The following is a 144,179-nucleotide window of genomic DNA, read 5'->3' as shown; positions in this document are numbered from 1 at the left end:
TTAGACCCCAAAGATATCCACAAACAGGACTTCCAACAACACCAGCTTCCAGAGACCAATGGAATTTGGGAAGTGGGTGGTCCTTCAGAATCCAGCGCAACTTTTGCCACCAAGTTACCCTGGTGGGTAGTTCATCTCATCAGCAGCTATGTGGCGTGCTGGTTCCAGAGTCCTAATGTTACCATGACTGTCATTCTTCCTCTATGTCTCACTTCACTTCTCTTTCCACTGCCAAATGGACATAACTGTCTTCTGCAGCTTTTGCATTTCTGTGTAATATATTCATTGTGTACCTCCCAGCTTTTGCCACCATTTCCTCTTGCCATTTCTGTAAGTGTTGCCTTCAAAGTCTAATAAAGAATGAATTTACATATACCTTGTTCATTTTGAGTTATGCCCGAAATGCCTAGCATAGCAGTTGGCACATTGCAGATTCTCAGCAAGTATTTTTTTGAATGAATGAACACCTCATTTAGGCCAACTCAAAGAGTGGCCCACCCCAGATATATCCATATTTATAAGCAAGAAGGCAAGGCTTCATGGCATAAAACTTGATCAATTATGCATAAAAAATTTGAAGATCTTTGCTCAGCAAGAGTTTTCAGACCATGAATATTCATCTCTGGATATTCACCTGTGGAACTCCCTTATCCTGTTTGGGTCCAGCAGCAGGGGAAAGAAAAATTGGATTGGTTAAGTAATGTTGGGGAATGCAGAAGCATTAATACAGAACTGGATGGCTCAGTCTGTTGAGCGTCTGCCTTTGGCTCAGGTCATGATCCCAGGATCCTAGGATCAAGCCCCATATGGGCTCCCTGCTCGGTGAAGAGTCTGCTTCTCCCTACCCTCTGCCACTCCCCAACTCATGCTCGCTCACTCTCTCTCTCTCTCTCTCAAATAAAATCTTTAAAAAAAAAAAAAAGGAAGTGTTAATACAATTACTCTTACCAACTGTCTAGGATCACCTAAAAGCTTCCATCAATTAGTCACTGTGTAGAACTCTGTGAATCAAGCCAGAAGGCTATCCCACTGGAGGAATAAAGGACCGGGGGTATTTTTGCACCTACTCCCACTAGTTACTGATGGAACAAGGGGGTACAGAAGGGAGCATTAATTCTCTTGTATATTCTGCCTGCCCACACTGCCACAGAAAATTTTCAGGCTGTTAGAATTCAGGCATAGTGGTTACTACAATAGTAAGGTGGAAAGGTAACACACTAGGCACAGACAGTGGCTGTTACAGACTCTCTTCCACCTTATGGTCATGCTGAGAATCTCACTGCCCTAAGAATATCAGAATTCCATCAGTAAGCATAACTCTATTTTGTTCCTTAATTTTCTGACCCTCAATACCTGAACCCAGCAACAGGTCTAGCACTTACAATCCGCCTCCTCCAGAAATTTTAGTAACAGTAAGGCTACCAACCAACTGTACCCCACTACAAAATCCACAAATAGAAAATAAAAATCATTACAGCAATTGCCATCCACTAGTGCAACTTCCTACTTATTTGCTCTCCATCCAGACCTCCCCACCCCCTCTACATACACCCCCACTGTGAGGTCATTGAGAGAAAGGCCTCTTTGTTACTCATTCTTAAATCCCCAACATCTATATTAGCATTGAGTGGTAGTTGGACCCAAATATTTCTTGAATGAGTTAACTAAATTAACAAGCCTAGCTTGGATCCATGGAATCACAAAGTTTAGCCTCAGAATCCCACACATGCTGTTCTAGCCATTTAGTTCCTAAGCAGAATATGTTCACTGCTTTGCCAAATTCAAGCAACAATTCTGATACTTAAGAACATTGCTACTTCTCAGACAACAGTACTTAAGAACATTGCTACTTCTCAGACAACGTCCTCATGTTGCATATTTTATTAGGGACTATGGAACTATGATTTACCACTCTTAGGATAAAAGAGAAAATGTACAAAGTAAATACTAATACTTTTATTTCCTGAACACCCAATGGTATGTGTTACTAGTGACCTTGACAGAGGAGTAACACATCTATTACTAAGGTACTCTGTAGGGAATAGAGCTGGGTTTTATCTCATCTGTTATATTTACAGGCATCTGCTTGTGTTTTCTCTGATTCTCTCATCAAATTGTATAACTCTTCCCCAAAAGCTTACTATTTATTTATTTATTTATTTATTTATTTATTTATTTATTTATTTGAGAGAGCGCATGAGTGGGGGGATGAGAGGGAGAAGCTGAGCAGGGAGTCCGATGTGGGGCTCCATCCCATCCTTGAATCATGACCTGAGCTGAAGGCAGATGCTTAACTGACTGAGCCACCCAGGTGCCCCCAAAAGCTTACAGTTTAATGTGTATCTTCTACTTTCATAATCCTCCAAAGTACCTGACAGAGTGCTTGGCATATGAAGGATTGTCAATAAACTGTGGCTGATGGATAAAATCTCCCTGTAAATAGGTGGAACGACCCTAAGCGAGCATTAGTAGCTAGAATTTCTTCAGTCTTGAAAGTAGTCACTGTCTAAAACCTGGAACACAGGCCACTCTGGCCACATCAGTACTTAGGAATGACTAAACGTTTCATTTCTGCAACCAGTGTGTTTGTGTTTTTTAAAGTCATCTCCAAAAGTAAGTAAGCATATGGTGACCTAAATCTTTCATTTTTATTACCCACTGGTATATAATAAACAGTAATCATAAGGTAGACTCAGTGTTTAGGAGTAGATGGCATAAGAGCATTCATTCTGAAGGAGGGCACTAGAAGACTCAAGCTGAGGAAAACATAGCCAAATTCTGTGAATGCCTATTAGTTAGCATAAATGAGGTTTTAGTGGAGACTTTTCCACTCAAACTCCTGAAATATTCACCTTTGCTTTTTAGGCCTTCCATGAGCAAAATCAAAAGCAAATGTATTAAGTAAAATAAAAATTAGGAACTCTAATTGTATAAGGCTAACTCCTGTGCTGTGATTTGACAGGGTCAGGAGCTAGGAGGAAGGATTCAATTTTCAGCAGCTCTGCTCTGTCCGCAAAGCCTGCCATGTGTTGCAGCTCGACCTTGATCTGTAGCCGTCCCTGTTTACTATGTGACAGACAGCTGTTCCCTGCCAGCTCTCTGCCATCGTTCCTCCACCTCGCACGCCATCCCTGTGTAAATAAGGCACTTGGAGAAACTGCAGCCCAGTGCAAGCAGTAATCTTTGGCTGGAAGGCTCAATATCAGATGAGGACTGATTAATCAAAGGGATGGATTTTAAAAAAAAAAAAAAGCAGATAAAAGAAAATCCTCTGATACACAAGACTACCAAGACACAAAGCTTACAATATGCCACCAAAAATCTTCTTGTAGTTTTTATCATATTCGGTTCTATTCTCAGCTGTGAAAGCTTTCCCTTCACCTGCTGGTCTCTTTTTGAAATAGAGACACCAGGAGAGGGAAGCTCAGTGCAGATCACGATTGAAAGCTCCCTGCGTGAGCTCTCAAGTCACACCTGGAGACTGAGACACTATTGTGTCTAGCAGAAACCGCCATTTGTAAATGTCTCGTCCTCATTTTCAGGCTCAGGAGTCTCACCACCACATTTTTATTTAATGTTTTAAAAACTCTTTACCAAAATAATTTGAGGTGGCCAGGAATAAGATATTTAAATGCATGAGTTGTGCGTGTGTATATTTCTTATTGGCATATGTGTGCATATATATTTACACAAATGTATACCATCAGAATTAAGAAAAAAATTAATGCAATAAAAAAGAAAAGGTAGCACAGTGTCAGTTCATAGGTATAGATACTTTTTAATACGGTTTACTTTCATTTTCTTTTAGATTTTCTGCTTCTGGAAGACAATGATTAAAATGAAGTAGAGGGGATCCCTGGGTGGCGCAGCGGTTTAGCGCCTGCCTTTGGCCCAGGGCGTGATCCTGGAGACCCGGGATCGAATCCCACGTCGGGCTCCCGGCGCATGGAGCCTGCTTCTCCCTCTGCCTATGTCTCTGCCTCTCTCTCTCTCTGTGTGACTATCATAAATAAATAAAAATTTAAAAAAAAAAAAAGAAAATGAAGTAGAGGATTATGGAGCCCAAAATACAGAAATTCACCATTTTCCTCAAAATGGTTCATTTTATCATCCTGAATGATGAAGAGCATGGTTGACCATCTGTTAGAAAGACTATAGAGGGTATGCCTGCTGCAGCTGGGAGATTAGATCCATGATCTCTCCCGTTCTTCCCAAATTAGCAATTCTGTGATCTTCGCATGCTGGGCAAATTGCTTTTAAAACATTTTCCCAAGAAAATTGTCAAACTCAAAAGTAACTGATGCATACAGATAATAGCCAATACTTTAGGCATCCTTTCTGTTCAAGCAGGAAGAGGAGAATAGGGAGGAACAATTTCATGGGATTCTATTCCACTGAAAGTAGAGAAATCCAAATCAGGCATTGACTGAGTCTGCATCAGTTTCACATTTGCAATACTGCCATAACATGGTTGTGTTGCAGTTTCCGTTATGCATTTTCAGATTTTGTAATTCACAATTCACACCTAACTTGACATTATTGATTTTAGCCAGGGAAGAAATATTCTTATGAAAGACTCTGAAATTTATTTTATCAATTTGCCTTTAGAGATAAGAAAAACAAAAAGCAAGAGATTATTTAAATTTCAAAAAAGTCTCTTTACCATGTCTAGTTGCATTAACATGCTATGGACATGGGTCATATTTTCTTTTTTTTTTTTAAGATTTTATTTATTTATTCATGAGAGACACAGAGAGAGGCAGAGACATAAGCAGAGGGAGAAGCAGGCTTCTCTCAGGGAACCTGATGCAGGACTCAATCCCAGGACCCCAGGATCACGACCTGAGCCAATGGCAGATGCTCAACCACAAAGTCACCCAGGTGCCCCCATATTTTCAATTAAGAAAGGAATATATAAATACAGCAACAGCCTCCCAAGGGAAGCGTAGAATAAGTCCTACAACACTGACTCCCATCTCAAAACATTTTTATGCCAGTGAATCCTGATGAAAATTAAAATCTGGGGCAACTTTGAAGAGTGAAAGGAGTTGTTTGTTTCTTTGTTTGCTTGTTTAATGAAACAGCCTCTAGAAAAGCAAAATAGAAGAGAGTAAAACTGTTGCCAACTGCTAGCCCCAAACGTAGGCAAGCAAGTTTAAAGAATAATTGAATGGACTGTTTATGACCGCCTTGAATTACTTTTAGCACCAAATGGTAGAATCAGCTACCTCTCCTTATCGTGATACCCCTTAGTACCTACTAACAGCACAGGACTTGGGCAATTACCGCATTGAAAATAATCACAACTGAGTATTTCTACATCAGACACTTTAAAACATTTTCTGTCATCCTGAAGAGTAAGTACTTACAGTACAGAAGAGTTAAATAATTGATTATCATTTCTAGCATTACAGAAATGAGGAATCTGAAGCTCAGAAAGATTATTTACCTCACCCAAGCCACACTGCCAATATTGACACTACAGAATTAGACTGATTAAAGCCTATGCTCTTCCCACTATATCAGACTGCTTTCCAATCATTTCTCCCCTAAAGGGAGAACTCCAAAAAAAAGTTGTTACTGAGAGGAGTGAGTTTCTATTCCACTGGAGTGCATTGTTCTTAAATTAAAACCAGTAGAGGAGACTCCATTTTCTACTTAATAACTGAAACATTTTTAAAAATCTAAACATCAGAAATTAATGTATTAAACAGTTGTTCATTTGGCTATGGAGTAATTTCTATTGGCAGAATGAGTGTTTTGAGGTACAAATTAGTGCTAAATTTTAGTAAAATTTTAGATAGTAGTCCTTAAAGTGAGAATTTTCTTGGTAAATCTTCATTTGTTTTTGTTTAGTAATGAGATGACTCAAATACATTAAAAATTGGATGATCACCAAATCACAGATGGTATTCTAGATGATAACTACAGTGAGTAGCTTCCTTTTGATCACTAAAGCAGAATAGAAAAGAGCTCTCAGGCAAAGAATCAGGATTTTATAAGGTCTAATCTTGGCTTTCCACTGACTACCATAGTCAAATGTCTTAAGCTCAGTAAATGCAAAGTTCTTGTTCTATTACATTCACTAAGTAACACCTAGCTCCACTAAGCTATACATTTCTATGATATATTCAACAAACCCTCTCACTGTATGAAAGTTTTGATTAGAGACCACCTTTGAACAGTATTTTTAAAGAAAAGAGGAGGAAGAAAGAAGAATGATTTGAAGAATTCATCACTGAAACTTTGATTGCATCCACATATTCAAATAAATTCCAATAATACTGCATTGTCTGACTTACATCAAATGAATATTTTATCCCATGTTTTAGTCTATCAAGACCAGGTATACTATGAAGTAGAATGAAACCCCTTCAAAGTTAATGAGCTGACTGTGAAGGCTGTATTTGGAGCCCCTGCTCACTGCTGCCTCTCTTTAATTTTCCACTAGTTAGAGTATATTGGTCATATTGGTTACCAATACACATAAAATATATTGGTTTCATAATTGAAAGCTATTCTGGGATCCCTGGGTGGCGCAGCGGTTTAGCGCCTGCCTTTGGCCCAGGGCGCGATCCTGGAGACCCGGGATCGAATCCCACGTCGGGCTCCCGGTGCATGGAGCCTGCTTCTCCCTCTGCCTGTGTCTCTGCCTCTCTCTCTCTCTCTCTCTGTGACTATCATAAATAAATAAAAATTTAAAAAAATAATAATTGAAAGCTATTCTATAATACTTGGCTTGTACTCTTCAAAAATACCTAGGCCACAAAAAGGCTAAAGAAACTATTGCACATTAAAGGAGAATAAAGAACTGAGTGGGAAAAATTAAACAGGGAGACAAACCATGAAAGACTCCTAACTCTGGGAAACGAACAAAGGGTTGTGGAAGGGGAGGTGGGCAGGAGGTTGGGGTAACTGGGTGACGGGCACTGAGGAGGGTACTTGATGAGATGAGCACTGAGTGTTATACTATATGTTGGCAAATCGAACTTCAATAAAAACAAATGAAAAACGTAAAGGAGAATAAAGGAACTTGACAATTAAATGCAATATATGCTCTCAGATTGAATTCTAGATTGGGGAGAAACTAGCTAAAGGATAATATTGAAATAATTGATAAAATTTGAGCATGGACTATAGATTGGATAATAAAATCAATAATATATCTACTCAGGTCATGACTACCCTTAAGTTATGTAAGAGAACTCCTTGTGCTTGAGGTATTTAAGGGCAAAGGGGTATGATACCTCTAAAACACTTTCAAATGGTTCAGAGAAAAGATATCTGAATATATATATGTATCTATACATATACAAATAAACATACATATCTGTGTATATATATCAAGACATATATATAAGCATGGACTTATTCTTGCATATATATATGAGAGAGATTTTATATATATAAAGAGATATTTTATATATATAAAGAGAGATTTTTTATATATACATCAAGACATATATATAAGTATGGACTTATTCATATGTGAGAAGAGAGATATTTTATAAAAACAAATAAGACCAAAGGGGTTCCTGGGAGGCTCAGTCGGTTAAGCATCCAACTCTTGATTTCGGTTCAGTCATGATCTCAGGGTCCTGGGATTGAGCCTTGTGTAGTGATCCCCACTCAGCAGGGAGTCTGCTTGACTCTCTCTCTTTCCCTTTCTCCCTCCCCTGACAGTCCTCCCCTTGCTCCCCTCTTTCCTTCTAAAATAAATAAATATTTTTAAATAGGGCCAAATCCAAACCATTGTTAAATCTGAGCAGTAGGCATAGGAGAGTTCCTTGAATGCTTCCTGCAGCTTTTTTGTAAGTTTAAAATTATTTTATTTTTTTAAAATATTTTATTTATTCATAGAGATGCAGAGAGAGGGAGAAGTAGCAGAGACACAGGCAGAGGGAGAAGCAGGCTCCATGCAGAGAGCCCGACGTGGGACTCGATCCAGTGTGTCCAGGATCGCGCCCCTGGCTGCAGGCGGCGCCAAACCGCTGCGCCACCGGGGCTGCCCTAAAATTATTTTAAAACAAAGCTACAAAAAAATGGCTCAGAACATTTTACAAAATATGTTATTAATAACTACCATATGGATAAAGACCTATTGTTTTATATACTCAACAAATTCATCATCCAACACATATCCTATCTTTTGTGAATAATATCCTTCTGTGTCTTGAACCTGCTTCTCTTATTCATTCCCTTCAGCCTTAACTCTCAGGACTTTATCTACCTCAGGACTTTTATTCTACCCATATGATAGCTACCATGTCTCTGGCCCAATGGCTACAACTAATTGGACCATGGGTAGGCATTTGACTCAAGATTGGTCAAGATGGACCAATCTAAGAATTTGTCCATGAGTTTTGCACTGGTTGTAAAGGACTAAATAAGTTACTCTCTGATGGTTGTCTCAGTTTTGATTCTCCCAAAAAAAGATTCTGAAAGTGGGATTTTGGTACAAATACTTTGTTTGGGAGATGATAAGTATAGTAAGATTATGTAGAAGTGAGATGAGGAAGAGAAGAAAGCAATAACAAAAGATGTTGAGTCCTGCTGGGGACCTTCTCAGAGGCCCATAATAGAATTATCTTCCTGCAGAATAAGGAGAGTGGGGTATTTATGCACCAACGCCCCATCCCTCTCTGGCTGAAGCTAACTCCTGAGCATACTAACCACCTAGCACTTCTGGTGGTTATCTCTAACCACTTCAAATGGTTCAGAGCCCATGGGCATAAATGGGTCATCCCAGCCCATTCCTCCAGCCAATGTTCTCAGACAGAAAAAGGCAGGTGTTTGAGATAGGAAGCTTGGGACAGATAGGGGAGAAATTCTTTAGCCATAAGTGATCTCACAGATGAGCCAGGGGCACAGCCAGAGCAGCAACACTGTTGTCTAGTTGAGTGGTTATTGGTGAAAATTTAAAAAGTTGTCAGTGAGCTGTGCTTCCTGCCATGTGGAAGAGTCTAGTCTAGAGTGAAAGAACAGGAAACAGACTTGCAGAGAAAGAGGGGAGAGAGTTGAAGCAATGGAAGTAGGAGCTCCAGCCACTCTTGAGAGCCAGGCCCTGGCTTTGTCCGTTCAACCTTTTCTAGGATTCAGTGAGCAATTAAAATCACCTTTATAGCTCAACAAATTTGAATTGAACATGAGCTATGTCATGTTGTTCTTTGAATATGGTGAATAATAAAAATTAATGCTTGCCTCTTATTTTATAGACAGCCAATGCAAATATGATTTTCCTTTCTGTTCTTTATTTGGTGCAAAACATTTAGATGTCTCTTTTGAAAAGCAAAAGAAATCTGAGTTTTAAACTTACTAAGATATTATCATCTACATCCCTGTGATGAGAGCAATACTTTCCCCCTAAAACCCTACCATATAAATGTGACCAAGGTAGAATAACAACCGTGAAAACTTCAGCTGGGACCTCTGTACTTCATCTTTGCTTTACTTTCTTTTAATTTGAGGCCATTCTTAAATTTCCTCAAATATTTTCTTTCTTGATCCACTGCTGCATATATCTTTGCACAACCAAAACTCTTAAGTCTTCATAAAACATTCTCCATCTATCTTAAGGATAATCTTGTGAAAAAATATCCAATGATTTCTATTTCTAGAATGGACTATACATTTTTTGGAAAAAAAATCTGTTTCCTAGGTATAAATTTTACATTAACTGAAAAAATATTTGGTGGTAAAAAAAAATCTCAAAGGAAGTGAAACAATTTAGCTTAGAAAAACAACTCAAATAATTTATTTTGTGAGGCAGGAAACAAAAACATATTTATTTCCTGATCCTGAGAACACAGCGGTATTTTGAGACCTAAGAAAGATGGATGATTTTAATGTGCAGCTAAGTTGAAAAAAAATGAGAAAGAAAAAAATATCAAGATATATGCAATACACACACACACACACACACTGTAAAGACAACTCATTAAAAAACATTCCTCATAACATATCTCTTAGGAGATTCTGGAATTCATATTACAAAAGCATGTATGGAGTATGTGCGAGTTTAGACACAGTCAATGGCACAGGAATGCAGATCATGGGATAACCACCATCACCCGTTTTTCCATACGCACCATGGATGCTTAACTATGAAGAGTCTATTGTTTAGGCTGTTTTCAGCCCTTCTAGAGTAATATTTCAAATCATTATGTGGATATATAAGCAACATACCCTAAAAGTAATACTTACAGATATTAACAGCTCAAACAAGAAGCTCTTTTTCATGAGATGTTCGTAAATCAGTCATCATCTTTCTTTTTAAAAAAATATTTTATTTATTTATTCATGAGAGACACACAGAGAGAGAGAGAGACAGAGACATAGGCAGAGGGAGAAGCAGGCTCCTCACAGGGAGCCTGATATGGGACTTGATCCAAGAACTTGGGATCATGCCCTGAGCCGAAGGCAGATGCTCAACTGCTGAGCCATCCAGGTGTCACAATCTTCTTTCTTTCTTAATTTTTATCTTATCTTATTATGGCTGTGTTTATACAAAGAAATCAAAAGTTTGTTTAATCTCGAAAATATGAAATTTTCTCTCTAGATCGCCCATAATCAAGCAAATTATCTGATTAATTGTAATTTTCTTAAAAGGCAACTCAAAAGCAGGACATTTTCCTGAATTATCTGGAAAGCTCTCAACTTTATAATTCATTTTTTCAGCATGATTTTTATTTCTCTTTTTTATTTTCCATCCCCTGGTGTAGGACACCAAGATGTCTCTTTTGGAAAATAAAATAGTACAGGGTTAAACATGGGAGTTCTGGAATCACAATTAGTTACTTAGCCTTTAATATGCCGCAGTTTCCACACCTGTAAAATAGGGGCATTAATAGTATCTGACTCATAAAGCCATGTTAAGAATCAAGTGAGGTAAATCCAGTAAAGCACTTAGAAAGTAACTGAAAGCAGAATCTCAAAGTGGTATTTATACCCATTGCCATAGTAGCATTATTCACAACAGTCAAAAGGTAGAATTAACTGTCCATCAATGGAGGAATGGATAACAAAGTGTATATACATACTGTGAAATATCAGTCAGGCTTAAAAGGAAGAAAAACTTTTTCTTTTTTATTTTTTTAGATAAGAGAGAGCAAGAGAGCACTTGTATGCATGGGAGGAGGGAGAGAGAGGAGGGGGCAGAAGGACAGGGAAATAGAGAATCTTAAGCAGGTTCCCTACCCAGTACAGAGCCCTATGAGGGGATTGGTCTCACAACCCTGAGATCATGACCGGAGCTGAAATCAAGAGTTGGACACTTAACCAACTGAACCACCCAGGAACCCAAAAAAGGAAAGAAATTCTGGCACATCCTAAAACATGAATGAACCTTGAGGACATTCTGCTAAGTGAAGTAAACCAGTCACTTTCACTTACACGAGGTATCAGGAATAGTCAAAGAGTAGTCAAACTTGTAGAAACAAAGTAAAATGGTGGCTGCCAAGGAGGGTTTTTGTTTAATACGTATAGTTGTAGTTTTACAAGATGAAAAATTCTGGAGATCGATTGCACAACAATGAGCATATACTAAACACTGTGGAACTGTACACTTAAAAATGTCTAAGATGGTATATTTTGTTATGTGTATTTTACCACAATGAAAAAAATGGAAAAGAAATTTTTCTAAATAGATTTTATTTTACCTTAAAAAAAAAAAAAAAAGAACACTTAGAAAATGCATGGCATGGAGAGCTTCAATTAAAAAGGGCTATTATGGGATCCCTGGGTGGCGCAGCGGTTTAGCGGCTGCCTTTGGCCCAGGGTGCGATCCTGGAGACCTGGGATCGAATCCCATGTTGGGCTCCCGGTGCATGGAGCCTGCTTCTCCCTCTCCTATGTCTCTGCCTCTCTCTCTCTCTCTGTGTGACTATCATACATAAGAAAAAACATTTTTTTAAAAGGGCTATTATTTTTGTTTTCTCTCTTCCTTTCTAAAATTTTCTGATTCAGGACTAGGCTCTTTTACATATTCCATAATCCTACATAGATATTTAATAAATGCTGGAGCAATTCTCTGGGTTCAAATGGAACAAGCAATTGACATTTTGTAGGGTTGTTCAGGGGGCCCGGGATGGGGATAAGCCCTGTGAGGAAGGAAGTGCCTGGAATCAGATATCCAAGCAGGGATCAGAAGCACAAGTGGTGCACTCTCTGTGGGGTAGCACTAAAAAAGCTGGCAGCCAACCAGTTAGCTATTTATGTAAATGAAGGAGCACTACTACAGATCTGTTTCTTGATCCAGCAGTGGGTCACTATAAACTCTCTACAGGCCATAAGAGAAGACTAAGGGGTGGGCAATTCAAGTATAAGAGGAATAAATAATATCCATCAGACCCCTAGCATTCAAAGCTCCTATCAACTGCCCTGACAGCAGGGGTACTACCGGGAGCTGCAGAGATGCTGAGTGATAGAATATGAGACAAAGTCGAAAGGACACAATAAAGTAACCCAATCATTGGAGAAGGGGTTATAAATTCCAATACCTTGGAGCAAACAACAAGAAATATGCAGTGCCAACATAAAAAGAAAAAGTACAAAATTGTATTGGGAAATATAAAAGTGGCCTTAAATAAATGGAGTAAAATACCTTGATAAGAACTAATGTCGTAAAATTTCAAATTTAAATATCATGTATAAATTTAGTGTCATTCCATTTAAAATTCCAATTCTAAAATTATATAACAAAAGAATAAAGAATAGAATTAATTATTTTAAGCAAAATAACTAGATAGTGTAGTTCTGGCATGATACTAGACACATAGATCAATGAAACAGATACTAAATTCTGTGATACATTCAAGAATACATAAGGATTTAGAATCAGTGAAGGGATTGTGCAATCAATAGAGAAAGTCAATTTTTAATAAATGCTTGCTTTAAAAATCTTAGGAAAAATACAGTTAGATTTCTAATGTAATGCCAAATATCATCATAGTTGCATATTTCAATATAGTTTGTATAATATATCAGGGAAGGGAAATCAATGTATTGCTCATGGAATTTTTTTAACAGATAAAAAAGAACTCCAATGACCAATATAACTTTGAAAATATGTTTAAACTCATTACAATTTAGAACATGCAAGTTAAAATAATGAGATAAAAGTTTGTCCATCAAACTGGAATTTTTAAAAATGATAGCACAAGTATCAATGAAAGTTCAAGAAAACGAGCACTTCAGGGACACCTGGGTGGCTCAGTGGTAAAGCATCTGCCTTTGGCTCAGGTTGTGATCCCGGAGTCCTGGGATTAAGTCCTGCATCAGGTTCCCTGCAGGGAGCCCGATTCTCCCTCTGCCTATGTCTCTGCCTCTCTGTGTGTCTTTCATGAATAAATAAATAGGACCTTTAAAAAAAGAAAAGAAAAGGGGCACTTCCATTAACTGCAAGTGATAATTTAAATTAGTATCATCTTTCAGGGAGCAATTTGGCAATATGCTTCCAAAGTGTTTAAAAATGTTTAGACTTGGCTCCTTTTCTCTGCCATGGTGATCTCTGCAGTTGACAGTTCCTTGCCATGTCTTCCTACAGGACTTTCAGAATCAAGCGATTCCTGGCCAAGAAAAAAAAGCAGAATTGTCCCATTTCCCAGTGGGACTCGGATGAAAACAGGTAATAAAATCAGGTACAACTCCAAAAGGAAGCATTGGAGAAGAGCCAAAGCGAATCTAGATGTCACACAAGGTCGTGTGTTTATATCCTATCACTCTGTAGGCATCACTACCACTTGAAAGATAGACACGTTTTATCACAGAAATGATTTTTCTTTGTTACTTTGCTTCTGCACCAGTAGGTTGGTTCAGTAATAAATATGAGACCTTTTGTTTAAAAAAAAAAGTTTAGATTTTTTCACCCAGCTTCCACCTCCAAAAATATGTTAAGATATAATGAGGACTTCAATCTAGAAATATTATGAACTCCATAACCTGAAAATACAAAATATCTTTTTTGCTGCAAAACATCCTGGAATGTTGGATTAAAAATGAACTTATTTTTTAAATGCTGGTGGAAAGAATGAGGGTTGGGAGAGGAAAAGATGAGGGAGAACTATAAAACAAAACACATTCATTTATGAGCTAAGCCTTCCAACAGCCCCAAGGGGTTCGTTAGTATCAGTAACCAAGGGTTTTTTTTTTAAAAAACATAGCAAATATATTCAAATGATTCAAGATTTGAGTCTTGTTTTTAAAAATAATAAAAAGGTAAGAAAAACACTTACTCAAAACCTTTCCTCAAACCACTCCCCAGAGGCAACTATTATTAACCAGTTGCTTGTGTGCCCTTCCACACAGTCTTATGTTTATTATAGTACATATGCGTTTGTAGACTTATTTATTTTATTTTATTTATTTGAGAGAGAGAGTGCATGATGGGGGGAGAAGCAGAAGCAGACTCCCCACTGAGCAGGGAGCCCAACCCAGGGCCAGATCCCAGGACCCCTAGATTATGACCTGAGCTGAAGACAAACCCTTAAGTGACTGAGCCACCCAGGTGTCCCTGCAGATTTATTTTTAATCTATATGGTGGCATGCTATACACACTATTCTATAACTTACTTTTTTCACTTTAGTTGAGATTATTTCATTCCTACTTATAAAGAGCATTCTCTCTCTTTTTTTTTTTTTTTTTTTTTTTTTTTTTTTTACCAATGCACAATACTCCATTTAATGGCTAAACAATAGGGATCCCTGGGTGGCGCTAGTGGTTTAGCGCCTGCCTTTTGGCCCAGGGCGCGATCCTGGAGACCCAGGATCGAATCCCACGTTGGGCTCCCGGTGCATGGAGCCTGCTTCTCCCTATGTCTCTGCCTCTCTCTCTCTCTCTCTCTCTCTCTCTGACTATCATAAATAATAAAATAAAAAAATAAAAAATAAAAAATAAATAAAAAAAATAATGGCTAAACGATAATTATTTAACCTGTCTGCTATGGACAGGCATTTAGATTGTAGCCAATCTTTAACTATCACAATAAAGCTTCAATGAGTAACATTGAAAAAAGATCACTTATGCAAGTATGTCTGTAGAACAAAATTCCAAGAAGTAGAAGGATATAGGACACAGCCATTAGATAAATAGATACAGGGATGCCTGGGTGGCTCAGCAGTTGAGCGTCTGCCTTCAGCTCAAGGTGTGATCCTGGAGTCCCGGGATCGAGTTCCACATTGGACTCCCTGTGAGGAGTCTGCTTCTCCCTCTGCCTGTGTCTCTGCCTCTCTCTCTATCTCTCTCTCTCTCTCTTTCTGTGTCTCTCATGAATAAATAAATAAAATCTTTTAAAAAATAAAATAAAAAAGTACTTTTTCAGTTTTCATTTGTCTTCTGACTCTTTTAACAGCTTTACTGATGTACAATTGACATACAATATACTGCTTATAGTCAAAGTGTGCAACTTGAAAAGCTTTAATACCTTTAATTGAAGAACAATTGATTTGCAATAAACAGTATATATTTAAAGTATACAGTATGATAAATTTTTTACCTATGTATACATTAATGAAATTGTCACCACAATCAAGATAAAGAACATATTCCTGGGATACCTGGGTGGTTCAGTCAGTTGAGCATCCAACACTTGATCTCAGCTCAGGTCTTGATACCAGGTTTTGAGTTCAAGCCCTTCATTGGGCTCCATGCTGGGTGTGAAGCCTACTAAAAAAAGAAGAAGGAGGAGAAGGAGAAGGAGAAGAAGGAGAAGGAGAAGGAGAAGGAGAAGAAGAAGAAGAAGAAGAAGAAGAAGAAGAAGAAGAAGAAGAAAAGAAGAAGAAGAAGAAGAAGAAGAAGAAGAAGAAGAAGAAGACGAAGAAGAAGACGAAGAAGAAGAAAAAGAAAAGGAGGAGGAGGAAGAGGAAGAGGAAGAGGAAGAAGAAGGGCATATTCCTCACCCTAAAAAAGCTTTCTTGTGCCCCATTGCAACACTTTTCTCTTGCTCCTCCTAGCCTTCTACCTCATCTCCTGAACAACAGTAGTTCTGTGTTGTGTCACTATTGATTGGTTTGCATTTTCCCTCATTTTACATAAACAGAAACATACAGTATATACTCACAGTATATATTCTTATATTTTGGTCTGGTTTCTTCAGCTCTGTGTAATTATTGTGAGATTCATTCATGTTGTGTATACCAATAGTTTATTCTTTCATTGCTGAGTAGTATTCCACAATCCCCCTTATCTAGTATGACCTGACATCCTTATCTAGTTTGACCAGACCTTACAGGTAGCTGAGCCCAGTCACTGCAAATCCAAGAAGCTCAGAGCCTCTGGTGCACACTCTGGCTGCCAGAAATCCTACTGACAAGCCCACCACAGGAACAGTGGTTCACTTTTACACAAAACAGTGGTTGTAGGCTTTTAAGGTTAAAAAAAAAAAAAGACGTGGGGGACTCTTGCGGGTTAAGATGATGTGAATACATACATCTACTTTTTTCCCTCCCAAACTCCACAAAATTATAGTAAATCAGTTTTGTTTAATAGCTAAACCTACAAGTGTGGGGAAAATAGTAGAGGAAACAGCAACAAAATTTTAGAAGTTGGAAAATAGGTGATGTGTGAAAACTGCGTTAGCATCCCCAAGGAACCCAAATCCCAAGCTGGCAGGAAAAAAGGTTCAAAATCAATAGAATTTGCACCACAGTCTCAGGAGGATGAGAAATTGGCAACATCAGAAAAATCTGAAACAGAGTATGAGAGTTCCTATGCTCACTTTGGCAGCACATTTACTAAAATTGGAACGATACAGGAGGTGTGAGTAAAAGCTGTTTGAGAAACGGTAAGATCCCAGGTCTCTTACTCCAACCTAGAAAACAGAGAAGGGATGCCATGAGACTGTATGTCTAGTGAATTGCGGAATGCAGACACTCCTCGCCTTCTTCCCCGACACGACTCCCAACATGCTGACAGCCAGAACAGAAAAACTCTTTCTACAGCATCTGACCTTCTAAGAGCAAGACCTTAAGACACTGACCCGAAAGATCCCCCCCGTAAATGGCCCACCCAATTTCTGAGTCAATGAAATTCAAAGTTGAAAAGTTCTTTCCACTGGCTTAGTGTGTGAATCAGTCTTTTAGGTTCATGCTTTCCTGATCATGAGCAGAGAGCCAAGGGATTAGAAACCTAATGAAGAGGGATCCCTGGGTGGCGCAGCGGTTTGGCGCCTGCCTTTGGGCCAGGTCGCGATCCTGGAGACCCATGATCGAATCCCATGTCGGGCTCCCGGTGCATGGAGCCTGCTTCTCCCTCTGCCTGTGTCTCTGCCTCTCTCTCTCTCTCTCTCTCTCTCTCTCTGTGACTATCATAAATAAAATAAAAAAATAAAATAAAAAAAAAGAAACCTAATGAAGAAAGTCTTTATCACAGAAAATAAAAATCAAAATAGGCAAACAGTGGAGGGCGGGGGGTTGAGAAGAAGGCAAACATAGAGAAAAGAAAAACTTAGAAAAACACAATATTAACTTACTTAAGAGAAAAAGGGGAGAGAATATATTGTATCCATGAAACAAAAATAAGATGCAAAAAAAAAAATGGAAACACAGAGAACACAGAAGAGAGAGCACAAATGAAAATGTTGATAGATGGGTAGAAAGCAAATCTCTCAGAAAGTATAACAAAAAGTCAAAGAAATATAAAACAGAAATAAAAAAGAAAGTTATAGCACCATTCCAGGGGGGCTAGCATCTGAGTTATGAGGGAGAGAAATCATCAATGAACCAACCTAAGAACATTTCTTTGATCTGAAGAACATGAAATTACTGATAAAAATGGCCCACAGAGATGCCTGGGTGGCTCAGAGGTTGAGCGTCTGCCTTCAGCTCAGGACATGGTCCTGGTCCAGGGATAGAGTCCTATGTCAGGCTCCCCGCAAGGAGCCTGCTTCTTCCTCTCCTGTGTCTCTGCCTCTCTCTCTCTCTGTTTAATGAATAAATAAGTAAAATCTTTAACAGAAAGAAAGAAGCCACAGAAACAGGCACACAATTGTAAAATTTCAGAACTCTGGGAAGAAAAGCAATTTCCTAAAAACTTTCAGTGAGAATAAAACAAATTACATATCAAGGATCAGAAATATGATCCTTTACCTCTTTTAGAGATAATTACTGGATACTCACAAGTGAAACAGTACAATGTCTGGATTTTGATTTAAAATAATTGAAAGTTGGGATGCCTTGGTGGCTCAGCAGTTGAGCATTTGCCTTTGGCTCAGGGCATGATCCTGGGGTCAGGGATTGAGTCCCACATTGGGTACTTTGCAGGGAGCCTGCTTCTCCCCCTGCCTATGTCTCTGCCTCTCTCTCTCTCTCTTTCTGTGTGTGTGTGTGTTTCATGAATAAATAAATGAAATCTTTTTAAAAAATAAATAAAATAAAATAAAATAAAATAAAATAAAATAAAATAAAATAAAATAAAATAAAATAATTGAAAGTTGAGTAGAATGTGGGGAGTGAGCTATAGATGCAACATTATTGGCTAGGAATTGATCATTGTGAGAGCTGTGTGATAGGTATGGGGGGAATTATTATAGGTAGTATTTGTAGGTATTGTAGGTATTTAATACCTACCTCTTTGTAGGTATTTAAAGGAATTGTAGAAATTGTTTGGATTTCTTAGCAACACTGGAAACAAAAAAGACAATGAAGCAATGCTTTCAAAATTCTAAAAGAAATTTATTTCCAAACTAGAATTCTCTACCTAGATAAACTATAAATCAAGTGCAATGGAAATGCCCAAGTAGATCATGGCCTTAGATGCATCAGTGGCAACCCATTCATTGTATCGGCAAGTAGGACAGAGTGTTTGGATGCAGATATAGGTAAGTTTACAAATCTGATAATACAAGTAGGTGCTAGTTCTCTTCAGATTGCTTCTGATTACTGTACTCTGAGGAGCTCCATAGTCTAGAGGGGGGGATGTGGATATACAGATAATATTTAATGTACTAAAATAAAATATACTAAGTCCTACAATAGAGCTATATATAGGATCTTCTTGGACCTCAGCTACATTATAGCTCAAAAAAGGCTTTATGGGGTCAGGGATGCCTGAGATAAGTCTTAAGGAATAAGTAGTGGTTACACAAATGAAGAAGGAAGGGAGAACCATTCAAGGTAGAAAAATCACCATTAACAAAGGTACATACCAATAAACATGGTGTGAATACAATATAGCGCAGAACCAAGCACAAGAAAGTGTGCAATAAACACTGGTATTAGTTAAATCACTTGGTGTTTTCATGGATTTGGCATATCTGGCACTACTGGAGGCCAGGGATGAAACAAGAAAGTATTACGCAGCTATTACCCAAGTGTCAGGCTAATCATTATGAAAGAGCAGAGTCAAGAAACAAGGTGCCAAAAACTGTATAGGCATGCCTCATTTTATTGTGCTCTACTTTACTGCACTTAGCAAATAATTGAATCTTTTACAAAATGAAGGTTTGTGACAACCTTACATCAAGCAAATCTATTCGTGCCATTTTTCCAATAATATTCGCTCACTTGGGGCTCTGTGTCACACTTTGCTGATTCTCAAAATAGTTCAAACTTTTTCAGTATTATTACATTTGTTATGATGATTTATGATCAGTGATCTTTGATTTTACTATTGTAATTATTTGGGGGCATCACAAATCACACCCATATAAGACAGCGAACTTGGTAAATGTTGTATTTGTTCCAACTACTCCACAGAGCTGCATTCCCTGTCAATCTCCCTCTCCCCAGGTTTCCTTATTCTCAGAGAACAACAATCTTGAAATCAGGCCAAGTAATAACCCTACAATGCCTCAATGCCTATAACTGTTCAAATGAAAGGAAGAGTCACATGTTTCTCACTTTTTTTATTATTTTAAAGATTTTATTTATTTGAGAGAGAGAGAGTGCACGTGACCAGGGGGAGGGACAGGGGCAGAGGGAGAGAGAATCTTAAGCAGACTCCACGCTGAGCACAAATCCCAACATGGGGCTTGATCCCACAACCATGAGATCATGACACATCTCTCACGTTAATTCAAAAACTAGAAACAATTAAGCTTAGTGAGGAAGACATGTTTGAAAGCTGAAAGAGCCTAAAAGCCTCTTATGCCAAACAGCTAGCCAACTTGTGAATGCAAAGGAGAAGTTCTTGAAGAAAATTAAAAGTGTTATTCCAGCGAACACTGAATGATAAGAAAATGAAAATTGCTGTGGTCTAAATAGAAAATCAAACCAGCTACAACATTTTCTTAAGCCAAAGCCTGATCCAGAGCAAGGCCCTAACTCTCTTCAATTCTATGAATGCTGAAAGTAGTGAGGAAGCTGCAGAAGAGAAGTTGGAAGCTAGCAAGGGTTGGCTCATGAGTTTGGATAAAATAAGCCATCTTCATAACATACAAGTGCAAGGTGAAGCAACAAGTGCTGATGTAGAAGTGGCAGCAAATTATCCAGAAGATCAACCTAAGGTAGTTAATGAGGGTGGCTACACTAAACAACAGATTTTCAATGTAGATGAAATTCCTTTACATTGGAAAAAAATGCAATCTTGAATTTTCAGAGCCAGAGAGGAGAAGTCAATGGCTAGCTTTAAAGCTTCAAAGGACAGGTTGACTTTCTTATTAGGGGCTAATGCAGCTGGTGACTTTAAGTTGAAGCCAATACTCATCTACCATCCTGATAATCCTAGGGCCCTTAAGAACTATACTGAATCTACTCTGCCTGTGCTCTGTAAATGGAACAACAAAGCCTGGAAGACAGCACATCTGTTTACAACATGGTTCACTAAATATTTTAAGTCCACTTTTGAGGCCTACCATCCAGACAAAAAAAAAATACCTTTCAAAATATGACTGCTCATCGATGATGCACCTGGTCACTCAAGATCTCTGATGTATATGGACAATGAGGTTAATGTTGTTTTCATGACTGCTAGCACAACATCCATTCTTCAAGGAGTAATTTTGACTCTTAAGTTTAAGAAATACATCTCATAAAGCTATAGCTGCCATAGATAAGTGATTCCTCTGATGGATCTAGACAAAGTAAATTGAAAACTTTCTGGAAAGGATTCACCATTCTAGATGCCATTAAGGGGGTACCTGACTGGGTCAGTCAGTAGAACATGTGATTCTCAATCTCCGAGTTGTGAATTTAAGTCCCACATTGGGCATGGAGCCAATTTAAAAAATTTTTTTTAATTTAAAATCTAAATGCCATTAAGAACATCTGTGATTCATGGGAAGAGGTAAAAAAAAATCAGCACTTACAGGACTTTGGAAGAAGTTGACAAGCCCTCATGGATGTCTTTGAGGGGTTCAGGACCTCAGTGGAGAAAGTCACTGCAGATGTGGTGGAAACAGCAAGAGAACTAGAATTAGAGGTAGAGCCTGAATTGGGGACTGAATTACTACAAGCCCAGCATGAAACTTGAACAGAATAGGAGCTGCTTCTTATGCATGAACAAAGCAAGTGGTTCCTTGAGATGGAATCTATTCTTGGTAAAGATGCTGTGAAGATTGTTGAAATCACAACAAAGGATTTAGAATATTCTATAAACTTAGTTGATAAAACAGCAGCAGAATTGAGAAGATTGAGTCCAATTTTGAAAGAAGTTCTACTGTGTGCACAATGCTGTTAAATAGCATTGCATGGACAGAGAAATAATCTGTGAAAGAAGTCCATCAAGGTGGCAAACTTCACCATTGTCTTACAAGAAACTGCCACAGCCACTCCAATCCTTAGCAGCCACCTGCTCAGCCAGCATCCATCAACATCAAGGCAAGACCCTCCACCAGCAAAAAGATTACGACTTGCTGAAAGCTAAGGTGATGGTTACCATTTTTTTGGAAGGAAAATATTTTTAAATTAAGGTATGTACATTGGTTTTTTAAACATAAAGCTATTGCACACTTAATAGGCTATAGTGTAGTATAAAAATAACTTTTTAATACACCGGGGAAACCAAAAAAGTCATTTGACTTGCTTTATTGAGATATTTGCTTTATTGCAGGGGTCTGGAACTGAGCCCTCCTTAGCTAATATTTCATTTGTTTAATGCAGTAGTGTTTATCTTTGTTTATTCATTTGTAAGTTCATGCTACAAAAAAATATTTTTTTCATCCTACAAAATTTTAAGCACCTATTTATATAGACACTGTTTAAACAAAATACTTCTAGAGGTTCTTAGAGTCCAATGGAAGAGACAGATGTTAAAGAAATAAGGAATTATGTATGATTAAATATAAAATGATATTTTTATAAGACACAACAAGGTCCTTGCCTTATGGGTCCTTACCATAAGGAAGAATTACAGTACCGATAAGGTCAGCTTCAGTCTTAAAAATACTTCCTGAGTACAACAGTAATTTTTAGTGCATGTTATAAACGAAGACCAGGACAGAAACTAATTTGGTCTTTATGTTTGTTTATTTTTAGTGAAAGCACTAACCACTATTTATCTATTCATGTGAAACTCTGAATTTTTGTTCAAGATTAGTCTAGGCCGACTGGATAGACTTTGAGTTAGTAAAATTATAGACCATGCTACAGGGAAAACATCAGAACATATAGATTCACTTTCTTTTAAGTCTGAAAAAAGAAGTCATTGACTGAAGTGGAACTTCTGTGTGGCGAATTAATGGGTCACTATAACCAAACGATTATAAGTCACAATTTAACTGAAACCAAGAAGGGTAAAAATAGCAAAGACTAAATATATAATATCCTTCTTTCTTCATCTTTGCTTCTAGAAGGTGTGTCTTTCTTTAACGATGAATCACTGCCACAGACTTTGCAAATTTGTTCCATAAGAGAGGAGTATCAGAGCAGCAGGAATACTCTCTCTGCGGCCTGGCTGCTCAGGAAGGAAGAGGCACACACCCTGCAGGTTGGGTAATTCTCTTTCCCCAGAGCTGGCATAAAATGGAAACTAATGTTAAAAGAGAGCTATTCCGGCAGCCCGGGTGGCTCAGTGGTTTAGTGCTGTCTTCAGCCCAGGGCCTGATCCCAGAGACCAGGGATCGAGTCCCATGTCAGTCAGGCTCCCTGCATGGAGCCTGCTTCTCTCTCTGCCTGTGTCTCTGCCTCTCTCTGTCTCTGTGTCTCTCATGAAAAAATAAATAAAATTCTTTTTTTTTAAAAAAAAGGGAAATATTCCATGTTGTTTCAACTTTACCTCTTCGAAACAACTGCAGTGATTATAATAGAAGACAAGCTCTGATTGCCTCCTAGCCTTCTTGAACTAGTCTTCAGTCTTCCCATAAACATCATAACCATAGAACTTTCAGCATCTTAATCCTAAAAGGGAAATGAAAGCATGGTTCATAAAATTTACAGCATATGCTTGATATTTTGGCAACTATCATTTGTCGATAAGCCTGGAAGTAAATGAAAAAGTATTGAATTTGAACCAGAATCAAAGTTAAGGTTTTCTCTTTCAAGATTCAGCTTGATTGCTTCAGAATTTTATTAAATTTCTAGGTTAATAATTGTTATAGTAACCAAGTGTTTCAATATTATTAAAAGCATAGCACTGTCTAAAGTCTATGTATATACTTTATCTCTGATTTTTGGGTGTTCTCTAAAATTTTTATTTTTATATATTTCTTTTGTTGTTTTACTAAAAAATGAAAATCAGTATTGACCTTTTTTTTAGCTTTTCTCCTAAGACATTTTTCTTTCCATATATGAAATACAAGTTGCAAATAACAGTGTCTTCAAAGTTATACTGAAATAAGTTATGTCCTACTTATTTTCTTATTTGCCTTTCGTGATTGCATCAACAATTACCGTAAGGATTTCGTGGGTAGAATTATTTGATATTTTGTATTTCTTTAGGCTCTTTTAGCTAATTCAGTGTACAGCAGCAGCCCCTAGTGGACATTTTTGTACTCAGAGAATATTTCATTACCTTTTAACGTATGAAATTGGCTAAGGAATGCAACCTGTATGGATATTACTGATGGTTATATTTCCTAATATTGCTCTAGTGAGCAAATATGTAAATTTATAGAGTTCACCTAATACAAAGAGTGATAACTAGCCTCACAACTATTGAGTATTGGGATCCCTGAGTGGCGCAGCGGTTTAGCGCCTGCCTTTGGCCCAGGGCGCGATCCTGGAGACCCGGGATCGAATCCCACGTCGGGCTCCCGGTGCATGGAGCCTGCTTCTCCCTCTGCCTGTGTCTCTGCCTCTCTCTCTCTGTGTGACTATCATAAGTAAATACAAAAAAAAATTAAAAACAAAAAACAACTATTGAGTATTTTAAGAGAGAAGTAGTTCAAATGTGTAAAGATATACAGTCTGTGCTTCAAATTTAGTATTATATTAATTATTTTCTAAAATAGACTTTATAAGGAAAACAGCAAATGCCCAAATTGCCAGTTAATTCTCAGTTAAGCCACTCATTCTCACTTGCATTCCTGGATATCTATGGAAAGAATGCTGTTGTGATTAAACCAAGGCCCAGAAAATAATGTATGTTATCCCAGGTGTTGATATGTAAATGCAGTTAACAAGGGGGGAAAAAAAACTATGCTAATACCAACATTCTCATTTTCTTTTGTCACAGTAAGGTTGGATTTGTCAGACATTCAATTAAAACCAGCATGTGAGAGAGGATTTTACACATTCCTGGAGAAACATAAATAGCTGCCATTAAAAAAAATAAAAATAAAATAAAATAGCTGCCATTTTGATGTAATAATACAGTCTTTAACATTGTTCTAATACTCTTACCACTTTTCTCTCCAGAATAATTTAACTTCATGTGTACAGCTCCCCTGCTGGATTGGAGACCCAGAGAGGCACAGAGGTCTAGAAGGACACTCACTCACCCCTGCCTCCACACTTTGGTGGCTTCATCTAACTTGTTCCTAGGATCCAACACATGAAAACAGTCAGGATTTCAAATGGTGCAGAGTAGAAGGAGCAAAATGGAGTCATGTGCAAGAGATAAAAAAGAACAGAGGCACTCCTATGGAGCTCAATCATGTCATTGCTCAGTCAATGAAACAACGTTCTTCAGTTAACTTTTATATGTACAAACCACTGACATGGGTGCTGTGGACTCTTTAGCGGGGCTTAGCAAATTATGTTTTTGTATGGCCTGTGAGCAAGGGATGAATTTTGCATTTTCAAAGGTATTTTTTAAGATTTATTTATTTATTTTAGTGAGAAAGAGAGAGAGAGCTCAAATGGGGGCGGGGGCGGAGCAGAGGGAAAGGGAAAGCGAGAAGCAGATGACCCACTGAGTGTGGAGCCTGAAATGGGGTGGGGGGGCTCAATCCCACTGCCCTGAGATCATGACCTAAGCTAAAACCAAGAGAAGGAGGCTTAACTGACTGAGCCACCCAGATGCCCCTCAAAGATTTTTTAAAAAGTAAAAAGAGGGGCGTCTGGATGACTCAGTGGGTTAAGCATGTAACTCCTGTTCTTTGCTCAGGTCTTGATCCTAGGGTTGTGAGTTCAAGCCACATGTTGGACGCCATGCTGGGCGTGTACCCTACTTGGAAAAAAAAATATATGTGTAATGGGAAAAAGTCATTTTCTTCCTCCAGTAAGTCTCCTTTAGTCTTACACCACAACTACATTCACAACAGATACACAGGTAGGGAGAGTTCCCCACCAATTAAGCCTCTGGCACCAGCTGGGTGTCCTATGATGTCATTCAAGTCTGACACCGTTTACTTGGAGATAGCCTCATATCCCACAGGTTAACAGCCCATGAGACTGCCCACCACTTGAGATGTCAATTGCAAGTAATAGGTCTTCGGGTTACCCACAACCTGTGTCCAACTTGACTACAAATTGGAGCCAAACCACAAACCCCTCCCTGGGTTCAATTATTTTGTTAGAGCAGTTCACAGGACTCAGGGAAATACATTTATCAGATTATTAAAGGATATGATAAAAGGATACAGATGAATAGCCAGATGAAGAGATACATAGGGCAAGGTCTGGGAGGATCCCCAGCATACGAGTTTCTGTTTCTGTGTGGTTGAGGTATGTGGATATGTTCACCAATCTGAAAGCAATCCAAACCCCATGCTATTAGGATTTTATGGAGGTTTCCTGGCATAGGCACGATCAAGTACTGATTTCATTTTCAGCTCCTCTCCCCTCTCTGGAGAAAAGGGGATTGAGTTGAAAACTCCAAGCTTCTAATCATAGCTTGGTCCTTTTTGGTGACCAGTCCGTATCCAGGAGACCACCCTGAGTCACTTCATTAAAACAAAAGATAAGTCACACAGAAAATTACAAGAGTTTCAGGAGCCCTGTGTCAGAGACTGATATCAAAGACCAAATATTAGAACAAAAGATGTTCCTAGTGCTCTTATCACTTAGGAAACTACAAGGGTTTCAGTTGTTCTGTGCCAGGAATCAGGAGCAGAGACCAATATATGCTTTTTCTACTATTTCACAAAATGCGATGGGGATATATGTTGCCTGCAAAGCCTAAAATATTGACTGGCCTTTTACAGGAAAAGTTTGCTGGTCTCTGCTATACAGACAGATTTCACCTTCAATGAACTTAGAGTCTAGAAAAGAAATTAAAACAACAATAATAAATAAAATAACATAATTTTGACATTTACTATGCATCAAGCACTAAGTGTATTACTACATAGTTATAATCATTACCTCATTTAATTAATCCTCATCAAAAAACCTATGAAATAATTATGATTATCAATTTCCCAATGAAGAACACAAGACTTAAAAAGGTTAATAACCAAGATTACATAAGTGACCAGACCTGGAATTAAAATCTAGGTTGTCTGACTCAGAGCACTTAACCACCCAGTTTAGGCACACAAATAAGAATGACAAAAGGTAAAACGTGGTAGGTATCTCAAGAAACATAAAAACACAATATGCAGTGGAAAAAACAAAGGTGGCAGATACCACTTCTTCAGGGATGTTCATGGAACATTTCATGGACAAGGCAGCTTTTATTTTTTTTTTTAATTTTTTTTTTATTTTATTTATTTATGATAGTCATACAGAGAGAAAGAGAGAGAGGCAGAGACACAGGCAGAGGGAGAAGCAGGCTCCATGCGCCGGGAGCCTGATGTGGGATTCGATCCCGGATCTCCAGGATCGCGCCCTGGGCCAAAGGCAGGCGCCGAACCGCTGCGCCACCCAGGGATCCCGACAAGGCAGTTTTTATAAACTAGGTCATGAAATACGGTAAAGATCTAGATACAGGTCGTGGCAGTAAAGGATTACCAGCTATGAAACAGTTTAGAGGCAGAAGTCTTGGAGGTGACGGGGAACTATGAGTCTCATTTCATAGAAAGAACATCCAGGAAGAGTCTGGGAGATCAGAAGGACACCTCGGTTAGAGGGGGATTGTGGATGTCATGGAATGGTGAGCCAAGGAGAAAAGGGTAATTGAAATCAATGTGCCTGAACATTTACGACTAGACAAGGCACAATCAGCCCAATGCTCTGGAGACTTTAATCTGATCAGGCTACACTGAATGGATTAGAAGGAGAATTAGAAGCAGAATAATAAATTAGGAGACTATTAACAATAATCCAGATCTAAGATGGTAACAGTATGATCCAGAGGGGAGACAGTGAGAACAGAGTGGTACAGAGAGAGATGTAAAGAGTACTGGTAAGGTCTCTACCTGCATTCCTTCAAAAGTCACAAAGCAAGAGGAAAGGGGTAAGTAGTCTGGCAATGACAACCCCCTCCTGCTCCCACTGGCCCTTCAGGCTAAATATTGTCCCTTTCATGACACTGCCACTCCAATTTTTTCCCAGCTTTGTGCCCCTGCCACAAATACACACACACCACCAGTTTTATTGCCTAATGGTCCCCATTTTTGTTCTCTTGATAAAGTCATTCCTTGATATTTATTTTAATGGAATTTCATCTGAATAAAAATGTCAACATTTGGGGGCTGAGTGGGGAGACAGAAGGAATAATGCTTACATGGTGTGATTTATCAGGTCTATAATCCCCAGGAATTGTCTCCTAAAAGAGTGGTGACATCTGTACACAGATCAACGGCTCATACTTCCTGACATACAGGCCTTGGTTTAATGAATCTGTCAGTTTGTCACTTAAAAAATTGAGTGTCTATTCAGCAAGGGAAATAAGAGAAATGAAAATTCAGTCTCTGCCCTTAAGAAGCTGAGAGTTTAATATACATACCAAATGAATCAAATAAATCAAATATATATCAAATAAATCAAATATACATACCAAATCAAATATACATATCAAATGAATACAGAACAGTTAAATATAACTACATGTTAGTACCACCAAATCATATTCCTTTGGAATACTTGAGGAATGAATTTTTTTAATAGCTAAAAATATGAACAGGTACGTTTACTTACCCTCTCATTCTCCTTTTACATATTTTTGGCATGTCTACTTTTATATATTTCTTTATTTCAACCACCTTGAATAGAAAAGTTCTTTTAAAATATACTATCATTTTAAAAATATACCACCACTTCTTTAACATACCTGGATCTCACTGGAATGAGAATGCCCCAAAGGGCAGGGTATGGTTTATCAAATCTTGAGAGTGAAGCCAAGCATGGAAGGGCATTGTTACCTGACACTGTCCGTGAATGCTTCAAGACAGAGAAGAGAGATGAAAATGCAGCCGAGGGGAAAAACAAACTCAAAAGCCAAAAGAGGCTATTTAAGCATTGATCTGAAAGAGTAGAGTGAGGACCCAAACCCCAGAGATGCATCAATGTTGAAAGCCAAGAGGGTGAAAGAATGTGGAGGGGCTAGGGCTGGTGGGTCAGGCATTTGGGACAGAATGTCCTTGTACAGAGATGTTGGGTGGCTCAGTGGTTGAGCATCTGCCTTTGGCTCTGGTCATGATCCCGGAGTCTTGGGATCAAGTCCCACTTCAGGTGCCCCAGAGGGAGCCTGCTTCTCTCTCTGCCTATGTCTCTGCCTCTCTCTTTGTGTCTCTCATGAATAAATAAATAAAATATTTTTTTTTAAAAAAGGAAGTCCTTGTACAGTAGTACAGTGAAGTCCAGCCTCCTGGCGGTGGGGGGATCCCTTTCAGGGAATGCCAGACTGGACTGGAAGTCTACTGACTACATATGTGTTCTGGACTGGTCGGAGTCACAAGACAATAGTACTAACAAATCAATACATACATGCTGAAAGAATAACCAATAGTAAAAGCTGACATAATCAGATAAGAGTAATCAGGTATATTCTCACAGGGGTAATGTTTTGTTTTGTTTTGTTTTGTTTTTCAAATATTATTTATTTGAGAGAGAGAGTGCATGAGCAAGCATGAGTGGGGTGCAAGGCGGGGGCAGAGGGAGAAGGAGAAGCAGATTCCCTGCTGAGCCAGGAGCCCAACTGGATCCCAGGTCCCCAGGGATCATGACCTGAGCCAAAGACAGACACTTAAGTGACTGAGCCACCCAAATGCCCTTCATAGCGGTAAATTTTGACTCAGATTTTGAGGCTGGTATTCCAGGACTTTTTTGTCCCTGTTGATCCATCTGGTCCAATATCCAATAGCAAGTTATGGCTTCCTTTCTGCCCTGTTGTGCCTTTGAATCATGTCCCACTGCCCTCCGTGCATGAATCATCATTGAGCCTGCAAGGAAGGATTCCAGTTAAGGAAGCAACCAGGATTGTTAGAGGAGCTATTCTGGGAGCCTCATTCTTCACTGGACGCTGCTTATTTCACTTTGTGGATTTACAGCACAGCAGCTGCGTTTCAATTTCTCTTGTAAAGCTAGCTGCAGAGAAATATCACGAATTAAAACAGACAAAAAGAGACCAAAAATGACTTTACCAGTTACCCCCAAGTTGACAGTCTATAGATTACAACCAAATCTGAAAGCGGTTTGCTGGTCAATTGTATTATTCTGTAGCTCAAGTGTCTATTTGAAGACCTAAAGCAGGTGATGTTTTCGGCCCAGATCCAGAGTTTAAAACTCATGTAATATAATGTAAGCCTACCTACAGTTTTATGAGAGTTTCTGTTAAGCTTTTGGGGGTTTGGACTGTATGCTGTCATCCTTCATTTTCAACAAATACATTTTTTTATTATGGCGTTTCCCATATATACTTCCCATTGTCTGCAACAACTACCCTGAGTTATTTATAAACTGCTGTCAAAGTCTCAAAACTTTCTGCCTCACAGCATACTGAGCTGATTCTTTTCCCTCCCTCTCTCACTATGGATGAAGAAACAGATGATCACGAAGCTTTAAGAGGCCCTCAGTGGGTTTGTGTGGTAGGAGAGAGCTTGTGGAGAGAAAGGAGGGGTTGGAGTAGAGGCAAAGAAACAGTTGCATGGGAGTAATTCCACCTGAATGATGCCTCGATGCAGGCCTATAAAAAGAGAGCCCCTGTGTGTCAATGCGGAAGAAGGATGGTTCCCACGGACCGACAACAGGAGTTCGTCCTGCCCCTTCAAAAAGCAGCCTGCCAGTGAATGCATCCTTGAGCTGCTGAACAGGGCAAACAAATCCACATGTATATCATGTATCTCATATCCGCATGTATCTCACCTCCAGGTGAGAAGCATAAGAAAAAGGTTCCCTCTCCCCTGTATTTAGGAAACCTGGGTTCTGATTCTGATTTTACTACTAGCTGTGTGGCCCAGGCTAAAATCACGTAGCATCTATAAGTTCCAGTTACATTTTGTGAATAAAGAGGGGATCTGAATAAATAATCCCCTGGCCCTAAAATCCCCTAGGCCTATAATCTATCAGTGTATCTGGTAGCCTGGACAGAAGGAAAAATCTGGTACAGCAGTTCTTCTAAAGCTTCTATTGTCTGGTCATGCCTATATTCACGCCAAGTCCTCTAGTTTGTGGGATTAACAGGAGGCACAAAATAACTGTGTGTCATCAAAAACAAAGAGTTTGGAAAAGACATTTCCCCTAACTAAATTAAATATCACTGCTCGAAAATAATAAAACGCTATAGAAAGAAAATATCAACGCCACCACAAATCAACATCTGAAGAACAGCTCTAGAAAACATCTGGAAAATAGCATTAACAAACCGCTAGATAAAATGTTTGATTTCCCAGTCACTGATGTTACTAACTGCAAAAGCAGTTAAAAGGTCTTATGAGGAATCATATCTTGGCGATGGATGAACAGCAAGAAACCCAGCTGTTTGCACTTGCTGTATAACAAGTGCCAGTGTACATACTGTAATCCACACAGTTTGCTGAGGATGGAGCTGCTGCAAACTGCATGATGTGATGCAAAATCCTGATCGGGTAGGAGTGATCAGGCTACTGGGACCAAGTAACAGGCAAATGGCTCTTCTTACTCCAGCAGCCCACTTCCAGGGCAACTTCCTTGTGAAATGGTGTTTCTTGCTATATATTCATTCATTTGCTTTTACTAGAAATTTATATCAGGGCCTGGAAAGAACTTCTATTTCCAGGCAAGAGTCCCTCTAAACCATAACAGATGTTGGGAATGCTCTGAGACGGGCCAAAAAAGAAAAAAAAGGAGGAGATTTCACTAGGGACCATAACAGCGACAGACACAAAAGGCCCACAGGTGAGTGGATAAGCAGACAGAGAAGCCAATGAACACAACAAAACAAGATACATTGAATCCTTCAAACTCCTCACCTCAAAGGACAAGAGGATTATACTCATTCTGCAACTGAGATTTTGACAGAGACTAAAGTAAAATTTCAAGCAAAGGAAAAAGGCGAGAGTGTTCAGACATTCAGATGTCAGAACAGTACGATTATTTGCAATCCTATTTAAGTGCTCACTGAAATCTGCAATTCTCTGGAATTTCAAAAGAAAGGTCTGCGCTATTCTGCTATTGTTCATTCAATGATTAATTGTTACACCCCTTACTATGTATTAGGAAACCTTCCAGGTACAGGTTGAGTGAGCAGAATAATAGTAAACAACCCATAAGATCAGTGTGGAAGACACATTAATTCTGGTAATCCTATGAGTAAATAATCACCACCTGCAATCAATTATGAAAATAAGCCAAAAAAGAGATGCATAAAGGTGTTGATATTTTTTTCTTTAGCACAACCCTGACCAGCCCAATCATAGACACAACATGTTTACCTTCTCCTGGCCCTGAGTCTCGGTGAAATTCTATCTCCTCCACCATCACCACCAACCCAATGCAACCTATGGTCTTCTATCACTTGGACTGAAATAATACATAGACAAATTAGCCACAAAAATAAATATAAAATTAACACTGTAGGAGTGCTGCAAAGGAAAGGCAGGCAGTTCTGAGAAAGAACAATTACAAGATTAGAATTTGTCAGAGGTTAAGAGGTGGCTTCCTTGAAGGAGGGACATTTGAACTTTAATGTGAAGGATGAATGGAGTTGAATTAGGTGAAGGAAGGCCTGGGATGCAGGTGGGGAAGAGTCCTCTAGGAAAAGATCAAAAGAAATGGTCTGATCAAAGAGCTTTAAGGCCAGTGGTCAGGAATGGAGCATTCATATGGAGCATGCTGCTGATGTAGGAACAAAATTTGCCGTAGAATTTGCCGTAGTCTACAGGTCATATTTGTCTTTATTCTCTAGGCATTAAAAGATTCTTTATGGCGGGGACACCTGGGTGGTTCAGCAGTTAAGCGTCTGCCTTTGGCTCAGGGTGTAATCCTGGAGCCCCGGGATTGAGTCCCATGCCGGGCTCCCTGCATGGAGCCTGCTTCTCCCTCTGCCTATGTCTCTGCCTCTGTGTGTGTGTGTGTGTGTGTGTGTGTGTGTGTGTGTGTCTCATGAATAAAAAAAAGATTCTTTATGGGGTATACATGATCAGATTTGGTATTGAGAAGATCCCTTTGGCTGCAGGGTGTTAATGGATTACAGGAGCAGGAACGGAAACAGATAGACTAGTCAGTAGATTATTTCAGTCCAAGTGATAGAAGACCATAGTTTGCACTGGGCTGGTGCAATTTTTTAAAAAAAGTAATAAAATCACAAGGCACAGGAGGGAAATGCTATTGATAAGCATACCCTATGGCTGAAAATGGCCTCCTACAGCTCCAGAATCTACAGCTCCTCCATTGAGACAGATTCCAAACTGAGATAACTGAGAGTGGATTATTTTTGTAAGACTCTGACTTACCCAGTTTGTGCCCAGTTCAGTCAACTATAGAGTCATGTGGTGAAAGCTTGAGTAGGAGTTACCCCTGCAACTATAGGGCAGTTAGAGAGGTTAGGAAGGAAAGGAAACCAAATGGAACCAGACAGAAGGAAACTATGACATTATTCACACCCCAAGCCACCCAGGTCAGAGTTTAAAAGGGGGAAACCATGTCTGGGTGGGAGGAGCGATTCTACATGACCCACCATACGGTGGGCCCTAAATTGAATAGTCAGCAATATAATGTAGGGAGGGTAGGGTCGGCTTTGATGTGACCTGCGAGTCAAGAATGCCCCTAGTCACATGAGACATGAGCACTTATGGGCTGTGGTTTTTTAGAAGTTCCCATCTTGCTCTGTAGTGGCTTGCCAGTGGGTGAAGGCCTTGGGCTGGAGACAAATGGAGGTTACAATTTCTACTGTATTTGTGTGCTAGCAGCATATCATCACCTAACTTGACTGTTTTTGAAAGGCAGTATTTATTTATATAGCTAAATGTTTTCGTGAGTATGAAAAAAATAATTCTATTATATTTTATTATATCTCATACCATTTGTCCTATATTTATTATGGGAGAAGATAATATTGAACCAGCTACAGATTTGTCTCATTTATTGATGGAAAAATAAAAAGGAAATTAACTTAAAAAAAAAAAAAAACCCGAGTTTTCTGATCTACTCTGCTATTGCGCACTGTTAACTACTTTTCTAGAATCATCGGGACTTATTTACCAGAAAGTGTTCCACAGCCAATATAACCAGCAAGACCATTGTGCTGAAAGGCAGGGTTTTGGAACAACTCAGTAACCATCGCGTCACACTGCTTTCACCCTGTCCCCCACATCTCCACCCTAATTTAAGGCTTATCTGTATTTTAACATTAAAGGAAATAGTACAATCTTATAAAAAAGAGTAGGTCCTTAATGTTGAGATTTTTAGGTGTAAGAGAAGTGGGATTATAGAAATAAAAATGGATGTAGAAACAGAACTTGCTGTCCTCTCTAATGAGACCACTGGATAAACATCTTTAAGTCGGTCCATGGTGTCCTGGTCTTAAGTCAGAGCGCATCTGTACATTGTCCACCAGATGGCGATGGAAGACCGCTGACGCGTTATTCCACAAAGCAGAAGAAAAATTGGGTAAGCCCAAAAGGAGAGATAGAACTTTCTAATTTGTTTTCAAACTTAACTGTTAAATGGAAGAGAGTTATTGCATTTTAGAGCCTCATATTTGAGGCTTTTAAGAAAGCCCAATTAAAAATATCTTTAAAAAGATATGCTAACAACAGAATTTTTTAGTGAGCTAACTAGACTGCATTTTCCGGGATTTTTAAAGAAACAAAATGGTACCCATTACTTGGGTAAAGTTTGTTAACATATTTTTTTAAGTTCTCAATAATCTGCTTGTTGAAACTTCTTGGCGGGGACGCCTGGGTGGCTCAGCGGTTGAGCGTCTGCCTTTGGTCCAGGGTGTGATCCCAGGGTCCGGAACCAAGTCCTGCATCGGGTTCCTTGCAGGGAGCCTGCTTCTCCCTCTGCCTATGACTCTGCCTCTCAATGTGTGTCTCTCATGAATGAATAAATAAATGTTTTTTAAAAAGAAACTTCTTGACTGAGGAGGAGTCAAACGTGGCATTCTTCATACTGTTTCATACTTAATATAGCGTACAAGAGAAAATCTTCATAATGGATGTCATTAGCTACTAGATACTGGATCAACTACCTTTCTACTTGGATTCTGGAGTCTTTCCGGCAACCCTCCTCCATTCTTTCTCTGTGACTTCCTGCATTTCTTATCCTGCTCTCTGAATTATTAAAATAATTGTGATCTTGGTCTTAATCTCTTTGATTTTCAGATTTCTTGCTTATAGAATTCTTTTTTAAATGTCAACTATCAAAAAAAAAAAATAAATGTCAACTATCTTGTGGAGCTAATATACTAGCATACCTAAAGCAATGCTCAGCACATAGTAGGTGCCCCAAAATGGCAACAATTATTTTTATCTCCAACTTTTCCTTTATTTTGAAAGTAAACATGTGGCTTACTTACCACAGTGATTTGTGTACAATTCTAATCATTTATGCCTAATGATCATGGGACAGAATTATGACTATGCCTTTTGTTTACATACATGCAGATTAACTATCAAAATGACTAAATTTTTTATCTATGAAGAACTCATATATTTGCAGCCATTACAATTTTTAGTTACTTTATCCCGGTTGGCTGATAACAACAAAACATAACAACATAACTGTAACAACATAATACAGACACACACATACACAGAGAAGAAATGTTACCTAAGCCCAGTGTGTGTCTCAAAGCACATATTTTTCAAACTTCAGCTAGGGGGAAAACTAATAGATACCAGACCTGCTGACTTTCTCTGCCTTAGCTATAGACAAAGTATATGGATTATATGACTTGGTTTCAGCTCTACTGGAGTTCCATGGAGAACAAAGTAAGAACTCTTTGTCTTAGAAAGTACACAGGAAATCCCCACTATATCAGAAATCTCCTAGATCCAGGAAATAAGAACAGCTAGGCCTAGAGATGCCTTTTGGATGACGTTTGTGCAATCCATAACTGGGCACCATCCATCCAGTTTCTGTGGGGATAATAAGACTAATTTTGATAAATAATAAAGACCTATAGATTTCCTTAAAGATGTAATACAGAAATCTTTCACAGAAAAAAATAGAAAGTAAAGCTTCCTATAACATCTCTGTGTACGTTTCCTCACTACTCATGATAGTGAAAATTCTCCTCTTTCAATCCCTCAATCCCTCCATGTTGTTGTCTCAGTTTTGCTTCTACTTTGCTCACTACCTTCTTCCCAATGGTATAAAAGTGAGAAGGCATCAATTCTTGTGTAGCCATGTACCAACCACACAGAACACAGTTCAAGGCCTCTCAGTTCTCTTGGTGAGAAGCATGCAGCATCCCTTAGAATGTATATTTCTCTCTTCCTGAATGTTTTTCTCAAAAGAAATGTTCTCAGAGAATTTCTGGGAAATAACATTACCCACTTTGTTATACTTAAAAGGAGAATTTCTCATGGGAGAAATTCCTCTTTAAAATAACCCTCTCCCATACCAACTTTCCTGTAGCTCAACCTCAGACTATCATTTAACTATGTTAGAATGTGATAAGGACTTGTTGTAGTCTATTATTACACAGCAATAGGAATGTGTATAGGAATCTACTTGATCTCTACTCTTCATTAGTGAAGAAGAAACTTCTTACAAGAAAAAAACCTTTTTGAAAAAAATTATGAGCTAAGTAAATCTACTTTAATCCTTGAACAAAATATAGAGGAAATAAAGACCTCACAAGAAGAACATTATATTAGCTTGCTAGGGACACCATAACAAAATACCGCAGACTGGGTGGCTTAAACAATAGATAATTTTGGGGGCACCTGGGTGTCTAATTCTTGGTTTTGGCTCAGCTCATGATCTCAGGGTGGTGATTTTGGGGTGGTGAGACCGACCCCTATGTCGGGCTCCACACTCAATGCAGAGTCTGCTTGAGACCTCTCTCTCTCTCTCCCTCGGTCCCTCCTATTTGTTCTCTCTCTCTCTCTCTCTCTCAAATAAATAAATAAATAAATCTTTTTAAAAAAATAGAAATTCTTTTTCTCATACTTCTGAAGTCTTGAAGTCCAAGATCAAGGACTCATCAGGTTTGGTTTCTACTGAGGACTCTCTTTGACTTGCAGATGGTTGCCTTCTTCTTTGTTCTCATGTGGTCTTTCCTCTGAACAAACAAATGTGTCCTAATCTCTTCTTATAAAGACACCAGTCAAATTGATTAGGGCCAATCCATATGACCGCATTTTACCTCAATTAAAAGGTTCTATCTTCAAATACAATCACATTCTGAGTTATTAGTGGTTAGGACTTGGAGGGGTTCCAAAGGCCCCTTGAGAATGTGCCTCTTTGGCATGCAGATTATTTTGAGCTGGAGAGTCTGTGAGCCCAGGACAAACTTTTGCCCCTCCTTTAACTACGTAGAAGAATCTAAACTGGAGAGTCTTTCTGGAATAAGAGTATTAGCAAAGATAAATTTCATCTGAGTGACCTATCTATGTGGCAGAGCAAACATCTAATTACCAAACATCTGCTCTTCTTATCTTCCTGTGAATTACATTCCTTTCCTCTTAAGTCCCAGACCCCTATCCCCTTCTTAGTTTACAAGGACAAATTGACCTCATTTTGCTGGTCTTTGGAATTTCCATGTCTGGGTGAATTCCTTGTAAATATGCTATTAAATTTTATTTTCTCTTGTTAATTTGCTTCATGTCAATCTAATTTTTAGTTCAGCAAGACCCTTGAAGAGGACAGGAATTCTTGTTATCTGACATAAGAATTATGAGGGGACACAATTCAGCCCACAACAGAAATTTAAATTTTGTTGGAATTTTAGTTGGATATGCTTTTAAAGACTTTAAGGATATTAATAAACTTTTTTTTAATTATTGAAAACATCTAGCTAAATGAAATCGAAGTGGCAAATAGAATGACGGGTTATGAAAGCCAGTATTGGGAGCAAGTGTGGGGCACATGTAGTTGAACATTGTAGGGATACCTTTTCCAGAATTCTCAGAATCCTGACTGAACATAGCTTATGTATCAAAACTCAACTCATTTGTCCCTGTTCTGACATCTGAAGCAAGACTTCCTACTGTTCTGAAGAAAGTTTTCTAATATTTTAAGAAGTTTAGCATTTTCCCATGGACTCACCTCTCTAGTTCACTCCCACCCACAAATTCTTGCACATTTTTTATGTGTCAAGCTTATTTTAAAAAAGAGAGATTTATTTATTTGAGAGAGAACGTCTGAGTAGGGGGAGGGCAAAGAGAGAGGGAGAGAGAGAGAACCTCAAGCTGACTTCCCTCCCTCAAGTGTAGAATCCAATGCAGGCCTGATCCCTTGACCCATGAGCTCATGACCTGAGTTAGAAGTTGAACACTTAACTGACTAAGCTACCCAGGCACCCTTATATGTCAAGCTTCTTAGAAACCTTGCCATCATAGTGATTTTTTAAAACTGTCCTCACTGAAGTAGCCTGTTTGATATTTTTAATCTGGCACTTTTTAAGAGAATTACAATTGGCTTTTTCATGTAATTTAAGTTTATCCTTCCAACTAGTAAAAAAAAAAAATTAAATCTGTAATATAGAAACACCCCTTCTCATGATGTTTTAGCTTCCATAACTTCATAAGTAAAAATCTACCTTCTGGAGGAACAGTGTGTCAATTGTGCCCACTTCCAGCAGATGGCACTAAAGATTGTGCACAGTAATTTCAGTGTTGGAAGCCCTTCCCAGCTCCCTCCTGGCCTACCCCAGCTAGAAAATAAAGAGTATTTCTGTGGGGTAAACACAATGTTGTTGCAGCCAAAGGAGACTAGGCTGGGGATTACCCACAGGCCTCCTCAGTTGTCCTACTGTCTGAGGAGGATTGATATTTGCCACATCTTTCAATGCACTGTGGACCACAAAGTACCACCAGTGTCCTGGTCCTTTGGTTGGGAAGCTCTGATCTAGGTCATCTTCTTATCAGTTTGAAACCTATAATGAGTTTACATTTTTAAAGTGTATTTTATAAATATTAATCCCTACATTGATGTCAGTGAGAGAGCAGTGAGCATATTGAAGGTATTTTGAGTAAGGATTTGAAGATAAAGTGATTTAGGAATGGAAACTCATAATAATTAAATATACAGTGAATTGGGACAAATCACTTGAAAGTTGGGACAATTCTGAAGGGCAAACAGTGAATCATGCCATTGTGAAAATGCCATTTGTTATGGACTGAATTGTGCCCCCACTCCCAATTTTTATGTTGAAGCATTAGCCGCCACGTGACTATACTAGAGACAGATCTTTAAGGAGGTGATTAAGGCTAAATGAGATCATAAGGGGGGTGCCTGGGTGGCTCAGGCGGTTAAGCATCTGCCTTCAGCTCAGGTCATGATCCCAGGGTCCTTTGAGCCCCACAATGGGCTCCCTGCTCTGCAGGGAGCCTGCTTCTCCCTCTCCCCTCTCCCGGTGCTTGTTCTCTCTCTCCCTCTCTGTCATATAAATAAATAAAAATGTTTAAAAAGAATGAGATCGTAAGCATGGAGATCTGACCTGATAGAATTGATACCCTTACGCAAAAGAGACACCAGAGAGATATCTCTCCCTGTTATGTGAGGACATAATGAGAAGGTGGGGTTCTACAAGCCAGGAAGAGAGCTCTCACCTGAGCCTCCTGGTGCTGGCACCATGAGTTTGGATTTCCAGCCTCCAGAACTGTGAGAAAATAAATTTCTGTTATTTAAGTCACCTAGTCTATGGTATTTTGTCAGGGCAGCTACAGCTAATACACCATTTTTCCTACAACAAACAATAATCAGCAAGAAGAAAGATAACTGCCAAAACGGGAACACTGCTGAATGTGTGGCAAGATGATCAGTGTCAACACTGGGTGCCCACTAAGCCATTAGGAACTGGTTCAGTATCTTAAAGGCCTAAGAAAGTACTGCTGCTGTAGAAGGCCAGGAACATACCAGGACCAGCAGCAGCAGCAGCATCACCTAGGAGGTAATTAGAAATGCAGAATCTCAGGACATCCCCAAACCCACCAAATCAGAAACTGCATTTTTTAACAAGATCCTCAAATCATTCGTATACCCATTAAAGTTTGAGAGGCACCATTTTACAATTTGGTATCAGCAAAAAAGAGAAGAGTAAGCTTGGTTCTAAAGCTTCAAAGAGTTGGCTCACCTTTCTGTTTGGTGGACATGCTTATGTGGCCTAGGAGGGTAAACTCTTCTGCTTACTCTGGACTTGTGAATATTGGAACTTAGAGACAATGGGGCTTTAGGAACCTACCCTGATCCTGTGTAAAAGAGTTTCTAAGGTTTAACATAGGTTGTATATCGCTGCTGTCTCCTGAACATGTCTGTGTGTGTCTATCTGTGGAGAGAGAGATGTCCTCCAGAGATTTCGGGTTATATTGTAGGTGGTCAGTGAATGAGAATTCCATTCATTCAATTCCCTTCAGAATACCAGGTTAGGAATTCTCAGATGGCAGGCTTGTGGGCTGTGTTTATTACCTTCCCAGAGGGATATAAAAGATTGTTCAATTTAACTAATTGCTTCAGACTACTGTACATTTTCAGTCCTTCTGTTTTACCCATTTTCTTGTCTTTCCTGTATTTATTCTGCCAATTGTGATTGCTGCTCTCAAAGCGCCTATATGAATAGCACCTCCTCCCCCTGCCTTGTGATTCATTGTTTCTAACTTGTAATGAGCTGGATAAGTACAGAAATTACAGTACTGTATATCTAAAATAAAGCCAAATATTCCAAGTAAGAACTTGAGAGAATTTCCTGCATGCACTTTTGTGCACAGGTTAACTATATGGTAATTATTTGCCTAATGATCCCATTTTCTTTTCTTTTAGGATCTTAGCTGTGTCTTAGATGTTCAAGAATTAAGCGATAGTTAAATGACATAAACATAAGCAATCATATAACACAAACATATAGCAATACTATAACCTTGCTACTCAAAGTGTGGGCCTACTAAAAATGCAATAAATGTATATATAAAGGAGGAGAAAGAAGGAGAAGGAGAAAGAAGAAAATTGTTTTTCATATTGGGAGAGGGACACCCAATAGGGAATGCTTCCAAAAGAGAAAAGGAGTTCCACAAGGGCCAAACATGATTTAAAAACTAGAGATAAAAAAGCTGTCTGAGGAAAATGGGAAGCCAGCCTTTGATACAGAAAGAACTGGACTATCGTTTTCTGAGATACACACAGGTGTTTAGTTCGAAATCTACAACTTCTGTTACAGAGAATATGAGTCTGAAGTTAGAGGTGGCAAAAAAAATTGAAAAGATGTCCTGAAGAAAAGGAGCATCACCTCCTAACTTTAAAAAAACAAACTCAGCTTAGCTTTGCTATTGTAAAGCAGTGTTTCTCATATTTTCCATGTGTCAGAATGACCAGGAGAAAGTGGCTATTGGGTGCAAGGTCCAGAGTTCAGTAGGTCCTGGCTGGGACCTAACAATTTGCATTTCAAACATTTTGAGATCCACCATTCTAAAGAATACTGGAACAAATTTTAAATATGTAAAACTCAAAATCCTTTGACATGCAAAACAGTACATAATAATTAGCATAGCTTTATAAAGAAAAATGTAAAGGAACCCCGCCTAGTTTGTAGTGAATAGAGCAAAGATTTTAGAGCTAAATAGACCTTGGTTTGATCTCTGGTTCTGTTATTTACAGGTTCATTTTTTTTTTTACTAAGATTACATAGACTGTCTCAGTTTCCTCTGGTAAAATGGGGATAAGAAAAATATCCCATAGGGGCGCCTGGGTGGCTCAGCGGTTGGGCATCTGCCTTTGACTCAGGGCATGATCCTGGGATCTGTGATCAAGCCCCGCATTAGGCTCCCTGGGGAGGACCTGCTTCTCCCTCTGACTGTGTGTGTCTCATGAATAGATAGATATTTAAAAAGAAAAGAAAAATACCCCATAGAGTTATTGTGAGGACTAAATGTATCAAGTGACTAGTACAGTGCCTGGTATATGATAAGTATTCATTCAATCCTTCATCCTTTCCCTCTTTTTTTTTCTTCATTGATAGCAGTCATGGAACTTAAAGAAATGGAGCAGGGACGCCTGGGTGGCTCAGCTATTGAGCACCTGCCTTCAGCTCAGGGCATGATCCTGGAGTCCTGGGATTGAATCCCACATGGGGCTCCCTGCATGGAGCCTGCTTCTCCCTCTGCCTGTGTCTCTGCCTCTCTCTCTCTCTCTCTCTCTGTATCTCTATCTCTCATGAATAAATAAATAAAATCTTTTTTAAAAAAAGTAATGGAGCAAAATAACATATTTTCATAGAGGTTCTAGGATCTGACATGCAAAAGATTCTCATAACCATGCTAGAAAATACAACGGTCAATTAGTGGACAAGTGGAAGCCGTTTAGGTCATAAAGATTGTAGGGAAGATTTGCTGAAACATATGGTCCCAGCCCACCCCTTTCGGAGTCTCTCCCAAAGAGATAGGGCTCACCTTCATTCCATATACCTCTGATTAAAATGGGCTTCTTACACTCAGGAAGATACATTTAGGGACTGAATGCCAATTGCCTAGTTATTCCCTGACCGTCATAATGGTAACCTTAAGCCAGGGCTTTTTCTTACTGAGGCTTTTTTCAAAGAACTCCTGGCAAGTGCTGGAATCTGTAACCATGAAATCTCCTTGATAAAGCAGAGTGTGATCTTTTGCTCATGCATGGCTTAGGTTTCTGTGGAAAAGGTGGAAATGCTGTGGAAAAGAGCTTGCCCCTTTTGTCTATGTGGAGCATGATGTATCCCAGAAAATCCTAAAACTCAAAAATACAAATCCAACCACTGAAATCCTATATGTAGTCCATTCGGTGCATTAAAGCACCAAGTATCATTAATTCATGTGAACAACGAAAGACAAGCTTTGCATTATTCTAGAACAGACTACATGATTTCCATAATTATTCTGTACATTAGACTGATCACTCCAGAAATACCTTGTTGCTAGATCCCATTTTGAGTTCAATGATGTTTCTGAGCAATTTCATTTCTAATACAGAATGATGGTGCCGTACTCAGGATTCCAAGATGGCAAAACGACTTCGCTAATGCAGCCTAAGACTTGCTTGTCAATTACCACGCTGGGACAGGTCAGGGCATCAAAGATGTCAATGTAGAAAAAGCAAACTGAGTTTTTGCTTTGGTTGCTATGGCTTTTTTTTTTTTTTTTTTTTTTGAGAGAGATAGCAAGAGAGAGCTCGAGTAGAGGGGAGAGGGAGAAGCAAGGAGCGGGGCTCCGTCCCAGGACCTAGGGATCAGGACCCCAGCCACGGGCAGAAGCTTAACTCCCTGGGCCACCCAGACGCCCCTATACAAGCTTCTTTCCTAAACACCAACAGAATGAAGCAACCCTTGGTAAAAATCATAAAGAAGTTAAAGTCTGTCTTCCAGTTTCTTACTCTTTTTTTTTTTTTTTTTTTCCTTTTTCTTCCCTAGATCGCAGTCAGTGGGAAAAGTTTAGAATGGTGCAACTCCTACTTCGATTCCGGTGTTTATCAACGCGGAATGTTTCCCCTTTTGCAGGGGATTTAGAATCCCCTACAGAAAGGGATCTTGGATGCCGTATTTCCTTTAGAATTAACATTGAGGGGAGAAAAATAATTCGACGTTAAAACCCAACACGGGGGCCGCCCGGGTGGCTCAGCGGTTTGGCGCCACCTTCAGGCCAGGGCCGGATCCTGGAGACTCCGGATCGAGTCCCACGTCGGGCTCCCTGCATGGAGCCTGCTTCTCCCTCTGCCTGTGTCTCTGCCTCTCTCTCTCTCTCTGGGTCTCTCATGAATAAATAAATAAATAAAATCTTAAAACAAACCAACCAACCAACCCAAACTGGAACGCAGGGCTCCCCTTCGGAGGGAGGCGGGTGGGTGGGGTCAGCCCGGGGCGGCGTGGCCCTGGGCTCCGGATGTCACCCCGCGGCTGTCGGGTCCCCTCCCCGCACCGCCGACCGGCGTCCCTTCTCCTCCCGGGCTGCACCCCCTCCCCCCCCCCCCCCCGCCTCAGGGCGACCCCGGCTGCGGCGCCGGGCCTGAGCCGCCGCCGCCCCGGCCCCGCCTCGGGCCTGAAGTCGCCGGGCGCCGCGGCGGCCTGCAGGGGGCGTGGCGGCGACGGCCCCAGGCCCGCGGCGCGAGGACCGACCCCAGGCCGGAGGCGCGCGCTCGGGGCTCGGGGCTCGGGGCTCGGGGCGCGCAGCAGGGCAGGGCCGGGCCGGGCCGGGCGCGGTGGGCCGGGGGCCGGGGGCCGGGGGCCTGGCGGCCGAGCGAGGCTCCGCGGGGCAGCGCCGGCAGCCCGACCGCAGTCCCGGGCGACTCCCTCGGTGACGCCGGGCGCGTTCCTTCCTCTTCCTTTCGCCTCTCGGGCCCCGCCTTCCCTTCCCTCCGCCCACCTCCCCGGAGCGGAGCCGCCGCCGCCGCCGCCGCCGCCGCCGCCGCCGCCGCCGCCGCCGCCGCCAGCAGCGCCGTCATGTCGGCCCCCGCCGAGTCCCCTCATCCGGCCGCCAGCGCCCGGATCCCGCCCAAGCTCGGCGGAGCCAGCGCCTCAGGAGCCGCGGCGCCCGCAGGCCCGGGCCCGGCGCCGCACCAGCAGAACGGTGAGGCGGGCGGCCCCGGCACAGCGCGGCGCGGGGCCTAGCGCGGCGGGCAGCCTGGCGCTGGCGCTCAGGACCCGCCGGGCCGGGCCGGGCCGGGCCGGGGGGTGGGGCGTTGGGGCGGGGGCTGCCGGGTTGGGGGCGCCGGGCGGAGGCCGCGGGCGGAGGCCGCGCCGAGGGGGGCCGGGCTGAGAGGGGGGCCGCGGGCCGCGGGGGAGGGGAAGGGGAGGGGGAGGGGCGCCCTGGCGCGGAGGCGGGGGCCGACCCGGGGAAGCCGGGGCCGGGGCTGCTTACGTAACGTGACCCTGGGCCCGAAAGCGCCCGGGGTTAGTAGGCGAGGCAGCAAAGGCGGGGCCCGGCCTCGGTGGAGAGGTCCTCAAGCCGGGCCCGGGCGCCGGCGAGTTGCCCCGGGCGACCCTGTCGCCGGCGAAAAGCCGAGGCGGCGCGGAGTGCGCGGTGTGGGGAAGGCTGCTGTGGCCCTCGGGCTGCGGGGCTGCCGCCCTTCCCGGTCGCAGCAGAATTGCTTTGATTTCTGCGGCCCTGCGAGCACGTGGCCTTGAAGGGAACTTAAGTTAGCGCTCAAGTTTGTAGACAAAAGGGTGTAAATATGCAACATAAAGTGTGGCCGTAACCCTGACCCAGTTCGGCCTGCGAGACCTGTCATTGCAGCTGCGGCGGCTGCTCTAGCGTTTGGAAGTTTGCTTGGTCGCGTTGCAAAGGGAGCAGGTGTCAAACGGCTTTATTTAAACGAATACCTTTAGATCTGGGTGTCTTTCCCCACCCCCACCCCCCACCCCCCTCAGCTTCACTTCTGAAACACAAAAGCCTGCCGGAGTTGGCCCCGCGTCGAGGGGAGAAAAGGCCTTCATGCCGGCCGCAGCCTGTCAACTTGAAAGCCGCTTTCATGCTACGGTCGTAGGCTTTCAGAATGCAGGAGGTTCAAGTGAAAAATGATCATTTCTAGGCCGTTTATGACCTCATCTTGGGATCTGAGTGTTTACGGATGGGGCCTGGGAAGGGGGAACTCACGTTACAGACTTAACAGTATCTTGGATGAGAACCCTCGCCAGTGATTGAATGCTTAAGAAAAATGCCCTGTGTGAGACAGCAGGGCTACACTAGTACTTTCAAACAATTGTTGAACTGACCTCTTTTATCCAGTTAATGAAAATTCACTGGGCTATATAAATCAGTTCAGCCAGTATGTGGTTTTTACAGCTGATGCTTTTCAAACATGAAGTTTATCATAAGTTTATGCTGAGAATCAGAGGTTGAGTTTTTTGGTTTTTTGGTTTTTTTTTTTTTCCACAAAAGTGATGTCTTAGGCACAATATACTTTGAATCAACCATAATGCTTTATTTCCAGGAGTCGTCGTTTCCTCTAATGGGTGTGAATGTGAACAGTGTTGTAGGCTTTGTGTTCCTGTCCCGAGCACACATTAAGATACTTTCTGAGCAGCTTTTGTCCTTGTAAACTTAATACAGATTGTCGTTTTCGTTTTGTTTTTAAACAGTTTCGTGAGTGAAGGAACTAGCACGTGACAATTTAAGAAGAGATTTCAAGCCTTTTGGAATATTGTAAACCCATGTTTAATAGTGTTCCAAGAAGTGTCTTTTCTTGATTTTCTGGGTATGCATTATTGTGTTAGTGAATGATTTTTAAAGTGGCAAATACTGGGCAGCCCTGGTGGCTTAGCGGTTTGGCGCCGGCCTCAGCCCAGGGTATGATCCTGGAGACCCAGGATCGAGTCCCACATCGGGCTCCCTGTGTGGAGCCTGCTTCTCCCTCTGCCTGTGTCTCTGCCTCTCTCTCTCTCTCTCTCTCTCTCTGTGTGTGTGTGTGTCTCTCATGAATAAATAAATAAAATCTTAAAACAAAAAACTATGCCCTTCTTTATAAATTAAAAAAAAAAAAGTGGCAAATACTGATCTTAGCCTTACAAATTTTGTGAAGGCTCAAGAAATGCCAGGATATCAGTTGTAATGAGGATATTAGATCTGTAAGAACATTAGAAGCCAAATATAGGTGATGTTTGTTTCTACCGTTTATAAACATTAACATAATTCATTTCAGCATTTGTTGCATGTTTGCCATTCAGGTAATTAAGATTCGCCTAGTAGAAAGATAGAATTCCTGCCTTTCTCCTAAATTCACCTTTATTTTATTGACATTCCAGTTGCTTCTGACCTTGAGGGATTTGATGGGTAACAGTAAGAGGACAAGAATATCTTGAGACAGGTTTATAGCATGAACAAAAGTCTCAGAATTGTGAAAGTGCAGGCATGTTTAGAAACTAAGCTGTCAAGAGGCAAGAAGTGTGCTGGGTAATAGGGAGAACCCAAGGCACAGAAGCTGTAAGGAATACTACTTAAAAAGGAGTCAGGTTGCAGAAAGGCCTTAAATGTCATTGTTAAGGAATTTGGAAATTAAGATAAAGAAATAGGCTAAGAGTAAATTTTACCAGTTCTCATCACAAGGAAAAAAAAATCTGTAACTATGTATGGTGACAGATGTTACCTAGACTTATTATAGTGATCATTTTTGTAATTTATACAAATATTGAGTCATTATGTTGTATACTGGAAACTAATAGAGCATATGTCAATTATACCTCAATTAAACAAAAAGGATAAAGAACTAGGGTCAAATTTTTTATTGTTTTTGTGGAAGGAAGTAGCTTAAGTAGAGAAGATCAATCTATTTTTTTTTTTTTAAGATTTTATTTATTTATTAGAGAGAGAGAGAGAGAGGCAGAGACACAGGCAGAGAGAGAAGCAGGCTCCATGCAGGGAGCCCGACATGGGACTCGATCCTGGGACTCCAGGATCATGCCCTGGGCTGGAGACGGCTCTAAACCGCTCAGCGACTGGGGCTGCCCCCCCCCCCTTTTTTTTTGCTAATCTTAGAAAAAATTATGTTTTCTACATTGTATTGGCATTTATAATAAATATTAAGCAGTCCTTGGGTATTGGTTTATTCTTTAGCCCTACATGAAATAGTTTGCCTTTTCATGTGTCTCAGTGGAATTCCAGACATGGCAGAAAGAAACAGGTCAGAAGTGTGCATATGTAACATTACAGGAGACAGAATTGTTAAACTGAAATGGTATCTAGAGATCACTTATTTTAGTGGTTATCCAACATTTTAAAAAACATTTATTTTTTTCCAAAGGAAATAGTGGATAGAGCACTGATGGAGAAATCAGAAAAAAAGCAGAGCTGTTATGGTTTAAATAGAGGTTCAGGGCAGCCCCAGTGGCGCAGCGGTTTAGCGCCGCCTGCAGCCCAGGGCGTGATCCTGGAGACCCTGGATCGAGTCCCACGTCAGGCTCTCTGTATGATGCCTGCTTCTCCCTCTGCCTGTGTCTCTGCCTCTCTGTCTCTGTCTCTATGAATAAATAAATAAAATATTTAAAAACAAATAGAGGTTCAGGTGCTTTTGGAGTGCAGTCTGAAAAACAGTTCACTTCTCAAATTTTATAGATCAAATCAAGATCCGGAAAGGTTAAGTGTGTTTTTCACCAATTGCTGTGTAAACTTTGTTGAGGATGGCAGTTTTGTCTCTCTTGTCACTGATGTACATTCAAGTATTCATTAAACATTTGTTAATCAAGGCCAATTCAGTGTTCCTAATTCCAAGTCCAGTCTTCTATTAAGAGACTGTATGTAGAAAGTCTTTAGAGTCTTTTTTTTTTTTTTTTGGAAAGGGTAGGGAATAGGCATAGGCTGAAAACTGAGACTTCATTATCACTTTTGGTTTTTGGGTTTAACTGCTCATATGCTTTTCCCCACTCATTTGAAGATACAGTTTGACTTCTTTGAGTCTATTACATAGTTCCCTTAAACTTCCTTTTGTGTACTTGTATTTCTCTATTTCAGTTTTTCACGAGCAGCATATGAGCTTTTAGAATTATTTTTATTTCCATATGAAATGTTAGTTGAATATTTTTAAACTTTTACTCTGCCTTTTGAGAGTCTTTCCAAAGCCCAGTCCTCAAAAAAGGGAAGATTGGATGAAATAATATCCTGGCAATATGATAATATATTTCCAAAATTTCTCCCAATTGAAAGGGATTAATTTTAAAAGGTTTTTTTTTGGGGGGGGGGGCACTCTGATTTAACAGTAAACCACTGCTGCTTAATTCTACTTTTAGGAAGCTAATGGTACTCATTTTCAAATGAAAATGTATTTTTCTTCCTTCCATATGCCTTTTCCAGGAATGATACTACTGACAGTTTTATCATTTTAGTTGCCAATAATGAGAGAAAGATGAGTTAGTAATAGGAATTATTGGGATCCATTATGGAGGATAGAAACATACCATCCACTCAGCAGTACTGTCTGGTCAGTTAAAGGAAACCCTTCAACTTTGAGAGCACATGCAAAATTTAAAAGGATAAAAATCTCCCCAGTGTGTCTGAATTAAGTTCCTTTTGATCAGAGCAGCATCTGTGTCTTAGGTTTCTGGTCTTCCTTTATAGCTGAGCAGAAGCATCAGGTCCTCTGGTGAAGATATTGCCATGGTATAATGTAACCATTTAGATGCATCATTTCCTTCTAAGCAGATTAATATCTTGAGAATCTTAAAAATCATTCCATATATAAACAAGTGTCTTTTATCAGGGCTTAAATTTTATTTTTCATTGCTGTATGTATTGTATTAGTTATTTGCAGTATCTTTTCATTCCCACTCCACCCTCCCCTCAGGTTTCTGAAATTATATGTGTAATAATTTTTGTAAACCCCATTCATTGCCACAGATTATAGTATTTCAACTAACTTCATCTTTCTAATTATCTGTAAATCCTGAAGTATTAGAATCTTAAAGACATTGAAAGAGAACAGATTTTTGAGCCGGTCTTCAATGGACTTTCCTAGAAATGAGAGCATCTTCATAGTCAGCCCTGCATGTTAGAGCAAATCATGTTATATTCAGCCTTAGGGAAGCCACTATTTCCAATAGGCTGAGCATACCCAGAACTGTCAGAAGGTGTGGGCTAGTGAAAAGGTTGTCGGCTTTGATACAGTTCTGGGTTTTGTAGAGGTAATTACTTAACATCTCTGAGCTTCAGGGAATAACAATACCTTCCTTCTAGAATTGTTGAGAGAATTATACTAAATGAGTTACTATTTTTAAAGTACCTGGTGCTTAGCAAAATGAGATATTTAACAAAGGAGAGTCCCCTTCATTCCATCTCCTTCAGAACACCAACATCTAAATTCTTCAGTTGACAGAGACTATGTGAGTTTTGTTCCTTATATTCCCAGTGGTAGCAGGCAGGAGGCACTCAACTGAGTAAGTGACCTTGGCTTCATATTATTATTTTTGAAGACTGAACGGATCTATGTATGGCTAGTTCTCCCGGTCCTTTCCTGTATTTAAGGCTCAATCACTGTTTCCGTCTTTTTATTATTTTCTTACACTGCCCAGCCCTTCCTCTCTCCAACAGATAGATCTACTCTTGGAAGGTTCCCTCAAATAGCTCACCTACCTCATCTAGCCAGCTTGTGGAAAGGTGGATTTAATTAGTTTTAGGTTTTCTAAAATTGTATGGTGAAAGCTGCTTGTAATAGGAACCAAGGAAAAGCAGGATAAAGTAGGGAGGTGAGAGGGAGTAGTAAAATGCCTCGCCTAGCCGGTGGCCAAGTCCTAACTTGCTTGTTTTTCCTAGTATTTCTGAGAAACAGGTATTGTGAAATGAGCTTTGGAACCTGCGATGCCTGGCTTCACTATTTACCAACTATTTGAATTTGTCTGTAAAATGAGGATAGTGATACTTCACAGGATTGTTGTGAGAATCATATTAGATTATGTAGAGAAAAGCCAAGTACCTGACTCATAGGTTAAGTGGGATCGGTTTTCTTTTGGTCCCTCTACTCGTAACACTCATTACCATGGCAGCCAGAGAGGAGAACTAATGGACTAATGCAGTGAGGTTTCATCCAAATGGCTGCACAGTCTGAATCTGTTGGCTGTAGGCTCTGTCTGACTGGGACAGTTACTTTTATAGTTATTAGCCTTTCATTACAAAATAATAATCCAGGGTATCCAGATGTGATTGGAAATCCTCTTTCTTTCTTTCTTTCTTTCTTTTTTCTTTTTTTTTTTTTAGGATTTTTGTATTTGAGAGAGAGAATGTGTGTGATTGGGGGTGGGCAGAGGGAGGGGGAGAGAGAGAGAGAATCCTCAAGCAGACTCCCCACTGAGCAGGGAGTCTGATATAGGGCTCAATCCCAGGACCCTGAGATCATGACCTGAGTGGAAATCAAGAGTCAAGACACTCAACCAACTGAGCCGCCCAGGTGCTCTAGAAATTCCTCATTTTTAAAAACACCAGGGTTTCCAGTTGTAGATTTCTTAAGGGGTGTGGTGGTCATATACTTTTTATGCTTGTAAAAAATTTCTGTTTTAGTGACATTATTGATACTTTATTATCAGGGGTCCTATATCTAAAATAGTAATCTGTACTTTGCATACTAGTGACTGAATGGATACCAGCCTTGACATTAGAGCAGGGTTCTGTAAGCCTGTAACTGCCAGGCATTAGTCTTTTAGTTGCTGGATCGTGAGGAGGTCTTAGAGGTCTGGGGCAAGGGAATAGCATTGTGCAGTATACCAGGGAAGCAGGGTCAGGGCTGTGTGACTATTTACCAACTGGTTCAGAAATATTTTAAAACTTTAACAAGAGTGATTGTTAAAATGCATATTGCCCTATTTCTTGGTAGTTCAGTTATGAATAAATTACATTCTTATATCTGATTCTGCCTCTCCAAGTTAGTTTGTGTCTCTGTAGAGGAGCTTGTACTTTGCTGACCTTGATGTTCTTCTTAAGATAATAATAATAAAAAAAAAAACCTTTAATCTGACTTTTAAAAAAATATTGATATTTGATTCAGGAAAAGACTAATGAAGCAAGTATTTTTGATATTAAAAATTTTAGTTCTCTGTCAAGGGAAAGAATGAGGAAATTCATTTATTTTAAAGAGAGCTTATGATTAATTTGGTTGTAAATGTATAGTGACTAAACATTCCATAAAATATTTACCTTGTAATTTGGATTTTCATGTCTGGTTTGCATACAGCAAGAATAGAATCAATTTTCCTTTGTTGGTAATTTAGTTTCTGGAAGGAGATTTATGACCCTGAGGCAGATACAGCCTTTGGGTAGACCTTGTGATAATTTAGTCATGTCAGGAAGGGCATAGATGTTTATAGAAAACCAGAAGTGCGGCACCCTGGGTTGCTTGGCAGTTTAGCACCGCTTTCATCCTGGGGCATGATCCTGGAGACCCGGGATTGAGTCCCACGTCAGGCTCCCTGTGAGGAGCCTGCTTTTCCTTCTGCCTGTATCTCTGCCTCTCTCTCTCTGTCTCTCATGAACAAATAAGTAAAATCTTTACAAAAAAAAAGAAAGAAAGAAAAGAAAAGAAAACCAGAGGTGTATCTAGCTGATATGACATGAGTCAGGCTGACCAGCTAAGCACCTCCATTGAAAGGTATATAGCCTATTTATTAAAAATCTTTTGTTTACTTCTCAAGTCAGACTGGTACCAGTGAGTAGATAATGTGTTAGAATAATCTGTTTCCTATTTCTTACAGACATACCTCACTTGAAGCTAAGAATTTCGAAATGTTTCAGAGCTTGTATGTATATAGCCTGAATTTTTCTGTATTTCAGTGATTTGTTGATGCTCTTTTTATGAGTCACTACATTAAGCCACTTGGTGGATGCAGTAATCATATTACTTCATTGATTCTAAGACATTCTGTTTCTGTTTTTCACATTTTAATCTCTGAATTTGGTGAGATTTTGAAATTGGTTTTGCTGAAGTGGTAGAAGTTATGGTATAGTTGTATGAAAACCTGCCATTGGTGGCTGATGTGGTGAGCTGAATAATGGCCCCCTATTGTGTGTCCATCCTAATCTTTGAAACCTTTGCAGCTTCGACTGACTGTTGGGGATATTATCCTCAATCTAGGTGGGCCTAATATAATCACAACAGACCTGGTTGGAGAGAGTCAGGAGGAGTCAGCCAACAGACAAAGTAATGTGACCACAGAAGCAGAGGTGGGACTAATGTGCTCTGAAGATGGAGAAAAGGGCTGGCCACTAGAAGCTGAAAAAAACAAGGAAGTGGATTCTCTTCTTGGAGCCTCAGAAGGAACCATCCCTGCCCATGACACTTTGACCTTAGCCCGGTGAACTGATTTTGGGCTTCTGACCTACAGAACTAGAAAATAGTAAATTTGTGTTGTTTTAGGCCACTATGCTTGTGGTAATTTATTACAGTAGTAGGAGCTAATATGCCTGGTAAATTTAAAAAGCAGCAGCATTAAAACACCTTAGATGTAATGAAATACAGTATATTATTACTTTCTTTTGTTTCAGATGATAGAGTAAAATGTGTAAAATGCCACAAAAAGTTCAGATCTCTATATTTGTTCTTACACTAGGGTATAAATTGCTTTCAGTAGTGGAAGCTCTTAAAGTGTTGTTTAAGAGCTTCTTTTTACTTATCCTGTAGTCCGTATTGATACATCGTGACAAGGGAAATGCCTGATGCAGAAATATTTGATGATTATTTACTAGGCTCCTTTTTTCCCCCAAAAAACTGTGGGAATGGTTTCTATAACCCAGGCACTATGCTAAGCTTTAGGAATATATTAAAGCTGAGATCAAACTAGACTCGTTTTTCACTTAGAGAATTTGCAATCAGACGATTACAATACCATGTGAAAAGTGCTATCATTGTGGTCCAAGATATTGTAGATGCAACATTAAGTAGGCATTCACTTATAGGGTTAGCAGATGTTTTCTAGAAGAGCTAAACTGAGATCTGAAGAATGAGTAAGAATTGATCAGATAAAGGGAAAAGAGGGAATTTTTGAAGGTTCCAGGTAGAGAAGAAGAGCTTAGCTTGTGTGAAGGGTCAGAGGTGAACAAACATGGCTTGAGAAAAATTTGGCATGGCCCAACTGTTTGTGGAATAGTGATTCTCAGCCTTTTCATACTCATGGCTACCTTTGGGCTAAAATTTTAGTTGGTGGCAGTTTTGAAGGAATTAAACTTTAGACTTTAGAATTTAATTTTTTTTTTAATTTAAAAAGCGGATTTCAGAAAAGTAGCATATTTATTTGATCCCCTTCAGAAGCCTTTACAAGGCAACTTAACTGCTCTCACTAACCCCTTTGATGGCCTTTTGAGATAAAGCTCTAGCATATAGTCTTTCCTGATGTCCTGCTGTGGTTTCTTTGCTCTCTCCTACAAGGTCATCATTCTGTGTCACTTTGACCTAACGATAGGCACCATTAGTTTAGCAAAATTACATTTTATTTACTGATCAAACTTAGGTAGACTCATGTGAATGGCTTGTAGTATAGCAGTATATTAAGGCACACCTGTTGAATATCGTTGTGAGGAGCGGTGAGCAATGAAGTAAGAGGGCCATCATGAAGGGCCTTTGTGTTCATTTTTTTCTTTGCTGCTGTAACAAATTTACCAGAGATTGGTGGCTTAAAATAACATGAATTCATCATCCATAGGTTAGAAGTCTAACAGGGCTGAAATCAAGGTGTCAGTAGGGCTGAATTCCCTCCTAGAGATTGTGGGAGAGTATCCATTTCTTTGCCTTTTCCTGCTTCCAGAGGCTGCCCACATTCCTTGAGTCATGGTCCCCTCTTTATCTTCAAAGCCAGCAACCTCATCTCTGAGGATCTTGTGTAGTCACATCTCCCTGACTCTCTGCTGCCTCCCTCTTCTACTTTTAAGGACTCTTGTGATTACATTGAGCTCACTTGGATAATCAAGGCTTTTCTCCCGATTTTAGGGTCACAGATTAACAATCCTAACACAATCTGCAACCTCAACTCCCTTTGCCATGTCACATATTATATTCATATGTTCTGGTGATTAGGACATGGACATTTGGGATGGGGGAGGGATTATTGTGCCTTCCATTGTTTTATAAACTATGTTAAAGCGTTTGAATTTTTTGTTGTTGGCAAGAAAAACTGTTAGAAAGCTTTAAATGAAGAAATAATCGGATTTGCTTTTTAGGAAAATCACTCTGGTTATGTGTGGTTCGGTCAGTTGTCTAAAAAAATAGTGTCATACAAGGGGCACCTGGGTGGCTCAGTTGGTTAAGTGTCTACCTTCAGCTCAGGTCATGATCTCAGGGTCCTGGGATCGAGTCTCTAGTCGATGAGTTTCCCACTCAGGGGGAAGGAGTCTGCTTCCCTCATTGCCCTCTGCCCCAGCTTGTGTGTGCACGCATTCTCTCTGTCTCTCTCTCTCCCTCCCTCCCTCAAATGAATAAATAAAATCTTTTAAAAATTGTGTCATACAATTTAATAAGTCATTGCCAGCACTTTTTTCCATTGATGTTTTAAAAACTTATTTTGCAATAATTTTAGATTTGCAGAAGTGATATAGTACAGAAAATTCATTGTTCTTCACTCAGCTTCCTCTAAAGTCTTATATCTTCTTATGTCTTAACATCTTACAAAACCATGGTATGTTTATCAGAGCTAAGAAATTAACATTACTGAAATGCCATTAGCTAAACTATACGATTTCCACCATTTTTTTTTTTCTGTTCCTGGATGTAGTCCAGGATATCATGTTGTATTTAGTTGTCATGTCTCCTCTGATCTGTGACAGTTTCTTAGTCTTTCTGTTGGCTTTTTAGGACTTTGACAGGACCAGTTAGTTGTTTTGTAGACAGTTCCTCACTCTACTGATGCTTTCTCATGATTAGCGTGGGGTGGAGTCTCAATAATTTATTAATTTTTAGGAAGAATACCACAGAAATGAAGTGCCCTTCTTATCACATCATATCAGGGATTATATGTATCACCTTGTTTATTCCTGGTCATGTTAACCTTGGGCATTTGATTTAAGGAATGTCTTAGCTCAGGCCTCTATGACAAAATACCATAGACTGGGTGGCTTAAACCATAGCCATTTATTTTCTCACAGTTTTAGGGTCCAGAAATCTTTGATCAGAGTGACAGCATGGTTGGTTCTGATGAGGACCCTGTTCCTGACTTGCAGATGACCATCTTCCTGCTATGTGCTTACATGGCTTTTTACATGCATGAGGAGAAAGGATACTAAATTCCATCATGAGGATTTTTTGCTTGTGATCTAAACTAAGCCTAATTACTTCCCAAAGGCCCCACTTTAAACCATCAAATTAAGGGATAGAGCATCAACATGAATTTGGAGGGAGATATTCAGTCTATAACGGGCTGCCAAGTTCCTCCACTGCAAAATTAATATTCTTTTTCTACTCTATGTTAGGAGTAACTTCAGCCTGCATTTAACAGATAGGGAATTAAGAATTAAATTCCACCTTCTACAGTGAGATGGATAAAGTTATTTGTAGGCATATGCTAAAATCATCACAGTAATTCATAAATATTCTTGGGAAGATAATTTAATATCCTATTGCTTCTTAAAATTTCTTCCACTACTGGTAGCATTCCTCAGCGGCTCATACCTGCAGTCTTCTGCTGTGGAATTCTAATGGTAATTTTCTCTTTCCCTCAGTTACTCTACATTTCTTATTATTTGGAATTTTTCTGAAAGGAAGACTTGCCCCTATTTTCCCATTTTAAAATGTTTTCAGTTATTTTTATTATTGTGGACCCATGAATATTGACTTTTTTCTTTGGATTATAATCGAGTACTATCATGATTTATATTTGTTACCCAAATTGTTACAGCTTCGGCCATTGGCTGTTCTTTCAGGTTGCCTCCTGTGTCTCTTTGCCACCACCCTTTTGTCTTTTGACTGCTTCCTTACTTTCTGACACTACAGTATTTTGTCCTCCCCCTACCCCAGCACTAGAATCAATCCTTTGTCTGAGAAGCCCTGGTTCCTTTTGTTGGGGCATGGTATTTGGAAACTGAGACCTGGGCCCTGGATGTGGTTATAGCTACTGGAGTATCATTGCTTTTAGGCTTTCTCAGTAGACAGAAGTTAGGAGATATGTATGTATGTACTAAATTATGTATGTGAACATCTTTGTAATTTTATCTACGTCTCTCCATCTGTGTATATGTATCACCTAAACATCCTTCAGTTAGGTTATCATGTATGTAATGCAGTTAGACTGATTTGTCAGTCTTCATTCTATTCTGGATTATCTTGACATCCTAGTTAATTTTTTCACAAAAATATAACTTGCTTTCATTCTTTGTAGTGTACAGCTCTATGGGTTTTGACAAATGGCATACAGTCAAGGATCTACCACCACAGTATCATATAGAACAGTTTTGTTACTACAAAAAGTGTCCTTAAGTAGTCCCCTTGTAACATCATCTCGTCCTCCACCACCCCTGACAACTGTTTTGCTCTGCTTTCCATTTCTGTCAGTCTGCTTTACCAGAATGTCATATAAACGGAACTATAAAATATGTAGTCTTTTGGATCTGGTTTCTCTCACTGAATTACATTCATCTATGCTGTTGCATGAATCAGTTTGTTCCCTCTTATTGCTCTGTACTATTCTATTGTGTGTGTGTACCAGGATTGTTTATCCTCTGTTGTTGAATATCTTGACTGTTTATTCTAGTTTTGGGTGATTGTGAATAAAGCTGCTGTAAACATTCATGTACTGGTTTTTGTGTGAACACGTTTTTTGGCTCACTTAGTTAAACGTGGGAGTAACACTGCTGGGTCAAATGGTAAATACAGTTGACTCTAAACAACACAGGTTGGATCCACTTATATGCAGATTTTTTTTTCGATAAATACAGTACATTACCATAAGTGTGTTCTCTTATGATTTTCTTAGTAACATTTTCTTTTTTTATAGCTTACTTTATTGTAGGAATAAAGTGTATATACACAGAATACAGTATGTATAGTAACATAAAAAATACGTGTTTGAGTTTATGTTATTGGTAAGCCTTCCGGTCAACAGTAGACTATAGTAGTTAAGTTTTGGGGGGGAGTCAACTTATACTCAGATTTTCAACTATGCAGAAGGTTTGTGCCCTTAACCTCTGCATTGTTCAAGGGTCAACTGTATATATTTAACTTTACTAGAGCTTTCCAAACTTTTCCAAGGTGGCAAAATAGTACTATTTTGCATTCCCTCCAGTAATGAATGAGAGTTCCTGTTGCGCCACCTCTTTGCCAGCATTTGATATTTTGAGATTTTTTTGTTATTTTAATCATTCTAATGAATGGTAGCAATATCTCATGGTTTAATTTGCATTCCCTAATGATTAATCATGAGCATCTTTGTGTTTGTTTATTGCCATTCCTGTATCTTCATTGCTGGTTATATTTTCAGAACTTTTACCAATTTTTTGGTTGGGTTGTCTGTTTTCTTACTGTTGGGATTTAAGAGTTCTTAAGTTCTGGATACAAATGATCGGGCATGTGATTTGCAAATATTATTTTCTTGCCTGTTGCTTGTCTTATAATTCTCTTGGTGCTTTTTGTGGAGAAAAGTTTTTGATTTGATAAAATCTCTTCTTAGTGTTTTCTGTTCTTGATTATATTTACATACTCTTCTATATTTTCTTCTAGGTGTTTTTAAATTTTACATTTAGATTTTACAATTTGACTTAACTTTTGCTTAAGACCTGAGACATGGGCAGCCGGGGTGACTCAGCGGTTTAGCGCCGCCTTCAGCCCAGGGTGTGATCCTGGAGACCGGGGATCAAGTCCCACGTCGGGCTCCCAGCCTGGAGCCTGCTTCTCCCTCTGCCTGTGTCTCTGCCTCTCTCTGTGTGTCTCTCATGAATAAATAAAAGCTTTAAAAAAAAAAAACCTGAGACATGTGTTGAGGTTCATTTTTTGAATATGGACTATGGCAGCAGCATTTGTTGAAAAGATTCTTTCCTTCATTGAATTGGCTGACATCTTTGTCAAAAATCAGTTGGCTGTATTTTTGTGGCTCTATTTCTAGACTTTTTATTATGTTCTTTGTGTCTGTCCTTTCACTGGTGCCACACTTTCTTGATTATTGTAGCAGATAAAGCAGGCCTTGAAATTGGGTACTATAGGGATGCCTGGGTGGCTCAGCAGTGGAGCATCTGCCTTCAGCTCAGGGCTTGATCCAGGTCGGGGGATCAAGAACCACATGGGGTTCCTTGTGGGGAGCCTGTTTCTCCCTCTGCCTGTGTCTCTCTGCCTCTCTCTGTGTCTCTCATAAATAAATAAAATCTTAGGGGGGAAGAAAAGAAATTGGGTAGTATAAGACCCAACTGTTATTTTTCAGAGTTTTTGTTTTTGAGATTTTGCCTTTCCATAGAAATTTTAGAATCAGCTTGTTGATACCTATAAATATGAATATTGGTATTTGGTATTTGCTATTGGTATTTGTATTGGGATTGCATTACAATTTAAAGATTGAAACTGAGATAGTTTGTATCTTCATACCAAGTCTTTTAGTCCACAAATATATCGTTCCATTTATTTAACGAAATCCTTCATTTCTTTCATCAGTGTTGTGTAGTTTTTAGCATTTTAAGTACTTTTTTGTGATGTTATAAATAGTATTGTTCTAAAAAAAAATTAAATCCTGTATGTTCATTATTGAGTTTGAAAAGTGCATTTGACTCTTACATATTGACCTTGTATCTTGTGACTGATAAACTCAATTATTAGTTCCAGGCTTTTCTTTTTTCTTTTTTTTAATCCTGTCATTCTGTAAATATAGTTTTATATGATGGAAAGATATTCAAGTCAGGCTACATAAACAGATCATTTAATAATGTACATTATAATTCTACTTTTGTTTAAATTAGGTAAAACCAAAAAGAAATTATTGGGTAGCTGTGCATCGGAATATTGATAGTTATCTCAGGTAATATGATTATGGATGATTTTTATCTGATAATCTCCTGTACCTCTTTTTGCAATGATTATATATAACATCTGTAATAAAAATACTTAGAGTTATTTTTCAAAAATTTGACCATCCATGTCTGTAACTAGTTTCTTTCCTCCATAGCCTTTGTCTCTCTCTACTTTAGAAGCATCAAAATACCAGCAGTCTATCCTTTTTTTTTTTTTAAGATTTTTAAAAAAATTTATTTATTCAGAGAGAGAGAGAGAGAGAGGCAGAGACACAGGCAGAGAGAAAAGCAGGCTCCATGCAGGGAGCCTTACCTGGGACTCATCCCTGGTCTCCAGGATCACACCCGGGGCTGCAGGCAGCACTAAACCGCTGCGCCACCGCCACCGGAGCTGCCCCCAGCAGTCTTTTCTTATATATGCTGCAGAACCTTTTGAATCCAAAGAAAGATGCGCATCTAAATTATCCCAGAAAGCCAGTTATTTTTCTTTCTTTCTTTTTTTTTTTTTTTTTTTTTTAAGAAATCGCTAGCCTTAATGAAATGTGGTAGTACCTCAAAATACTTTTATAATTAATGTTTCTAATGTCCAACTTAAATGTTTAGGCCTAGGTTGAAAGCCTTCCATACATACTGATATTCTCCTTTCTCTTTGTATTTTTCTGTCTTATAGTTGTATTCAACAGGAATTTAATGCAAGCTGCATGTGTAATTTTAAATAGCAAAAAGAAGTAAAGTCAATTTCATTTTATCCAATTATCACAATATATAAAAAGTTCTCATTTTAACATGTGTTCAATATTAAAAATTATTAAAATATCTTATTTTTTATACTATTTCTTTAAAATTCAATGTATCTTAAAGCACTTCTCAAATCAAATTAGCTATATTCTAGTATGTAGTAGCCATGTGTCACTAGGGACTGCCATTTGGATAGTACAGGTCTGTAGCGCATGTAAATGATTCCAGGTGTTTTTACCACTCGTGATAGACCCAGTTCTCAACCCTTAGTTGTTTTTTTCTTTCATTCTTAACTGGTGTACCTGATTCAGTTTTTTTTTTTTTTTATATCTTACACCTTACAGCTCTCAAATAATATATTCTAGGAAGGAACTATTTTTCTAACAGAATAGAACAACTTAGTGCATTCTGTACATATATACACATATTATGTTTAACTTATCTGAAGACAATGTTTTCTTTTGTAAGAATTATTGAAACTGAGATGTCTGGACTTTTAAGAATATAATGCATTTTTATGTTAAGTAAAGATGGGTTTTTTCAGTTCTAGAATCTGGATTCTGAACTTTTAAAAATAGTAATTAGTTGTTATTTTCAGTTGCTATTACTACATAACAAATTATTCCAAAACTTAATGGTTGAAAACAGCTATTTTATTAAGCTCACAGATTCTGTTGAGGAATTTGTACAGGGCAAGGCCAAGATAGCTTTGTGCTGTGATGTCTAGTATCTCAGCTTGGAAGACTCCAAGGTATTTTGATGGCCAAAGTTTGGAATGATCTGGAAGGTTCATTTATTCATATGTCTGGTACTTGGGCTAGAATGACTCAAACTTCAAATCTGGATGCCTAAAGGTGACCTCTCCATGTGGTTTGACTTTTCCAGACCTTGGCAGCTGTGAAATAATTGGCCTTCCTACATAGCTAGCTGTTCAGGGATCCATCCACATGCAGATATTCCATCAACAACATAGAAATTGAATTGTCTCTGATTAAGCAGGGGAATCACAAAGCTTCGCTTCTGCCATTCTTTATTTGTGGAAGCTGTTATAAGCCTTCTCAAATTCAAGGGAAGTAGACAGATTTCACCCTTTTATCAGCACAGTATCAAAGAATTTGGGGACCATGTTTTAAAACTGCCACAATTGCTGAGGAAATTATAGGAAATACGGGCAAATGAAACTGCTAATACTAATGAAATGTCCATAATTTACTCTATAGATTGTGTTGAAGATAAAAGAGCATAGGTATATGTAACCTGTGTATTTGTAGTATTTGCCAGGCTGTTTTTAATATATACATAAAAAATAAAACTTTAATGTTAGAGTTGGTATTGTACTCTAAATTTTAAAGTTGAAGAAAATGTGTTTCCTATTAGATCACAATAAGACAAAATTTTTAAAAATATTTTATTTGTCCTAGATACCATTTTCTTTTCATTTAAGCTGATCCTTATGTTTATTTTTTTTAAGTAGAGGCTTTTGAAAATTGATTTAAAATATTTGAAAGGAAATATTTTACTTCCAAAGGAGTCTTGATTCATTTATCATTTGACCAAATTATTTTCACATGCTTTTCAAACATTTAGATCTTGATATAGAATAAAAAACAGTGAGTATCAACACATAATTCACATTCCCCCAAAGTAAGTACTTTCTTTGATGGACTGAGAAGTAAAAAGGTTTCCTCTGGTAGGTAGTTCACTTCTGATAAATTTTAGCATCTAGGTAAAATATTCCTGTTAGTTTTAGAAGAATGACATTTTGAGTAGCTTGGACGTACTGATGAGTATTTCCCTGTTTTTAGATCATGAACCACATTTAGCATGGATGAACCACATTTATTAAGTGGATAGATATTTAAATAGATTTCTCTAATTCTGACCTGGCTCTTCTCTTGACTGATACAGTCTTACTAGCATAGAGTTTTCAGAGACTGAAGTCAAAAGTAGCAAACCGGGGCAGGTGGGTGGCTCAGTGGTTGGGCGGCTGCCTTCAACTCAGGTCATGATCTGAGGGGTCCTGGGATTGAGTCCTACATCAGGCTGCCCACTGGGAGCATGCTTCTGCCTCTGCCTATGTCTCTGCCTCTTTCTCTCTCTGTCTCTCATGAATAAATAAATAAAATCTTAAAAAAAAAAAAGTAGCAAACCATCTTTGTGTATTTAAGGGAAGGAGAATATTTCACTTTTTTTTGGCATGTTAGTGAAAGTTTCCTATCAGACTCTTTTCCTTTTTTTTTTAAATAATTTTTTAAAAATTTTTATTTATTTATGATAGGCACACAGTGAGAGAGAGAGAGGCAGAGACACAGGCAGAGGGAGAAGCAGGCTCCATATACCGGGAGCCCGATGTGGGACTCGATCCCGGGTCTCCAGGATCGCGCCCTGGGCCAAAGGCAGGCGCTAAACCACTGCACCACCCAGGGATCCCTCTTTTCCTTTTAAGTAAATAAATTCTTTCAGGTGAACTATGACCATGTAAAATATCCTATAAGAAAAGGAAAGTATACACGCAGTAAAACGGTGTTAGTTTGGGTTCTTTGAATATTTCTTGGAATTAAAAAAGTATGGATGTCATTTTTTCCTTACAGTTTGATTACATAAGTTATCTTTTTTCTGCCATAGTATATGTATTTATGTGACCAAAATTAAGATCCCACTACATTATTGAGTAGAAATTGAAACCAGAATAAGGAAAGATAAGCCCGGGCAACCCGGGTGGCTCAGGGGTTAAGCACCTGCCTTTGGCCCAAGGTGTGATCCTGGAGACGCGGGATCGAGTCCCGCGTGGGGCTCCCTGCTTGGAGTCTGCTTCTCTCTCTGCCTCTGTCTCTCTGTCTAATGAATAAATAAAATCTTTAAAAAAAAAAAAGGAAAGATAAGACCTATTCATATATCTTTTATAAAGAATGTTTTTATATTTTTATGTTTTATTTTTTTAATTTTTAAAAAATTTTTATGTTTTATATTTGTATACATTATTATAGCAAGGAATACAGTGGCACTTCCTTTGTGCCAGAGAACTTGAAATAGCTTGTGAATATTTTTTTTTACTACACTTTCATTTGAAGTATGGCACAGATAATGAATTCCTTCCACAACATAGGAAAATTAGATTCTAGGAAAAAATTTACTCTTCATTGGACCCAAGACTGGAATTCCATTGTTTGGGAACTATTGATCATTTGCTGGGCTAAGGAAAGCCAGCCAGACTTTAGTATAGTATGGGGTAACGGATTGTTTAAAAGCATGGATTTGAGCCAGATTACTTAATTTATCTTAGTCCTGGTATGTCCTAAATATGTGACTGTATTAAAGGACTTCTGTGCCTCATTTGCCTGATTTGTAGAGTGAATATAATGATATCATTTACTTCAAGGGACAGCGAGTGGCACATAATGTAATATGTTTAATATTTATAATAAATCTAAGATTAATGTTAATATGAATGATATTGATAAAAATATATTTTATAGTGTTCAAAGATATGGATATATGTCAATGAAAGGATTGAAAGCATTAGAGGAAAACATGAGTGTATATTTATGTAATATTAGAATGGGGAAGGCTCTATTAAGTATGATTTAAAAATTTATTGGTGCAGCTTGGGTGGCTCAGTGGTTGAGCCTCTGCCTTTGGCTCAGGTTGTGATCTTGGGGTCCAGGGATCAAGTCCTGCATCAGGCTTCCCACAGGGAGCCTGCTTCTCCCTCTGTCTGTCTCTGCCTTTCTCTGTGCGTCTCTCATAAATAAATAAAATCTTTAAAACGAAACAGAAAACATTTACCAAGCATGAAAGAAAGATTTTACTGTATAAAAAAGAACAAAGTCAGAAAACAGTAACCCAAGCAAAAATATATGTAGTACATAATAATAACATAAGGTTAAATTTCTTAGTACACAAGAACATTTATAAATCATTATGGAAAGCACAACTCTGTGGAAAAAGAGCAAATAATAAAGAAAGACACATTAGTAGCTAAGAAATATTTGGAAAGATTCTTAGCATTACTTAAAGTTAAGTAAGTACCTGGAATTTTTCTCCCCTATCAGATTGGCAAAGCCTGAAATGCTACTCAATGTTGGAAAGATGAGGCAGTCCTAAACATTATTTATAGGAGGTATAAATTGATAGACTTTTTGAAGAGATATTTGGCAATAATTGTCAATTTCAAAACACAAACCCTTTGAACTCTCAAGTTTCACTTCTAGGAACTTATCCTACAGATTCATCACAGAGGTTAACCTCATAAATATAAATTTACTCCTCTTATCAAAGGGAATTTAGTAAATGTTACATTTATACTGAAATGCTGTTTAGATTTTTAGAAGAATGATGAAGATTTATATATGCTAAGAGAAGGATATTCAGGCACATTAAGTAAAAGAAAAGCAGGTTGCTGATTTGTGTCATGAAGGATACACAGGAAACCGTTAAGTATAGCTATATGTGGGAAGAAGGATATCAGCTACTAGGGAAAGGGGGAATTGTACATTTTACTTTATGTTCTTCACTGTTTGAATTTTTGTTTTTACAGTAGGTATATTGTTACTTTTATATTTTTTTAAAAAGCTAATAAAAAAGGTTTACATTTCATCTGTGCTGGGTATAGTAGTTATCTATTGCTGTATAACAAAATACCCCAAAAGCTATCGACTTATACGACAGATATTTAATCTCATAGTTTCTGAGGGACAGGAACTTAGGAGCAGCCTTGCTGGGTGGTTCTGACTTTGGATGTCATGAGATTGTAGTCAAGCTATCAACTGGGGCTCTAGTTTTCTCAAGACTCTGCGGGTATGAAGGATGTACTTCCAAGCTCACTGATGTGATTGTTGGCAGGCCCCAGTTTCTCTTTGGCTGTTGGCCAGAGTTCAGTTCTTTGCCTCATGGATTTTTCCATAGGGTTCTTCATAGCTTGGCAACTTTGTTCAAACTGAGTGATCTGACAGGGAGCCAGCACCCAAGATTAGGCTAATCTTGAAAGTGATATATCATTACCTCTGTGATATGCTATTGGTCACACAAATCAGTCTTGGTATGTTGTGAGAGGTTGTAAATTTACACACAAGGTATGAATACCAGGAGGTAGGGATCACTGGGGCCCATCTTGGAGGCTATGCTACCACAGTGGGTCTGTAACAGTGTATGTCTTTTTTGACAATTTGGGGTTATGGAGAAGTAAATTAATTAGGGTAACATTTGATGGGACCTATGCTTAAAAATTAATTTTCTCTATGCCAATGCCTATAAATGTTTGCTTTTCTTTTTCAGGTCCAGCACAAAATCAAATGCAGATTCCATCAGGGTATGGATTGCATCCTCAAAACTATATTGCTCCCTCAGGACATTATCCTCAAGGACCTGGGAAAATGACCTCTTTGCCATTGGATAGCCAGTGTGGTGATTACTACTCTGGTCTCTATACAGTACCGACACAAAATATGGTGACTCCTAATACAGCAAACCAACAACCAGGAGCACAGCAAATGTATGGCAGGGGTCCTCCTGCCCCTCATATTGTGGGATCCACTCCGGGATCTTTCCAGGGTGCCACGTCATCAACATCCCATTTGCATACGAGTGCCTCCCAGCCGTACTCCCCTTTTGTGAATCACTACAGTAGTCCAGCCATGTATCCTGCCAACTCTTCTGTTGCTTCTCAGGGATTTCCCTCTACTTGTGGTCACTATGCTATGTCAACTGTTTCTAATGCTGCATATCCCAGTGTTTCATACCCTTCTCTGCCTGCTGGTGATCCATATGGGCAGCAAATGTTTACCTCACAGAATGCTCCAACTGTTGGGCCTGTCAGAGAGGATTCCTTTCCTGGTCACAGTACAGCCATCAGTCATCCAGCACACCTCCCACCTCCTCCGTCACACCAATACCACCAGCAGCAGGGTCTTTCAGGATGCAATACTCTTTCGTGGTCAGCTTCAGGCCTTCCGTCAGCCCAAGATAATCTCACCCGAAACCACACTGGCTCCCTGGCTACACCCAACAGCAACCCAACAAATACTGGTAGGTTGAATGAAGAGTTCACCAAAGCATGGCTGAAAATCAGTGCCATTTCCAATCAGATTTTTATTTGCATGAAGGTTTAAGATGGTATTGCCTAATAGACAAATTGAAAATTTGCTCATCTTTGTAGTTTCTTTCTTTATTTATTGCAGTATTTTGCAACATCTGCCTGAACTGTTTCCCTTCACCTATTCAGTTAGCCACCTAACCATCTACCTTGCACAGAGCTGTGTTCCTTGTCATGACCGGGATCTCAGTCAATATTTATTGATGTATTTTATGCCACTGCAGTAGTTGTCTTTAGTAGGAGTTAGGTGTGGGGCAAAATGGGAGGGTCTCTTTGGGTATATGCTTTGTTAGCCACTACTTTCTTTTTTATATTGTTTTATATTTTTCAAACTTGTTACTATTCAGCTAGAGCCTTACTGTAGAATACCACACAGATTTCTCTTAAGTGAGCCCCTATTAGTAATGCTCACAGAAAATACTGTATATGTATATAATGCATAGGAATACATACTAAAGCTTATGTTTTATCTTCCCAAATTGGTAAATTAGGATGAAGGGTGGGAAAGTGGGAGAAAGATACATGAAGAATACTTTTGTGATTAGTCCTTCTGACCTTCCTAAAGCAAGATATAGTTAAATCTATTAGTTTGAAAATTATGTTTGTAACTTATAAGGTCATTTTAGTGTAGGGTTTCTATATCTTACACTCATTTTTTATTTTTTTTTCTTATTTTTTTTCTTACACATTTTAATTCAGCTTGTGAGCTTGAACTTAACAAAATATGCTCGAATTGAATGAGAGTGTAGGTAAAGAATGGGAACTGGTCAAGCTGTTGTAGTTTTCTGAATGATGTCTTTGAATTGTCTATCAGAGTCCAAATAGCCATAAAAGTCAAGGATGCCATAGAATAGTATTCTTCCTTGAACAGTTAGATTGTTTAAAATTAGAACTTTGAAATATTATATCTGAACCATACATTTGAGATCATCTATTCTTTCACTGCTGTTATTTAGAAACACTTGGCTGCAAACAGCTAATAGTAGTTTGAACAAAAAAGGTGGTATTTTTCTCACATAACAAGTCTAGGTAGATGTAGTGGATCCCAGTGTCTTCAGTGTCTTTTTCCTCGCTACTCTACCATCCTTTGCATGTTGGTTTATAGAAACAGAATAACTTCTGTACCTGTAGACATCAAGTCAGAATTAGAAGCAGGAGGAAGGGAAAGGAAGGAAGATGGGGTAGTGGTACTGACAGACTTGCCATATCATTTGCCAAAGCTGTTTTAAAAGACAGACCCTTATTTTAGGGAAGGTTAGAAAATGAATACCTAACTTTGTAGCCTTCATGATAGAGGCAAGCAAGAAAGGAAGGGATTGGCATTGACTGGGTTTTGGGTAAATCAACTTAAAACATCTGTCACCATTCCCAAATCTGGCTGTGCATCAAAATCACTGGCACAGATTGTGATCTTCAACCTTACTTACTGAGCTAGAATAGAATCTTCAGGATGGTCTTGGGAATCTCTATTTCTGATTTGATCTTATGATGCCTAGTAAAAATTCAAATTCTGTTTCTTTTTGTTTTACAAATGAGGAAAGCTATCCAAATTGGGTTGCCTGCTTGTGGTCATTAATGTTAGAAACCAAGTTTGGGGGCACCTGGGTGGCTCAGTGGTTGAGCGGCTAGGCCTTTGGCTCAGGTCATGATCCTGGGATCCTGGGATTGAGTCCCTCATCGGGCTCCCTGCATGGAGCCTGCTTCTCCCTTTGCCTCTCTGTGTCTCTAGTGAACAAATAAATAAAATCTTTTAAAAAGCAAAAGAAAAACAGGGGCACCTAAGACTCTCAGTGGTAGAGCGTCTGCTTTCAGCTCAGGTCGTGATTCCGGGGAGCCTGCTTCTCTCTCTGCCTATGTCTCTGCCTTTCTCTGTGTCTCTTATGAATAAATAAATAAAGTCTTAAAAAAAAAAAAAAGAAAAGAAAAGGAAAGAAAGAAAAGAAAGAAAGAAAAGAAACCCGAGTTTGTCCTTGAGGTCTTTCTTTGACTCCCAGCCTTCCATTCTCAGAACCAGGGCTTTCTGTTCCCTAGAAATTGTTTTCTTTCTCTCTTCTGCAGCAGTCTTTTTACAGATCAGCTTATCCTCAGGTCCCTCTGACTTAAGGATTTTGTGACTTTGTGACAAAAAAAAGAAATACAAATAATTCCTCTTATTTCTGAGATGGAGATGGGACCCTGAATGGAACCAATTATATGGAGATGTAGGATCAGGGAAATATGGGGCACTTGGCTAATGAACAGAATCCCTAATTAGGAAGCAATATCCCTGAAAAAAATATTGAATAAGGAATAAAAATAATTACAAAATTACCTTCTATTTGAATAATTAGTAATTAGTCCTTTATAGAGAGAGATGGGATATATTTCCATTCTTTTAATCCTTTTGCTATACTGTGAAAGCCATAACAAATTAATTTTAGAAATTAATTCATGTTAAATAGGGGGGTGGGTTTTACCTCTAGACTGTTAATTTTTAATTATAGTTTAGAGGTTGACTAATATATCTCAGGTTAATTTGACACTTTTTTTCACCATTTCAAAGGAAATAAAGAGGTTATTTTTAAAACATACTTTGAAATTAAATATTATAGAAGTTCCCAAATTTTCTCAGTTGAATTGATGTGTATCAATATTTTTTTTTCATGGTGCCTCAAGGAACTTAGTAGTAATAGTTCATAAGGTATTTGCAGATATCACTGTGTTTCTCTTAGAAATTGAAAATACCCTTGGTAGTTTTTTATAATGAAAAAAACTGAAAGTAAAGATTTTCAGCACTAGAAGTTTTGGCCATTGATTTCTAGAGATAATCACAGTTAGCAATTTTTTGTGTATCCATCCCGAAATTCTCTACATGTGCAAGTGCTTACAGGTATCATAAGCACCACATACATACCTAAGATAATCATTAAATAGTGAGGAACTATTTTGTATGATACACTAAATAACATGAAACTGTTGAAATTTGTAATTTTTTGGTTAACTTATGTTACTTTTACTAAATAAAACCCACTTAATCTTAATACAAAAATGTACTATATTGGAACGTAATAAACCGAATTCATTAAAAAAATAAAACATCCCTTAGAATCCTGTGAATTTTTGCAAGGGTGACTTGGGTGCCTAGGTACAAAGTTTGGCAGCCATGGGAATATTGAATTAAATTTTCTAGAAAGACAACTTTTAATTGCTTTGGATACCCTTAAATAATATTGTCACATTAGAATAATAATCTTAGATATTAAACATAGTTTTGTGTGAAAGTCAACCCTCGAGGAATTGACAAAAACAATTGCAGTTTTTTTTTTTTAAGATTTTATTTATTCATGAGAGACACAGAGGCAGAGACTCAGCAGAGGGAGAAGTAGGCTCCTCGAGGGGAACCTGATGTGGGACTCCATCCTGGGACTCCAGGATCACGCCCTGGGCCGAAGGCAGGCGCCAAACCACTGAGCCACCCAGGCGTTTCTAAAAAATAATTTTTTTTAAAAGATTTTATTTTATGAATGAATAAATAAATAAATATTTACTTATTTTATATTTAATATAAAATATATTTTATATAAAATATATTTATAAAATATATTTTATAAATATATTTATTTATTCATTCATTCATTCATGAGAGGCAGAGGGAGAAGCAGGCTCCATGCAGGGAGCCCGACATGGGACTCAATCATGGGTCTCCAGGATCAGGCCCTGGGCTCAAGGCGGCGCTAAACCACTAAGCCACTGGGGCTGCCCCTAAAAGAGAACTTTAAATGGTTATTTCATATGCTTTTTTATAAGAACATGTCAGTATAATTCAGCACTAGAACTTCAAATTTATTATTATTATTATTAAAAGGTCTATTCCAGGGCTCCTGGGTGGCTCAGTTGGTTAAGCATCTGCCTTCGGCTCAGGTTATGATCCCAGGGTCCCACATCCGGTTCCCTGCTCAGGGGGATCCTGCTTCTCCTTCTCCCTTTGCCTGCCACTCCCCCTGCTTGTGCATGTTCTTTCTCAGTTTTTCTCTGTCAAGTAAGTAATTAAAATCTTTAAAAAATAAAAGGTCTGTCTCAAGTATGTATGTCTTGGGTGTATGTTTAGTTGTTAACTTAGGGTAAAATTTTGGCTCCTGTGTAAAAAGTGTCATTTCATTAGGACCATTACTACAGGTAAATCTCTGAAAGTTTAGAAGTTTTTTTTGTAGTTTGAGATGAAGTTAGTTGAATGTGTGACTTTGGGATGTAAAGATGCCCATCTTTGATAGCAAGATGAGTACTGAAATTTCATTTAAAATCATTTTATTAATTTTTTTTACTATACCTTTGCTTTGAAAAGTATATAATTTTATAAATTAGCAAGATAAATCTTGCAAAGATGTAGAATTTTGCCAGAAAATTATTTTCATTAAAATTAATTTTACTTTTTTCCTTAATGAAAATCACATATTAATAGCATATTATGAAATAGTACTATCTGATTAATGGTGTTTTTACCCTGGGCAATTTTATAAAACAAAAAGCATTTCAAAAACTATGTATAAAAAAAACAATAATAAATATCTATATAATCCTAAATAAAAATTCACAGTATACATAACATCAAGATCTAGTTACTGGTAAGTTAATATCTGTCATCTTGGGGTATTGATGTGCCTGAGGAAAAGCAAAATTCTCAGCTTTCCTTGATATTTGATAGTTGAGCTGCAACCTGAAGAATTCTTCATGTGTAAAATAAACTGCAGGCAAAATAAATATTTAAAAGGCAATATTTAAAAAGTTTTAAGAGAAAGTATGGAAGACTACTTCTAGAAACTTGGAGTAGTGAAGGGTTTCTTAAGGAAAATGCACATACAGTAAATTATAGTTGTAAGGAGTAAACATGCTCAACTTGACTAATTTCTAATTAAGAACTTTTCTTCATTGAAAGACATGAAGAAAATAAAAAGACAAGCTGGGAACTAGGAGAAAAAAATACCTTTTTTTTTTTTTTAAGATTTTATTTATTTATTCATGACAGAGAGAGACAGGCAAAGGGAGAAGCAGGCTCTGCGCAGGGAACCCCATGTGGGACTCAAACCCAAGTCTCCAGGATCACACCCTGGGCTGAAGGTGGCACTGGGGGTGCCTGAAAAAAATACTTATAGTATTTATCCAGAATATACAAATAACACATACAAATTAATAAGAAAAAGACCAACAACCGAAGAAGAAAACAAGATGAAACTAAAACATACTCAACTTCATGAATAATCAAGAATAGAAAATTAAAACTAGAATGGGATATCTTTTTATACCTAGTCACAAAATGATAAACATTTGAAAGTCTGACCATACCATTGTCAAGAATGTGGAGTAACAGGAGACTCTTAGACACTTGTTGTGATAGGAGGATTTATTGCTTTAATATTTTAGGAGAATTTGGCGTTAGTGGAATTGAAGATGGCCATACCCCAAAATATAGCCATTACACTTCTAAAATTTGGTGCATGAGTCACCCAGACTCTTGCTAAAATGCTAGTCCTTATTCATCAAATATAGTGTAGCCAGGCCTAAGATTCTACATTTTCATCGTGTTTGTAAGAGATATTGCCAACCTAGGGACTATACTTGAATAGGAAGCCTCTAGAGCACTACGTCCTGTTTAGATGTATAGAACTTACAAGAAATGGTGACATTTGTTTGGGATACTGGGCCAAAAGAACTAGTCTCTCTGGGCCAAAAAGAGCTTATTTCCCACAGGCTGCCCACAGACGGGATTCTGAGTCCCTTACTGCACACCTCATACCCATTTGAGCTATAGCACACACTTTGAGAAGCTCTGCCCTGAGGAAACACCTATATCTGCACCAGGGATGTATTCATGAATATTTATAGCAGCACTGTTTGTGAAAACAAAAAGTGGAAACCCAAAAGTCATAGTGGAATGGATAGATCAATTATATCCTTGCAATGGACTGCTGAACAGAAGTGAAAATGTGATACAGGGCTATACTCATTTACATGAGGGAATCTCAGAAATGTAACATAGGAAGTCATGGAAGAATGCATGAAGAATGGTATCATTACTCAGTTAAAAAACAAGCAAAAATAATGTTTAGGAATACTTGCGTGTGTGGCTATTTAAAAACAAAAACAAGGGAAAAATAAACAATCCAGGAGGGAGGACTTCTGTGAGGAGTAGTACACTGACAGCGTCAGCAGTTTTGGAAGTGTTTATTTTCACAACTGGATGCTGAGTTCATGGGTATTTTATTATGGTTTTACATGTGTATGTATGTACATATGCCTGTATATATCACATAAACTCTCATCTATACCAATTTTACTAAAAAAAGTTTGTGACGTCAAAGCAGGGAGTAAGTGTATTCCTCTTTACTGGGAGAGAGCGTGATAAGTTCAAGGGACTGGAAGATGACCAGTGAAGCTAGAGGATAACAGGCTAGGATAAGGCTAGGGACTTAGAATCATTCCAGGCCTCGTTAGCCGTGTTAGGAAGTGTTGAGGGTAAGTTGTTTTTGTCTTCACCCTGAAGCACTGGCAACATTTTGAAGGATTATAAGCAGGTTGGAGAGTGGCTTTAATGTTCTGGAACAGAGAGGGGCCCTGTTAAACTACTTATCTTTACCTTTATGTGTGGAATTGATTTTGAAAAAGTAACTGTGGGAATAGTCATCCTAGGATGATGGAATTGTTCTTGATTGAGGTGTTTTGTTTCCTTCTGCCAAGTGCCTCTGGTACTACCAGCTTATTGCACTAATTCAAGTCCAGACTCTAGACTCACTGGACTATGAATGTTCTGAACCAAAGCCGCTGGTGTTTGTAAGGATCAGATTCCTGGTTTATCCTTACCCTGAAGTTATAACCCTGCAGAGCACTCTCTTAAAAGTGGAAGTCCAGGATGTCTTATCAGGTACCCCATCCGGTATGTCCTGGCATGTGTCTTCTGGTTCCCATACCCTGCAAAGCCACAGAAAACTGCAGATCAGGTCTGTAGCAGAAAGTGAAAGCAGCTTTGAGTGTTGGCTATTTCTCTGAGTTTCAGTTTCTTAGAGATTTTATTTTAGCTCAGAAAAATTCATTAATAGCACATTAGGTCTTTGATGGTTTTAAGAAAGTATTTTTTTAAACTAGTTTTGAAAGTTATCTTTTTTATATATATTTTTGTTGTTGGACAGTTCTGATTTTTTTTTTTAAGATTTTATTTATTTATTCATGAGAGACACAGAGAAGAGAGAGAGGCAGAGACACAGGCAGAGGGAGAAGCAGGATCCATGCAGGGAGCCTGATGTGGGACTCAGTCCCGGGTCTCCAGGATCAGGCCCTGGACCCAAGATGGCACTAAACCACTGAGCCACCTGGGCTGCCCTGAAAGTTATCTTTAATAGGAGGTTTGGCCTTTACCTCTCGTACTTACTGTGTCTTCCACCCCCTTCCCTTTTCTCCATTGCTCAATTTTATTTTATTTATTTATTTATTTATTTTTTAAATTTATTCATGAGAGACACAGATTGAGAGACAGGTAGAGATATAGGCAGAGGGGGAAGCAGGCTCCATGCAGGGAGCCCGACATGGGACTCGATCCCAGGCTCCAGGATCAGGCCCTGGGTAGAAGGCGGCGCTAAACCGCTGAGCCACCCAGGCTGCCCTCTGTCGCTCAATTTTAGATGATTATATCTTTCTTAGTTTTCACTTTACCCTGTTAAATGTACTTACCACTCTGTTTCGTTAGCAGTTTTAGTGAGTGTATCAGTTATCTAATTGTGGTTTAAAACAAAAATGACTTATTAGTTTTCATAGTTCTGTGGGTTGGTTGGACAGTTCCTCAGCTGGTTTTTCCTGGACTCACCCATGTGTCTTCATTTCGCTGGAGACTTGGCTGGGTTGGAATATCCTAGAACTTCACTCCTATGTCTTGCAGTTGGTGCAGATAGTGTACTGGCATACCTAGGTTTTTCAACACTTTTTTTTATGTATATATTTTTTATTGAAGTTTGATTTGCTAGTATATAGTATAACACCCAGTGCTCATCCCGTCAAGTGCTCCCACTCAGTGCCCGTCACCCAGTCACCCCATCCCCCCGCCCGCCTCCCTTTCCACCACCCCTTGTTTGTTTCCCAGAGCTAGGAGTCTCTGTGTTCTGTCCCCCTCTCTAATTTTTCCCCACTAATTTTCCCTCCTTTCTCCTATAATCCCTTTCACAATTTCTTATATTTCCCGTATGAGTGAAACCATATAATGATTGCCCTTCTCCAACTGACTTACTTCACTCAGCATAATACCCTCCAGTTCCATCCACGTTGATTAACTAACTTCCTTACATGATAGTCACAGATAGCATTTCAAGAGCAGAAGGGCATAGCTACAAGGTTTCTTGAGATTTGAGTTCTGGAACCTGCATACCATTACTTCTGCCACATTCTGTTGAGTAAAGCCAGCCACAAGATTAGCCCTAATTTGGAGGGAGGAAAAGTAGACTCCACTTCTTAATGAGAAGAGTTGCAAAATATTGTGACCATGTTTTCAGTTCCCCACAATGATGTTTGTTCTTCCTAAAAATGATGAATAGCGATTCAGAACTACCTTCCACCTTCTTCCCCCATCCCCCATATTTATATCATTTGTATACTGTGGGACATATAACATGTTTGGGATTTTTTTCTTAATTTTTATTTATTTTAAGTAATCTCTATCCCCAATATGAGGCTTGAACTCATGACCCTGAGACCAAGAGTTGCATGCTCTTTAAATTGAGCCAGCTAGGCGCCCCAACATATAACGTTTTGTTCTGTCACCACATTCCTGTATTTTTTTTAGTCTTAGATCTTCTAAGTTTGTCTCTCTCTATATGCACAAACATCATATGTGTTTAAACATGCATACATGTATGTACATACATATATGCATGTGTTCAGTATATCTTCATTGCTCACAAGTCTTTTCCCATAGGTTTTTTTTTCTCCCTAACTTTGAGATATAATTGACATACTACACGGTAAATTTCAGATGTACGATATGATGATGGATTGATAAATGACACACATATGTGTTATAAAATGATTACCCACAGTAGGGTTAGTTAATATATCCATCATCTGACATGGTTACCTTTTCTGTGTGTGCGGTGAGAACACTTAAGATTTACTGTCTTAGCAATTTCAAGTTTATAACAGTACTGTTAACAACAGTCACCATGCTGTATATTAGATCCCCAGAACTTATTCATCCTAAAACTGAAAGTTTATGGTGACAGATGGTAAGTACACTTATTGCGGTGAGCATTTCATCCTGTAGATAATTGTGAAATCACTATGTTCTACAACTGGAACTACTATAATACTGTATGCCATTGGGTATACATCAATAAAAAATAAAAATTTACAGTTTATGCCCTTTGACCAACATCTTCCTATTTTCCTTTCCCTTCACCCCCTGCCAGGCCCTGGAAACTACCATTCCACATTCCTCTCTGTTTCTATAAGTTCAACTTTTTCTACATATAAATGACACTGTGTACTATTTGTTTTTCTCTGACTTATTTTACTTAGCATCATATCCTCAAGGTCCATCCATTTTGTTGCAAGTGGCAGGATTTCCTTTTTTATGATTGAATAATATTCATGTGTGCATGTTTTTTATCCATTCACACCCATCAGTGGACACGTAGGCTGTTGCCATGGGTTTTTTAGTGACCTCTTGGTTGGCTGAAGATTACCGTCTAGATCCACAGTTTGTTATGACAAAGGCCCACTATGAGTCACATGTCCTTTATTTATTCCAGAAATCCAAATCTGGTCCTACCATTGAGTCCTTACTTAGTTACATTTGAAATACAGCCTCTGATTAGTACAGGAAATAAGATGTGACAGTTTATAATACAAAAGTGGGTCTGAGCTAATACTAGAGACATTTGTGGAATTTATGAACTATATTACTGCAGAAGCAAAGAACCTCTATTCATTTTATCTTAGGTCCCATTGTTTAGTACCATAATGAATTAATAGTAGTGATCATTAGTAAAGAAAAATTGTTTGGGGTTCCTTTTGTTTAAAAAGGTAAGGAGGCTTATGATATGTCTTAGGAAAGTTGCTGTTAAAGATTATTAAAACATTTGGTAAGTTTTCAATTTTTCTGAAAATCATTTCTTTGGACTTCCTTATTTTCTCTATTTAATACTAGATAAATGTAATACTACTGATGTTTCTATAAGAACTTCAAATAAACCATATTTTGTTGGCTTTTTATAGATGTCAAGTTGATTGCTGTGAATGAAATAGTTTTTTGTCTTCAGTTTCAGATTCTTTATCTTGTCCTGTTATGCAAAATGTTCAGCCTCTCAAGTCCAGCCCAGTCGTATCCACTGTTTTAGGAGCCTCATCAACAAGGGTGCCTCCTGCTGCAAATCGTCCAGTTGAGCCGGTAGCCTCAGTTACACAGCCATCAGAGCTGTTACAACAGAAAGGTATTTGAAAGATTTACTATATATAAGTGGAGAGAGAGTACATACACACTACATATACACACACCCTGATTCAAATAGCAGATTTGATTTGATTTTTTAATTTTTTAAAAACGTTATTTATAATCTCTGTATCCAACATGGGGCTCGAACTTATGACCATCAGATTGAGTCGCACACTCTTCTAACTGAGCCACCCAGGTGCGCCTCAAATAGCTGATTATTAAAAAGTCAAAACTGTATAACCATAACTTATAGAAAATAAGAAGTGTAATTTATAATCTCAATTCAAACACTATTTCCTTTTTATATATTAACTTCCAGTCTGTTTATGATTTTTTTTGCATAATTGCAATCATAGCTTACATATCATTTTGTATATTGTTTACATTTATTAAATTATACACAACTCTTCATATATCCACAAAATCATTATAGTCATTTTCACGGCTAATACTTCATTGTGTCAGTGTATTATAATTTACCAACCCATCCCTTTGTTGTGGAACATTTGTTTTCTTGTATTTTAAAAGGTATTATAATTTTCTTTTAGGATAAAGTATCCAAGATTTTTTTATTTAATGAATCTCCATATCCTATTTGATGATTTCTCTACTTATTATAATTAATGAAAGTAATTTTTGACTCAATTTGGAGAATAAGAGGGGTGAAAATGAAACTGTAAGCCATACCGTTGAACAAACAATACAGTTTATTCATTTGCTTGTTTAATATTCTCCATGTGTTAAATAAGCGACAGGTAACTGAAATATGTTGTTTTGACCCTTTTTCCCTACTTTGCCTTTTATTTTGGCAGTATTTTGTTTTCTTTCTGACTAAAATTCCGAATCTATTGATCTTTCCATTTAAAATACTGTATTTTTCATTTCATGAGAGATAATTGAACTGTTACTAGGAATCTATAGTTTGTATTTCCAGAACAACCATTAATACTATCTAAGGAACTGTACTACTTACTATATAGTGACAGCTTCTCACCTTGAATATGAAGAATTCTCTTTCTCTCTTACATTCTGAAATTCAGAAAAAGCACTTTAAGTTGTTTTCACTACTTATTATCTGTTGACTGTGTGGTCAAGAGGACTTTCTATCATTTGATCAGATTATACATTATAAATTTTCTTATTTGGCTTTATAGGAAAATCAACTGCAGCACCATGGAGTGTCCATTGATTCCCAACAAGCCAGTGGGTATATTAGGAATAAAATCTAGTTTTTTATAAGCATTTGTGTTTAAAATGAAGGACTGGTAGGAATGTTTTGCTTATCATGAGTAGAAAAAACTTAAGGGTAGGTTGAGCCCTTAACTGAATTAATGGTATCTTTCCTCTACATTGATGACTACTTTCCATTTCTTAAATATTATGCTCATTTTGACCCTTCACATTGCCCCTGCTAATATCTTTTTTCCTATTACATTCTTTTTTACCATTTTACTTTGAGTACCATCCTACCATTTTACTATAAGTAAATCATTTTGTAAACCACATTCCCACAAAATAATTGTAATACGTTTCCTTTTGGTTCTTACTAATGAGATAGATTTGAAAAGAGGAGCTACCATTTACTGAGCATTTATAATGTGCCAGATATTATCTCACTTAACCCCCATTACAACCTTATAGTATTATCCCTGTTTTACACATGAGAAAAGCGAGATTCACAAAGATTAGGTAATTTCCCCAAGATTATAAATTACTCTACCCAAGTAGCAGAGTGAAATATTTTTAACGTAACCTTTTTATCTTTCTATAAAATGAGGCCGAATTGTTTTGATGGCTGCTAACAAATTTTTGATGTACTTAAGAGAAGCTCCTTGAATGAGTAACAGAAAAGAGAATACTAGAACATTTGAATTATAGCTTTTGTTCCTTTAAGTAGGAGATTGGCTTATTTTAGTGGCCTCTTTATCTTTGGATAGATTTGGGTTGTACGACCTAATTATGTGAGGTAGGGCTACCACGTATGTTGTGTAAGTTGTGGTTTATGTGAATGGTGCCTATTGTAGTTGGGTGGTGTGGGGGCTGCATCAGCTATGCTGTGGTTCTGATATGACTACTAAAATATTAATGCTTAAAAGAGATTAATATTTTTCTCCCAGCATCAAAGACACCCTTTATTAGTTATTCTCAGAAGGACCCAGCATTCTCATACTGGTTTTAAGATGGGAGGCTGCAAATTTTTGCTTACATATCTACCTAAAAAAGTTTTTGAGTACACTCTGCAACTACTTGAACATTTTTTAGATTGACATCTAAAATTTTTCACCAGAAGTTTAAATAGTTGAAGGTATGTAATTTTTCAACATAATGCATATATTGACTTTTAAAATAAAAATCTTACATTATTCTTTGTATACACTAGAATAAACCTACCATCATCTTTTTTAAAAAAGGCCCAGATGAGCCCCTTCTTTAACATTTGGGAAGTTTACATTTTTCCTTTTTCTCCTTAGTGTAATACTCTTTCCCCCGAATATAACAATATATTCTTAAGCTAGAAACTCTTTTATCAATCTATCATACTTCTCTGCCATAGTAATATTATAAAAAATAAAATTTTACATTTTGCTTTATTGCCTATGACCATGAGTGTCTGAGCATTAGCATTTTTTCTTCTGGATTAAACCATCAATACAATTATTATTAGCATATAGTTGGCCAAAACAACATATAAAAATTATGAATTTGTATATTTTTTAAATGGAAAGTACGTTTTGACTGGAAATATCTTTCAGTGAGATGAATGACTCTCCCCTATCCCCACAATAGCTTTGTATACCAGAGTTGTATGTGACTCATTACTACAATAAGATAAACTTTAGATAAATTTCATTCATAGTGTTTATTTTCACACATTTAATTAGTAAGAAACTTTGTTCAAGTAGATAGGAATGATATTGGAAGGCATTTTTTTTTTTTTAAGATTTTATTTATTTATTCATGAGAGACACACTGAGAGGCAGACACACAGGCAGAGGGAGAAGCAGGCTCCCTGCAAGGAACCTTATGTGGGACCGGATTCCAGATCCCAGATCCCCGGATCACACCCTGAGCCAAAGGTAGATGCCCAACCACTGAACCACCCAGGTGTCTCTCTTTGGAGTTTTTAAATGTGTTTAACCTTCTGAGTTACATGTCAGAAATTTTAATTGTTGTTTGTTAGATTTTATTTTCCAGGTTATAGATAGAGAGTAGCACTATTACTTTCATGTAGCAGTTTACAATTTTAAAATACCTTTAACTTTTATTATCTCTCTTGATCATCAGGTGAAGCAAGCATGTCATATTTCATCTTCCTTTTATAGAAGAAAAAATTGAAGTTTAAAGAGGTTAGGTATCTTCCAAAAAAAACACCAACTCCCTAGATGGGGTGCCAAGATCAGTATAGATCTTCTGCCTGCAAACCCAATACTTGTTTTACTGAATCAGCAATTATTTAAAATATTATGAATTTCATTGTACTATTGCCAATATAATAAATATCATATCCTTTAAATGTATTTTTATCAAAAACTTCATACTATGATGTAGGTCATTTATTTTATGTATGGTATCTCATATAACCTAATCGGCAAAAGCAGTCTTCATTTTCAAACCAGTGAGGCAAATGTTATTCTTTGTCAGAAAATCTAATTTCATTTTTTTAATCTAAGGAAATATGTTCCTAGTTTCAAAGGAGTATCATAAGCTCCAATGAGAAATAAATTATAGTGTATGTCTGTCTTCTAAGCCAAATTACTAAAAGCAGTCAAATTTAAATGTCAAAAATCTAATATGATTAATTTATCCTTTTTTATAGTAGGTTATAAAAACTAGGCAATGAGTCGATATGCTGTTTTTCATTACCAAATTTGAAATAAAGCAGTGTGACATGTACCTAATATTAGGCTATTTATGCAGTGAGGATTATCTTGAAGCATTGTATTCTAGTGGTAAATATATGCATTGTGTGTATCAAATTCTGGTATTTGACTTTTTAAAAATATTTTAAAAGGAATCAAGTATAAAAATCAGAAATAACTGTTAATTTCGTCAGACATCATGATTAAAATATTGCCATGTAATTAACTGAAAAAAGAAAAACATATACCACTTAGTGATAATGGGTTCCTCTCTTAATAAATATTGTTGTTGTTGTTGTTGTTGTTGTTGTTAAAAGGAAATAGAATTAAATATTATATAAAATATAAGGAGGTGAGAAGTAATTATAATCATTATAAATATTTTATGATAAAGTAGATTGTAAAATACTTTATTGAACATCTCATATTGACTCTGAAAGAAATTACGTAGAATTTTTATCTATAGTTTTTTTTCAGTGTATCTTGAAAAAAATTGGTCATCCTAGAAAACATTCTACTTGTTTTAATTTATTTATTTATTTATTTATTTATTTATTTATTTATTTATTTATTTATTTATGATAGTCACAGAGAGGGAGGGAGAGAGAGGCAGAGACATAGGCAGAGGGAGAAGCAGGCTCCATGTACCGGGAGCCCGACGTGGGATTCGATCCTGGGTCTCAGGCAGGCGCTAAACCGCTGCGCCACCCAGGGATCCCTTCTACTTGTTTTAAAAGAATTTACGTTGCTAAGAATACCACTCAGATTGGTGGAAGGTTCTTTTTTTAAATGACTAGCTCTATCCCCTATATTGACAAATATTAAGAATAGCGGAAAATAATTGTTTTTAATTAAATATACACAAAAATATGTTTTTTATGTTTTTGAAATTCAATAATAATAATAGCTAATAATTATATAATAGTACATTTCAGGCAGCCTTTGAAGTTTTGAAATAATTTGTGAAATAATAATTTATGAAATAATTCATTTAATCCTTACAACAACCATTTGAGGTAGTTATTACCCCTTTTAACAGATGATGTAAATGAAAACCACAGAGGTTAGTAACTTACCCCGGGGAAACATAGCTGGTAAGTGCTAGAACCTAAAATTGAACCCAGAGTCCCCATCTTTATTCAGTGTCTTGCTGCTTATCTGTTCAGTATTTTGTACTGTTTTTGCTTTGGTCTCATGGGACTCTTTCGAAAGCAGTCAGTTATTTGACAGTAGTAGTTTTGAGCTGCGTGTATGTAGAATTATTAAATTAATTCATCATTCCTGGGCAGCCTGGGTGGCTTGGCGGTTTAGTGCTGCCTTCAGCCTAGGGTGTGACCCTGGAGACCTGGGATCAAGTCCCACGTCTGGCTCCCTGCGTGGAGCCTGCTTCTCTCTCTGCCTGTGTCTCTGCCTCTCCCTCTACCTGTGCCTTTCATGAATAAATAAATAATAAAATATTTAAAATAAATAAATAAATTCATCATTACTTCTACCAGGATACTTTTCAGTATTTCTGAATTAAGAACATTCCAGGAAGTACCAACCCCATTTCTAACATGTTTCATCTTTAACTGAAACATGTATGGCAAGGTATACCATGTATATACAGGTATACCTGTATATATATATATATATATATATACATATATATACATATACATGTAGATACAGCGTGCCTTGATTAATCATTTAAGGACGGAGGAAGCTTTCCCTTTAGTGCCATAAGGATTTTTATATCTCAGGACTGGGTATTATATACATATACATGTAGATACAGCGTGCCTTGATTAATCATTTAAGGACGGAGGAAGCTTTCCCTTTAGTGCCATAAGGATTTTTATATCTCAGGACTGGGTATTAAGAGGTATTTTTTATATCTCAGGTATTTATTTTTATTTATATATTTATATTTATATTAAGAGGTTTTTTTTATATCTCAGGACTGGGTATTAAGGATAAATTAAGAATATGTGTTTCCTTTGTTCAGTGAGAGAATGGCTGTTGTTAACATAGGCGCTTTTTAAGATGGGTAGGTTTTAGAGAGTACTATGGAAATTGATTCCCTTAAAACCATTTTGCAAAGACTTGAAAAGTCTTATAGTACGTGTTCCTAGTTTGAAAACCAGCTTAGAAAAAGATAACACTCAGAAGTTTGAACTGTTCAATTTAAAAAAGCTATCAATTTTAAAAAGCTAAAGTTCTCTCTCTCTCTCTCTCTTTTTTTAAAGAGTTTATTTATTTGCCACAAAGAGAGAGAACAAAGCAGGGGGATTGGAGAAGCAGACTTCCCAATGCAGGCACCCCAATGCAAGACTCGATCCTAGGACCCTGGGATCATGACCTGAGCCAAAGGCAGATGATTAACTGAGTCACCCAGGCGCCCCAAGGATTTATTAAGACTTTATTTATTCCCCATGTAGCTGTATCCAGGGAACAGTGAAGATGCCTTTTATTAAGCAGCTCACAGAATATGGTCTCCTGGAGAGTTTTGCCTAAAGGTACTTTAAATTAAAAAATAGGTAGTTTAGGGATCCCTGGGTGGCGCAGCGGTTTGGCGCCTGCCTTTGGCCCAGGGCGCGATCCTGGAGACCCAGGATCGAATCCCACATCGGGCTCCCGGTGCATGGAGCCTGCTTCTCCCTCTGCCTATGTCTCTGCCTCTCTCTCTCTGTGTGTGTGACTATCATAAATAAATAAAAATTAAAAAAAAAATAGGTAGTTTAAACTAAATGTCCTTTTTAAAATACTGGGGTGCAGTTGATAACAAAGCTCTTCATCATGTTAGGTTCTGTCAGTGCAGTGTGTCTTAAACTTCTTGGTTTATTCGATTCACACCTTGAAAGCTCTGGTTAAAACAGAATAAGTTAGGATACAGCATTCCCGCCCCATTTGGTTGTAGTGGTAGTGGTTGGAGTAGGAGGTCTCCATGTACATTTCTACAGTGCCTTTCAAGCTAAGCTCTAGAAGATGTCATTTTCTACCACCTCATATATGCAATCTGAGTATTTCATACATAGGTCTGGCTGTTAAAGAATATCTAAGTAGAGGCACTCAGGAAGTTTGCATAACCATTCATATATTGTAGAGTAGATGACTTGGCTGTAACTGCCCATTTGTTGCAGTTTGTATATATTGTACCCAGCGTAGAGCAGGGCATTTAAATAAGGATTGGTTGTTACTTTGGAGTCACAAACAAAAATGTCATAATCTTGTGCCATTAATATTCCCAAAGTTTACTTGGACAAGCAAAAGGCTAAATTCTGAGCATAGTAAGAGTGACAGTTGGGGAAGGGCTTAAATCTTTCATCTCTAGCACTTCTCCAAAAGGATTGCATCTTTTTTCAGGAAAAGTAAAAAATTGAGTATTTGGTGTGACATTCTGTTAACATAGTACATTGACATCCGTGATATCATATAAAGTGATGAATAATTTTACTCTATTCTCTTATTCATAGATTTTTCCAGTGCATTAAGTAGTTAGTTGCTCTTTAGATTTTTTTAAATCATTGTATAGCCATCTCATTTGTTCCTAATTAAGCATTGGATATTTTTCCAAAAATAAGTGAATCTGTTTTTAATTCAGTAAATTTGGAGAAAGGGAGGAAAGTGTCTTATCATACAGATGGGTTTGTGCTGTACTTTGGCTCCTTTGTTTAGTTACAGAGTCAACAGAACAATTATTGATTCAGTCATGAAAAGAATGGATTTTCTTCCGATTTTTTTCCTGCTTCGTGGCCTCTCTTAGTACAGTAAATAGAGTTTCTTCTTTCTTCTTATTCTATATATACGCGTACTTTTTAAAATGCAGTGCTAACTGCATTTTGAGAAAGTACTTCATTTTTAAAGAGGTTCTTAAATTGAAGAATTTGCTCTAAAATCTTTTTACTGTTAACTTGTGTTTTATTGCAAACTTTTTAGTATATTTAACATAAGGTCTAGTATTAGTCAAATTTTCATTTTAAATAGGCTTTTGTTAGAGGCACATGCCACTCTGAATTTGGTCTTTCAAGGTATCAAGTTGATTTCTTATATTGCCTGAATTTATTTTAGTTCACATTGATTTTTACTTTCTCAGATGCGTTTATGGTAACTACTATTTTATCTATATATATTTTTTAAAGATTTTATTTTATAAGAGAGAGAGCATGAGCAGGAGGAGGGTCAGATGGAGAAGGAAAAGCAGACTCCCCCACTGAGCATGGAGCCACCATAGGCTTGATCCGAGGACCACAAGATCATGACCTATGCTGAAGTCAGATGCTCAACCAACTGAGCCACCCAGACACCTCTGTTTTATCTATATTTAAAAGATGTTCCAGCAAAGCCAGCATGTTTCTGTGACTTACTTGGTCCTACTGGGAAGATCAAAGCTTCACTCATTGACAGTTTAACCTTTGCTCTCTTCTGAGGTCAAATTTTTCTCTTTAATAGTATTTTTCCTATGATAGACATGAGTGACGTTTCTTAACAAAATATGCTAATTTTAAAAGGTCATCTTAAATTAAGAAAAAGAAAGCATCAGAGGACTACCATATGATTTTGGTGAGGCAGGGCTTCATTGTGCTTCCAATATTGTGAAATGTCCTTAAAAATCTACACTATGTTTTTGGGTTTCTTCTGTTATCCTTTTTTTTTTTTTAAGTTGAACTATAAGATTTTCTTTATATGGATGTTTATTCTTTTTTCTATTTTTATTTTTAATTGGGATTATTTTATTTTCCCTCTTAAAATTTGTGGATATTAATTTTAGCCTAATTTTATCAGATTTATTAAAAAATAAAAATACCCAATCACTTTTCTTTTTTTGGAGAAGTTACACAGTTACCAGCCATACCTTTTCCACACAATCTTCCTTCTCAATGTGTCTTACACAGAGGACCAGTCCCATCCACCTGCTTCAGACTGACATGTAGGCAAATAGGTGAGATGATTGATCACCTCAGAAAATTCACTGTTTTATAATTGTCACACTTGTAGGACCACAGTTAATAATTGTCACACTTGTGGGACCACAGTTAATAAGCTCTCTTTTTTTCCTTTTTTGAGCATCTGTGAGCAGAGAACTATTCTGAATACAGTTCTTTTTCTTTAACTGTCATTCTTTTTCCGTTATGAGAACTGAGTTACCATCAAGTTGGCATTAGCAGAAGGAAGGTATCAAGTATTTGCATGTGTGTTGAATGCTGTATAAATTAATTTTAGTAGAAATGATCACTGCTTACCAAGAATGTACAGTCCCAAAGGAAGTACACCACAAGGGCCCCAAGGTCAAAGAAGGTAAACATGTATAGAGCTCAGTAAAATTTTCAGAGTATCAATGCAGTTTCCTAAATATTATCAGTGTAATATGTGGTACTTTTTTCACACTTAGACCAGTTCATATAAAAGCTGCTTTTACTAAACTGCTTTGCAGAAATTTTCTAACGGTTCCAGTTTTGATAATAAATTTGCTAACATTAAAATGCATGCTGGGATGTTCTTTAGAATGTCAGAGTTCTTTCTCACTTTTAATGCAATGTCAAAGTTTTATTTCTCATCTTTCCTGTTGGTTTGACTCTTGTGTTTGTGCTTTCCACTTTACAGGCATGCAGTATGGTGACTATGTTAATAATCAAGCTAGCTCCGCACCAACTCCCTTGTCATCAACTTCCGATGATGAGGAAGAGGAGGAGGAGGATGAGGAAGCAGGTCTGCTTTAGCTTTACACCAGTTCTTGATCTTTTCCTACTCAAATTTTCTTTTATGTCCACAGTCTATTAGCCTTAAAAAAAAAAAAAAAGTGTCTGCAGATTTAGCTCAATGAACTTGCTTGATTTGGGTTATAGAAATTTGGGTCACTTGAAATGAGGTGTTTTGCTTGTTTGTTTTATTTTTCCTCCTTTGGACATCTTTTACCATTTTGTAAGTAACAACGCATCTTTCATGATGACAGAGTGCTTCTTTCAGAAATGCATTTCCTCTCATGTCACACATGCCAAAGAATGAGTCCTAACTGAAGCTTTTGGCTTATGCTTGCTTTAGCACCCTTTTAGGAATAATGTTTTATTTTCTGCTTTGCATGCTACTTTAATCAGAATGAACCACATGGATTTTATAATAGTGAAAGAGAAATTGATAATGTTTCTTTGAGGTTCTTTTTGGCCCTTCTTGTCATATATCTATCTAAAGGCCCAAAATTTGTAGTTACTGTCCTGCTTCTTGAAGTAGTAGTCCACTTCTTGCTAAGTGAAGAAGTTGTGCTTGTGATTATGTGTTGCAGGCCTGTTTAATATCTTCATCTGGCTTTGCTGGGTAGAACATGGCTGAACATTGAGCAGTTCAGTTCCTTCATTAATTCTAATAGTTTAAGACAACCAGTAAGTGCTGAGCTTTCAAGTTACATATAACTATGGTTCTCCCTTTGTCATATTTATTACTGAATAGAAGGATTGGCTCTATAAATAATATGCTTAAACACAAGTTTATTTTTTTTGTATTTTAAAAATATTCAAATCATTATACATGATTTGAGGAGGGGTAAAAATAGAGGGTTACAGATGGGGGGTAATTTTTTTTTTTACTTGAAATACATATATACCCATCTATCTTTTTGCATTTTTTGTAATTTTTAAATTTTATATGATTGCAGTCTTACAGAAAAGTTGTAAGAAGAGTAAAAGAAACTCCGATGTACACTTACATAAACCATTTTTGCCCCACTTGTTTTATAATTCTACATTTTTTCTACATCATTTGAAAATAAGTTGGAGTTATGTACCTTTACCCCTCTGTACTTTAGTATGTATTTCCTCATTATAAGAACAATGTCTTACGTAACATAACCACAGTACAGTATGTTAAACACTGATGTAATAATATCTGCTATACAGTCCATAATCAGATCTCGAGAGTTGTCTCAGTAAGGTCTTTTATAGCTGTTTTCATGGCCCAAGATCTAATTCAAGGATCATCCATTGATATTTGTGGCCATTTCTATATAGATTTCTTCCATCTGAGATAATCCTTTACCCTTTCTTTCTTTTTCTTGACTGACATATTTGAAGAATATAGGCCAGTTGTTTTTTAGAATGTACCTCAGTTTGGGTTTATCTGATGTAGCCTTGTGATTAGATTCAGATCATGTGTTTTTGGCAGAATTGGCACTAAAGTAATGTTCTGTTCTTAGTGTGCCCTGTCCAAGGCACATGATGTCGATTTGTTCCCATATTGATGATATTAACTTTGATCACTTGATTAAAATGGTGTCAGCCAAGTTTCTCCACTGTAAAGTTACTACTTTTCCCCTTGAAATTAATAAGTAATTTGTGGGGAGATTATTTTGATAGCCTGTAAATGTTCTGTTCTTAAACGGTCATTCTGTTTTCAGTATTCATGAATGATTTTTTAATTCCAACATTCCTTCTATATTTATGAATCAAAGTTTTAGTATAAAGGAGATCTTTTTCTTCTCCCTTGTTGACGTCTTTGGGTTCATATTGACTCATGGATTCTTATTTTATTCACTTTGTAATAATCCATTATAGTTGTTAGTTATTTTGATAGCAACTTGGTCAGTGCCAGCTCCTTCAAACTGTCTTTTAAAAATGTTCCCATGAATCTTTAAGCACTTACTTTAAGCACATTGAGGCCTTAGTAAGATATTCCTAGCTCATCTTACACTGCTGCAGCCATGGACTGAGCCATTTCTCCAAGGAGTCCTATTTCCTTTAGTGGACAAGGGTATTTTAGAAACCAAGGTCTGATTTTAGTGTGTGGTTTTTGCTATTAATGGATCATTGTTCTAGACCTTGAATTATTATTACTTAATGTATATATTATTCAGATCCTCTCATGATCCTTATTTTTATACAATTCAATAATATATTATTTTCTGTGTTGTCAGCCTAACTTGCTCTCATTTTTTTTTTTTTTTTTTTTTTTTGCTATTTTTCCTTTTAATTCCAGTATTGTTAACTAAATCACTCTGACTTATTCTGCTTGGAATTAGGTATAATTGTTGAAAACTGTTTCCTTAGATGGGAAAAAAAAAATTGGGAAATCAAAAGATTAAGCATTCATGGTTTTTCTCCCCCTACCTTGTCTTGCTTAATTACTTTTTTCTTGAATATATTACTGATTAAAAATTTCTGAGGTTTTTTTTTTTTTTTTTTTTAAGGTTTTCTCTAAGCTCTGGTGAAATATTAGTTTCAGGTGCACAATATAGTGATTCAGGGGATCCCTGGGTGGCGCAGCGGTTTGGCGCCTGCCTTTGGCCCAGGGCGCGATCCTGGAGACCTGGGATCGAATCCCACGTCAGGCTCCCAGTGCATGGAGCCTGCTTCTCCCTCTGCCTGTGTCTCTGCCTCTCTCTCTCTCTCTCTCTCTCTCTGTGTGACTATCATAAATAAATAAATAAAATTAAAGAAAATAATTCATCTACAATATAGTGATTCAACACTTCTATATAATACCCCGGGCTAGCACAACTGCCCTCCTTAATCCCCATCACCTGTTTCACCCACTCCCCACTCACGTCCTGTCTGGTAATCATCAGTTGTTCTCCGTGGTTAAGAGTCTGTTTCTCAGTTTGCCCCTCACACTCTTTTTTCCCTTTGCTTTTTTATTTCTTAAATTTTACATATGAATGAAATCATAACATTATTTGTCTTTCTCCGACTTACTTCATTTAGCACTGTATTCTCTAGCTCTTTCCATGTTCTTGCAAATGGCAAGATTTCATTATTTTTGTTGGCTAAGTAATAATCCAGTGTGTGTGTGTGTGTATTTATACAACCTCTTCTTATCAATTCATCAGTTGATGGACACTTGGGCTGTTTCCATAATTTGGCTATAGTAGATAATGCTGCTATAAACATTGGGATGGGGCAGCCCCTGTGGCGCAGCGGTTTAGCGCTGCCTGCAGCCTGGGGTGTGATCCTGCAGGCTCGGGATCGAGACCCCACGTCGGGCTCTCTGCGTGGAGCCTGCTTCTCCCTCTGCCTGTGTCTCTGCCTCTCTCTCTCTCTCTCTCTCTCTCTGTCTCTATGAATAAATAAATAAAAATCTTAAAAAAATATATAGTTTAAACATCGGGATGGATGTGCCCCTATAAGTTAGTATTTTTATATTCTTTGGGTACACTACCTAATAGTGTAATTGCTGGGTCGTAGGGTGGTTCTAATTTTAATTTTTTGAGGAACTTCCATACTGTTTTCCAGAGTGGCTGCACCAGAAAAATTTCTAAGTTCTTAGCTCAGTGGCATTTAGATTTTAATAATTTTAATAATACCTAACATTTTTGAGCACTTACTGTGTGTCGGTCATAGCACTAAGGAGCTAATGTGTCTCCCTGGGTTTTTGGGTCAATTTTTCTAGATTCAAATCCTGACTTTGACACTTAACAGCTTTGTGACAAGTTTCTTAAACACATTGAGTTTCAATTTACTCATCTGTAAAATGGGAATAATAACAGTAACAATTACATATAATTATTTTGAGGATTGAAGGTATTCTTTATAAAGAGCTTAGAACAGTATCTGGCAAATGGTAAGCGCTCAAAAAGATATACCAGTCATTAACACTGAGATTATATTCTTATTGCAGTTTATTCTTCTCAACAGTCCTGTAAGCCAGAGATAATTGGCTCCATTTTACAGATGAGTTGACTTTGATCTGAACAAATTAAGTACCATTTGTCTCTGGTCCTGCAACTACTAAGGAGCAGAGTGGAGGAGATTCAAACTGTCTCTGCATAAAGGTGTGAAAAGGAAGGAATCTCTATCTCCTACTGAGAACACAAAGTACTGCAGCAGGAGGGAACTAACCACTACTGGCATGTGGCAGTCATCACTGCTGTATTACTGACATACTGTCTTCCTCCTGCCGTTTTTTATTCAGCAAAATGTTAAGACTATACCATGGACATTTTTACTAGAATCCTGTGTTCTCAATTCATGGTTTGTTTAAAAAAAAAATCCTATGTTTGTTGATTGCAAATTAAAGACATGTTTTAAATGAAAAAGAAAATGTAGCTTTTAAATGAATTTTATTTTATTTTTTAAAACCCTGCTCAGTTACAATAATTTTTTCATGTCTAGAGAGGTAAAAGGGGCTCAAATTATTGTGGAGACAACATACAAGTATTTATATAAAGTAGAGATTTAGAGTGCTCTACTTTTTAAGCATTTCAGTGGTATTCATTCCCCGTATTCATGAGACTTTTGTGTGTTTAGTTTATGTGGAATTGTTCTGATTTTGATAAAATTTATTAAATAATAATGAAATATTAATGAGCAGATTCAGAAATTAATATTCCTCTTTATCGTTATGGTATAGATTTTGTACGAGGGATAGTCTTATATTTTATTAGAAGCTACTAAAAATTTGGAATTGTTGGAGAATAAACTTAAAATTAAAGGAAACTTGAGTAAGTAGCAAGCTGTCTCTGGGTTTATTCAGTCATGGGTATTCATCCTTCAGTTGTTGGTGCTAGAGTGGACCCTCTATTAGTTTTAGGTCTCATACTGCAGACAAATACTGTCATTCTTGTTACAGTAAGGAATACTAACATGAAAGTGGGAGAGAAAGGAAAAAAGCAGTGAAATAAGAATTGAGAAGTGAAATCATGTGAGAGGGAGGGAAAACAAACAACTAATTCAGACTTCAGGCTGTGATCAGCCCTGTTCCTGGAAAACACTTTGAATTAATGTTCTGTTCCCTGCTGTACAAACTCTCAATCACTTTTTCCCTAGGGAATTTTCAGGTTGGGACGAGGCAAGAAGGACAACAGGTAGCTTTCTCATATGGCACTGGGAATGTGACAGCTTGGTGCTATCTTTTGTAAGTGCTAGTGGAATAAAATTTGATTTTTCATAGTGAATTTTAAGATTGTAGTCAGTTTTTGTTTGACTTTCACACAGGCTCATAGTAACTAACTAGTGTCAGGTACTACATCAGAGATACACGTTTATGGGTTGCCTGGGGTATTTTAAAAGATAATGTATTTTGACACAGAACAAGTCAAGTTGACTTCTATAGATAATAAGACAGTATGAACCTGCTTAGGTCTAAGTTCCAAAGAGAAATCACTTTTTTTTTTTTTTTTTTTTTTTTAAAGCAGAAGAGGGAGAAGCAGGCTGAGTAGGGAGCCTGATGCAGGACTCAATCGTAGGACCCCGGCATCATGACATGAGCTGAAGGCAGATACTTAGCCAACTGAGCCACTCATGGGAATTCTTTTAATCCAAGCATATAGTACAGTATTATAAACTCTAATACTATGCTATACATTAGATATCTCAAACATACTCATCTTACAACTAGAAGATTGTACTCTTTGACCAGTATCTCCCCTTCCCCCATCCCTTGTAAAAGAATCCTTAAAAGGGTTCAAATCTGTCTTTCCCTTCAATTGATGTCGTATTATATTATTTTAACAAGTAGGTATCTTTCAGCTTAATTTAATACATATGTAATATATTTGTTAAATTTTACAAATTGACCACATGTTCTGGGTCTCTGAAGGATGTAAAAGGGCCCACACCACAAGAAAAGTATTTGGGAGTTTTCAGTTTTCATATACATTAAAAAGAAAATATGGTACCTGTTACTTGAACATTTACCTTATAAACGTGCCATATATATATAAGATTTCTATAGCTGGGAACTCCCAACTTTCTGTATAGTGAGATGGGGCAGAGCATTAGGGCAACAGTGGAAGGAGATTTGGTTCCAGCACCTGGAGTTAGAATTCAAAGGTACTTTCAAATATAATAGTTTTTAAGTAGTAATTAGATGTCTAGGCTAGCCCCAAATCTAATAAACTAAACATTTGAAAATGCTTTCTTTTTTCCTCTAGCCATGGCAAATCTATAGTATTTAATCAAGAATATAGATTTTTTTTTATTTTTATTTTATTTTTATTTTTTATTTTTTATTTATTTTTTTATTTTTTAAGAATATAGATTATGTGTTTTATAAGTACTTGCTAACTGGACCTATCTAAGGTTTAAGAATGAGGGCAAGTCCCAATGCTATTCATTTAATTAAAGCCAACTTGTACACAGAAAGCCATATTTTGCTTGGTGTCATGGTTCCAGAGATTAATACAGTAGTATAGCTTCCTCTGTATACTCATAATATGGTAGGGCACTTTATGTGATTACAATATATCTTGAAAAGTACTTTAATTAAGAGTTGAGAAAATGTCCTGACATAGGAGAGGAAATGATTTTCCATGGGTATATCAGAAAGATTTTATGGAGGATTTGACATTTGAAGGATGATTAGGAGTTTGCCATGTGAAAGAACAGAATCTAAGCTAATGAACCAATATTTATAGTGCATAAATGCAACAATAGGAGAGAAATAGAGATGAAGAGGGGAAGTAGAAGCCTCATTTTGAAGTTCCTTATGCTACCACAAAGACATTTAGACTTTATTCTGCAAGATGGTAGGGGAGTAGTGAAGGTGTTTTAAAATATGGTCAGAAGGGGATCCCTGAGTGGCGCAGCGGTTTGGTGCCTGCCTTTGGCCCAGGGCACGATCCTGGAGACCCGGGATTGAATCCCACGGGTCCCGGTGCATGGAGCCTGCTTCTCCCTCTGCCTGTGTCTCTGCGCTCTCTCTCTCTCTCTCTCTCTCTCTCTCTCTCTCTCTCTCTCTGTGACTATCATAAATAAATAAAAATTTAAAAAAATATATGGTCAGAATATTAACATATAATGTACTACCTCTTAAAAAATACCACTTGTCTTGACAGTGATGGCATGACTTAATTTAACAATAAGTTTTAGCAAAGCTTGAGATGTTTAGTTCAGTGGTTCATCTGGATTTAAAACTTTTATCATTGCTTTGCTATTTTTAACAAGTTGAAAATAGAGATTTGTATTGGTTCTTTTCTTCCAAAAGTGAATTTTAGAAAAAGCTAGGAGGCTTCAAATTATTAAACAAATAAAACAGATTGGGGCACCTGGGTGGCTTAGTGGTTGGGTGTCTGCCTTTAGCTCAGGGCATGATCTCGGAGTCCTGGGATCAAATCCCACATCAGGCTCCCTGCGGGGAGCCTGCTTTTCCCTCTGTCTATGTCTCTGCCTCTCTCTGTGTGTCTCTCATGAATAAATAAATAAAATACATTTTAAAAAATAAAACAGATTATTTCTTTTCTAAAAATTTTATTCATTTTAGGGGTAGGGGAACAGCAGGAGAGAGGGAGAGCGAGAGAGAATCTTCAGCACTTTTCACTGAGCATGGATCTCAGCATAGGGCTGGATTCCAGGACCCTGTGATCATGACCTGAGTCAAAATCAAGAATCAGATACTCAACTTACTGAGTCACCCAGGCTCCTGAAAACAGTATTTTTACAAGACTAATGCTTTAAATCTTTAAAATAAGTTGATATGTGTAAGCAATCTTCTCTTCAATTTTTTCAAGAATAATTATTTCTTGATATTAATGATTAAAAGTTCTTCTTGGGACGCCCGGGTGGCTCAGTCTATTAGGTGGCTGCCTTCAGCCCAGGTCATGATCCCAGGATCCTGGGATTAATCCCCATGTCAGGCTCCCTGCTCAATGGGGAGTCTGCTTCTCACTCTTCCTCTCTCTCTGCCCTGGGATTCCCCCTGCCCATGTTCTCTTTCTCTCTCTGTCTCAAATAAATTCTTAAAGAATTAAGTTTTTCTTAATCAGAGAATGCTCTGTATTTTTTAAAATAATAGTTTTATTGAAATACTATAACATTTACTCGGCAGTTTTTAGCATATTAGCAAAGTTCTGCAACCATTGCTATGTAATACCAAAACATCTTTATTACCCCCAAGTAGAAACTTTATACCTTTTAGCAGTTACTTCCTGCTTTTGCCCTCCTCCACCCATACATATACACAGATCTAGGCAACCACTAATCTACTTTTTGCCTCTAGATTTACCTGTTTGAGTATTAAGTATAAATAGATCATATAATATGTGGCTTTTTGTGACTGGCTTCTTTCTCTTAGCATAATGTTGTCAGGGTTCATCCACGTTGTGGTATGCATCAGTACTAAGTTCTTTTTTATTGCTGAATAATGTTCAGTTGTGTAGATATATCACATCTTATTTATTCATTCATGAGTTGATGGATATTTAGGTTGTTTCCACTTTTTGGCCATATGAATAATGCCGCTATGAACATTCATGTACAGTTCTTTGTGGAGGTTTATGTTCTAATTTCTCTTGAGTGGAATTGCCACGTTATTAGGTAACTCTGTTGAACCTTTTGAGAAACCGTCAGAATGTTTTCCAACATGACTGCACCCTTTTACAGTCTCATGAAGTTTCTGATTTCTCCATACTCCTGCTAAAACTTGGTATTATCTGTCTTTTCAATTATAGCCACCCTGGTGGATATGAAGTGTCATCTCAGTGGTTCTGATTCTCATTTCCTTAGTGGCTTGATGATGTTGAGCATCATTTCATGTATTTATTGGTTATTTGTTTATCTTCTTTGTAGAAATATCTTTAAGTTCTTTACCCATTTTTAATTTGGTTGTCTTTTTATTGTTGAGTTGTAAGAATTCTTTTTATATTCTGGATACTGGACCCTTATCAGATGTATGATTTGCAAATATATTTTTCCATTCTGTGGGTTTCTCTTTTCTTTCTTGATGTTATATTTTGGAGCATAAAAGTTTTTTATTTTGATAAAATCATTTTTTTCTTGTTGCTTGTGTCTTTGATGTCATATTTAAGAAACCTTTGCCAGTCCAAGGTCATAAAGACTTACTCCTATATTGTAAGATTTTGCTTATATTTAGGTCTGTGACCCATTTGAATTAGTCTTAGGATAGGGTGTAAGGAAGGGGTCTAACTTTATTCTATGTCACATGGCTATCTTGTTGAAAAGAATATTCTTTCCCTGTTCATGTTGTCTTAACATATGGTTTTGAGGTAAAAAAATCACATAACATGAAATTAACCATTTTAAAGTATATAATTAATTCAGTGTCCTCTAATAGTATAACCACTGCCTTTGTCTGGTTCTGTCATTTTGGTTGTTGTGTAGTCACCACTTCTATCTAGTTCTGACTTTGAGAAAGTACTGTACTAGGTAGAACTAAACATTTTCATCATCTGAAAAGGAAACTCTATTTTCATTAGGCAATTAACTTCCCATTTTCTCCTCCTCTCAGCCCCTTTTAACCACCAATCTACTTTCTGTTTATATAGACTTAACCCATTCTGGATATTTCATATTAATAGAATCCTAATTATGACCTTTGTGTCTGGCTTCTTTCACTTAGCGTGTTTTCAAGGATCATTCACTTTGTAGCATGTATCAGTACTTCATTCCCTTAGATAGTTGAATAATATCCCATTATATCGATATATCACATTTTGTTTATCCATTCATTTGTTGATGAGTATTTAAGTTTTGGTGTATTTTTGGGGGGAGACTTAGTAAACAAAGATTTTATTTTATTATTAAAGTATTGTTAATATACAGTGTTATATTCATTTCAGGTATGCAGCATAGTGATTTGACAGTTCTATACATCACTCAGTGCCTACCACAATAAGTGCAGTCACCATGTGTTACCATATGGTGTTATTACATTATTATCAACTATATTCCCTGTGCTGTGATTTCATCTCCATGCCTGATTTATTTTATAACTGGAAGTTTGTACCTCTTAATCCCCTTCACCGATTTTACCCTACCTGCTTCCCCTCTGGCAACCACCAGTCTGTTCTGTATAGTTGAAAGTCTGGTTTTTTTGTTTATTCATTTGTTCTGTTTTTTAGATTCCGCATATAAGTGAAATAATGGTATTTATCTTTCTCTTATTTTGCGTAGCATAATAAATCCATCTGTGTTGTAGCACATGGCAAGATGTCATTCTTTTTTATGGCTGAGTAATATTGCTCTGTGTGTGTGTGTGAGAGAGAGAGAGAGAGAGAGACATCTTTTTTATCCATTCATCTATTAGTGGACATTTGGGTTGCTTCTATACTTTGACTATTATAAATAATGTGGAATGCACATAGGGGTGCATATAACTTCTCAAATTAGTGTTTTGGTTTGGGAGGGGGGCGGTAAATACCCAGTAGTGGAATTTCTGGATTGTGTGGTTTTTTTGTGGGTTCTTTTTCATTTTTTGAGGAAATTCCATACTGTTTTCCATAGTAGCTATACCAATTTACATTCCCACCAACAGTGCATGAGGGTTACCTTTCCTTCTCATTATAACCAACATTTGTTATTTCTTGTCTTTTTGATACTAGCTGGCCATTCTGACTGGTATGGTGGTCTTTCATTGTGATTTTGATTTGCATTTCTCTGATGATGAGTGATGTTGAGCATCTTTTCATGTGTCTGTTGGCCATCTGTATATCTTCTTTGGAAAGTTCTATTCAAGACCTCTGCCCATTTTTTAAATCAGACTGTTTGATGTTGAGTATTTATGAGTTCTTTATATATTTTCAGTATTAACCCTTTATCAGATACATGATTTGCATATACCATCTCCCATTCAGTGGGTTGCCTTTTCGTTTTATTGATGGTTTCCTTTGCTGTGTAAAAGCTTTTTATTTTGGTAGAGTCCCAATAGTTTATTTTTGCTTATTTTTCCCTTGCCTGAGGAGACATATCCATAAATATATTGCTAAGGCCACATCTGAGAGATTACTGCTTGTATTTTCTTCTAGAAGTTTGATGGTTTCAAGTTTCACATTTAGATCTTTAATGCATTTTGGGTTTATTTTTGTGTATGGTGCAAGAAAGTGGTCCAATTTCTTTCTTTTGCATGTAACTGTCCAGTTTTCCCAACATGATTTATTAAAAGTTTTTTCTTCCATTGTATATTCTTCCTTTTTTTGTTATGGATTAATTCGTCCTATAAGCATGGGTTTATTTCTGGGCTTTCTACCTAGTTCTATTCATCTATATGTTGGTTTCTGTGCCAATACCATACTATTTTGATTACTATCGCTTTGTAAAATATATTTTAAAATCTGGGATTGTGATTTTCTTTGTTAAGATTGTTCATCTTTCTTAAGATTGTTTTGGTTATTTGATGTCTTCTGTGGTTCCATAGAAATTTTAGGATTATTTGTTCAGTTCTGTGAAAAATGCTATTGACATTTTGATAGAGATTGTACTGAATCTTGCTTTGGGTATTGGTATATTGTTTTTTAATGCTTTACTTCAAGACTTTTGACTTTATATATCAGCATTTTTCTTTAATTGTATTTTTACGAACACAAGGAACAAAAAGGAAGAGCCATTACTTCCCCTTCTAAAATTAATAATGACATAGATATGCAAAAATTTTATGTTTATCACAAAGAAAGCACCTAGTAAACATTAGTGTCTTTTACCTATTACTTATTTTATAGCCCTCATGTTTTCTAAGTTGCTTCTTATTTACCATCTCATTTAAGCTACATGAGAACAGTAAGAAGCATACATGTAGGGCATTTTTTAAATCATTCTCATTTTGCAGAACAGAGTATTAGTTAGTATTGAGGATTGTCACTTACCCAAAATTATATAGCAGGTAAAGAACAGCCTAAAGTAACTGCAGTCTTTTGTAGTTTCATGTTTTTTTGCTGATAATAAAATGTTCCTTTGCAAAAAGCTTTAACATTTATGATCTGAGTCCAGTATACCTAATTTTCATGGTTATCCAAAATTATTCAGTGAAGGATAATTATCCATACCTGTTCCTTTTATATCACAGTTGAAAATTAACCTAAACCCCAGTTATAATATTAGTAGTAAGAGCTAAGGATCACCTCTGTGCACAGAATTTTGTGTCATAATGAAAGAGACCAAGATCGCTAATGCAAGAGAGGGACCATGTGGATTATCATTTCATTCATTGGTATATACTCTACCATGTCAATGTAGGATAAATGTAGGTTCTCAATAAAATATTGAGTGAGTAGATGAATGAAAGAAATATATTGTATATTCTATCCATGTGACATATCACTAAATTTCTTCATAAATTGCCACTGATGATTCCTGTTAATCTTACAGGTTTTGAATGAACAAACATAATAAAAATTCTTAAAACCTAATACTTCATTTATATTACTTGATTAACAATAAGTACCATTTAATCTCCAGTCTGGAGATGTATAAACTGAGACATAGAAATGGTGAGCTGCTCTAGCAGCTCAAGCTAGAGACTCCTCTTTTAAGATGGTTTCATACAGCCATGCTGCCTTATAAAAGTCTAAAATTTCATTATCTTAAAAATTCTTAATATTGATTAAATGTACTTAATGGCTTGAGACTTGGTAGATGGGACCTTTGGAGGTGTTATTCTAGTAACATTTCCATCAATCTAACATTTATTTTTGTGTGTTTGACTACTTTTAAAAGTTTGATACCTGTTCTCTAAGACACCTTCACATGTGTTTGATTAAATTTATTCCACTTGTCAGCTCCATGTTCTCTCCACCCTTATTTATTGAAATTTATATATGGTTTTTAAAGGTCATTAAACATCAGTCACTTTTAGTTTTTACTAGAGTCAGGAATTTTCCTAGTTCAGCAAAACATCTTTTTCAAAATTGCCAAAGGCTGCTCTAAGATACATTATTATTTTAAACTTAGTAGATATTTTGGTTTTTCCTTTCAGGTGTTGATAGCTCTTCTACCACGAGCAGTGCTTCTCCAATGCCCAACAGTTATGATGCCTTGGAAGGAGGCAGCTACCCAGGTAATTTGTTTTGTGCCTATTTGGTGCTTACTTGAAAAATTACTGATCATCAATTTTTTCCAAATATCAATATACATTATACATAATTAAGGCTGTATTTTTAACAGAAAAAGGGGACATTTTCTGGTATTTCTCAGCCTTACTTTATAATAGTTTTAAATGTCATATAACAACTACAAATGTCGTTTCTGGGAGGCCTAAGGAAATTTATTATTTTGTTTTTGTATCATGCTCTTTATCTTTTTCCTCCTTCCAAAAGATTTTTAATAGTAAATAATTCTCCTCTTTCCCTTCTTTTTTATGCTGATAACTTCTTAAGTAAATTTTGTATCTCTGTTCTCATGTTTTGGTCCTTCAATTCCTTCCAACTAGCCTCTGAATATAAATAGTCTTTGACTCTTTACTCCCCCCTATGGCTCCTGGCTGCCTCACCAGGTAAATAGATTAACCAACTTAGGGGTAAATTTTGGAGGCATTACTTTTAACTTTATCTGGAAATAACTTTGGTCATTACATAGGAATAAGAGTGGTGAATAGTATTAAAAAATATATACAAGCTTAAGTTTTATAATTAGTAGTCATTTCACTATAATATCCCAGTTTAATGGGATTTCCCTTTTTTGTCTGTCTCTTATCACGGATAACCTGACAATCTGCTTGCTTTCTCACTTTTTCTAATGATTTGAAACTTTAGGACTAACAGAACAAGTAATTTTGCCCTTTTCTTTATTTCTTACCACTTTGGTAATAATCCAGGATGGAGCTTAATTGAAGTTGGAGTATGCTGCACTTAACATACTATCTGGCTATCACTATCCTATGAATTGGTAGAAACTTTCATCTTCTCAGCTTAGTATAGAATTCCCTTTTAATATTTCAAGAATACTTCGATAAGCTACTCAACCTTTTATGGTTAAGGATTTTTTTTTCCCCCTAGGGATGCGTGTATGTGTGTAAGAAATGTGGACCATTCCAAAAGCAATCACTATTATAAAAATACTTTAGAAGAGTTAATTTGTTCACTAAAAGGTGAATACTACATGTGGAATCACTATATTATACTCCTGAAACCAATATAACACTGTATGTTAACTATACTGGAATTTTTTTAAAAAAGTTTTTGAACTATGAATTTATTATAACTATATAGTATTTCATGAGCTTCAAATTAACCTAAACAACAACAGCAAATTAACCTGAAGCGAAATGGCTTTGGAGTTTGACCTTACATTGTTTGTCCGTATTCATTTCATCAACAAATCTTAGTCTTATTATGAACTGTGCTTTTACACTAAGTGAGTGACCTTGGGCAAGTTTTCTAGCTATTTATACTGTACCAAAATTAAAGATTTGAACATCTATAGCAGTAAGATTAAATAAATTGAAAGTACTATGTGTCAGGGGTTAGGATAGATTTTAGGACTATAGAGCAGCCCCGGTGGCACAGAGGTTTAGCGCTGCCTGCAGCCCCCAGGGTGTGATCCTGGAGACCCGGGATCGAGTCCCACATCGGGCTCCCTACGTGGAGCCTGCTTCTCTGTCTGCTTGTGTCTCTGCCTCTTTCTCTCTCTGTATCGCTCATGAGTAAATAAAGAAAACCTTGAAAAAATATATATATATATCTTAGGACTACAAAAATGTATGTATGGTATGTTGTCCCTTTCCTAAGGAAGGGAAGATGCTTTAGACTTTCATGTGTATGACTCCAGCTTTTTATATCTTATGCTGATGACTGTTACCATGTTAAGAGACCTTTTTTCTCCTTACATTCCCATCACTGTGAAGAATGATAAGCAGGATATGACACTGCATTGAAGCTCTTGTCCTAGTAAGAAATCTGGGAGGTTACCAGAAAGCCAGCAAGCCAGCCAGCCCTTGCCTAAGTAGCACAAGATGATAGACAAAGGAATGTCTGGGAACATATCTCCAAAATGAGAGCCAGTAGATATTGTCAGTAGAAAGAATTCTTGAAGAATCCTTAAAAAATAAATTTTATTAAGTCAGATGCTTTTAAGAGCATATTTTCTTCAGAGTCTGGTTGCTCTTAAAGAATGTAATTTTTATATGAAAAGTAGATTGGAATTCATATATGTTATACAGATTTGACTTTAAGAGTAACAGTATGGCAACATGTTATTGGTATGTGTAGTAGAGTAATTTTTACGGTTTCTTGTTATTTTTGTGCTTGAGGATTAAATTTTATAGTTTTTTCTCCATTTTAATCAAATTTTAGTTTTTGTTTTAAATTTAAATACAGGAAGAACCTTTATTCATTGTATTTTATTTGGGATCTATTACATACCAGACATTGTTTTAGGAGCAGGACACTATTCTGTACACTGTCTACATACTCTGGCAGTTTTGCCTCTGCAAATAATACATACTTCTAACTGAGTAAAGGGGTGAAGAGTTCATGATTCTATTCTCTCTACTTTTGTGGATGTTTGTAATATCTCAATAAAAAGTGTAAAAAAGGAAAATGCCAAAGATTATGGCTTGCTGAGGAGCCAAGTCTTTATATATAGAGTCCTGATTTTCAGTGTTAACACCATGTTTTTCCTTTTATTAGATATGCTTTCCTCATCAGCAAGCAGTCCTGCTCCTGATCCCGCTCCTGAACCTGACCCGGCTCCAGCTCCAGCTCCTTCTGCTCCTCAGCCTTCAAAAATGGCTAAGCCTTTTGGGTATGGTTATCCAACTCTTCAGCCTGGTTATCAGAATGCTACAGCACCACTTAATTCTGGAGTACCGCCCAGTAGCCCAGTGTATTCTGGATTCCAGCCGTATGCTCAAGTATGTGTAAAAACTTTACATTTCTAAAATTATGAAACTACTATCAATTCTAACAAATCCCTGGTGATTCAAACGGATCACAGGTGCAAACACCAGTAAGCCTAGGTCAAACATCATAGAATTCAGTTCCAGTTTGTGTGTGTGTATGTATAAATAGAGATAAAAGGAAATATAAGTATCAAATCTTTAAAGAGGTTAAATCTGGATCAGGATATTAGCTGTGATTTTTTTCTGTCCTTCATTGTACTTTTATTTTTCGGAGTCTTGCAATGTGCAGGTATTAATTTTGTAATCAGGAAATTAAATGTTAAGTTTTTTAAAGGTCTGTATTATTTAGCTGGATTTTTCCTCATAATATGACATATAACTGAAATTGGTAACAGTCTCCACACACATAAATGCTGATCAGTAGTTATATTTCTTATTAACTATTGCTGTGACCCACCCATTCTGATAAGACCTTTTTTGGAGTCACCTCTTAAGTGCCATATCAATTTAATAATACAGAATAGTAAGGATCTCATATTTATATTTATTAAGAAAGTAAAATATAAGGAAACAATCGAAATGATAAAACATTGTACTTAAAATGAAAAACTGCTCTCAGTAGACTAACTTTACAGAAATTTCATCTTATGGTACACTAAGAATGAAAATTAAGGGGACATAGGAAAATCATGTTTTTGGTATTTAATCTTAATATTAAGGCACAGACGGAGGAAAGAAACTAGGAGCGAGAGGCACTAGAGAAATATGGTTGGTTAGAATAGATATTTCTGCCTGTCATTTTGTTAAGAGTTTCTTTATGGCTTTATTGGTCCAGATGAAACAATTCTTAAGTCATTATTTTCTGACTCTTGTGCTCTAGGGAAATTGCTTTTGGGGGTCATAAAACATAACGTATTTTTACATTTTAATGTGAGGAAAACCAAGTTCAAAGAAAGGATCTAGTACTTAGAGGAACTTTTGGGCAAGGAAAAAAAACTGTAGTGGTATTCCACAAGGACATAGAAAAGGTTCTTGGACCAGATGTGACCTGTTGCCCATTTCTACAAATAAACTTTTATTGGAAGGAGCCTCATGCATTCTTTTATGTATTATCTATGTCAGCTTTTGCACCACAGTGTAGAGTTGAGTAGCTACAAAAGAGATGTGTGGCTCTTGAAGCTTTAAAATACTTACTACCCGACCCCCCACGGAGAAAGTTTGCTGACCCTTGAAATAGGATCAAGTATTGTTCTTTTTCCACTTTATTTGGAAGGTTATTTTGGAAAAGTTAAGAGATTGTCCTTAGAATAAAAGTAAAAATTAGTATTTATTATGCTAGATTTTAAAAATAACTTCATTCGGGATCCCTGTGTGGCGCAGCGGTTTGGCGCCTGCCTTTGGCCCAGGGCACGATCCTGGAGACCCGGGATCGAATCCCATGTCGGGCTCCCAGTGCATGGAGCCTGCTTCTCCCTCTGCCTGTGTCTCTGCCTCTCTCTCTCTCTCTCTCTCTCTCTCTGTGACTATCATAAACAAAACAAAACAAACAAACAAACAAAAACTTCATTCTGTTCTTCTGTAGTATCAGTCCTTTTTATATTCTAGCTCTCGTGCAAAGATCACAGGAGTTTGAATGAAGGGGACAGAGGCAGACTAAAAAGTAACCTAGATTATTAATCATGGGAGAAATGAATATCATAAAGCAAAAGCTTTAGACTTGATACTATTAGAGATCATTTGCTTCTACCTTTCATCTTTTTACAACTTTTTATTGAAATATAATCTGTATTGAATTTATGTACAAATATATAAATCAACATCACACAGTTTGAAACCTATCCAAAATTGAACACACATAACCAATAGCCAGAGCCCTTTCTCATACCTTTTCTAGTTAGTTACTAACACCCAAATAAGAGTTGGCAACTGTCCTGACTTCTAATACCACACGTTAATATTGCCTGTCTTTATACTTTATATAAGTGGAATAATAACTGTATATTCTTGTCTAGGCTCTTAGGCCCAACATTATGTTTACTGTGTGCTTGTAGTTCATTCATTTTCATGGTTGTATATATTCCATTTTGTGAATATACTAGTTTACTTATTTGTTCTATTGTTGACAGGCATTAGGGTAAACTTCCAGTGTGGCACTATTAAAAATAGTGCTGTTGTGAATATTTCTGTTCATGTATTTTAAACGAAATGTATGTATCGAGGAGTGGAATTGCTGGGTCATGGGGTATCCATACTTCCAGCATTTAATGCTAAACAATTTTCCAAAGCAGATGTTCCATTAGCAGTATATGAGAGTTCCAGTTACTGCACATCCTTGTCATTTTGGCTTTTTTATCATAGTTACCTTCCTTTGATTACTTAAGTGAAAAAAATGAGACTCAGATAAGTGAAGTTGTCTGTCCAAGACCAGGCTTAGTTCTAAGAGTACAAGTCTTTACAGTTCAGAATTAAGCACTTTTTTTCTCTCTTTAACTGGTAGGAACTTGGGATGCCTGGGTGGCTCAGCAGTTGAGCATCTGCCTTTGGCTCAGGACGTGATCCCAGAGTCCTGGGATTGAGTCACACATAGGGCTCACAGGGATCCTGCTTCTTTCTCCCTCTGCGTATGTCTCTGCCTCTCTCTCTGTGTGTCTCTCATGAATGAATAAATAAAATCTTAAAAAAAAACAACTGGTAGAGACTTGTGCAAAAGAAAACCAAAGTCAGATTTTATATATATATAAAAGAAGATTATAAAGCAGCAATCTGTTTTTGCTTAATCTGATTTTATTTTTTTATTTAAAGATTTTATTTATTTATTCATGAGACACATAGAGAGAGGCAGAGACACAGACAGAGGAGAAGCAGGCTCCATCCAGGAAGCCCGATGTGGGACTTGATCCCAGGACTCCAGGATCACACCCCCTGGGCCGAAGGCAGGCGCCAAACTGCTGAGCCAGCCACCCAGGGATCCCCTGTTTAATCTGATTTTAAAATAGTTTTTGGACACTAGATTCAGGGTCAGTGAACAATAATGATTTAAACACACAGCTAGGGGTGCCTGGATGGTTCAGTCAATTAAGTTGTCTGCCTTTGGCTTAGGTCATTATTCCAGGATTCCGAGATCAAGCTCCATATTGGGCTCCCTGCTTCTCCCTTCTCCCACTCTCCCTGCTTGTGTGTGCTGCATGCGCGCGTGTGCGCGTGCTCTCTCTCTGTGTGTGTGTATATATATATAGATATATAGATATATAGATATATAGATATATAGATATAAATAGCTCTATCAAATAAATAATAAAATCTTTAAAAAAAACACACAGCTAGGACATACTTTTAAATTCTTATCTATCTACTAAAACATTGTAGATTTTTAGATTAATATTATCAAGCTAATTTTATTTTATTTTTTTAAGGATTTTATTTATTTATTCATGGGAGACACAGAGAGAGAGAGGCAGAGACACAGGCAGAGAGAGAAGCAGGCTCCATGCAGAGAGCCTGACATGGGACTTGATCCCCTGTCTCCAGGATCACACCCCAGGCTGCAGGCATCACTAAATCACTACGCTATCAGGGCTGCCCTATCAAGTTAATTTTAAAAGAAGCCATTTGAAGGTGACTTTTTATGTGCACTCTGGTCCCAACATTATGGCCAGAGGAATAGCAGAGTCACCAAGAATAATTTGGAGATTGCCAAGGACTTGTTTTAAAGTGTTTTCAAGTCTGACTGAGAACTCTGATATTGTGGGGTATGGGGCATGGGAGAGGGGGAATTAAAAAAATAAGCCATTTATTTTTGAAGTCCTAGTTAGAATAGGAATATCTTACTTTAGCTTTAGCTACCCTTCTATAATGAAATTTAAATGCCTTTAAACGTTGTACTTAGTATAACCCAGTGGGAGGGTTCTGAGCTTTAAGGGCTTTCTTTGTTCTTATTAATTTGAGATGACCTTTATTAAGAAGTAGAAAATCCCAATATTTGGCTTTTGAGGAAGAAAAACTTAAAATTTGTTTTTTAACCCTGAAAAACAAGAAGAAAAAGTTGATGTTTAGAAATCAAAATGAGGGGCACTTGGGTGACTCAGTCAGTTAAATGTCTGATTCTTGGTCTCATCTCAGGTCATGATCTCACACTCATGAGATCGAAGCCAAGATGGAGCTAGTAGCAGGCAGGGAGTTCACTTCCCCTCCTCTCTCCCTTTCTCCCTTTGCCCCTTCCTTCTCTCCTTGCACACTCTCTCAAATAAGTAAATCTTCTTTAAAAATGAAAATTACAATTAGATATTTTAGTGACTATATGAAAAGCCAGATATAGTGTTATATAGTGCTTTTTTTTTTTTTGAGTCAAAAGGCTTTTTAATTTTTATTATTACTTTTTTAAGTTTGTATTTTAATCACCAGGTACTCTTCACAACAAGTGCACTCACTAATCCCCATCCCCTATTTCACCCATTTCCCTACCACCTCCTCTGTGGTAACCATCAGTTTGTTTTCTATAGTTAAGAGTCTGTTTCTTGATTTGTCTCTCTCTCCTTTTTGTTCATTTGCTTTGTTTCTTAAATTCCACGTATGAGTGAAATCATGTGGCTTTTATCTTTCTCTGTCATATTTTATTTAGCATCAATGGATTCACTGCTTTCCATATCTTGGCTATTATAAATAATGTATATAGTGCTTTTTTTTTTAACAACAACAACAACAAATAACCAATTGTAGAAAAGTACAGATAAGCAAAAAGAGGAAAATAAATACTAAGTGATATTCCCACCATCAAGATGTAAATAGCAACACTTGGGGTCTGTCCTTCCAAATTTCTTGCTATATATTTGGGGGGAAAGCCAGTAAAGAAACTGGTCATCCTACTAGCTTATTTAAACAAACAAAAGATGATGATTAGTAGGGATATTGTTTTAGAAACTTTTAATTCCTTTAATAGTATTAGATAAAACCTTTCTATATATTCTTCATCCGATAAGATCATAATGTTTTATGATCAAGCAGTCTACCATTGTTGGGCGTGATTGTTATAATCAACCTTCATACACACACATGTGCACACACCTTACTGCATTTGTCTCATTATTTCCTTAGAAGAAATTACTTTAGGTGAAATTACTGAATCAAAGCACCTAATCTTACAAGACTTTAGAACTGCTATTTATTCAATCAGTAAAAACTTACTGATTTCCAACTATGTGACAGTGCTACTCTAGGCACTGAAGATACAAGAGGAAGCCAAGTGAACAAAATAAAGTTCTTGCTGTCAGAAATTTGTTAGGAGGGCAGATTCAATGAGATAATAAATAAGTAAATCAATAAATTAATAAGATAATTTCAAATAGTTAAAATAACTGTGAGATAAGACAAATTGAAGAAATTGCTGGGGTTCAGATATAGACTAAACAGGAAATCCTTCACTGTAGAAATTATGTTTGAGTTACTATTTGAATAACAAGAAGAACCAGGCATGGGAAAATCTGGGGGAGAACATCTCAGGCTGAGGAAGCATACAGGCAAAGACTTAAAGCAGGAGCAGCTTTGACGTGTTGCGAGCATAAAGTCTCAGAGTGGCTGGAACTCAGTTCGCAATGGAAAGAGTATTGCAATGAGATCAAAGAGGTAGGGAAGGACCATAGTCAGAAGCCTTAGATTTTATACCAAGTGCAAAAGGTTTGAAACATTGGAGATTTTATGTAATGGAGTGATATCTGATTTACATGATTTAGAGAATCATTTTGGCTGCTCTGTGAAGAACAGATTAGGGATGTAAGTATTTGAAAAGACAAAAATGGAAACCAGGGGACAAATGGAAGCTTTGCCATAATCCCAGAAACATATCATTGTGCTTTGTCCTAAGGTAGTATCGATGAAGGTAATGAAGAGTGGATGGAGAAGGGCTATCTTTTAACTTACAGATGGATTGGTTATGGTAGGTGAGAGAAAGGAAGGCTTCAAGGATAACTGGTAGCGGGCAGCCTGGGTGACTTAGTGGTTTAGCGCCGCCTTCAGCCCAGGGCGTGATCCTGGAGACCCGGGCTCAAGTCCCATGTTGGGCTCCCTGCATGGAGCCTGCTTCTCCCTCTGCCTGTGTCTCTGCCTCTTTTTCTCTGTGTGCCGCTCATGAATAAATAAATAAAATCTTTTAAAAAAAAAAAAGGATAACTGGTACTTTTTTTGTCAGAGCAACTGGGTAGAGAGTAGTGCATTTACTTTGAAGGTGAAGAGAGACAAATAGGTCTAAAAGTGGCAATCAAATTGGCCATGTTAAGTTAATACACCTAATAGACATTACCTGGAGATACCTAGTAGGCAGTAAGGTATTTATTTATTCATGAGAAACAGAGAGACAGAGACATAGACAGAGGGGGAAGCAGGCTCCCTGTAGGGAGCCCAATGCAGGACTCGATCCCCAGACCCAGGATCATACCCTGAGCCAAAGGCAGACACTCAACCGCTGAGCCACCCAGGGGTCCCAGTCATTTATATTTCTTTACTGAAATCCCAGTTTATATTCTTTCACCATTATTCAGGTCCTCTGGTTTGTAAAAGCTATCTATAATAAGTATTATTAATCTTTTGTCCAATATAATTATAATTTTTCCCTCCACCTTAACATTTATTTTTATTTTTTATTTTTATTTATTTATTTTTATTTATGATAGTCACAGAGAGAGAGAGAGAGAGAGAGGCAGAGACATAGGCAGAGGGAGAAGCAGGCTCCATGCACCGGGAGCCCGATGTGAGATTCGATCCCGGGTCTCCAGGATCACACCCTGGGCCAAAAGCAGGCGCTAAACTGCTGCGCCACCCAGGGATCCCTTATTTTTAATTTTAATGGTACTTTTTGACATTGAAGAAATATCTAAATTGTATTATGATTTTTTTTTTTGTTTTTGCTTTTGTTTGTATCCTTTAAAAGATCTTTTCAACCTTAGATTAGGAAATATTCCAGCTATAAATTCTTTTAGTTCTTAGGTGATTTCAGTTTTGCATCATTAATCTATTTAAGGTTTTATTTTGACTCATAATGTAAATAATAAACTCATTTTCCCCAAAAAAATAACTAGCTCTAAGTTCACTATCATTTATTAAATAATCTGTCTTTTTTTACCAGCCAAATCTGAGTAGTTTGAGCATCAAAATGAATAACTGTAATTCATTAGGTCACTTTGAGTTCCTAGAAAGCTGTGAATTCATAATACTAAAAATAAAACAAGCATAACATGGAAAAAATAAGCAAAGCAAAACTCATTGAACATCATTGTACATTTTTACAAAATCAATTCATTATTCTGAAATTTGATCATTGAAAAAACTTGGAAACAAAAGCATTTATCCTGCGTTTCCAGTATGTACTATATTTATATTCATGGAAACCAAATTCTTGATGCTGAAAGACATTCTTGCTGAAATTTGGTTGTGAAGTTTAACTGTGCTAAGATTTAAATTTATTTATTTATTATTTTGCTTTGAGTTTTTTTCAAGAATGCTTTAAATTGAACTGCCCTGTTAGAACATCATATGTCCAAGCCAGGTTTAAATTTTTTCATCTTCTTACTTATTCCGTATGTTAAAATCCTACATAGAGTATAATACATTGTACTTATGTTTGTTATATTGTTCTTTTATTTGTTTTGTTTTTAATTGCCTTTTCAGCAATATCCTGGTATGAACCAGCTGTCCTCTAGTCTGGGAGGACTGAGTCTGCAGAGTTCTCCACAGCCAGAAAGTCTGAGACCTGTAAACCTCACTCAGGAGAGGAATATTTTACCCATGACTCCTGTTTGGCCTCCTGTACCTAACTTGAATTTAGACCTCAAAAAATTAAACTGTAGCCCAGAGTAAGTATTTATTTTATGATCTTTAGTAAATAATAAACTTTGTCAGAAATGTTGTTTGACTTTCAAAACTAATGAAAGTGGTAGGATATTAATTCCTTGATTAGAAGTTTTGTTAATTGGGACTTTTCTATTTTACTTTGTTCAGAAGTTCTAGCTTTAAAATTCCTTTAGGTCCTGTTCCTGTCTCCGCCTCTGTCTCCCATCAATCCTATTCCCTATCACCTAATACAAGGGAAATTTTTTCTTTTTTTTTTTTTTAATTTTTTTTTTTTTAATTTTTATTTATGATAGTCACACAGAGAGAGAGAGAGGCAGAGATACAGGCAGAGGGAGAAGCAGGCTCCATGCACCGGGAGCCTGACGTGGGATTCGATCCCAGGTCTCCAGGATCGTGCCCTGGGCCAAAGGCAGGCGCCAAACCGCTGCGCCACCCAGGGATCCCCTGGGAAATTTTTTTTTCTATTTGAGTGAAGGATTTCAGGTACCCAGATCTAACTGTATTTTTCTTAAATTTCTTAAAATTCTTAAAATTCACCTGGGGCACCTGGGTGGCTCAGTGGTTGAAAATCTGCCTTCAGCTCAGGTTATGATCCCAGGGTCCTGGGATCGAGTTCCTCATCAGGCTCCCCACAAGGAGCCTGCTTTTCCCTCTGCCTTGTGTCTCTGCTTCACTCTCTGTGTCTCTCATGAATAAATACATAAAATCTTTAAAAAAATTCTTTTTCCTTTTCACCAGTAATAATTTCAGATAGATGTCTTTTAAATAAGGTGAAATCTTTAAAAATGTATGTCCTTTCATCTTTGCTTGAAAAGGACACAGACTTCATTTATGTAATCCCAAGAATAGGTTTAAATGTTCTTTCTTTTCTCACTTAGCATAAAATGAGAAGACCTTTATCCCCAGGCTGATTTATCTAGCCTAAATTTAAATTTGAATTTCCTTTATTGAATATTTCCTTACCTCATAGAGAAGTTTAGCTGACAGTTTGCATCTGGTGGCCACCAAGCCCTGGGTATCCTTTGGTAGATGAGCTAGCTCTGTAGCTCTGTCATGCACCTCATAGCACCTTCAAAACTAAGAGTTCCCCATTGTTGTTCACTTTCAGTACTTCTTTCTCCTAAGAGTACGATATTCCTCTGCACCCAGCTGCTTCTTAGAAAACATCTTTCTGCTCCTGAAATCTCTCTTCCTCATAAACTTTTTTTTTTTAATTTTTATTTATTTATGATAGTCACAGAGAGAGAGAGAGAGAGGCAGAGACATAGGCAGAGGGAGAAGCAGGCTCCATGCACCGGGAGCCCAACGTGGGATTCGATCCCGGGACTCCAGGATCGCGCCCTTGGCCAAAGGCAGGCGCTAAACCGCTGCGCCACCCAGGGATCCCTCTCTTCCTCATAAAGTAAACTCCAATTCACAGAACATTTGTCTTTTCCCTTGCATTAGGAGAATTGGTGTTCCTCTTTACAGCCAGTATTTTCTTTTGTTAAGGCAATAGTGTTTTAGCTTTCTAAAAAACTGTAAGCTGCTCTTTTTTCAATCAAAATCTTAAGGAGATTTCCAATACAGAAAACAGAGCTGCTCCAAGGATTCCCCCTTTTCTGCCACATGCTACCGCCAACTTCCCATTAGTACGTAAGGCAGTGTCGATATCATTGCCGTAAAAATGTACAGTCATTGATCCTAGGATGAAAACTGCTGCCCATTCCTGTGACTATAAGTTGCTGTGAGGTCTATAAGTGTGTGGATTTGGGCCTTCTATTATGAAAGATTAAGCACTCCTTAAGTAGTTGAATCTAGTGTGTGTATTTGTATGAAGAGATCTCGAGGTAGGGGATGGTGTATGTTTCTACTCAGTTTTGTTTTTTTTTGTGAAAACCTCTCTCATCAAAATAGCAATGCAGATTATTTAAGAGTGTAGATAGTTGAAAAGACTCAGGTTCTTACCACATTTCCATTGATAAGTAGCTATTAGACTGCAAATTTCTTTACCAAATTTTCTCAAATTTTCAATATTGTCAACTGTTAAACAAGAATAATAATTGTGACTCCATATAAAGATATATCACTTATTCAATAAATGTTTACTGAATGCCTTCTTAAGTTAAGGACCAAGCACTGTTTCTTTCTAGATGCTGGGATTGAAGCAGTAAATAAATGGAGTTCCCAATCTCTTGCAACCTTTATTCTATTAGTGAGGACATACTATGAACAGTCAAAAGCCATAAGTTGAGGACCATCTGTATAATGTAATGTCAGAATATTACTTTGAAGTAGGGAGCAGTAAGGGTGGAGGTTGGCTGTTTTCAATTTGAGGAATCAAGAGAGGTTTTCCCAAGGAGTTAACATTTGAGTAGAGATCTGAATGAAGAGTGAGAGCAAACCACGTGACTCTGGGAAGCAAGTATACCAAGATACATGACCAACAAACTCAGAAGTCCTGAAGCAGGTATCACCTTAGTGTGTTCAAGGAACAATACCAGCCTAGGTATCTGGATATCTCTACCTATGAGCTGCTCTTCTTAAAATTCCTTTCCTGATTTCTATTATTTCTTCTTACGTCTTTGATTGCTCCTTTATTGATTCGAATGTCTCCTGACCTTAACTTACAACTTAGTAAGTTATAAACACTTCTCTAAGAGAAGAGTGCTAGGATGATACAGGACAAAATGATCACTGATCTCAAGTGGAAAAGACAGACAAGGTACACAACCAACTAAAGCAAAGCAGACTAATGATGCCATAGAAGCATAAACTGATGGCAGAGCACAAAGGAAGACATTATTTCTTCCGACTTGTGATTTGAGGGAAGGGTGATTTCAGAAGAAATGATAATTTTGATGAGTCTCATAGTAAAAGACTCATCAAAGGAGTTTCAGCAGGTGAAAAATGGGTAGTAAAGCAGGAGCAGCATTATTGAAGATACAAAGGTATTCCTGTTCACTTGTGTTTTCTACTCCTTTCTATTCATGTTCTACATGCTGGTCATAGTATTTTTTTCCATAGGTGTCCTACTTTTCCATTGTGAAAATGTTGAATCCATAATTCAGGTCTTTTGACCTGTATTGCATATGCCTGCTTAGAGTAATTTGGTTCTTCCCAGTTATAGTTATATAACATACCCAAATGATTTTAATTTATGCCCTTAAATTATTTTAATTATCTACCACTATCTATAGTGTGTATATATACATATATATATTTTTTTGATAGCTAATAGTCCATGTTGTCTGTATTTTTTGCAGTTCATTTCGGTGTACTTTGACAAATATTCCGCAGACACAGGCTTTACTGAATAAAGCTAAGCTTCCTTTAGGATTGTTGTTACATCCCTTCAGAGACCTGACGGTAAAGTAACATATTTTAAAATACTTATGGATACTAACATGTGTTTATGTGCACAGTATTTTGATTGTATATTTTCTTGAAAACTTTTTCATCTTTTATTTTTTAAGTTAGAAATAATCATTTTTGTCAAATTCAACTCAGCAAACATTTTCTAACTCCCTGCTTTGTGACAGGCCCTAACTAATAAATAAGTACTGATAAATACAGGAATAACTAATCACTGACCTTGCCACTCAGATATTGATACCTAACAGGGGACAAAGATGTAAAAACAAATAACTGTGATACAGGATAACTCCTATATATAACTTACCAAATTCTGCAAGGTATTTAGGCAGTGAGTACAATATAGGAAGTGATTCCCTCTGGGTGCAGAAGCAGAAGTATGCTATGAGTGATGAGGTCTGAGCTGGACTTTGAAAGATTAGTAGTTTTGGAAGTTGGAAAGGGCATAGCAGATAAGCTCTGGGAGTCCTTTATTAAATATAAAGGTAGCACCAACAATGAAATCCAGTTTAGGTGGGGGGAATCTGCGTTGGTTCTTAACTGTATGAAACAAATGACCTTTGTAATAGTCACTCCAAATGTTTCAGGTCTTTTGAATTAAAACATTACTTAAGTTTCCACAGTCTTTTTGTTTAATATTAAGCTTGCTGGCTTTTTACATATAGTTCTGGTATCTTATGCAAATAACGTTGTCTTTAAAATTTCTAAACTAAAAAAAATAAATAAATAAAATAAAATAAAATTTCTAAACTTCAGTAATTGAATTTCTCTGAATACATTTTATTTATACATATAAGTTGAATTTCTCCCTCAATTTTTTTTCTCTCTCAGATTTTTTAACCACTGTGGTTTTCTACCCTTCTTGTTACTGCTGAGTTTTTTTGCTCTCATTTATCCAAAAAAAAAAAAGTGTATTAAGTATCCTTTATGCTAGATGCTGAGGATACAAATACAAAGGTCAATAAGCTTCTTCATGGAGCTAACTTTCGTACAAGCTAGGATGCATAGAAAGGAGCAGAGTAGATAGAAAATAAAATGATTATAGTATGCAATAAATACCTTGAATTCATTCACTCAGTAAATACTGTTTAATCACTTAAAATACTAATTCAGCCATTAGTAAACCAAAATAGCTAATTTCCCATATACGTAGGTGAGAATTTTTGTCTAAAACAGATGCCATATATGATACTTTCTGGAAGTGATACACACTAAATTGGCAACACTGACTTCCTCTGTGCTGTACAATTCTGGGTAATTCTTTACTTTCTCTTCAGTTCATTGTATTTCCTGATTCTTTTCCTAAGTGTTATGTCATTTACTTTTTTAATAAAAACTATGTATGTGAAAGAAATTAAATACAAACATAAATATTTATGTAGAGATGGGGGGGAGCCAGAAGGAAATATACTAAAATGTTATCAGGGAGATAGAATAATATGTGATTTCTTAGTGTTTTTTCATATTTTCTAAATTTCATAAAATGAAGTTCCTTTCCCAAACCTTTTCTTTCCTTTTCTTTTTTTTTTATGCAGTCTGAAACAGATTTATAGGTTTATTTTTATATAACATAATTTGTAATCTTTATCCCCTCAACACTTTTGAAAAGATCACTAAAATTAATTTCAGTGGTCTCTTTTTTGTTAAGTTTAGCACCATAACATTCTCACTCTCTTAAAAAATAACTCATTTAAAATTAGGTGAAGCTTCTGCCTTTCATCATCCTAAACCATGGCACACACACACAAATTTTTTTCATGTATTTCTTTTAAAAGGCTCATTATGCTTAGTTTCTTGTGGCCTCGGTCCCCATCAAGACTGCTGTGGCTGCCTAGTGAGCAGTGCCTTATGCTCTAGTGCCAGATGCTGTCAGGCAGCAAAGACAAAGACATTTTTATGTGGTATATGCTTCTTTCTCACTGGTATTTCTTGAGTCCAGCTGATGAGCTCTGAGGTATATTCTTTTCTTGGCCAACCAGGCTTTTCTTATCAGCTAGTAACTTTTATTACATTTGGTTTGGCTTTGTTTTGGTGTTATCTTATGATTTGTAACAAAGAGGAAGAAACCTTGATAGATAGCTGCTTGAGTTGCTCAGCACATCACTAGATTTTATTAAAATGCTTCAATTTCAAAACACTTTTATGATTTCTGTTCCATATATGGAGCAGAGCAGTATGTGTTCCAATTTTTCCCTGAGGTGCTTTTTCTGCTACAGCATCTTTATTTTACTTCCTAGCAATTACCAGTGATAACATCAAATACCATTGTGAGGTGCCGATCTTGTCGAACGTATATCAACCCTTTTGTATCCTTCATTGATCAACGTAGATGGAAATGCAATTTGTGCTATAGAGTTAATGACGGTGAGTTTCAGATTCTTAAAATAAGTGTTTAATATTTCAAACATTTTGACATTTTTTTCATTATCTGGTCTCTCTCTTCATTGCTTTAAAAACTTTCAAAAAAAACCCACAAAACTTTCATGCCATTTTTAATGGAGAATATATAGGCAAGGGACCCTTCTTCTTGGCTGGCCAGGGTCTGATTGATAATGAGGAGAGTGACATAAGGGCGAAGTAAAAAAATATTCACGAAACAAACAGTGAAGGTCATGTAAAGTAATTGTGCCATGTCTGTTATCCCCGTTAGTCATTTCTTAGGTCCTCCTAGTATAATTCCTTTCAAATTTGTGTTTCTGTCTTGATTTTTTTCCATGTCATGTGATATAGTAAATAGGATGTAAGCCTAAGCAGCAAGGTTACCTGTGTCCTGGTTTCCTCACCTGATTTCACAATATATGTTTTTTTATCTTGACATATTTTTTTATTTTTTTAAAGATTTTATTTATTTATTTATTTATTTATTTATTTATTTATTTATTTATGAGAGACACGGAGAGAGAGAGAGAGAGAGAGAGGCAGAGACACAGGCAGAGGAAGAAGCAGGCTCCATGCAGGGAGCCCAATGTAGGACTCGATTCTGGGTCTCCAGGATCACTCCCTGGGCCAAAGGCAGGCGCTAAACTGCTGAGCCACCCAGGCTGCCCATTGACATATTTTTTAAAGAGAATTTTTATTATTAGATGTTCACAGAACTGTTGTAAACCTTATGTAAATATTGATGATAAAGGTATCATCAATATTTCTTGGTATGCATGTCTTGTTTAGTTACAAATTGTGTTACTAAATTTGTACTGGATTTCTAATTCTTGTCTAGTTCCTGAAGAATTTATGTATAATCCCGTTACTCGATCTTATGGAGAGCCTCATAAACGACCAGAAGTTCAGAATTCAACTGTGGAGTTCATTGCTTCTTCAGATTACATGGTAACTACTAACTACTCAGTGTAAAAATTAGTCATGGGATATTACTGTGTTGGTCATTTATAATTTGCTGTTCAGTGAATTCTTGCAAAATTTTGAATTACCCCAGTATGAATTTTTTTTTAAATAATGCTGAAAGTTAATACTTAACAATTAGAAAACTCTTTATAAGGTTTGCTTGATGTCCTAGAAAAATGCTGTTTTGTCACTAAGAAACAATAGTGTTTTGTGATAAACACTAACATTTACAATTTCTTGCCATTTTTATTTGATTGTTAGTATGAAGTGAACATGAATATCCTTGTACCATTTAATATTTAAGACCTTCAAACAGAAAAGTTCATGTTTTTGCCAAAAACTGCAGTTTTCAGGCTCTCTTTAAGAGACATCACTGTCTTACTCATTCACCCAGTACAGATAGCAAGATAAATGGATAGTGACTTCACTTGAATTTTTCTCTTTCCAGTTCATCACGAAATTTGGCCTTTTCTTTTAATTGTACTAATTCCAAGATCTCATTTTTCTTTCCCATATATAAAAATAAATTCTTAGCTTGAGTTCTGCTCATCTTCTTTATCATATCTACTCATTTTAAATGTTTATAATAACCTACATTTCCTTAGTATCCTCATTACTAATCTTTGTTGTCTGCAAAAATGTAAGGTGTTGCTAGTGGGGAAGGGTGAACAGAGATAGCTGATGTGTATTAAATTCCTGTTGTCTGGCCTATTTCTTTTCTTTTTTTTTTTTTTTTGTAATTTTTATGGTCCTTAGTGTCCACTTTAGCATCTGCCCACTTAACTACTATTTTGTCTGTTTCCATATTAACTATAGTAAACTTTCTCTTGGGAGTAAACTCCCAACTTCTTACTTTCTTTACAACTTACATTCCCAACTCTGTTCTGGCTCCTTAGGATCTTAATCTAATTGAAGTGGTGAAAGAAGTTAATCTATAATTTTTGCATATGACCCATGTGATCCTTGGTTCGCATATTAAGAAAAAAAAGATTTTATATATTCTTTCAACTGTCTATAACAGTAATTTTCCAGCATACTTCAAAAAAGAGATAATAGTATAGTGAGCTATTATTTACCCATCACTGAACTTCAAGAGTTGTCAGCATTTTTCTAAATATATTTCATCTATCCCCAGTCCACTCCAGTGCCTCCTCCCCTTTCCCACCCTGGAGTTTATTAAATACTGATTACAGCATATCATATCATTTAACCTATAAATACTTCAGTATACATCTCTAGCAGATAATGACTTAACATACTTAGAATACCATCATGAGGATTTTCTTTATACCTAGCACTTAACCCTTGGGATTTATCCATCACCAGGCAACCCAACAGCTAGTACTAATAGCTAATACTATTAGTTGTCAGATTTTAAAAAATAAATATAAAATACAATGTTTTTTGGAGTAGGGAAAGGATATAGAGGTTTATGTTAAATAACAAATAAATTCATTTTTTCTTTAAAAGATATCTCAATCAACACTCTTATCAGGAAAACGTTTAGCCCATCCATTTAACCATCACTGTGTAACAACTGCCCTTTTTTTTTTTTTTTTTTTTTTTGAGAGAGAGAGAGAGCGTGCACATGAGCAGGGGTGGGTGGGAGGTTGGGGGATGGAGAGCAGACAGAGAGCGAGAGAAGATAATTTTAAATAGGCTCCATGCCCAGCACAGAGCTTGATGCTGGGCTGGATCTCATAACCTGAGCCAAAATCAGGAGTGGACGCTTAACCAACTGAATCACCTAAGCACCCCTAACAACTGCCTTATTATATTTAATTCATAACCAACTGAATAAGAAAAAAAGTTAAAGGAATGTCATTTTAACACATAAGATCTTATAAAATGTCGATTCTCAATTTGTGTATTTTGTGTGTCTACTCAGTAAATACCCAGTAGTAATAATGTTATAAAGAGAGTAAATTGTGCCTACTAAATAAATTGCATTATTTTCATTCTTTTCAGCTTCGTCCTCCTCAACCTGCAGTTTACTTGTTTGTTTTAGATGTGTCTCATAATGCAGTGGAAGCTGGATATTTGACAATTTTGTGCCAGTCATTATTAGAAAATCTAGACAAGTAAGAGATCTTTTTTATTTGTTGTGTGTATGTGTACAAATAATAAATGTGAAATGTTCATTAACAATTTATGGAGTTAGTTTTGATTATAGTTTGACTTTACTTATCTCTCACTGCAAGAGTACTTCTTGTCCACCTCAGACTAAGGATCCTGCTACTTTGATTACTATGATTTATGACTTAGTATCTGATTCGTAAGACTGTGTTTAATATTTGCTAAGGGATTTAGATGTTATCTCTTACTCTGACTTAGCAGATCTGAGCACTAGCCAGGGCATCAAGGATCTGGATGAGAGAAATCTAGCTGAAATATATGCCTGAGCAAGGAGTTTTTCCAATTAATTTTGAATGTCCTAATGGGATAATGAGCCAGATAAAGGGAAAGAAGGAATTGATTTTGTGCTGAATATTTCAGGAAGCCAGAAACTGAACTCTTCGTTTTGACACATTGGTAATGAGCTGTATTGTGAAAGTGCAAATAGGATATAGGATAGATTGCTTATACTTGGCTCTAATTCCTCCCTAGTATTAGTCATGAAGGAGACCCTCAACTAGCTTTAAAAATGAGCCTTCCAAATCTCTGAAAAACAAAGTTGCTTGTATACTTCTTTTTTCTTTCTTTCTTTTTTTATTTCCAACACCCACAGAGATAAGACTTAAAGTTATTAATAAGATTGGCTCATACCTGCATTGGTTCTTGACATGCGTAGAAGAATAGGAGTGGTTATATATATAAATAATTTGTCTGAAGTACTCTTGCTGATTCCAAAAGGTTCTTTCCTATCTCCCATTTGAGTTTGAGAGTCCTTCCTCTCTTAAGTGCTATGCTAGCTTTCATCACAGTAGTCTGCATGTCTCTGATCTGAGCCTATAATAAGTGGATAACATTGAGATAAAAATATCCAGAGACATTAACTGATTTGCTTTTTGTTTCTGTTAGTAACTTAGAGTTTTCATATTTATATTCTTATTTGAAGCATTTTCCCTGTTTTTAGCCACAGATGCTTAATTCAGATATATCTTTAGCAGTGAGTAGCAATGGAAGACTCTGCAAAGAAATAGTTTTAAAACTGAAGAGACAACTTGCTGAAAAAGTATGAGGCTATAACCCTAGAAATAGGAGCCAGACCAATGAGTAACTACTTGTGAGATAAATAGACTATGCAAAACCAAAAAGATAAAATTAGGAATGGAGAGTCATTTAAAACATTGTACATATATTTGATTAAGCAGAAAAGAGAAGCATTAGGAAAGTAAAATGTTTTTGGAAAGGGCTATAGATACAATGTTGAGAAATGGGAGTTTGATGTGGAGCAATTCCAGCTCAACTCTGAATTTTAAGCTTGGAGTAGAGGAGATAAGTAGTCGCTGTTCCAATTAGAAACAAATGACCCTAATATTCATTGACCTTAGATATTTCAAAGAATTATCTGTAGAAACATAAATCTTGACCAGTATTGGTAAGCTAAATACCTGTGTAACTTGGTACATTCTGTTTTCTGAAATATTTTTTTTACTTGTTTGTAGACTGACTAGCCTGATCAGTCATGCATAAAAATAATAATGCTTCTTTTGATGTACACTATTTTGACATCCTATAATATTCAAAAATGTTTTTAAAACATTGCTAAAGTAATATTATATATATAAAATCATATTAACAGTAGTTAATAGAGTTGGTGGTACTTAGAAAAATACTTTTGTAAGATGAGGCATCCACTTTATCAATAAGGAGAACCCCATGGGCAATGAAATGACAATTTAATTAATTCTTTTTTGCCAAGGCATTGACTTTTGAATACTGAGTTTTAGCAGAAAACTTATAAAAGGTTGATGATAGATAAAATGTCTTAATGTTCTTAAATGTAGTTTTTATTTAAACCTTCTACATTAAAATCTGATTTACATTACATTGTCTTTTCTTGGAGAATACTCATTTGTCATTCTGCCTTTTACTGTTTAAACTAGATACACCATATTTGTAATACTGGACTAAAAATATGAGTAAACTTTTAGTTAAAGGAGTATGTTTTAAAAGAAGGGTAGCAAGGAATCTTTGAGATTTTTTTGTTCTGTTTTGAGAGAGAGAGAGGATGGAGGGGCAGAGAGAGAGAGAGAGAGAGAGAACGTGAAGGGGGTAGGGTGGAGGGGCAGAGGGAGTGAAAGAGAATCCCCAGGCAGGCTCTACATTTCTAGTGCAGAGCCCAACTCAGGGCTGGATCTCATGACTTTGAGATCATTGACCTGAGCCAAAATCAAGTGTCAGATGCCTAATTGAGCTACCCAGGCCCTAGAAATCTTTGATTATTTGATCATTTCCTTTTTGGAGCTTTTATTTATTTATTCATGAGAGACACAGGCAGAGACATAGGCAGAAGGAGAAGCAGGCTCCCTGCAGGGAGCCAGATGTGGGACTTGATCCCAGGACCCCGGGATCACGAGCCAAAGTCAGACGCTCAGCCACTGAGCCACCCAGGTGCCTCGGTTTTGGTTCATTATTTGAACATGGTTCATTGTTCTGAAATATTAGCTCTAGGGCAGTCCCAGTGGCTCAGCGGTTTAGTACTGCCTTCAGCCCAGGGCATGATCTTGGAGACCCAGGATCGGGTCCCATGTCAGGCTCCTTGCATGGAGCCTGCTTCTCCCTCTGCCTGTGTCTCTGCCTCTCTCTTTGTGTCTCTCATGAATAAATGAATAAAATCTTTTAAATATATATATATTAATATAATATATATATATATAAATATATATATATATTAGTTCTAAACATGTTGGTTTCATCTGAAAATGGGATGTTTTATCCTTGGTCTTCTCTGATGTATGTTGGTTTAGGGAAGAATAACTTTCTGTCCTCTATGAAAAAGCACGTGTAATTATTCTTAGACTTAGTTTACTATCTCATTATTTTTTTAAATAAAATATGTTACTGAACACTTTGAATTTGAAATTGTCCTTAGGCTTCCTGGAGATTCACGAACAAGAATAGGATTCATGACCTTCGATAGCACTATTCATTTCTACAATTTACAAGAAGGATTATCACAGCCTCAAATGTTGATTGTGTCTGATATAGATGGTAAGCAGTAAATAAAGTCTTTCTAAGTATAGATTTTGAGGCTACTTTGACAGTATATCCTGTCATATGATGTAAGGATAATTTGGTATACTTTGATATTTGTTTCAAAATACTTTCTTGGAAAAAAAAAATAATAGTTTCCTGGAAAATACTTCATTCTACGTTTTCTGTGCCTTTGTGTGTACTTACACATGTACACACACATGTGAAATATATGCAGAGTGTACATATGTATATGTACACATATACATATATATTTAATAAAGCAGTATTGTGGTACCCATCATACATATGGCCTGATAGAAACTAAGATTTTTAAATTGATGATATTCTTTTGACTTACCTGTTCATTAAAATATGTTTTTCCTTTAGATGTTTTTCTACCTACACCGGATAGCTTACTTGTGAATCTGTATGAAAGTAAAGAGGTGAGAGAGGTTTTTTCTTAAAGTATGAAAATATTTCTGTATCTCAAATGTTTACTAAAATCTTTAACATTTGTTTACTTGGTATATAAATACCGGATAAACAATGTACATAGCATATCTGTGGACTCGTTGGTTTACGGTCCCCCAAGATAGAGTGATATATATTATACTCTAGAACGTTTTAAAGAAGAAAATTGCCTTACATTCTCAGTAATTCACCTTTTAATCTTTGTTTCCCCAGCTTATAAAAGACTTATTGACTGCATTACCAAACATGTTCACCAATACGAGAGAAACACACAGTGCCCTTGGTCCTGCGCTTCAGGCTGCCTTTAAACTAATGTCTCCAACAGGTGGCCGTGTGTCTGTATTTCAGACACAATTACCTTCCTTGGGTGCAGGACTTCTGCAGTCCAGAGAAGATCCCAATCAGAGATCAAGCACAAAGGTATTGTATATTTGCTTTCTCTGTCATATTTAAAGATGGTGTTTTGTACCTTCATAGACTGTGTTTTGTACCTACATAGACTGTGATTCATTCTATGAATCTGTTCATTCTTCTATTTTTCTACTCTCATTAGTAGTAAAAAATCTGTTGAGAAAGTTTAATTGAATTAGCGTTTTAGGGGGATCCCTGGGTGACTCAGTGGTTTGGTGCCTGGCTTCGCCCCAGGGCGTGATCCTGGAGACCCAGGATTGAGTCCCACATTGGGCTTCCTGCATGGAGCCTGCTTTCTCCTTCTGCTTGTGTCTCTGCCTCTCTCTCTTTCTCTCTCTTTCTCTCTCTTCTCTCTCTCTGTCTCTCATAAATAAATAAAATCTTTTAAAAAATGAATTAGCGTTTTGGGTTGTTTTATGACTCAGTTTGCAAGTCGAATCCTTTCATTTTACAGATGAGGAAAACAGATTAAATTTGCCAAGGGTTAAATAACTAATTGTAAAAGATGTGACTTGATTTTTCTGGCTGGAGTGCTCTTTTTTTTTTTTTTTTTTCCTTAAAGATTTATTTATTTATTCATGAGAGACACAGACTGAGAGAGAGAAGCAGACATAGGCAGAGAGAGAAGCAGGATCGTCACAGGGAGCCTGAGGCAGGACTCCATCCTGGATCCCTGGATCAGGACCTGATCTGAAGGCAGGCACCCAACTGCTGAGCCACCCAGGTGTCCCAAATAAGCTTTCAAAAATAAAAATAAAAAACATGTTTTAGTAGATATCAAAGTACTTGATTTTTTAATTGCCTTCTAGCTCCTGATTAGTTGTGTCCAGTATTTACTCTGAGGCTGAATATTACTTGGGTTTTACATGAAGATTTTCTCAGAATATTTTAATCCCTCATTTCAAATAATAAATGAACTAGAATAATCATTTTTGTGTGTGTATAAGTTTTGTCTGACCTCAAGGAAATACTATCACAACTAATTATGAATTAAATAGTTTTAATAGTGCCATAAATATTTAGCCACATAATCAGTTTTTCCTTATTCCTAGAAGTGAAATTATTGTGTTAAAGAGTATAAACTTTATTTAAGTTATTAATGTATTTTACTTGGGTTTTTTATCAACTGTACTCTTAAGGACTCTCAAATCTTCTAGCCATCGTTAAGTATTACTGCTTTTTTTATTCTTTACCAATTTGTTAGAGAAAAATATTTTACTTTTTATAGAAACTGCATTTTTAAGTTACATATCAGAAAAAAATCTAATTTTAAAATAAATTGGGGCAAGTGTACATCAGGTACAGCTAGCATGCAGTTCATTAAGCCATTGCAGTCCATTATAAAATACTGATGGGTTTTATTTTTTTTTTAATTAATTTTTATTGGTGTTCAATTTACCAACATACAGAAAAACACCCAGTGCTCATCCCGTCAAGTGTCCGCCTCAGTGCCCGTCACCCATTCCCCTCCAACACCCGCCCTCCTCCCCTTCCACCACCCCTAGTTCGTTTCCCCGAGTTAGGAGTCTTTATGTTATGTCTCCCTTCCTGATATTTCCCAACATTTCTTTTCCCTTCCTTTATATTCCCTTTCACTATTATTTATATTCCCCAAATGAATGAGAACATACACTGTTTGTCCTTCTCCGATTGACTTACTTCACTCAGCATAATACCCTCCAGTTCCATCCACGTTGAAGCAAATGGTGGGTATTTGTCGTTTCTAATTGCTGAGTAATATTCCATTGTATACATAAACCACATCCTCTTTATCCATTCATCTTTCGATGGACACCGAGGCTCCTTCCACAGTTTGGCTATTGTGGCCATTGCTGCTAGAAACATCGGGGTGCAGGTGTCCCGACGTTTCATTGCATCTGAATCTTTGGGGTAAATCCCCAACAGTGCAATTGCTGGGTCATAGGGCAGGTCTATTTTTAACTCTTTGAGGAACCTCCACACAGTTTTCCAGAGTGTCTGCACCAGTTCACATTCCCACCAACAGTGCAAGAGGGTTCCCTTTTCTCCACATCCTCTCCAACATTTGTTGTTTCCTGCCTTGTTAATTTTCCCCATTCTCACTGGTGTGAGGTGGTATCTCATTGTGGTTTTGATTTGTATTTCCCTGATGGCAAGTGATGCAGAGCATTTTCTCATGTGCATGTTGGCCATGTCCATGTCTTCCTCTGTGAGATTTCTCTTCATGTCTTTTGCCCATTTCATGATTGGATTGTTTGTTTCTTTGGTGTTGAGTTTAATAAGTTCTTTATAGATTTTGGAAACTAGCCCTTTATCTGATATGTCATTTGCAAATATCTTCTCCCATTCTGTAGGTTGTCTTTTAGTTTTGTTGACTATATCCTTTGCTGTGCAAAAGCTTCTTATCTTGATGAAGTCCCAATAGTTCATTTTTGCTTTTGTTTCTTTTGCCTTTGTGGATGTATCTTGCAAGAAGTTACTATGGCCGAGCTCAAAAAGGGTGTTGCCTGTGTTCTCTTCTATGATTTTGATGGACTCTTGTCTCACATTTAGATCTCTCATCCATTTTGAGTTTATCTTTGTGTATGGTGAAAGAGAGTGGTCCAGTTTCATTCTTCTGCATGTGGATGTCCAATTTTCCCAGCACCATTTATTGAAGAGACTGTCTTTCTTCCAATGGATAGTCTTTCCTCCTTTATCGAATATTAGATGACCATACATTTCAGGGTCCACTTCTGGGTTCTCTATTCTGTTCCATTGATCTATGTGTCTGTTTTTGTGCCAGTACCACACTGTCTTGATGACCACAGCTTTGTAGTACAACCTGCAATCTGGCATTGTGATGCCCCCAGCTATGGTTTTCTTTTTTAAAATTCCCCTGGCTATTCGGGGTCTTTTCTGATTCCACACAAATCTTAAAATAATTTGTTCTAACTCTCTGAAGAAAGTCCATGGTATTTTGATAGGGATACTGATGGGTTTTAAACATAGGAAGGTAGTTATGTGAGGAAGCTAGTTATGTGTTACTGAAGTCTTTGATGCAGTTTTGTTTTGTTTTTCTCATTTAACTTTTAGAACTATTCTTTATCAGCCTGGGACTCAAAAAGTTAAATACCTGTTCTGATTTACATATTCATATCTGTGTGAACTCTAATGTACAAATCATACACTATGGTGTATGGAAGATTGAAACATTTTATTATGCAATGTAGCCTAGTAATTAAGAACTTGGAGCCTGGCTCTTGCATTTTTAACTCTTCTTTGGTGCCACCTTTTCAGTTCAAGTGTCCTTATACCAATAGAAAAAAACCTTCCTTAATCTATGACTCTTTCTCACATTGTTATAAACAGTATACAATAATGGTTAACATCACTCACTCTGGAGCCAGACATGTCAGGTTTATAGTCTAGCACTACTCAATAAATATGTAATTGGTTGTTACTTAATCTGTTTTTTGCTTCAGTTTCCTCATTTGTAAGATATATGTAACTTTAAGTTATATAAAACATTTCAAACAGTGCTTTGTAAGTGCTTTATAAATGTTAGCAATGATTATTATTCTTAAAAGATCTGGGCCAACTACCTAGACATTTACAAAGCTTCCTTAGTTTGATGGGTGGCCCCGGGTGGCTCAGCAGTTTAGCACCACCTTCAGCCCAGGGCTTGATCCTGGAGACCTGGGTTCGAGTCCCATGTCCGGCTCCCTGCATGGAACCTGTTTCTCTCTCTGCCTGTGTCTCTCTGCCTCTGTGTGTGTCTCTCAGTAATAAAATAAATAAAATCTTAAAAAAAAAAAAAAAGCTTTCTTAGTTCGAGAGAAGGACAATGGTTATCCTCTTCATTATTATAAGAGATGTAGAAATATGTGCATAGTGGAAGGTTTCTAGCTCTTACTTTATGACCTGTTGACTTAGGTTGTACAACATCTTGGCCCTGCAACTGATTTTTATAAGAAACTGGCTTTAGATTGCTCAGGGCAGCAGACTGCAGTGGATCTGTTCCTTTTAAGTTCACAGTATTCTGATCTTGCTTCTCTAGGTAAGGAGATAACCTCATGTTTATCCATTTACATAAATGTTTTTAGCATACAGTCAAATCTAAACTCTTTATTAAGAATTCTCAATATTTGGGGGGTAAAAAGCATGTGAATTATATAGATAATATATGTGAAAATGACCAGTAAATCGTAAAGCACTACACATCTAAAATGCTATTAGTATTTAAATCTAATTCCTTTATCATTCTGCTTTTTTTTTATCATTCTGCTTAATAATAAACCTTACCATATATTTACAAGTATATGTGTTTTCTCAGATTTCTATATTATCCTTATTTTGACAGCTTAGATTTTCTCATTGTGACAGTTTTTTTCATGACATACACTCTACTTTTGTTGGACAAGTAAGATATTACTGGATGTTATTACAAAACATTATAGAATATTGTTTCTGTAGCTAATATTTTTTCTATTTCTCTCTGAAGCTTGCATGTCCAAGTACTCTGCAGGGTGCATTTATTATTATCCATCTTTCCACTTTACTCACAATCCTTCACAAGCAGAAAAGTTACAAAAAGACCTAAAACGGTATCTCACAAGAAAAATTGGATTTGAAGCTGTTATGAGAATAAGGTGTACTAAAGGTATGAAATTATAAAGATTATGCTTTATATTATATAATATATAACATTATATATATATGTAAGCTGTTTTTAAAATATATAGTTATTGAATAATCATTGCCCAATTCTTTAAGTAATTTAAATTAATAAGCAAAAGTAATGTTTGCTTTATTAGGAAGAACCTAAGACAAAGCCATAGTGGAGGTGATTTTAGAAGGGTAGGGAAGATAGTAAAGGAAAATTGTCTGATAAATGAACTTTGCCTCATAATCATTCAGTTAGTCTTTAGTTTACCTCAGTTCTATGTGAATGTTTGCTGGAGGGAATTTCCTCCCTAATTTTAAGTCTTAAGCGAGTTGTACAGTACCCATCATTTGTTTCATTTTATATATTAGATCTTCGTCTGACTTCAGATCACACAGAGAAAATATAAGATCAGTTATCAATACAAGCTAAATGTCTGCTTTCTCTTTTATATAACCTGCATTGTTTTTTCTGAATTGGTATTTTAGAACCTCTCTTAACATCCCAGTTCTACTCCCCAGTTATCCTTTTGATTCAAAATCATAAACAGTTTTTACCTTAAAAAGTAGCTTTAGCCTAAGGTAAAGATACTTTCATCTTTTATAACAAATTTTCTCTTCCATAGGTCTTTCAATGCACACTTTTCATGGAAACTTCTTTGTCCGTTCCACTGATTTGTTATCCCTTGCCAACATCAATCCTGATGCTGGATTTGCAGTACAATTGTCAATCGAAGAAAATTTGACAGATACTTCCTTAGTGTGCTTTCAGACAGCCCTATTATATACATCAAGCAAAGGTAATATTAATAGATATGGGGATCCCTGGGTGGCGCAGCGGTTTGGCGCCTGCCTTTGGCCCAGGGCGCGATCCTGGAGACCCGGGATCAAATCCCACGTCAGGCTCCTGGTGCATGGAGCCTGCTTCTCCCTCTGCCTATGTCTCTGCCTCTCTCTCTGTGTGTGTGTGCCTATCATAAATAAATTTAAAAAAAATTTAATAGATATGAAATATAATTAGCAATAGTTTTCCCTTCCTTTTATATGCTAGGGGAAATGGGGAGAAAGAATGAACCAAAATAGTGGGAGATAAATGGAATTTGCATTAGTTAATCAAATATATGTTCCGTTTTTTTTGTTTTTCTTAACTCATTTTTTAATCTTTAATACCGTTTTTGACTCATTGAAGTCCTGTATTCTCAGGATCATATGTGTCTGGTAAACTTATGCTAAATCCAGCTATGCCATCCTTAGCATTTTTTTTTTTTTTTGCCCCATGAAATAAAAAATTTTTACATAGCATATAACATTAGTTATTTGACAGCCAGGTTTTCTGACATTTTACTCTGTTGAATATAATTTAGAATGATTGATATTAAAATAAAAACCAGAACCTAATGTTCAACATATATAAAATATAGTATAAAATATAGTATATGTTCATGGTCTACAGATTTGGAAAGTGTTTTTATTTTATTTAAAACATATTACTGGGATCCCTGGGTGGCGCAGCGGTTTGGCGCCTGCCTTTGGCCCAGGGCGCGATCCTGGAGACCCGGGATCGAGTCCCACGTCGGGCTCCTGGTGCATGGAGCCTGCTTCTCCCTCTGCCTGTGTCTCTGCCCCTCGCTCTCTCTCTCTCTGTGTGACTATCATAAATAAATAAAAATTTAAAAAAAAATAAAAATAAAAAAATAAAACATATTACTTGTAAAGCATTTGTTTTTACATTTCAGAGTCCTCCTAGTGATTTAATCCAATCAAAATAGTAATTTGAATAATGTTTTGACCTGTTTGCTTTATTTCTCCCTTGGCCCAATGTGTTTTGCAATGACGTTGATTCATCATTTCATATAGGTGAGCGAAGAATTAGAGTGCACACGCTCTGTTTGCCAGTAGTGAGTTCACTGGCAGATGTATATGCAGGAGTGGATGTACAGGCTGCCATCTGCCTTCTGGCAAACATGGGTGAGTAAAAATGTGAAAGAACAGGTGAAATATATTTTTCTATCCTAAAAACTGAAATCAGGGCATTTCTTAACCCTAGAAATTCCTTACTTAGAAAGTATATGTTTTACATTTTCATTTACAGCAGTGTGAATTGGACTATTCTTATATTTCTTACTAATTCATTAGTTTAAAAATCTTCTGGGGGATTCATAATCAGTAAAAACCGGTAACAACTCAAATGTCCTTCAGCTGGTAAATGTATGAACAAACTTTGGTATATCCATATGATGGAAATGAAACTCACTAATAAAAAGAAATGAATTATTGAGATATGAATAGATATGGATGACTCTCAAAGACATGCTAAATGAAAGGAGCTAAGCTTCAGAAAGACTATATACATACATTCATATGACATTCTGGACAAGGGACAATTATAGGGATGAAAAACAAACAGATCATTGATTATGAGGGTTAAAGATAGTGGGAAAATTTTACCATAAAGGGGCAACACCAGTGGATATTTTGGGGGTAATGGAACTGTTGTGTATTTTGATTGTGTTAGTGATTATATGGCTGTGTGTTTGACATATGATCACTGTACAGTGATACCCCAAAACATAACTTCTATTGTATGTAAGCTAAAAAAAAGAATCTCTAGGGGAATCAATGTAACACTGACTATTTTGTTTTCATTTTCAATTTTCCTTTGGGGCATGAAATGAGCCTTATTTTTCATGTAGTCTTAGAGAAAAATGGTCCTTATTACTCATTTTGGGAAAAATTATTATAGCATTTACTAAATTATCCTAGTTTTTTATTATTTTATATCTATATTTCAAATTCAGTATATTATAGCATTGTTTTTCAATATAACTTTATTTTTTAATACTTGGGCACATCTGTAGGTTATCGCTAGTTTAATAAAATATGTACTTAGAAGAAAATAAGTCTCACACTGATAGCTGGCTCTTCAGTGTCCGTGTGAGAACCTATGTTCAATTGCCCTCTTTTTTGTTGTTGTTGTTGTTGTTGTTGACCTAGAAATGCTTTTACAAAGATTTCAGAGCATCACAGGGATAACTCAGATTGCAGAACTTAAATTGTTTATGAAAAAAAATGATACTTTATACATGTGACTTCTACTGGAGCTTTCTCAGATGTAAATGGTTGATATACATTCTCTAATATCAGTAGCAATTCTTTTTAGAGTTAGAGAGACCAAGACAAAAAAGATCCAAAACAGCGTAAATCTATTCTGATTGTGAGAATTATTCAGGTTTATTTCACAAAAATTGTATAATCAGCAGACACTTGCAAAGTGAAGGGGCAGGTGAAATGTATTTTTCTATCCTAAAAACAGAATTTTTGTTGGTTTCTTAAATAATGCATGTAAATTTTACCCCTTATCACATTCATTGGAATCTAGTAATTAAAACACATTTTCATTTTGATTGCTTTCTAGCTGTTGATCGATCCATCTCATCAAGCTTATCAGATGCAAGAGATGCCTTAGTGAATGCTGTGGTGGATTCATTATCTGCATATGGCTCAACAGTCTCAAATTTACAGCACTCTGCACTGATAGCACCCAGCTCCCTCAAGCTCTTTCCTCTCTATGTTTTGGCCCTTCTCAAACAGGTAGCTCTCTGTACACTGTCAAATTTCATAAAGTCTTCTAAAACTCAAGGCATAGATGAAGAAATGAAATCCAAGTTCCCTGGGATTTTTAATATTTAACTAGATAATTTTGCAGCTGAGCATTGGAAAAGTTCTGAAAAAAGATCAGTGGAAAATTAAAGTATATAAAAACATGACTCTTATGAAGCCATATGTTCTCACTCTTTAATATGTGGGAGCAGCTTGAATAATGTGCTTATAGCACGCTTTTAGTTTATATGTGCTTCTGGAAAGAGACTCTAAGGAAAGGATTTTTTGTCCATCAGATATCTTTCCAAGTCTCAGGCACTGTAATAGTTGTTATATATGCATTGTCTTATTTAATCCTTACAGCAGCCTAGAGAAGCATATTTTTCTCTGTTTTTCTTGTAATGATAATAAAGCTTTCAGAAGCTAAGTAACTAGTTCCCATATCTATGTATTGAATGTCAGAGCTAAGAATTTAATCCAAGTCTGTTTTGAAGGCCATAGTTTTTCCATGACTGTGGTGGTATATGTATTTGTTTTGATGTTTGTCTATATTTATGTTTTTATTTTAAAAATATGTGGGTTTTTTTTTTCTTTGTAGAAAGCATTTAGAACCGGTACAAGCACACGCCTGGATGATCGTGTATATGCCATGTGTCAGATAAAGTGTCAACCACTTGTTCATCTAATGAAAATGATTCATCCCAACTTGTACAGGATAGACAGATTGACAGATGAGGTATAATTTTTTGTGTGTGTTTGAAATTTTTAAATTTAAATGTATTTGAATGTCTTAATTCTATAGCTAAGGTGCTAATATATTAGTAACAATTTTTTTTATATTTAATTTATATATCATGAGAGACAGAGAGAGAGGGAGAAACATAGAGAGACAAACAGGTTCCATGCAGGGAGCCTGATGCGAGACTCGATCCTGGGACCCCAGGATCACGCCCTGGGCCAAAAGCAGGTGCTTAACTGCAGAGCCACCCAGGCATCCCCCTAGTAACAATTTTTTACGTCTACTTTTCCCTTATGGTAGTAATACATTAAATAAGGATACTACCTATGAATTTGGTTGAACAATAAGGCTATCAGATACTATCTATGGTCGTTTACTGAGTTTTCAAAAATATGGGAAGTAATTCACCTTGCGGGTTTGGTTATAATATCACAAAGCTAAGTTGTAGAATGGCCATTTCCATGTATATTTTATAGAGATTGTTCTTTATAATGATTGAAGTACAATTTTTTTTTGTTTTGTTTTTAAAGATTTTATTTATTTATTTGAGAAAGCATGAGTCAGGGGAAAGTTGTGGGGGGAGGCAGACTCGCCCCTGAGTAGGGACCCCAACACAGGCCTTGATCCAGAACTTTGGAATCAAGACCTGAATCATAGGCAGATGCTTAACCAACCGAGCCACTCAGGCGCCCTGTTTTTTTGTTTGTTTGTTTTTGTTTTCAATTCCAGTGTAATTAATGTATAGTGTTATATGTTAGTTTCAGCTGTATAATAAGGTGGTTCAGTAAATCTATGCATTACTCAGTGCTCATCGTGATAAATATACTCTTGATCCCCTTCACCCACTCCTAACTCACATCCCCTCTGGTAACCACCAGTTCTCTTTAGTTTAGAGTCTGGGGTTTTTTAGTTTTTCTCTTTTCTTTTCTTTTCTTTTCTTTTCTTTTCTTTTCTTTTTTCTTTTCTTTTCTTTTCTTTTCTTTTCTTTCTTTCTTTCTTTCTTTCTTTCTTTCTTTCTTTTTGTTCATTTGTTTCTTAAATTCCACATATGAGTGAAATCATACAGTATTAATCTTTCTCTGACTTACCTCACTTAGAATTATACCATTTATTTATTTATTTTTGTTTTTAGAATTATACCATTTAGATCCATCCATGATGTGGCAAGGTTTCATTCTTATGATTGAGTAATATCCCATTGTGTGTGTGTGTGTGTGTGTGTGTGTACACACACCACTTTTTCTTCATTCATCTGTTGATGGATATTTGGGTGGCTTCCATACTTCGGCTATTTTAAATAATACTCCAATAAACATAGGGATGCATATATATTTTTGTATTTGTGTTTTTGTATTCTTTGGGTAAATACACAATAGTAGAATTACTGGATCATATGGTAATTCTATTTTTAATTTTTTGAGGAAATCTCCATACGATTTTCCCCAATGGCTGTACCAGTTTGCATTCCTACCAAGTGTAAGAGGGTTCCATTTTTCTCCATATCCTTGCCAACATTTGTTGTTTCTTATGTTTTTTATTTTAGTCATACTGACAGGTATGAGGTGATACCTCATTGTGGTTTTGATTTGCATTTCCCTGATGACAAGTGCTGTTGAGCATCTTTTCATGTGTCAGTTAGCCATCTGGGTATCTTTGAAGAAATGTCTGTTCATATCCTCTGCCCATTTTTATTATTTTTTTTTTATTTTTTTTTTTTTCCTCTGCCCATTTTTAAATTGAATTATTTGGGGTTTTTGTTGTTGAATTATATAAGTTCTTTATATATTTTGGATATTAAACCTTAATGGATATATCATTTGCAAATATCTTTTCCCATTCAGTAGGTTATTTTTTTGTTTTGTTGATTGTCTCTTTTGCTGTGCAGAAGATTTTTATTTTGATGTAGCCCCAATGGTTTACTTATGCTTTCATTTCCCTCACCCTATGAGACCTATCTAGAAAACTGTTGCTATGGCCATTGTCAGAGAAATTACTGCCTGTGCTCTCTTCTAGGATTTTTACAGTTTCAAATCACACATTTAGGTTCTTAATCCATTCTGAGTTTATTTTTGTGTACAGTATATGAAAGTAGTTCAGTTTCATTCTTTTACATGTTGCTGTCCAGTTTTCCCAACACCATTTGTTAAGGAGCCTATCCTTTTCCCATTGCATGTTCTTATCTCCTTTATCAAAGATTAATTGACCAAATAATTATGAGTTTATTTCTGGGCTCTCTATTCCTTTCCAATGACATATGTGTCTATTTTGTGCCAGTACCATAATGTTTTTTATTACTGTGTCTTTGTAGTATATCTCAAATCTGGGATTGTGATACCTCCAGTTTTGTTCTTTTTTCAAGATTGCTTTGGCTTTTGGGGGTCTTTTGTAGTTCATATACATTTTAAGATTGTAGCTCATATACATTTTAAGATTATCTGTTCTATTTCTGTGAAAAATACTGTTGCTATTTTGATAGGGATTGCATCAAATCTGCAGATCACTTTGGGTAGTATGGACATTTTAACAATTTGTTCTCCCAATCCAGGAGTATGGAATATCTTCTATTTGTGTCATTTTCAGTTGATTTCATCAGTCTTTTATAGTTTTCAGAGTACTGGTCTTTCACAGCCTTAGTTAAGTTGTTCCTAGGTATTTTATTATTTTGTGTGTAATTATAAATGGAATTGTTTTCTTAATTTCTCTATCTGTTACTTCATTATTAGTGTATAGAAATGCAACGGTTTTCTGCATATTGATTTTGTGTCCTGCAAGCTTACTAAATTCGTTTATCAGTTCTAGAATTTTTTGATGGAATCCCCAATGTTTTCTATGAAGAGTATCATGTCATCTGCAAATAGTGAAAGTTTTACTTCTTCCTTACCAAATTGGGTGCCTTTTATTTTTGTTATTGTCATCTGATTGCTGTGGCTAGGACTTCCAGTACTATGTTTTGTTTTGTTTTGTTTTTTAATATTTTATTTACTTATTCATGAGAGACACACACAGAGAGAGAGGCAGAGACATAGGCAGGGGGAGAAGCAGGCTCCATGCAGGGAGCCCGACGTGGGACTCAATCCCGGGTCTCCAGGATCACGCCCTGGGCCAAAGGCGGCGCTAAACCGCTGAGCCACCCGGGCTGCCCTTCTAGTACTATGTTGAATAAAAGTGGTGAGAGTGGACATCCTTGTCTTGTTCCTGATCTTAGGGGAAAAACTCTCAGTTTTTCACCATTAAATATGTGTTAGTTGTGAATTTTTCATATATGGCCTTTATTATGTTGAGGTATGTTCCTTCTGATCCAAGTGCAATTTTTTTAATATATATATATATTTTTTTTTAAGATTTTATTTATTCATAGAGACACAGAGAGGCAGAGGAACAGGCAGAGGGAGAAGCAGGCCCCCTACAGGAAGCCTGACGTTGGACTCGATCCCGGGTCTCCAGGGTCACACCCCAGGCTGCTGGCGGCGCTAAACCGCCACATCACCAGGGCTGCCCCCAAGTGCAATTTTGATTGTACTATAAACCAAATCTGGTGTCCAACAGTTATTTTTAATATGCAAATATGTAGTGTCTTTTCTTCCTTGCATTAAAACTCTACTGTTTGGAATCTTCTGTATTTTGTTACTCGAGAAATGTAAAAATGGAGCTTACTTTGCAGCAGATTTAATAGTCATACTTTTAACATATCAGATCCCATAAAGGAAGGAAGTGGACAGATCATTTTACATATTCATGGTTTTATCTTTGTTTTTTAAAGATTTCATTTATTTATTCTAGAGAGAGAGAGCGGGGGGAGGGCAGAGGGAGAGAGAGAGAATCTCGAGCAGAGGCCCCATCATGTTTTTATCTTTGTGATTTGAATACATCTTGATGCTACAGCCAACGTGGTAAAGTATTACCAGTAATTTTTTGCATCTTACAAAATTCTCAAGTGTCATTTTTCAGTATTTCATAAAGAGCTTGTAGCCTTTGTGTTCCAGACTATGATGATAGTTACACAAACTCATTCCATCTCTCTCTTTTTTTTTTCAGGGTGCAATACACGTTAATGACAGGGTTGTACCTCAGCCACCTCTTCAAAAATTGTCCGCAGAAAAACTGACAAGAGAAGGTGCTTTCCTTATGGACTGTGGCTCTGTAAGCACCCTCTACTGTTAAAGTTCACCACTGTTCCAGCTGGCAAAAGGAGCAACATGTACAGGGTCCAGCTTTATTATCATAGATCAGGCAGTGAAAGGTAGAATTAGGAATTGAGAGGCAATAAACTGGTACCTGGCACAAGAGGTCAATTTATTTTAGACTTTTCTAGTTGGATATACTTTTATTATCATAGTTATTTATTATCATAGTTATTTATTATCATGGATTATGTATGCTTGATAGAAAAGTAAAGAGATAAATTCTGTCTTTAAGGATTTTATCATCTAGAATCATAAAATTCAAAGGCACCACAGGAGTCCATCAATTTCAACTTCTATGCATTTTCTGAAATGGCCATTAATGATTAGGAGTTCAGGCAAAGTCACTGGGTGGGATCATGGTGAAGGGTATCACAGTGGTCAAGATGGCTTCATAAATGCTACCTTATGAGCAAGTAAAGGGCGGGTGAGGGAGAGCCTATTAGTTAAAATACACAGACAGCAATCAAACAAGTGGATAGGAGATAGAGCAAGTCAGTCAGTTATCCTGGCTAACGTACTACCTTCCTATTGGGGAAAAAAGTAAGGAAGGAAGGTGGTAAAATGTATTTTGTGGGAAGTCTTGAAATTTAAGCTAAGAAGAAGTGAACCACTTTAGATTCCTGGATACAGATTCCAAATGTACCAATTAGGGTCTCCTAGTTGGAAATTAGTGATAGCCCCCTTCCTACTTTAGTTGAGATAGTATACTTTACCTCTTTTATGCTTGATAATTTTGAGAAAATTAGCTGTAATAGGTTCCTGATTAGGGAGTCTTAATATTTTATTGTTTTTTTTTTTCATTTTAGGTTTTTTATATTTGGATTGGAAAAAGCTGTGACAATAACTTCATAGAGGATGTACTTGGGTATCCTAATTTCGCATCAATACCACAGAAAATGGTCAGTGGCTCTTATAGTTTTAAGGTTTTGTATGCTAAAATTTTTAGTGAGATAAAATTCACATACATTTCACCACTTTATCATAAAGTGTATGTACAACTGATTAGTTTTTACTGTATTCACAATTGATACAATAATCACCAGTATCTTAATTTCAGAGCATTTCTATCACCCCAAAAAGAAATTTGTATTCCAAATTCTCCCCTCCTGCTTTCCCTTAGCGACCACTAATCTACCTTCTATCTCTATGGATTTGCCTGTTCTGGACATTTCATATAAATGGCATCACACGTGGCCTTTTGTGTTTGCTTTCTTTCACTTCTCACAATGTTTTCAAAGTTCATCCATATTGTTGTATGTATGAATACTTCATTCTTTTTTTATGACTAAATAATAATTGTACCATTATGCTACATTTTTTTAAAAGATTTTATTTATTCATGAGAGACACAGACAGAGAGAGGCAGAGACACAGGCAGAGAGAGAAGCAGGCTCCACGCAAGGAGCCCCATGTGGGACTCGATCCCGGGACTCCTGGATCATGCCCTGGGCCAAAGGCAGGCACTCAACAGCTGTGGCACCCAGGCATCCCTATGCTACATTTTTTTTTCCTATGCTACATTTTTAAATCCAGTCCTTCATTCATGGACATTTGGATTGCTTTCACTTTGGGGCTATTATAAATAGTACTAGTATGAACAGTTTATGTGCAGGTGTTTGTGTGAACTTATGTTTTCAGTTCTCTTGGGTGTAAACCTAGGAGTAGAATTGTTAGGTCATATGGTAAACTCGGTTTAATTTTTTGAGGAACTGCCAGCCTGTTTTCCAACAACTTTAACTTCTGATTTAAATTATTTTGCTGATAACGAACATAATTTTTTTGTGGGCCTTTATTGTATGTATATTAACCAATATCAAAGAAACAGGATTCTGAAAATAATTCTATATTTCATTAATAGGAACAGCCTACATTAACCAATACCAAAGAAATAGGATTCTGAAAATAATTCTATATTTAATTAATAGGAAAGGCCTAATTTATCACTGGATATTGTTAAATATGGCCTTCCTCCTGAAATAATTTAAAGTCAGTATAACTTTTATCACATTCTGCTATTGTTTATTCTTTTAATTTTACATATTAATTCCAGAGTTCACTTTTAAGATTCAGCAAATGAAGTTAATAAGGAAAAGTTTGAAAAGAGGCAAGAATGTGAGCAAACGGAAAAAAAACATATGAAAAATAAGTTCTAGGGCAGCCCCGGTCCCAGGGGTTTAGCGTCGCCTTCAGCCTGGGGTGTGATCCTGGAGACCTGGGATCGAGTCCCATGTCGGGCTCCCTGCGTGAAGCCTGCTTCTCCCTCTGCCTGTGTCTCTGCCTCTCTCTTTCTCTGTGTCTGTCATGAATAAATAAAATCTTTTTTTTTTTAATTTTTTTTTTTTTTTTTTTTTATGATAGTCATACAGAGAGAGAGAGAGAAAGAGAGGCAGAGACACAGGCAGAGGGAGAAGTAGGCCCCATGCACTGGGAGCCCGACACGGGATTCGATCCTGGGTCTCTAGGATCGCGCCCTGGGCCAAAGGCAGGCGCCAAACCGCTGCACCACCCAGGGATCCCGAATAAATAAAATCTTAAAAAAAAAAAATAAGTTCTAAATAAAGTAGTAAACTTTATGTTAGAAGCTGTAGTTATTAACATTTCTATGTAGTAAAATAAAGCCAAAAGACACAACAAAATCAGGAGGTTATCTGAAGCTCAGGACTGAAAAAGGGCTAATTTTTCTAGTATAAAAAGTTGTCTTACAAATCTTTAAGAAAAAGACACCCTGTCCCCTCAGAAAAAAAAGGAAAAGAAAACTGGGCAAAGGATTTGAATAGGCAATTTGCAGAAGAGAAGTATAGTAGTAGCTATATGAAACAATGTTCAGCCTCACTCACAATTAAGAAAACAAAATAAAATAACAGTAAATAAAGCTTTTCTGTTAAATTTTTTTTTTTTTTTTTTGCATACTCTATGTAGTTTACTATTAATTTGGCTTTGGAAACTTCATTGTAAATAAATATACAAAAATATGTATTTATATTATATAACATATTTATTAAATTTACAAAGTATAGGGATCCCTGGGTGGCGCAGTGGTTTGGCGCCAGCCTTTGGCCTGGGGCGCGATCCTGGAGACCTGGGATTGAATCCCACGTCGGGCTCCCAGTGCATGGAGCCTGCTTCTCCCTCTGCCTGTATCTCTGCCTCTCTCTCTCTGTGTGTGACTATCATAAATAAATAAAAATTAAAAAAAAATTTACAAAGTATATTTATAAAAATATATAGGAATAGGCTTTTTTAGATCTTTTAAAAATAATCTCCCATATAGTTTTTAAATATATTTACACATGTTCTTTAAAATTCCTCACCTTTAAATTTATTTTAAGTTTTTATTTTGATTCCAGGTAATTAACATACAGTGTTATATTAGTTTTAAGTATACAGTATAATGATCCAACACTTCCATACATCACCTGGTGCTCACCGTGACAAGTACACTCCTTCATCCCCGTCACCTATTTAACCCAACCCCCCATTGTCCTCCCCTCTGGTAACCATTAGATTGTTCTCTGTAGTTGAGTCTCTTTCTTGGTTTGTCTGTCTCTCTTTTTCACTTTGCTCATTTGTTTTGTTTCTTAAATTCTACATATGAGTGAAATCATGTGGTATTTGTCTTTCTCTGACTGACTTATTTTCTTAGCAGTATACTCTAGCTCCAGCCATGTCATTGCAAATGGCAAGATTTCATTCTTTTGGTGGCTGAGTAATATTCCACACACCATCTCTTCTTTATTCATTCAGCAGTCAGTGAACACTTGGACTGTTTCCATATATTGGCTATTGTATATAATGCTGCTATAAACATCAGGGTGCATGTATCCCTTTGAATTAGTATTTTTGTATTCTTTGGGTAAATATTCAGTAGTGTAATTGCAGGGTCATGGGGTAATTCTATTTATTTTTAACTTTTTGAGGAATCTCCATACTGTTTTCCATAGTAGCTATACCAGTTTGCATTCCCACTGACAGTGTAAGTTCCCCTTTCTCCACATCCTGGCCAACATCTGTTGTTTCTTGTGTTGATTTTAGCCAGCCATTCTGATAGGTGTGAGGTGATATCTCATGGTAGTTTTGATTTGCATTTCCCTCATGGTAAATGATGATGATGAACATCCTTTCATGTGTCTTTTTGGCCACATGGATGTCCTTTGAAACAGAATTCTCTGAGAATGGCTGTTACTAAAAGAGGATGGAATCTATAACTGTTGAGTAAATTTGGAAATTAATGATAGCCACCTTCATTTGCATGTTTTCTTTAGATGGAACTAAAAGTGCAACATAATACCAGTGACCTACTAATCATTGTATATGTTTTATTGACTTACTCAGAAAAACTGTAATATGGAGGTAAAATATCTGTAACATACTTATCATTAAACATGTGTTGGAGCACCCAGGTGGCTCCGTTGGTTAATCATCTGATTCTTGATTCAAGTTCAAGTCATCATCTCTGGATTGTGAGATGGAGCCCTGCACTGGGCTCTGCACTGGATATGGAGCCTACGTAAGATTCTCTCTCTCCCTCTCTCCTTCTGCCTCTGCTTGCGCATGCACGCACACACTCTCATTCTCACAATCAGTCATCAATAAACACATGTTTTATTAACTTATCCAGAAAGATATAAACATATATGTGAACAATTTAAATTTTACTCATTTGGTTGCTGCTTTAGGTCTGGAAATCGAGTGCTGGCAGGTAGTGGGAATGAATCATGATTCAGTTCTAATATTGCTACAGTCTGTGAGAAAGGAAGTAATTTTCTAATTATATTACTTTTACCAGACACATCTTCCAGAGCTAGATACCCTTTCATCAGAAAGAGCGAGATCCTTTATAACTTGGCTGAGAGACAACAGACCATTAAGCCCAATTCTTCACGTGGTAAAGTAAGTACTTCTGTAACTTAATTATCAAATTGTCTTATCCCGTGCAGTCTGTGTGAAACTGCTTGTCTTCAGAGCAAATTTTAAATAATATTATGAAAATATATTCTAATAAGAGAATGCTGTTAATTGATTAATAACCCCTATGTTCCATTTTCCTAAAGCCCCCGTGTACTAGTAATTTTTTAATGTATAATTATTCTTTATAAGAATGTGCATTTTTAAACACTTTTTCTTTTTCAGAGATGAGAGTCCTGCCAAAACGGAATTTTTTCAACATTTGATTGAAGACCGAACAGAAGCTGCGTTCTCTTACTATGAATTTTTGCTTCACATTCAGCAGCAGATTTGTAAGTGAAGTGGAATAAAATTGAATGAGAAGAAAAAGATCCATACATAGCCTAGGTAAAGCATAATCTGTCAGAGAAGTACGTAGGATATTTGAAATGAAAGCATTTGTTGTTCCAAGACAGAGTGCACAGCATAGCACCCTGAGGCTTTGGCAAAAGGGAAAGGGGAAGAAAGAACCTGGCAGATTTTCTTCAGCCTGAATTCATGGTAATGATGATGCTGTTTCACCAAGTATATTTTGAATTGATTTCTTCACATTTCCAGTAGTGCAGCAGCACAGTGCTCTGTTCATTGCAGGCCGGCACATCTATGTAGCTGTGTGGAATGATGTGTCATAAGGCAAAGTAGATGAATTCCTTTTTCTTATAATTAATATAACATTTCTGGACTCGAACTCTGACAAGGGATGCCAAAAGGCAGTGGTACCGTGTTACTTGTTTATATGAATTACTTTTTAACAAGGAATGATTTGTATTCATGAATTCAATATTTTCCCTGTAAAAACAATAGCATTTCAGAACATGAACTATAGAAAAATATATATAATGTACATAAATGTTACATTTGTAAAGAAAATGTAAAAATGTAACTACAAAATATGAATTGCTTAAACTGTGCTGCATTGTTGGATGACAACTCTTTTTGTCACAGTTAGAGAATGAGGTTGACTAATGCATATTATGAATTGAGTCCACAAAAGAAATACAAAACTCTTTGTAATTCTGTTAAATCTTTTATGTGGATTTATTTATGATCAGCCTACTAATTAAAAATATTTTGCTTGACAATATTTGGTGGTTTTTTTGTGTGGGGGGAGAGTGGGTGTTACTTTTACATATAGGATATATTGAATTTACTACTTGCATTTAGTAGTATTTGAATCTATTCGTTTTTATAAGTTTGTGGACATTACCAAGTACTTATTCTGTTTGTATTCTAAAAAACCAATGTCACTTTTAAAATACATATGAGTATTAACTAGGTAAAATTTTAATTTGTCTCTCTCAGTTAAATTAGGCATTTTTTTCTGTACATTCATAGCAAGAAAATTTTCACACCACACATGACCATTTTATTCAGTTGACTATTAAGATTACCATCTTGGGGGATTCCTGGGTGGCTCAGCGGTTTAGCACCTGCCTTTGGTCCAGGGCGCGATCCAGGAGTCCCGGGATCGAGTCCCGCGTTGGGCTCCTGGCATGGAGCCTGCTTCTCCCTCCTCCTGTGTCTCTGCGCCTCTCTCTCTCTGTGTGTCTATCACGAATATATAAAAATAAATAAATCTTTTTTTAAAAAAAGATTACCATCTTGAATTTTGAGAGTGATTTTATTCTAATGAAAAAGTCTTTCATTTACTAACAGCTTATTTGCTATAAAAGCAATTAAAGATATATTAGATCTGTTTTATAACTATGAAAGTCCCACCAATTAACTTTGAAAGGAAAAAGGTTCTTGGTATGTGTGGTGAGGGATTTTAACAGTTTTATGTTTGGTGGCTCTCTTTTCTTTAGATAAAAATAAAAGTACTCTCTCACATTCCCTGATGGAAATGAGAGGTTAAATGACTCACTCTAAATGACATTACTAATTAATGACAGAGCTAATAGTAAATCCGAAATGTTCTTCCCACCCACCACCTACTTTTCATCCCACCCTCACTCCCCAGGACTGTACTTGTCTCTATACCATGCTGCCTACAGCAAGAGTGAATCCTATTGAACATTAGGAAAAACTACAATACTCTTAAGGACAACTGAATACTGTAATTTTATAACAAAAAAGTATCATGTTTCTATTTTAGGAAAGGGAAAAATCTTTTGTCTGGATATTTTGTTTTTCATTCAATAGATATTTTTAAGCACTTAATACTTGTCAGAGTTTGTTCTAGGCACAAAACATAAAATCCCCATTTTCACAGAGCTTATAGTTTAGAGTACTGGTATGGAGGACTGGGGAAAAGATAATACATGTCAGGCATAATGAATGCTACAAAGAAAAATAAAGCTATATAAGGGAATCAAGAATGCTCTTTTTGATAGTAACCAGGGAAGGCCCCTCTGGAAAGGTGAGAGCTGAGCAGAGACATAAACTCACATGGATATCTGGAAGAAGAGCCATCCCAAGTGGTAGGTGAATGTGGAAATTACCTTAAAAGGCAAGGTGCACAAAATGGGAGATGGATAAAGAAAAGTTAATGGGCTTAGTTAATAGTCTGTAGGTCCTGGTGAGGTCAAAGGGCTGTTAGAGTATGGATGGAAGAGGGAATGAGCTAGAAAGATAAGTGGTGTCAGTGTATGGTATTCTGCCTCAAATCATATTCACCACTTGGATAGGAGGTTGACCAGGGATATCTTTTTTTTTTAATGTTTTATTTATTTATTCATGAGAGACACACAGAGAGAGACAGAGAGAGAGGGAGAAACAGACTCCCTGTGGGGAGCCTTGTGAGACTTGATCCCAGGACCTTGGATCATGACCTAAGCCAAAGGCAGACATTCAACCACTGAGCCACCCAGGCGTCCCTAGAGAGATCTATTTTCTTTATTTTTTAAAGATTTTATTTTATTTATTCATGAGAGACACAGAGAGAGAGAGAGGTAAAGACACGGGCAGAGGGAGAAGCAGGCTCCATGCAGGGAGCCTGACACAGGACTCGATCCCGTGTCTCCAGGATCACGCCCTGGGCCGAAGGCAGCGCTAAACCACTGGGCCACCAGGGCTGCCTGAGAGATCTGTTTTAAAAGAGTATCCCAGGTGATATGAAAATCTTCCTAATCCCCTATTAAAACCATTATTGAATAGAAACATATGATTCAATTTATAGAGATGTTGTTTACATGCTACTTTTACAGAGTACTTCTATAGAACAAATCAAGTGTGGTCCACAAATCAGTGGAAAGGGATTCTGTTTTTTATTTATACATTATGTGTGTGTGCAAAAAAACTATTTGAAAGGTGTCTGTAGATAGGAATCTGTTGTAGTCGACATGCGTGTATTAATTAGCAACATGTAATACTAAGAAAGCCATGAGTCCTCTATTCAGAGTAACTTTTGAAGATATTGAAAATATCTTCAAAGCCAAAAAAATAAATAAAGCTGAAAACAACATCGTAGATACTATCTAGGTAGAATTTCTGATAAGTGAAAGAAGAGTTTAAGGGAGGAAAAAAAGCACTCAAGCCTTGCCAAATGAGACATAAAAGTGGTAGGTAGATATTTTAGGATTCACTCATTTTATATCTCTGAATTCAGAGATAGAATATGTATTAACCAGAAAATTGGGCCTCCTCTTCATTTCTGCCTTATACTACCCTATGAGAGCTGGCACTTGAGGGAGGAAGGTAGTGTGACTGGAGGACACAGAGGCTATTAATGCATTGCCTTCTGATAAGCCACAGGCTCATCCAAAAGTGAAAACCATTTCTTTAGGTTCCATTATTAAACGATGCATAGTTATGTAGATTTTCATGTCAATTTGGAGGCCAAAAAGCGTTACTATTAAAAC

The 144,179-nt window shown here is 37.1% G+C and overlaps 1 protein-coding gene across 2 annotated transcripts; it reads left to right on the top strand.

Annotated features, from left to right (window-relative positions):
* The first annotated feature begins 43,995 nt into the window (after nt 1-43,995).
* SEC24B (SEC24 homolog B, COPII coat complex component) lies at nt 43,996-141,461 on the top strand. 2 transcript variants are annotated; one of them, XM_072755489.1, is made up of 24 exons: nt 43,996-44,309; nt 65,139-65,888; nt 76,230-76,400; nt 85,846-85,950; nt 98,869-98,949; nt 101,519-101,742; nt 109,387-109,571; nt 112,815-112,917; nt 115,161-115,287; nt 116,141-116,250; nt 118,234-118,346; nt 121,304-121,422; nt 121,795-121,850; nt 122,092-122,298; nt 126,184-126,307; nt 126,752-126,910; nt 127,539-127,712; nt 128,770-128,880; nt 130,328-130,503; nt 131,111-131,248; nt 135,287-135,391; nt 136,242-136,334; nt 140,222-140,325; nt 140,566-141,461. In XM_072755489.1, exons 1-24 carry the CDS (start codon nt 44,183-44,185, stop codon nt 140,678-140,680), a joined length of 3,777 nt encoding a protein of 1,258 aa, XP_072611590.1. In that variant the 5' UTR covers nt 43,996-44,182; the 3' UTR covers nt 140,681-141,461. The 2 variants fall into 2 exon arrangements, with proteins under 2 accessions (XP_072611590.1, XP_072611589.1); XM_072755488.1 differs by lacking the exon at nt 85,846-85,950.
* Nucleotides 141,462-144,179: the final 2,718 nt, after the last annotated feature.

This window comes from Vulpes vulpes, chromosome 4 (genome assembly GCF_048418805.1).
Source record: "Vulpes vulpes isolate BD-2025 chromosome 4, VulVul3, whole genome shotgun sequence".
Taxonomy (NCBI): domain Eukaryota; kingdom Metazoa; phylum Chordata; class Mammalia; order Carnivora; family Canidae; genus Vulpes; species Vulpes vulpes.
This window is presented reverse-complemented; position numbering and strand designations above follow the sequence as displayed.

Excerpts from the sequence above, each read along its gene's own strand:
- SEC24B (XM_072755489.1), top strand. The coding sequence starts at position 44,183 with ATGTCGGCCCCCGCCGAGTCCCCTCATCCGGCCGCCAGCGCCCGGATC. Across the intron at positions 116,251-118,233 it reads TTGCTTCTTCAGATTACATG|CTTCGTCCTCCTCAACCTGC; the intron begins GTAACTACTAAC and ends CATTCTTTTCAG. Across the intron at positions 140,326-140,565 it reads CCAATTCTTCACGTGGTAAA|AGATGAGAGTCCTGCCAAAA; the intron begins GTAAGTACTTCT and ends TTTCTTTTTCAG.